The following is a 142,283-nucleotide window of genomic DNA, read 5'->3' on the forward strand; positions in this document are numbered from 1 at the left end:
CCGGGAGCCTGGTTCCTGATCCGTGGCCCTCGTTTCTCCTCCCCGGGCCCCGAGCCCAGCCGCCTCCTCTCCTCTCTGCTCCTCTCTGTTTTCTCCCCTTCCCTCTTTTTTCCTTCCCTTCTGCAGCCTGTATCCTCCTCATCGCAAACGTTAACTCTCCATCCCTCCCCTCCTAAAAAAACTCCTCATGCTCCTTCCCTCCTCCCCGGTGACTTCCTTCTATCCTTTCACTCCTCAGTCCTGGCCTCTTCACCCCATCTCTCCTCTCCACCACCTGCTCCTCTCCTCCTCTTTATCCCTCCTTCTCCTCTTGCTCCTGGTTACGTCCACCTCTTGTTTTGCCTCTTTGCCCTGGCTCAACTTCCTCCTATACCCGCCTGATTTTTTTTTTTTTTTTTGTCTCACCCCCCTCGTAACTTTACCTCTTCCAGTTCCTGCTCCTCTCTCCTCCTGTCTTGCCTCCAGCAGCTGGCAGAGTGTTAATCATCCCCCCTCTGCACTTGAGTGATTGTGACTTGTTAGCATGAGTGAAAACACACAACCACATACGTAAAATACAGTTAGACATATGACAATATAACCCAAAGATTGCTAAACTCAACAGAACTCAATAAAGCAGAGTCATAGAATAAACACCCTTTTGTGATGAGTACTCAGATTAAACTGACGACGACGGCCCGTTTAAAATTGTCACAGCTATTCTTTATTGAAATCATCCAGTCGCTCCCGTTTCATGACTGCACAGCCATGTAGGTAGTTTGGTCAGTCAGTCAGTCAGCTCTACATACAGTATGGTACACTTTGTCACACATACAGTATTTACATTACCCAGTAATGCTATGACATGGTTCCAATAACAAGACATTTTGTTTTTAATATGGCTTGATTAAAGTAGTCCAACTGTATATGAGGCGCAGCCCGGATGAGGCGACCGAAAAGCACCCTAACCCGGGCCGGGGTGGGTCAGGATGTGAACCACAGGACAACATGATGGAAGAAGGTTTGTCTCAAGAGTCCCATTGCTGGATCAACTCTGGCCTTCTGTTTCTAACTCATCTATCTGTCTTCATTTGAAGGGTCACCTCATCAAAAATGCAACAAACAAACAAAAAAACACGACAAATATTTCTTTACATATCTTCTCGATTACCAGGAGATAGTTTTGGTTTTGTGTCTCCATCCAAATGCAGTGAAGGTGAATATGACTTTATGGTGCTCACTGCCTTGAAAGGTGACATCTAAAGCTGCATTAACAGATTTTTTTTTTTTTTTTTGCAAAGAGCTGCTTGTTTACACATCCAGCAGACACAGAGCGACACTAGTGTTCATTAAGGGTCGTGTTTCTGGCCATCTGATGAATGTGAATGCAATACTTTGCTCTGCCTTTTAGCGTTCCCCAGCTCCTGAGGGAAATATCTCTCTCCCAGGCAGTTAAATGGTAGCTGTGATGCTATGCTCACCGGCTAGTAGGTAACTTTGTCTGATGCCATAAAGTGTACAATTGAGTTTTTTGGGGTCTAAAAATGAAACTGATGACAGTGTTGGGAGTGCACCAAACCAGATAAGCTGTGGGCTGTGAAACCGAAGTAAAAGAAGACTCCAAAATGCTCCTTAGAGCTGAGAGAATCTGCAGTGTAGAGTAAAAATTCTCTGTGAGTTCATCGCTAAGAAACCACTCACCACCACTACACACTGTCATTTGATTTCATATAAAAAGTACTGATTACAGCAGCTTTAAGTCATTTCATAGAGTCTGGAAGAAATCTCCAAACACCTGGTTGCCACTTTTTTTTCAAGTGTTAAGAAAAAGCTTTTTAGATTTGACAGCATGATGGAAAATTATAGATAAAGTGAGGCTGTTTGTTACCTTTGTAAAACTACTTTAAAGTACCATTGGTAAATCTGAAGCCATGTTAGCTTGTCATTGACGAGGGCGCCACAAGTAAACAGAATGCAAATTTAACAAGGCAGTTTAGGATTATGCCATACACATGGTGTTCCAAATGTTTTTGAATGGTTTCAGTGTTAATTGTCACTTGCTTGAACTTGATATTTTTATTTCTTATTGGAACTCATTTCTACCAAAGAAATAGCCCATATGACGACAGACGACAGTTTCTGTGGGTTGTTGATGTTGAGATGTTGGGGTCTATTGTCAACACCACAGTATGAGCACCATAAAGAAAATTCCACCACCGTTTACTGTATGGAGGCAGACACATGTACAAATCAGCATGGCTAAAGACCACTATATGTAAGTGAGAAAATGTTTTGTTGTTGTTGTATTTTGGGTGAACTGACCCTTTAACTTGAGTCAACGCTACTCTATATGCACCACAATCTTTTTACAGCAATCATATTGCCATTATGAGCACTTGCTTACGTGCTTAACTATGCTTAACAAGACAGACAAAACACTCCCAGAGACATTTTGGTCCATTTTAAACCCAAGGTTTTTATACTAACGACGATAAGTTCTGTTGATTTGGTATCCTGTCTATCTCCGCAAAGTCTTTCTTCATCAAATGCTTCATTTATGACATTCACACCCAGTGATATTCACACACACAGCCAACATAAGCAGGGCAGTCCCCTCCCAGCACAATCATCACCAGAACACTCAGCGTCCTGTATTACCGATATACACATTTATGATTCCCATTCATTTGGTCCCATACCATCCTCCACCTGCAAAGCAGACTGCTCCGATTTAAATAAGGTGAAAATAAATTTCCACTAGTGCAAAAATAACTTCTCTCTTTGAGAGCAAATAGAAAAACAAAGGTTAACAAAATAAATATAAATTTGACACATAAGAACATTTTAGAAATAATAATCAAGAAGTGGCACTGATTACAAATTATATCACAACAAAAACTGCTTCAGACCATTTCCACCCACTCTAGTCTGAAAGAACTAAGGCTGATTTGTTGCAGCTCACACACGTCACACCTACACACACACACACTGACAGGTTACCTATGTATGGGAACCACAATATTAAAGTTTAGGGCTGAAGGAGAAACCACGACTGCAGGTCATCAGGGTGGAATGACCTTGATGTTACAGAACAAAGGAGGCTGCTGACTCCATCTAGTGGTCAAAAATACAAACGACAGCTCATACCAAAGAGTTGCTAAAATGAATGATTGGAAGCTCCAACTTCACCACTAACAAAGTGCAAAACAAATAATTACTACATGGAGAGAATTAAGTAAACGGAACAGGCACAAATCTGCTCGTCTCTTCATCCGACTTCCCTTCCATAGGACTACATGTACACCTAAGGGCTGTGGTCTGATGGAGACATAACATCACGTTCTGACACGGATACTTCCCACATACAGTAGCGTGAAGGAAATGACGCGAGGATCAGTCTAGAGCATGGACCGGCGCTCGGTGTCATCTGCGCTTCCTCTCCGGCATGTGGATGGTTAACAGCCGAGACACGGCAGCTGTTCCTTTTAGCCACGTGATCAATCTACACCTGTTCGAACGGGTTTTTGTGCGTTAAGACACATGGCAGAGTGGTGATTAGTTGCATCGTTTCATAGCAAGTGAAGTGCCACCTGTCTCGTCGACGACACTCTCCTGTAATCTCCGCACTTTTCGCCAGATGAGATCTTTCCTTTGTGTTAACCTTTCACAACAGCAGCTTCTGTGTCTTGGGACGAGACAAATAAGGCAAAGAGAAACTGCCACGGGGGACAGCTCTGACGTTACAGGAGGGGACAATCTATACAGTAGCATGTGTGTTATGAGGTTCAGTTTGAATGCTCTGCATATTAATACCCAGTCTCAGCGGGAGGGTGTATCATTTGGAGTATTGAGGGTGGAGGGGCTGGAATAGTTTCATCAGCTGTGAGAGCTTTTGTCTGGCTCACCTGTCCAGACTGCCGAGCCGTCGAGCTAACTGACACAACTTTTCCCGCCACGTGTCAGTCTCAATCTATCAAGCCAGTCGCGGCCATTCTTGGGTCAAACCTCCAGGTCGGGCATTAGGTCCTCCTTTAGCTGAGTGTCATTGTCGGATCCCGTGCCGACGTCGGAGTCAAAGAGCGAGTGGTCAGAGTCGGGAGAGTGTGTGTGTGAGTGTCCGCCGGCCGAGTGGCTGCTGCCGTCGCTCTCCTCCAGAGTGTCAGTCCTGGAGAAGAGGCCAAAGTCCAGCAGACCTGTGGGGGATCCGCCGCTGCTGCTCTCAGTGTCTCCGTCATAGTAAAGATCCTCCACCTCCACAAACCACTCGGGCCAGAATCTCCTCCGCATCCGCTCGCAGAACATGGCCAAGTTGATCAGCTCTCCTGTAAAGACATCAGACGGAGCAGGTTCACATGAGCCAGCTTTACCAGGCACAGAGAAAACCAGCGGGAGACATTCTGAGTCTGATACAGAGGCAGACGATACATCTGGGACACTTTGCGAGACACATTTTGTGTTATCCCTTCATTATGAGCCCTTTCATAACAAATTACTTCTCAAAAGGACAACAGAGAGCCTTCATTTATGACATTACAAGCTCTGACTTTGCTCTCTGAAGAGATAAGAGACTCAAGTGTCTCCTACTCTGTGCAAGACATGAAAGCAACATTCAAGGCCGGTGTCAGCCGCACTGTGCTGCAGTGGAATATCGCTGCCATCTAGTGGCTTTAATAGACAAATACATCTAGGACAAACCGGCAAGGAAAACTGTAAATGACAATGTATGTTATGCTCAGATACTGCAAATGCAGAGTAACAACAAGGCTCAAACTAAAGCAAGAGCATCTACAGTCAACAGTAATTTAATTCATGCGTTTAAATCATTTTCAGAATGTTCTGTTTCACTCATATCTGAGTACAGACACACTGACCTTTGATGAGTTGCTCTGGCCGTGTCCCAGGCAGAGTCCACATGGCCTGGGCTAGATGCCCAAACACCGTGGCGTCTAAAGTTGAAATCTTAGAGCCCATAAAGTACTTCTTATCTCCTACAGGACAGAGGATAAAAAGCAATTTGAAGTTTTGATCCAGAGAAAATTTCAGTTTACTTTAAAAACATGCTCCTGAATGAACAGACATGGAAATAAACAAGGTGATGATTGTTAACTGGAAATAAAAAGCCTGTTTTGGTAACAAAAAAAAAGTTCTACCAATACTCCAATGCAGTGGTTCCCCATGTCTTTGCTGCCAGGCACAGCCCCACAGCTCTCCCAGATGAAGTCAAGTTTTATACTGTTTAATTTCCTGCCACCACCACTTGAGGTGGCAGAAACTGGATCCATGAATCATTTATCCATGACTTTCGGCTAACACTCTCAAATGTTTTTGCACTACTCACTATTTTAACTGATTTTCCTTTACTTAAAGAGAACTATTTGAGTTTAGCCATTACTTTTAGATTACTATTTAAAAATCAAATCTGCCTCACAATCTTCTTATGTAGCCCCTGGCTACTGCAGCAGTACCCCTGGGATGCTAGTGCCCCTGGTTGGGAGTTTCTTTTCTGATGCTTTAGAAAGGAACACCACACACGCACATACACACACACACACACGCGCACACACACACACACACACACACACACACACACACGCACCCACACCCCCCCCCACACACACACACACACAGCAATGTCATCTATTATAATTTTTTTTGATAAAAACTGAGTACCAATGTTAATTAAAGAGAAAAGAAATTAAACGTATTTGTGGCGTGTAATGCGATTTATGCTACCGGCCTTCCCTTCAGTCCCTTCGGAGAATACACTTCAAAATAAGTTCACATCATACTGAGGCTGGAACAGCTGCACTTTTGGCAGCAGCAACAGCTTTTACATTCACTTTTCCGGCACACAACATTAAAAGACTGGCTTCGTGTTTGCAGAGTGAACCGATGCTTTCACTCCGGGAGGAACTTTCCGTTTTACAACAACTGGTCGTCAGTTGAAACGGCACAAACAGATCGATGAGGATTACTTTTCTTTCCAGCATCCGACTCTTTGTTTCCACCTGACAGCAATCGAACTGATAATGTATCCCTGTGGCTGACATCCACAACTTTTCATTCATTTCTCATATACCTCACTACAAATGCAGAGGTAATGTGTTCTGTATGGTCATATACAGTTATAAATAAACCAAATAAACCGTATGAATCAATCTTTAGTATGTAAGCTGAAAGGAAATTAAACACATTTACATGCTACTACTTAAATTTCGGTATGTTAACCATCTGTCAATATTTTAGATCATGCCTTTTCATCCCGGGATAAGGTATATTAGTTTGGTTATGCAATCTGAAATCATTTGTCAGGGTCTATTAGTCATTAACTGTTATTACTAATTGGACAACATTAGCCTGCCAGCGCCATCAGATGATTTTCATGTTGGTCATTATGGCCTGGCAATGCTGTAACAAATTATCTTGACGCAGATGTCGCTTCAGCATCTCTCATATTAGCACTTCCTGTGTCTGACTGGACAGATTAACTTCTCTTCAGGCGGTCGCTGCTTTTAACTGCCGATTTGAAGGAAACACAAAAGCGACTCCTCTGGAAATGTACGGTACGTTTCTCCACGACGACCCGAGTTTCTGAATTACATTTGGAACTGGTTCGAAACACGACAAAACACTTTCCACTAATGGTTTGGGGATTTGTAGTAACAAATGCATGTAATTCTATTATCCTAAATAAGAAATCTGGTAGCTCTGTTATCACATTATATAACAGAGTAATCCCTCGTAGGCTGCGGCTCATAAATTTGATGAGGAGAGTGTTCGCCCTAATGGAAATACATTCTAATGGCAATGTGTAGCCACGCACACACACACACACACACACACACACACACACACACACACACACACACACACACAGACAACCTCACATACACACACAGTCCTGTGCGTACCCAGCAGTGTGGCCAGCGTCCTCATGTCCTTCTCCATCAGGGCGTAGACCTCCTCCTTGGAGAAGCGTCCGATGCCGTGGCCGTACATCTCCCTGCGCACCATGCTGCCGTTCAGGTGGCTCAGCAGCCACTTCAGTGTGTCGCTCAGAGGGCCGCTCATCGCCAGGAGCTTCTGAGTTTCCTCCAGGTTGTCCACCCACTGACAGTAGGCTATCGTCCTGAGAGAGCACACACAGGAGACGACGCCATGTCATCACTGGGTTCCTACTTGCGTCAGCGAGGGAATGGGTCGGGTAGCTTTCCTAAATCAACAGGCAGTACTCTCCTCTTTGTGTCTGAAAGCTCAGTAAAGTATTCCTCTCCACTGTATTACAGTAATACCTTTATTTACCCATTACTTACATCTATGATCCATGCAAAATGTTTTCAGTACTGTATAATGTGCAGTGCATCACTGTGATATCCCTCTACCTGGAGAGTGGAGACTTGTTTCTCTTACTGTGGCTCTTCCTCGAGTCTAGATTAAAATCCAATGAACAGACCAGATTTTAGGGACTAAGAAATACCAATACACACATTTTTTTCCAATGAGCCCTCAAACGTGGCTCATCTGTAGACTTCTTTGTCTAAAATGACATCTGCAGCATCAGCATTACAATCGCATAAAAGAAACTGTAGAGAAAGAATCTGTTGAAACCACAGAAATAAGCTACTATTCAGTTTATTTTAATATTTGGCCCGGCGACTCACCACATCCAAAAACCTGCTGCCAAACATACAAGGCCTTCTGACAGCGGCACCAATCCTCTGCATTATAAAGCATCATGAGCATCTGCTCTAAAGAGATGCAAACCCTCTGGTAACCACACAAAAAACACATCTACCAAGCCACCTTCACTCTAGTCATCACTGCCTCCACTGAATGTTACTTAGTGAGTCTGCAGCCAGTTCAGTTCTCGTTCTGGCTGAGCTTTTTTTTTTTTTCTTTTTTATGTGTTGACTGCAGCAAAGATCTATGAAAACTTGGATGTCAGATACAGGGCATGTTCTCCGTTCACTGCACATCGTCGAAAAAGGCGACGGAAATCTCTAATCCAAGGCTATTTTTAGCAGCATATAATGATATGCATTCATCCCACTGGGCAAATCTGTTTTCCAGCCAATCTGCCTTTGCGATTAAAGCCGCACAGGAATGGACAGCTCGACCAGTTCGCAGAATGGAACTCATGACTTACACGTCCTTTTCTGGGCAGTGAAGAACATGGATTATAAAACCATCAAATCGGACACCTTCATCATTTTGTAAAACGCCTGTCAATATAAAACTCATACGCTGCTGACATGCTTGGCCTGGATAAGTGTTACTGTTGTCCTGTTTCTCATTCCTGTCTCTGCCTCAGTCTGTTTTTGTGAATCTGTTTTGCAATTTATGTATGATTTTTTTTTTATGTCTGCATGTTTTTGCTTCGCTGTTCTGTCCTTTGCCCCGCTTCTACTGCTGCCCATATCTTTTTTTTCTCCTGCTTTTAACGTAATTGACATGCCATACACTGTGACTGCTGTTTTGTACTTATTTCTTTAATTCAGTGACTGACTGAAAACCAGCCTCTTGGCTAATTCTGGTATACTTACCATACTGTTTCTTATTACGCACCGCCCTAGAGAAATACACTGAACAAGAAAAAGGAAGATACGGATACTAAAATCAATGCGCTGTGACAGCACACTCCCTACTCCTTATCGGTAATTCCAGTCCTGTAGTGTCAACAATACGACTTTTTCATCAGGGATCCAGCCTGTGTCCTGTTACAAACAAAGATTTGTGTCCACCGACAATTAACCTCCTCCCCAATCAATAAAAGTGCATCCATGCCACTGCCCATTTATCAGCTGTCAGCTCTCGACTGGCTGCCAGGGGACAGCATCAGATATACAGCCCTTGAAGCTGTCAGGCTGCGTGGAAAGTCTGTCGCCGCCTCTCGTACAGAAACAGGTTATAGTAGAGAAAAGGGGACTGTGCGTCTGAAACAAAATTCCATTCCCTGGATTAAGAACTGCTTAACAAAAGCGCATGGATTCAGACTCCATCTTGCTTGTGTGAGGGAGCCCCGGCAGCTCCGTGAGCACGTCCTGACGTCAAGCAGAGATTTGTCTCACAGCGGCAGACAGACATATCCCATGTGTCTGTGTGCAAACAAGCCCGACTCAAAGCCTCAAATCCCTCTGTAGCCCTGCTTCTATTGACCTTCATCTCCTCCTTTGTGACCACACTAGAGTCAATAAAGGAAACCAATAAGAGACAATTGTTTTACCTGCATTGATCTAATTAAAACACACGAGAGCGGCTGTCTCTGATGCTGGATGTGTTCATCGTCCGCTCTGCTCTGCTGATGCTTTTCCAGGCCAGCTGCCTGTGCGTGTAGACACTAACGAGATTAAGCTTTATCCTTACACACTTGCACTTTCTCGCACCACCTCGTCAATACAGAGCGAGCCTCTGCCTCAGCTCGTCTGAAAGCCTCGGAGCCTCATGTCAAGTTTCTGCAGGTACTGGCTAACCCACGAGCTGTAGAGGAGCCCGCACCTGCAGCCTCCAGCCTGCAGCCCTGCAGGTCACTCCAGATGACTGGTCGCTCAATAGAAATTGAATTAGAGCATGTGGCCTATACTACATCTGGGAGTGGCCGTGAGCTACTTCCTGTTGCACTGAGGATCACATTACAGTCACAGAAATAATTTAGTCGGACACAAATCTTACAGACTGCTGCTACAACAAAATGAAACACGCGTCGAGACGAGATCTGATGAATCTAAAAAGATTCAGAGATGTTATCATGACTTATTCAAGAGGCTTCTTCAGTGGATTTTTCAGCACACGTCCTTTTTTTGTCTGAAAATGCAAAAAACCCTGATTAGGAGAATAAAATATAAATTTAAGTTTGGTGTTACAGTGTTAAAATACTACAGAGGTTTCATAGAATTCGATCGTCCAACTGCAATTGCAATTTTAGTGGATTTCTAAAGAAATGTGTCGTAGTGACAGCATTTATTGATCCTTGTGAGCATCTGGGGCAGTGGAACAAGCTTTACATATCCTGCAGACACAGAGCAACCTCATGTCCCCACTAACTCCTTAAATATCTGTCTCTTTAGCTGCTTGATGTTCTGTTATGTTCACCAGTCAGCTGCTCATGCTGACTGTTTTCTGTGTGGTGCTGGACAGTCCATCTATCTGAGATTTTTCAGTGGAAACAGCTGCTTTGTGCCGCTGATAACAGCTGCTGGGGGTGACTTGTTACATAGTAATCCATTTTGAGCCCTACGATTACTTTTTTGTTATAATGTGCAACATAACTTAGTTAGGTTTTTCATAAAAAATAATCTGTCACTGGAAAAAATGGCTGCCATCCAGCGTGTCAGCAGAGAAGCTCCTCAGCAGAGAAGCTCCTCAGCAGCCTTGTCCTTAACTCAAAGAGGTAAGGAAAGGCTGTGTTATAATCACCAGAGTACAGTAGAGTAAACTAGAGAGAACAGGATATTGACTGGGTGAGTCTGTGTGTTTAAAAAGTCTAGCTGCACTTATATAGTTTCTGTGCAGGAATGTGTTATGTAAAAAAAAAAAAAAAGGCCACTGCACTTTCATCGTATTTGTGCTTTTATCTTTCAAAGATTACAGATTCATAAGCTGCATTTTAAACATTGTATACTGACTGAAAAAACAGAGTTATGTTGTTTTAACTGAAACAGATGCGCCTCATACTGTACACCTGTGCCCGGTTCCCTGTCAGCCTGTTGGCAGAAGAAAGAGCGGTGAATGGTAGTATGCACCTGTCTTTCTTACGATTAGGCTGCAGAGTTAGTGAGTGGAGTAAAGAATGGTACAAAGTGACAGCAGAGTCAGTACATTCAAAGGTACAGCTGGCTACACACTGTCCGGACACTAGAACCCACATACACAAGGAGTCACAAAGGGGTTTTACTGTCATTACTGGTAACTGTAAGTACTCTAACACGTTACTTTTCTCAGTAGATGACGCCATAACATGACAAGTTACTCTTTAATGGCAGTAATCTTTTCATTTACTTTTAAAAGTAACGTTACCCGACGCTGCTGACTTTTGAGAGAGCAGGCCAGTAAACCAAAACAGAAGCCAAATGAGGCTAAAAAGCTCCACAGAACTGGGAGATAGAGATGGGGTATAAGTCTGTAGTTCAGGTTTGTACAAACTTTAAAAAGCCAAAAACCAGCAGTGAGCCAAGCTGCAGTATTATAAACAGCCTAAAAGGTCTCCCAACTTTAATTCAGAGCTGTGGATCTGGAAAAGTAATACAGCTTTATGCGATCACGGAATCAGGCGTCGTTGGTAGAAAAACAAACCCCTGAATGTATTTATGAACGGGATCAGAGGAACACGCTTTGTTTTCATGCTGCACCCAAATCTGGCTGGAGAAATGGATGTATTAGAGAAAAATGACTGGTGCATAAGAAAGTGCATAAGAAAGTCTCCATCATCAAACATAACTGTATATTTTCGGTTAAAGAATGACCCATTCTCATTATTTAATCCACAGTAAACATTTAAAATATTGTTCAGTGCAGCTTAGAGAGAATTATTCAAAATACATCTTTTAAAGGTTGCTTGTCTGTTATCCCTCACAAACTAATAATTCATGTGATGGCTCAGATAAGAACGGTGGACAGCACAAGGCACAGTTGCCAGAGTAGCTTGTTCTTCAGCTTCCTGTTATTTTTTTTATTTTTTTTTTTTATAGCAGCATCAGTCAGAAGGGCGGGTGGGAAACTGTGTATGTATGACCTCACCATCGGTTACCGCTGCTGGGCTGTTAGCTCTGCAGCCCCTTAAAAGAGCCGCCACGAAACAAGCCGCCACACTGCCCTTCCCTGACATAAATAATTCAATCAATAGGTCTATATGTGGGTCTGAACATGGAGCAGGGTGGGTGCAGGAGCGGAGAAAGGCGAGAAAGGAGGGATGGAGGGAGGACGCAGGTTACATGAATGACCCTTAAAGCTTTGGAGAAATGTCACATCAGTATTTGACCCTATTACAGCATTTCTTGACGGTGAGGTTACACATGTTTAATGCTCTTTCTTAACGGATAAAAAGCTTTGAATGTTCAAAGTTTAACTCAAAATGTCTCCTGACATAATTAAATAGAGGAGAATGGGCACCGTCACACTGGCTCAAACAGTGTTTGAGTGTGTGTGTGTGTGTGTGTGTGTGTGTGTGTGTGTGTGTGTGTGTGTGTGTGTGTGTGTGTGTGTGTGTGTAGGTGGGGGTGGGTGGATATGCGGAAGATGGATGGAGCTTTTAGGTAATGGAAAACACTCGGAGCCTCTCTGGGCGTGGGAGGAGTGGTAAACGATTTCCTAGCAGCAGCGTGTTTCTCACCCAGAGGTACTGGAGTGACTCACCGCAGCGAAGGATGGCCTATAACCCAACGCTGATGATAAGGGTTCAGACCAGAGCGGGAGGCTTACATATGACGATATTTAAGCTAGAAAATTAAAACATAAAGAACTTGAGACTCCATGTGTCTTGTTTTGGCTGCTTAAATTGATGCTGGTTTTCAGCTGAGATCTGTGTGGGTGGTTTCTGATACAGCTTAACACTGGGCTTATGTGTTAGCATGTACTGAAATATGTATATGTGAATTAAATTGCGCATATTCAAGTCAGTAAATGCATCATTTCAGCTCTCATGCACAACAGTTACATAGAGGTTTCTGTATTCTGACTTAGAAACAGCTCAAAGTTGTTTCTTTCCACTGAAATAACTGGAACAAGATTAGAACCGAGGTTCTAACACGTTCCCAAAGACACAGCTGTCGCTCACCAGTAGAGGTGCTCCTCGACCATTTTGGTGACAGCTCGGGACACGGCTCTCTCCTGTGGGGTGAGGTTCTTGTTGAGGTTGACGCCCAGCTTCTCCTCCAGGAAGTCCACGATGAACTCGGACCCTGACGCCTGCTCGTGGTTGTACTCCATCCAGGGCATCTTACCCTGCGGCGACAGCTTCCCATCGAAGTAGTTCTGCAGAGACAGAGTGCCCTGTGTGAGATTATGTAGCATCTTCTGCAGGTTACTGAAGAAAATAATAGAAAAATATATTTTTTCTATGCAGTGTTTAACTGTTTCTGACTTTAAAAATATCCGCTGGATTCCAGGAGTGACTAACATGTTAAATTTAGCTGAGAGGCCAATAGCTTGGCCTCTGCTGCACAGTAAATTGACATTTCTATTGCACTTTTCCAGTCTACTGACCGCTCAAAGCACTTAACAACACTTGTCACATTCACCCATTCACACACACTGGTGGCAGATGCTGCCATGCAAGGTGCCAACCTGCTCATCAGGAGCCACTTACAGGTTCAGCATTTCTCTAAAGGATACTTTGACATGCAGCCAGGGGAGCTGGGGAATCACACCAGCAACCCTCCAATTACGACTCACTCTACCTCCTGATTTAGAGCAGCCTTCTGCTTCACAGTCTCCCCTTTTTGTTCACGATCCATCAAGCCATCCTTTACTCTGGTCAGTTCCTTTAGGTGTCATTTAGTTAGTTCAATACCTGAAGTCTGTGGGGAGATGATTCCTCACTCTGTCAGGATCCTTCTTGTTTTTTGTTGGACCTCAGCAAAGAGCCGTACAAGTTCTTTAAGTCTGATATTGTGCATGTTGTCTGTTCACTGCACTTGGGTACTCAAAAAATCCACTACACACAGTATTTTGACAATAAAGTCAGTTAGCAGCTCTAATCCTCGGCTATCATAAGCTAAATTTGAAGCCTTAATTTCAGGATACCAAATACAACTGAGACACAAGTCACAGAAACATACTCACTGAGGAGCCGCTTTAACAGTAAAGGAAAACGAAAAAACATAGCAAAAAAACAGCAAAATGAGGCTTTTTTCCTCTGTAAATTAGCCCACTATAGTGAATTACTTGATGATTTGATCTTCTCAGGCAGTAAAAAATTGTTCAAACAAACCCCCCACTGTCATAACTGTGCATCCGCTGATAAAGACCTGTTAGTAAAAATGTCTTTGTTTCAGGGGGTCAAAAGTGAAAAAGTCTGGCATCCACCAGTCGACTCAGTGTTTCATGGAAATGTTTCATAAGGCTAGTGAAAATCATCTGCCATGAAGCAACATTAGCCTGCTTCATTAATGAAGAGAATTACAATTGTATGAACACTGATGCTGAGCGTCACCTGGTAGGGCAGGTCCACCATGCGCAGGTACGTCTCTATTTTGAGGCAGAAGGGTGAGAGGCTGGGCACGCCGTTCTTTGGCCTGGAGAACTGATGGAGGATGATGGCGTCTTTAGAGTCCAACTCCTGCTCCTTCCTGCGCAGGTGGAGACAACGCAATCTTCAGTAAACAAACAGTGGTTTCTGGGACTCCATAAGCTTATCATGCATGTCATTTGTCTGCATGACCTATTGTATGAGAAAAAACAGACATTATGGTGTCAAAACAAACTTTACTCTATCTGCCACTTAAATGAATGTGATAACAATAATATTTGCTTTTGAGGAATTGTTTGAATGAAATAAAATGCAAAAGCTTTGTGTTTCTTTTCTCAATCCGTCGATGTTGTGGCGTCATGCTTTTTAGGAACAAACAGCACCAAAAGGCCGATTCTTCAGGGCAGAATGTAAGCTTTGATATTTTTTTTATCATGTTTCGACGCCAGCAGGAACAATAGCAAATGGAGCACTAACACAAACATGAAGACAGAAAAGATCTCAATTGATTTGAATATCAAATAGTCACAAATGAGGAACTGAGAGCGACCTGTTTTAATACCTGCTTTCTGGGTCAGTCAGAGATGTGGGATAAACAGGAAGCGGGACTTGCTGTTCACATTTCTGCTCTAACAAACCTTCCTGGGAGGAGAAGGTCGCAGCGGTAGTTTATTATAGCATGGTGACACAGCCCTTGAGTCCCTGTGTCCCCGAGCTCTGGCTTTTTTAAACAATCTCCACCACCCACTGGCAGCACGCACACTTGTATTTTCAGCATCTGCGGGGGCCTCACTTCATTAACTTTCAAACAACAGCTTTGTGCAGCAGACCTACATTCTGTTGTCCTGGTTGAACTCTATGAAGAAAACTAAACAAATAAATCCTGTTAATCTGCAGTGCTCTGTGGTTCACAGGTTGTTTATTTTGCCATAATATGCGAGTGAATTCATATGTGTACTTGTTCATGTTAAGCTCAGTTTAGGTAACCAGTGGCATTATATTTACAGTTAGTGTTTAAGGACAGACTGTCATTTGAACTGAGCTGAGCTGAGTTCATGGGGAAAATACTGCTGACGCCGATCTTCTGTATCTCCCTCTGCTAAGCCGAGCGGCATCAGGAGCTTCTGTTGGAACTGAAATGATTGACTCAATAAATGAGTCATCACGCTGCTCCAAGTCAAATCAAACACACTGCTGGACATCTCCCAGCCCCAGTGTGCAGTCACACTGAGTGCCTGCTGTCCAAACACAAACAGTTATAAACTGTTCCAATGATGTCGCGCTTCTCTGTCGGTGTTCCTGGACTGCTGTGAGCCCCTGTCATTAACATCAAAAAAGATTCTTCTTCTTCTTCTTTATTTTTAACATGAAATCAGACTGCAAACCAACACTGATATCAACTGTTTGTTTCCATGTCCTGTCTATTTTCATTTACCTACAGTTTGTTAGAATTAAATTAGAAATACAAAACAAACGAACAAAAACAAATTTCAAATAGACTGCACTATTTTCCTGATTATTACATGGGAACTTTATTTATTACCATTTTTAGTATTCTATTATATCATTATATACTGTATCATCCAATAGCAGAAGGGTAACACAGCACCCATGTTGCACATTAAAGTGTGTTTACAGGTGTTGGGGAGTGCTAATGCTATGAGAAAAAAAAGCAGTATGAAGTCTTTTGTTGCTCCAGAGGAAGCTGCATGTAATTGGATAAATAGCCTCCAGTGGTGTCACTCAGTGGCTACATTGCATTATGGGTAATGTGGGCGGCACAATTTTCATGGAAGGAAACGTGTTTTAAAAAACGGACCTGATTTTTGCTCGACACCGTCCTCTTACATCTTGAGAATATGACTTGTTGGATATGAAGGCAGGGGCTCAACAACAGCTGAGTCGGTCAGACTCCGAATGACATCACCAACATCAAGTTGAAGTGGATATAGAGTCTATGGTCTCTGTTTCTAACCAGGCATTATTAATGCAGCGCACAGGAAGTGGTAAAATTAGTCTTTACACATTGACATCAGCTTCATTTTGCGAGCAGACAGAGCCTGCCTGGTCTGATTAGCATCTCTTTTATCACTGCCTCTTCCAGTCTGAATAATTTATTATATCTGTACAGGCGCTGACAGTATGTACTCTACTTTTTATATAATTTCATCTGATTTATTTATAATACAATCAGTTGCAAATGCATGAGCTACAGGTAGGTAAGAATGGTGCAGTCTGAAACAACAGACCTGCAATAAACCCACTTTCATGAAGATGTTACGCAGTATAATTTAACAACAATCCAAACGACTGCCCCCAGAATGACCATAAAGTTGATTCGGCACCCCTCCGGGCTGTAACATGACTGGGTCAGATCTAAGTGAATTCCCTGTTGAGCTGTGCACAACACACAGTTGGACCGCCAGTTTAATGTTATCTCTGCTCCTTTGAACTCAATGATCTGTTCAGAAAAGTGTTTTGTCTGCTTTTCGATCTGATTTTGAACTATTGAAAGGTTTCAGAAGTTGGCTTCAGTAAACAACACATTACTGTTTCAGATTTCCATCTCCTCCTGTTGGCTGTACTTTACAAGCAGCATGACGCTCCCAAGTCCAAACTGAGTCTATTCAAACTGCTGTTGTTGTTTCATAAGAACTTGCTCAGCAGAGGTCTAGCGGAGGGTTTGACCTCTCCGGGGTCAGGTGTTATTTAACCAAACATAAACCAGGACACTGTTCATACCTGTCTTTGTGTATGAATGACAAAATGAATATAGATTTGTTCATACACTGCCCATATACGCAACATATAAAACATTAAATATTACACATATTAAACTTTATAATTGGTTCCATGAACATGACAGCCCAGTTTGTTGTGAAGGGAAGGGTTTCTACTTCAGCACCTTCACATACATACTGGGCTTCAAAACTGCCAGATTAGAAGTATGTGTGTTGTTTTTTTAGATGGAGCAGCAGGACCTGGAAGAAAATAAGCAGTCAAGCCAACGTCAACGACACACATGCTGATGTAGGTTAGGACTATTTGTTTGTTTACGCTGTTTTTCACATGAAACCTAGGTGATATTCAATTATCATCAATAAGTGCAAACCTGTATTATACAGCACGGTTTAACTGCACCATAAACATCCTACATCACAAAGTCAACCCTCGGCAGAATAAATGTGGGAATTGTACATTTCTGCAAACCACGGACTGGTGAACTTCACATTTCTTTATGTTCAGTTTTTTGTTGTGACAAAGCTGTTCTTTTGCTCTGGATTGATTTAGGCACAAAAACCACTTTGTCAGGGTTTGGAAGAGATCGCAGTTTAAGCTTAAAATTCCCCTTTTGGTGCACAAGCACGGCTGGAAATGTCCAGAGGTCTCCTCAGACATGACTTGTGATGATGCTGCCATAAATGTTGAAGCACCCGTGACTCCATCACCTCCCAGTATGGCAGTTAGGTCATAAACACGTCGTGTGAATGTGAGATGACACATTTCGTATAAATGTCAGTGTGGTATGACCTCCATAAATCTACATGAGGAGGGTCTTTACTGTAGAAATGTTGTATTAGACTGCATTAGTTTCACTCAGGTGTGTATGTCCGGTGTGTGGAGTATACTATGAACTCTAAACTGTCTCTGTTCTCTGCCTGGTGGTGCTGAAACTGTTCCAAGTCTTGTAAGTCACTGTCCCCAGTCACATGGTGCTGAACCCGTTCCAAAGTCTCTGTGTCCACTGCAGCATCAAGTCTGATCTGTCCTGCTGTGTCCTCCTGCCATTATGTCCGTGCCCCACTGAAGCGCAGCTGAAGCCTCCCCCTGCAGAGCCGCTTCAAAAGCTCTACAAACGCTCTCGAATAGTAGCGGGCCGCTGTGGCGGAGCTGCTGCCGGTGTCACATGGCAGGAACAGATGATGCCGGCAGGCTGCGGGGCCAGCCTCAGTAGCCCGCACGTGATCCGGCAGCAGCGCTCCCGCACGGCATGCAACGTTACAGATTACCAGAGGGAGGGAGAGGGAGGGAGAGGGGGGTGAAAGTGGAAACTACCAGGCCACTGTTACAGGATGTACTTAGATCCCGGCACCGGCCCGGCCCAAAATAATCCCTCTATTGACAGACACGCATTTCCTGCCCTGCGCAGCCCTGAGATAATCACGATTAGGCCGACACGGCGAGGCCTGATCACCTCTCATTCACCCGCCTCCACCCACAGCTGTGTGCAGATGTAGGTGCGCTCTCCGGGCCCCTCCGTGCGGCAGATGTGGATCTGACAGCAGCGGGTTCATTAAAGGTCGCAGCGACCCCGCAGCGCCCGAGGAGCGCTTCCATTTAGACACGCTCAGGTGCCGCTGAGGCGGGCACGAGAGCTGGCACACGACCGGACGCGTGACTTCTTTTTTTGTTGTATTAATTTATATATTTCCCCCCACCCTCCCATCTAGAGTCGTGTCCTTGGGAGGAGGAAAACACAGACCGAAACCTCAGCAAGCACCGCGAGATCTGCACAGAAATCCCATCATATGGAAGGACTCCCATATACATCCAGTCATGGTTTGGGCACAGCCCGTTCCAATGACACCGCCAGTCACTGGCAGAGGGTGTGAAGCGAGTAGACCCGCAGCTCTGAGGGCTGAATAAAGAGAGATAAAGCGGAGATGAGGAGGAGAGCAGAGCCGCCCATCCCTACCTGATGGCGAGCAGTTCATGCAGTAGGTAGGCTGCAGCAGCCAGCAGCGCCCCCCCGGTGATGTACAGGGTCTTCTTCCACCAGGAGTCCGAGCCCAGGGCCGACATGATGCCTCCGTAGTCCTGTAAAGGGAATGTGATGATATAGCCATAAAAAGACTGCTGCTGCTCAGCGCCGCACAGCCCGAGGGGCAGGCTGTGGTTCCGCCCGAGCTCCACCACACACGGCCGGGAAGAGGCGAAGCCAGCAGCCCAGTACATCCTCCCCTCCCTCCGGTTACAGCCACCCGGCGTCCTCCCTGCTGCGGTCCCCGTTAGGCTTCATCTAAACGCCCGGCGGGTTGTCTACGGCATGTCGGCGGCGGGGCTCAAATTGCTCCAGAAAATCTGAAGGAGTAAACATCTCGGCTCCCCCTCTCCCCAGGACGACGCTCAGCAGCGCCCAGCTCGCCTTCCTTTGCAGCTCTCAGAGAGCATCTTCAAGCTAATCAAGAGTGCAGCACGTCCACTTCCGGCCACAGATTTAAAAAATAAAAGTCGTATTGAAATTTTAATCTGATGACTGTTCTGTAAACACGCCACTAATAACATTAATTATTATAAATAGTATTAAATTCTATCTATAATTACAACTAATAATTGTGAAATTGTATCTATAATTAATAATTATTCAAAAATGAATGTCTGTTTCAGAGACATTTTATGTAAGTGGGCTAACATAAACATGTCACATAGCTGAACTGCACACTCACTCAACAGGTTCCTCCTACAGTCACTTTAATTCCTCTTCTACATCTCACAAATGTCACAATTTCCCAGAGCCACAGGTGGCACATTCATATTGTTTGTTTTGTCGTAGAAAAGCAGACGATCACATCTGAGGAGCTGGAGCCAGAAAGCGGCTGGCAGCTCTGCTTGGAAAATGACTTAATGACCAGACACTGTTGATGATTAATTCTCTGTTGATCAGCTTAGTGACTCATTAGTTCTGCTTGTCAATAACATTCAAGTCAGTTGTTGCAAGCAACAGCACTGGTGTCCACGATGCCTCTGACATGCTGTTCATTTATACTAATTTATATTGGCTTCTTCAAATTTCCTTTATGTGTTTGGTCAGGCACATGATACATTTTGTATCAACATCTTTTCTTGTGGTGAGTTTCTGTAGGCCTTTCACACAGCGCTGTACTTAAACTCTTCCTTTGAGCATGAAAGATCATTTCTTGACTGTGGACATTTGACAGAAATAAAAGAAAGAGGAGATTACACATTAGGATTGCGGAAGAAAACATTAGTTGGTCTGGACTTTGAGATCAAAGTGTTATTATGAGAAAGGACAGGACAGGGGGCTAGCTGGTTAGCATGCTAACTTCAGTAGCATTAGACATAACACCATAACTATTGTATATCTTAAGATCATTTTGATAATTTCAGTACATTTTTGAATATTTTGAATTTAAATTCTTAGGTGGCCCTTTAATGTCTCTTGGTGTAATTGATGAGCGATGAAATAAATTTGGAAAAACCTGGACCTTGGAATTTCTTTGAACAAAAACGTCATCACACTGTTTTAACAGTAAAACGTCTACATGGCTGCATCAAAAGAAACGGCCAGTTGATCAGCAGTCCGAACAAAAGCAACACCGTTCAAAATCTACAGACTTTTATTTTCATGGTGAGCTCGGGCCCACATCCGGCGTGAGGACGCTAAGCTGCGGCGGCTTGACGCAGAGGGCCTATTGTCTGCTCCGGTGGAGGAGTCACCCCGCCCTGACGAGCCTCCCGCATCCCGGAGAAAGCAGTGGCTCGCCGTGAGGAGCACAGAGTCTATTGGCCAGCAGCGCTACATGACGACAGGTCTCTGTGTTATATATAGTTAAACTGTGTGTGTGGAGGCTCCAGGCTGCTCCACCTGCAGGAGGGCTGCTGCAGCACGGAGCGGGTTATTTGTTTACATTAGTAGACTTAAAAACAGCTCAAACTAACGTGTTCAACTTTGAAATATGGCAGCACATCTTAAGTATTGTTTTAAAATAACTGTAATCATGTTACATGTTAGAAGCTATGCAGAACACATGACTCTTGCTGTGCTGCTGCTGCTGCGGGTCAGAGCAGGTCACAGATCAGCTGCAGGTCCAGACTGCGCTCACACACTGAGTGCACATGAGAACACAAGCAGGATCTGGAGCGTACTCACTCTGGAAAAACTTCGGAAGGGTATGAAGACGTTCATCTTGACGGCTGAGTCCACCGGCTGTGCTTTGGGTCTGCCTGCCGAGCATGCCGAGAGGAGGACGGAGACAACCTGGAGGAAAGCAGATCTGGGTACAGATCCTGCAGCTCACATCGCCGGTGAAACCCTCCGCTCCGCTGCCGGCCAACAGGTGACTGTGACTCCGATCGATGGGAGCCGGTGTTGTCTAACGCAGAACAGGCTGAACTAAATGGGGTTAGGTAAGTCCACGGCGCGGTGATGAGCGTCCCGAGTCCTCTCTGCGGCCAGGGCTGCTGCAAGTTAGGTGCGCGCCCCCGCGGACTGAGGGAGCGCGCATCAGAGCAGGCGCGTTTGTTGTTGTACCCAACTGAAGCAGTGTGGGGTAAAAGAGTGCACTGCAGGCACTGTGCAGCCAGATGTGAAGAGTCAGGGCTGTCCCGCGTCGCTTATTACATATAGACAACACAGTAGTTATCATATTAGAGCTGCAGAGACCGAGTGCCATTCTGATCATAAAAGAATTCACTTGGGTAAATATTTGGGGTTGTGAAGAAAACCAGACGTTTGAGGACGTCATCTTGGGCATTTGTCACCGTTTTCTCACCCTTTCTAGACCCAACAACCTCTCGATCAATCAAGAAAATCATCAACAATTAATATAATCCTTCACTGCAGCATGATTATCATCATCAATTGTATGCAGTGCGTTGAATTTAATCATTTCTACACCAGGACATGAACATTTTTGGTTTGCTGGGACCCACTAAACCTCCCCAGAACTCCTTTAGTCCCAAGACTCATTTCAGCGGCTGCATCAGAGAAACGTCATCATCGCGGCCAGCACTTACAGCCTGGTTATTAGTCTCTTTAAGAACACCATGCAAGCGTGATTTCTCCTCTGCCACGGGCCTGATTTGTGTTATATAATACTCTCACATGAGACATAGTATCATCCCAGAGGATGCGACTGTCTCGTCCGCGTGTGTGGACACATGAGCCTCTAAAAACATTCTCCACTGTGCAGCGTAGACTGAAAAGAAATCGTGTTTGTTGTCAGCGGTCAAATAAATCAGACTTTTCACTCTTCAGAAATGCAGCTGATGAGACCATTTTAATCGAGGAAATGGCAAATACTCAAGGTGAAATATAAAGCCGATTCAGTGGAGCGTACGCTGAAAGTGATGAATATGAACATTATAAACTCTGAGGTTATGCAACTCTGTTATGAAGTGATTACAGGACGTACAGATGCCTCGTACAGTTCACCACACATCAACACAATGCAGTCTGACTCTGAGGGCGAACAGCAGCTACAGTACATCTCTAATTCTGTCTCCAGGCTGTTTGTCCCTTTCCTTCAATGATCTCAGTCTTCCATGGGGAAGCTGGGACTCCACACACATCTGCACTGATGGTTGTCTATGTTCTGACTTGTTCTCAGGTTGTTTGGCTCAGCTGTGTGTGGCTGCAGTGTCGTCCTCTGGGTGGGAGCCGCTCTCCCCCGCCTGCTCGTCTCTCACTTTGACAGCGTGGAGGGCGTAGTTGATGGCGGTGCTGTTAGTCCAGCTCCAGGCTCCTGACACTGGGTTGTACAGCATTCCCTGGACAGACTGCACTGAGAAACCGTCTGAGAGTGGATGAAAGGGATACAGAGGGTTAGAAACTGAAATAGAAGAAGTATTAATAAGAGACTGCCGGTGTCTTTTTTTGTTGAAGGAATCTCCCCAAAACTACTAAAGGTTTAGTTCACCCAAACATTTTAATTTAGTTAGAAAACTCTGTAAGTTTCTTAGTCCGCAACACAACCAAAACCCAAAACATAAAGTGTCTCAATATGACTGTAATCCAGGTCTTTGAAAGTCCTGAGATCCAAACTTGATGTATTAATAAACAGGCACCCTTTCTAAAGCCAACATCTTTACTGGAGCTGCTAAACTAAAAGCGTCTACATGTAGCATGCATTTCAAATCGAGTTTCAAAAGAAGTTCCCATCTACTTCAGTTGTTAAGGAGAATGCTGCAACACTGTTTTGTTGTAAAGCTCCAGAAATGTTCTGTGGACTACAAATGCCAAATGGTAGGAGACTTTCCATTGGCACAGGGGGGAGTAGATCAAGGCTGAATTTAGGGTGAACAGATCCTTTAAATATCATGTGAACATGTAACATGAACATGAAAATTATGTTTATTCATTTTAATGTTAAATTTGTACCTGCTGAACAGACTGGATTGTTGGCGTGAAACAACTTTCAGAGTAAGCCAGTGTTCAAATAGTTAAACTGTATTATTTATCTCGTGCTGATTGTTATCATCATCATCATCATCATCATCATCAGTGTGTTGTATATCGTTTATTGTGGAAACCACTTTCATCCTGTGTGTTCTTTTCATCATTTTCATCATTAGAGTAGCTTACTGGACTCCAGGAGGCGCTCCAGCTCTACTGGGCTGATGAACTTCTCCCAGTCGTGCGTCCCGCTGGGAACGATGCGCAGCAGCTGCTCGGCTACGACAATGCCCAGCGCGTACGACAGGTTGGTTTTATTAATAGTGGTGATGAAGAGTGAGCCTCCTGGCTGCAGACAGAGAAACAGAAACAGTTTGCAGTTATGAGGCATTAAAGTATTACAGTATTTAAAGGAAATATTGCTTCAGAATGTGTTTGACGATGACAACACATCCCTGAAGGTACTACGTACACAAGCAGAGTTCGACCTGGGTCAGTCGGGTATTTATAGCGTGGATTTAGAGCTTTCAGTGCACAAGACAGGAAAGAAACAGTGCCAAATCTCAAGGTTCAACCTCGGTCAAGATTTAACAACTTGGAAGGAGACTGGAAACGATGGAAAATAAAAGAGCAAGAGTGCAGTGCTGCTTCAAATTGAATCCAAACAAAACAAGAATTCATGTTTAAGCCTCTCTACATAGAGGCCCTGAGGCAAGATGTATTAGAATGGTTGTTTGAGTAAAAAGAGAAAGATTTGGGCCAGAGAAAAAGAGAGAGAGAGGCGGTCCAGTCGTACCTAAACCACATGCAGAGGTATTAAGAGAGGAGGATTTGTTCCTGTCAGATCCTCTGGTCCACTGACCCAGGAGATCAGCTGCTCTCACTATTGATTTACCTCTTTCACTAAAGCTCATCAACCTCCAATGTGACTTATAAAAACACATGCTAACCTCTCCCCGGAGACACACAACAGATGCACACACAACAAACACAACAAAATCACCATAAGTACGTTAGCATACGCTCACATGAACACACAGACACATACTGTACATGAGATAACAGCTGGAGGCAACCCAACACACACACACACACACACACACACACACACACACACACACACACACAGTATCCCAGGACACACCTTCAGCACGTGGCTGCAGCAGAAGGCGAATGTTTCCAGGTCGGCCAGATGCTCCACCACCTCGGACGCCACGACGGCGTCGAACTGGCCCGCCCCCTGCTCCTCCTCTCCTCCCTCCTCCTCCTCCTCCTCTGCAGAGAGCTCCTCCAGAGTGCAGGCCCGGTAGCAGACCCGGTCGCGAAGGTCCGGGTCATAAGAAGAATGCAGCTGGGCTGTGCCGATGCTGTCCTCCACTGGATCTATACCCAACACGCTGGCTCCCAGCCGACCCAGGGGCTTGTAAAGGACAATGAGGAGGGAGGAGATGAGTCACACCTGGATCTACTGTGTGTCAGGTCTCTAAAAAAAATGCTTCATAGAGTAAAACTCCACTTTCAATTTTATTCCACACTGTAGGAAACTGTCCAGCTTCACCACAGTGTTAAAAACAATACAAGCTGGTGAGGACAAACGGAAACAAACAAGCCTATTTTTAGAAAACATAAGTGCATTTAAATTAAAAAGAGGTAGGAAAGTCAGTTAAGCTTTGATGATTAGTAAGCACTTTTTTTAAAATGTGTAATTCAGGCATTGTCGTGATTCCATGAAGATGTCACTTTGGGCTCTGGAAATTGTGTATTCATGAAAATAATTGGTAGAATAATCAATAGTGAAATAATCAATAGTTGCAGCCCTGTGCTTCATACTGTAAACATTTGCACATCCCTGCACAGAACTGCACAGTTCTTCATTTTTAAAAAAGTTGTATTTTACATATTACTATATTGTATAGCTTTTTCTTCTTGTAAATTCAATTGTCAATTTTCAGTTTTCTCTCTACGCTTCTTGACTGACAGTACTTTATTTTTATCTTGTGGTTGTCTATTACTGGGTACCATTAATCAGATTATATTGTTAACAGCGATGAAATGAATCACTGTGTATTTAAGAAAACTTGATATAAATCAAGCCGTGACTGGCATACACAACATAAGATACTTAACATAACATTCCTAATATATAGAGAGTATGACATGGACAAAATGCTCTGAGAGAACAACCTTTAAAGATATGCAGTGAAAAATACCATCAAAGGTGAAAAGGGTAAAAAAAAACAAAAAAAAACCTAATAAATATCACCATTACTGAACTTATTTGATATTTTCTGTTTAAATATGCAAATAAGATTATCTAATTAAATATGTCCCAATCTGCACACCTGTCAAGAACAGAAATCTAACCCTAACATATTATTTTGTATTATTAAGTATATTCTGAATGTTTCTTTTCCTCTAGTCTGAAAGAAGATTTGTTGGGAGAAAAATAGTGCATAATCTAAAAGTTGCATGAATATATGGTGTTTTCACTGCAGAGTCTCCACATAAGATATGTATTTTGTGTCAAGGCAATGAGCAGTGACCCACAGTATATTCCACACTGACTCCTGACTGTATGAATAGTTCTAAAAACATGAAGTGAGTACAGACAAATGCTTGTAACATACCAAAAGAAAAAAAATGGCATTGTAAAAGGTGGTAATGGTGTTAAAAGTGGTTGGATGTGAACGTGTGAACTATGGCGCCCTCTTGTGGACAAAAGCATGACACACAGGCCTCTGTGGGGAGCTGCAACTTGCCTGCCCAGGGGCCGATCTCTGTCCTCCCACAGCTGATCCCTCCTGATGGGAAGGGCTGTTGTGACGAGACGCCCAGAGACACAAGCACAGCCTCGATCTTAACAGACACTTTTTGAAGTTATTTTGTGTGTGTGTGTCCCAAAATGACAGCCTGTGTGACAGAGCCGCATAAATACAGGACCTGATTTTGTCTTCTCAAATCACACAACACAGCTGGTACGTCCTCAGCTCAAATGAAGGCAAAGACAGAGGCGCTGTCCTTGGCTGCCCAGCTATCAACACTAACAAACAGATAAACAACTGTAAACGACCGGCTGTCCCATCCACCAAACCGAGACCAGTCAAATCAGAAGAGAATGAGAATTAGGCTGACGTTTAAATGTTTTTTTTTTTTCTCTGGCCACTAGTATGTATGTGAAAGGACGGGCACTATAATGCACTGAAAGCAGAATCTCACAGCGCACAAGAATAGGAAACGACACAATGTGATGTGAAAGGTAGCAATTGAAACTATTGGGAGCAGACAGAGAATGTATACGTGAGGGAAAGATATTTTTGACTGCATGTCCTTGTTTGCACCGTGTCAGGAATATTTCTCACCCACCCACCCACCCACCCCCCCCACACACACACACACACACACACACTTACCTCTGTGAGCAGGCCTCCTCCACAGCCGACATCCAGTATTCTGAGTCCTGCGAGTGGTTTCCCAGGATGACGCGTGTTGTGCACATTCAGCAGATTATCCCTGAACAGTAAACGAGCGTTGAGTTAAATTTCAAAGTCTCTCCCACAAGCACCCCTATCCGTCTCCACCACACATCCATGGTATTACAAACTCTCATTTGAAAGGAAAATGACTGAGGAAGGATGTGTGTATTCTTAAACAACAGCAGCCTACATAATGCTGCTTAGCATGAGGAGGTGTTGTTGGAGGCTGGACACCAGGAGAACATCCAAATTGTGTCACATCTACATTCATTTCACCATGAGCTCTGGCATCAGCCAGCTAACAACCTCAAATATCTTCTGGCTACAAAAATCACCCGTGTTCTCTTTCCTCCCTACCTTCCTTCCCTCTTTGCCTCTCTAACACACAGTCTGATGACTGTCTGCCTCGGGCAGTAAACATGCAGAAAAGACCGAGATCTGGGAATGCATCATCCTCATTAAAGCTCTGCTGGGGTGCAAGAGCCATTTGTGCAAACAGTGAAGGAAAGAAGATAAGGTGTTGGCAGACATCCACCTAACTAGCTCCCAGCCCCACCACAACACAGAGACACAGACAAAAGCTACTTAGCCACGGTCTGATGGAATACCGAGCCATCTGCACAAGATTAATTATTATTATTTAAAAGATCTCTAATTCTAGTGATACCAAAATATTCAAATTACGGTTACTCTACTTTAAACACACAGTATGTAACTGCTGCCTCTGTTTCTCAGTCATAACGATGAAAACAAAAGACGTGGTTTGATGACGTTGTGAAGCAGTGTTGGATCGTGGCCACAGGGCGCCCTGTGTTTTAAAGTTGTATTCAAGTTAAGTTCCATCACGTTCGCAGACTTTCTGCTTCATTTTCTGATGTATCATCTGTCAGTGTCAGTGCAAATCTCAACAAAATATATGACCGAGGTCAAAGATTTTATATGTTACTTTTAATCATGGTAATATTAAATATTTTATCTTTAATGCAAAGTGTAGATGATAAAGATTTATTACCAGGGCCTGCAGGCCTCTGAATCTATTCAACATGTGTTTGCATCATTTTGAGCTAATTCTGGCATTACAGGGAGAGCACGGCAAAATTAACTGCCAGTTTCTTCATTGTAATTGCCAATATTTCAAATGTATGGTAGTTGGGGAAAGAAAAACAAGGAAGAAGCTCATTTTTTCTTTTATGACTGCTGTCAATGGGTTGCTTTGGATTAAAAAGGTGCAATATGTAAGATTCTGTTAAATCAACAATTATCACCAAAATGTGAATAAATAACACGTTTGACATCTATGACATCTATGTAGCGTGTTGGAGAGATATCTACTGAAGTTAGCATCAAGCTAGCCCCGGCCTGTCCTGGTGCAAGCAGCAGCTCCTGTGCTAGCAGTACAAACATCAACACTTGTCCAGTGCTGCGAGCTTCTGGTCCAAACAACTGGCTGCACTGCTAACTGAGCTAACTAACTTTTTTTTTTTTTTTTTAAGTATTTTTAACATGACATACTTTACAGCAACACACTTAAACTCACAAACGATTCAATTACAATAAAATGTCCCCTTTATTAATGTAAAGTCGGACTCTAGACTTAATCAGCTGTATCCCTTATCAGTAATACAGAATGATCAATAAATAAAATTAGACATTTCAACAGTCAGGAATTGGCTGTATCACAGCAAGATTCTGTTGGAGTCTACAAGGTGCAGCAGCAACAGTAGCAGCCATGCTGCTGCGTCTCATTTAGACACACCCTGAGGGCAGACCCATATCAGGCAAATCAGCCCCACTCAGACACACACTGGCACTGGATCTGTCACACTGTCACCATAAACACACATCATCATCGCCACCACAACCGACAGGACCACAGAGGGGGAAGGGGAGAGCAGCATGGGGCTCTTGGCTGGATGGGTAATGTAATGATGCTGTGGGGCCCCTCAAGCAGATCTTATCAATCAAAACAGCCATGGCCCCCAAATCATGCGCGTATGTAGCGTCAGGGCGGCTGAAACGCTATTGGCTGAAACTGTGCTGATGTGTGGAGGAATCCTGTCACTTTCGGTGAGCGTTACTTCAGTGCATCCCTCGTGTTATCTCTGCGTTCAAACAGCACGAGGCTGCATCTCCTCCGGGTTATGTTTTGACACGGTTGCTTGACGCCTCAGCCAGTCAGTCCCCTGTGTTGACAGCGACATGGTCGTGACATCTTGGCATTTCAAAAAATAAACAGAATGAATATTGAAGTGCATGTATTGTGTTCAGGCACACACCGTATAAAAGGCACCCTCAGGTCATTCATGGCATGAAGAGCTGCAAATTCTCCCTGTTCATCCCACCACTTGCCGGCCAGTGACTGGAACCTTCTCACCTCATCTGGGTCCACTGTGGTTTGGGAGACTGATCGCAAACTGTGCATGGCAAAACAAATAAACAAACAAAAAAACAAAAACATATCAGGACCAAACATGAGATTTGATACAGAGAGGTACACAACACTGGAAACGCTGCTGTATCTAATATGATGCACCCCAAATCATCCGATCTGTGCCATTTGTCAAATGGGTTGAGAGAGAAAATGCAGAGCTCCTGATTAGCTATAAACCATTTAAGTCATTTAAAACTTTATTTGGACATTTGCTGTATTTTGACTCTTACATTTGATGATCTTCTTAATTTCATACTACCAATTATTACATTATTGGGGGTCTTGGTTTGTTGTTTCCATTTTCCATCGCAATTTAATTAAAGGTGCAATATGTAAATACTGAAATAATTACACTCAAAACAAACAGAAGGCAGCATATCACTGCAAAAACCGCCAGCTGCAGCTGACTGTAGGTCTCCTTCGCTAGTTAGCTAAGTTAGCTGCGCAGCTAGCGGTGATGTTGTTTGTTAGTGTTGCTGTTTCAATTGCTAGTATAGGAGCTTTGGACCATGATGGGCTGAGGCTAGATGGTTAGCATGTTGACATAATACTGGATATCTATGCAACACATCGCAATGTCAAAACTGTGGTTCACACTGTTGATGATGTCAGTGATATTAATGTTTCCTGCTAATATCCCTACACATTTGCGCCACGCCGCTTTTCCCGCACCTTTGTCACAATCAACTGAAAAGGTGCTCGACAGGTTAATTCCCGACAGGTTAATTCCCGACAGAAACTGCTGTCCCACTGCCAGCCCCTCTTAAGGCCAGTAGCCTTCATTTCGAAGACCCGCCCACAAAAGACATTTGTGACTTGGCAATTTCAGCAAGTGTTAGGTTACAAACTGTCCCGTTCACAGCTACTTCTACACATCCATGTGACCTTTTAACCCTCAGGTACACCCCCTTCACTGCTGTACCTGACGGAGCAGGGCACGGCGTGTTGCTGGGTCTTCAGACAGGCGCTCCTCTGCAGCCACAGTGTCCGCTGTTTACACACCGCAGTCCAGCTGAAGCCGCTCCGCGTCACGCCGCACACAGCGCTCCGTTTGCGGCTGTACAGCCCTAACATGAGGCGGCCGAACTTATTCGACAACATGCTGTCTGGACACAGTCGGGCGACAAGCTACGCTAAATTTGTTCACCGCATACTCAGTTTGACCGAGAGTGCTCCCGCATTCTCCACCCGGGTAGAAACACGACATACTTTGGTTCCTAGGAGTCAGACACCAGCTCGCTCCGACCAAGGACGTTACGGTCAATCGATTCCGTCAAAAAAAAAAAACAACAGCAATTGGCTAAATACAGGAGGAAAAGATGTGTCGATTAAACTGTTCTATAAATTTCAAATGGACATTTAAATTATGGCTCCTGACGTAAAAAATAAAGTTAGGGTTATTGTCACCATACAGCTATTACTGCTTCAACTCGCTACAGGCTTTATCTAAAACTAGCTTTTCATACTGTACAGTAAACTCAGCCCTCTCAAAGGTTTACAACTGTCCCGTGAGAGCTCATATCACCTTTATTGGTTTTATGTGTCCATGTACTCTTTTTTTAATGAGAACCCCATTCAACTGCTTCAGCAACTTTAAAATCAAATCTGCACTGCAGCAAATCAATTCAACAGAAAAACCCTTCAGCAGCACCACTATGAATGGGATGACATTCAAGCATGAAGCCTTTCTGACCTTGCGGGTTTTTCTTAACCATGCAGCCTTCAGTGTGATTGTGTGTCAACTTATAGTGTAACATCATGAATCCTAATCATGTGTTATGTTTTGCCATTTCACATTGCAGTAAAAAGACATCGAGACAAGCCAAGGAACAAACAGTTTTATTGGACATCTTACAATAATGTTTGGGAGAAAAAGTGAGTCCTGTTACGCTTTAAAATGTTACAACTTGAGCCTATAGTGTCCACAGAGTCTTATTAAGCTTTGCATAATGATAGTGAAAACTCCTACCATTCAAAAAAGTCATGTTCTTCAGTCACACTTTAAAAATAACAACATATGTACAAAGATGAGGAGAAATGTATGAGGAGGGGTTCACCTACACAACTGCCTCTATAATGAGACAAGCCTGTTCAACTCATGGAATTCAAAATGGTAAAGTGCACAGATCAGGAGGTTAACTGTGCTCCTCAGCGTCTGCTACGACGGGAGGGGGATGTCGACCTGAAAGAGAGGCGTGGACATCACATTAATACTGCACCAATCAAAAGTGCCCAGGCAGACAACACAACACAATCATGCACAAATACCCCCTCCCACCAGACATACTGTTCTGAGTACAAAAAAACTGCACATGATTTTCATAAAATCTAATGTTCAGAGGACTCGAGAAAAGCAAATCTACCCTGCAGTGTAAGGCAAGACATTTCTGTTTTACTAAAGCCTTATTCAAGTTTCCACATTTTAACAAGGTGCTACAAAACAGCCCTGCAGTCTACAGAGGCAACAAGGCAGAATACTGAGACTTCATTTCACTCTTTTTAGAAAGTCAGAAATGGCAAATTTGCAAATGATCAATAAAACCATCGTAACACATTTTAACCATTTATTGCATCAGACTTAAATTTACACAGTTAAGCAGATGTGACTGCATATGACAGAATTTTGCTCCTTAAACGTATTGATTAAAAAGGACTCCAGAGAAATCACAATGAGACATACAATGAAAACATACAGTAGGAATAAAAGAGAAAAAAACGAATACTACCTTGATCGCGACTTAGACTTGTGTTTGCGGCTTGCCTTCTTACCAGACTTGTGAGATTTTTCCGTCGATCTTGAGCGACTACGTTTAGATTTTTTAGATTTCTTTTCCTTACTAACTTCAGGTGTAGGGGATCTACTTGAGTCAGAGTCTGAGCGTCTCCTGCTAGCTTTGGCGGAGCCCTTCTTGCTGGATTTACTATCCTGCCGTGAGTGCTTGTCACTCTGAGAGTCCGTGCATGAGTCACTCTCTTTCCTTTTCTTTGATTTGCCATTCTCCTCGGTGACTGCAGAGCTTCCCTTTTCTTTTTCCCTATCCTTCTCTTTGGCTTTTGGCTTGTCCTTCTTTCTATCCGTCTCTCTCTCTCTAGCCTTATCCTTCTTTTTCTTCTCTTTCTCATGGCTATGACTCCTGTCCCTCCTCCTCTCTCTGTCTTTGCTGGAGGCCTTCTGTTTGTGTTTGCTGCTACGACTGTGACTGCTGTCTCTGCCATCCCTGCTCCTTTTCCTCTCCTTTTCTTTCTCTTTTTCTCTTTCTCTGCTATGACTGCGGCTGTCTCTGGCCCTGGCTCTGCCCCTGTCTCTCTCTCTGGATCTGGACCTACTCCTGCGGCTCCTGTGCTCTCTGGAATCACTGCGGTCTTTCTTGTGACGGCCTGATCTCTCAGCACTGCTCCTCCTCCTGTCCCTGCCCTTCTCACTACGATCACTGCGATGTCTGTGGGAGCTGTGGCTGCGGCTTCGCCGGCGAGCCTTGTGTGAGGATGAACGGCTACGCCTCCTTTTCCTACGAGGGGAGGAGGATCGCGAAGAACTGCGGGAAGATGCCGAAGAGGAAGAGGAGGAGGAAGAAGAACGGCGGCTGCTGTGGCTGGAGGTGGAGCGGGAGCTGCTGCTGTGACCGTTGGCTGGGGAGTCGCTGCTGCCTCGCCCTGATCGCTCCTTCCCTCTACCCGGGTGCTTACTCTCACTATCCTCCTTCTCACTACGGGACCTACGTCTTTCTACCAAGGGCTCCGCCTCCCTCTCTTTTACTTCCTGTTTGTGTGGGTTCTCTGGCTGGCCCTCATCATATTCCCCCTTTTCTCTGCTCAATCTCTCCTTCAACATCTCTTCTGTAGAAAAAGAAAAACAAAGACTGATTTTAGCATTAGTTTGGATATTTTAACTCCTGGTCACACTGTGAGCATTTGTATGAATTTATGTTTTCACATCTTATTTCAAAAAAGTCTCAACATAACCCTTAGTTCACTACTCCAACTTGAATGCAAACAGAAAAGCAAGTTAAGAACACTACTAGTAAAAACTAAGCAGCAAGTTCTGAAAAAACATTTCTATCAAGTTTATTTTGGTTCAGTGTTGAAGCTCAACTTTCAGTCAGTTTGAGGGATCATAGTGCATTTCTGTCTAAATGCGCAGAGAAGTTACTGTGTTTTACCGCGTGCGAGCAGAGCCTCTTGTGCTTGTTTTTCTTGCATCTGCAGCATCTCCCGCTCTTTGCGGCGGAAGGCGTCCTGCTTCTCCCGGATGCGGTGGCGCAACTCCTCCTCGTCGGTGTCAGAGGATTCAGACCCACGCACGCTACGATCATCCTCATCCTCGCTCTCATCTGAACCATAGTCACCAAGCCCACCTGCCACAACAGAGCCCCCAATTGTTGAGTGTTGGAAAGGATGAAAATCCATTCTTACAACCAGGTTTCACTTAAAAAAGCCCTCAGTCCCAACCAAAGGTCCCAGTGAAAGGCACTTTATCCTGTATGACTTTATATTTCAAACTGATAAACCCCTTTAACAAACTAATGCATTTATCTCTTAGTGGTCAACTAATAGAAATATGTTGTATTCAAAGCATGCCTCTATCATCAAGGTGCAAAACTAAACCCAACTCAATTTCTGAGATTCCACTTCCATTTGAATCAATCTTTAAAACTGGATCATGTATTTGGTTGTTTTGTCTCGTGCCAACAGATTTTCCCACGTTGCTACATACAACCCGCCATTAAATAAAATGTATATTTTCCTTCCCTCCCCCCCAGTGACAGAAAAAGGGATACTCACTGAGACCAGTCAGAGAAGCCAGTGCACTTGACTGTGCCAGCTGTTTTGCAGGAGCTTTGATTCACATCAACAACAGGAACAACATGTTAAAACACATACTGCCATTTTCTCAAAGGCAAGAGAGTCGCTAGAGAAGGGGGGGTCACAGATCAAGCACTATTCACAAGAGCTGCCATTGGTAACAAGAGAAAAAAAAAATTAAAAAATGAATGGAGAAAAGAGAGAAGGTTAACAAACAAAGTTCCATCACACAATCCAAGTCAAACAATTGGACCAATCTGTACTAATGCACAGTCTCTTCAATGGAGGAAGTCACTTGTATCTACAGGTGGATGCTGGTCACAGTCAGTGCTGAGACTTTATTCAGTCATATCATAGTCTTTCAGCAGGACCTTCAGTACGATGTACCAGAAGGTTTTTAAATAATGTTTGTGATAAACATGGCTCTGCTCTCTCCTTCTGATGCATTAGCAGAGAATGGTTGAAACTGCACATCGGACATACTCCCATGTTTGCTGCTCAATCACCCTACTTTACAGGGCTTAATTGAGTTGAATTTAAAGAGATAATTATGCACAAAATGGATTCTCTTCAGATATAAAATTAATGTCTTGGTGAAAAGTATAGATGATGCATAAACTGGAAAAGACAAGAGCAGACCTCGAGTGGCTTTCCTGTGAGCCTCTTTGGCCACATGCTGGATCTCTTCATTAGTGACCTCAAGAAGAATCTCTGTTAGAAGAGTTTTTGTGATGATCATCTAAAGATGTGGAAAAAAAAATGTAATTAAATATTTTCATTAAGTCTTTTTTCAAAAATAAGATCAATTACATGCAGAAGAAACAATCTGAGTGGTCACACTGACCAGCTGGAATTCCTTTTCCTCTTCGGTCATTTCAGGTTCACTGTCCTCTGCTGGAGGCGATGGGCTCCGGCCAGAAAATTCTTTTTTCACGGAGGTCTTCTCATCATCGTCATCATTCCCCTCATCGTCACTGTCCTGATGCAGACAGAAATAAACACACATATTAAATCAGCAAAGCGCACATCTTTTGTGAGGGTTATCACTGCTTCAGTCTTGATATATGTGCCACAGAAACAAGTTCATGACCTTGGATGTCCTATTTAAAAAAAACCTCACAACTGCTTTCCAAAATAAAACAATTTGGGATCAGAATTGGGTTGCTTACAAATTTACTCTTGCGGGGCACACGTGGCCCATCCCCCTCCTCGTCTGCCTCATGGTCTTTGCCGTCGTCTTTTGCAATTTTGGCACGCTCCTTCTCCATTCGCTCTCTCTCCAGCTTCTTCTGCTTCTCTCTGTCCATCTTTTCAAGGCCCTCTCGGATCCATGCAGGTAGCGTGCGCCTTTTAACAGCATCTGAAGGTGAAGTCCGAGGTCAGAATGAATAATCCACATGCCTTCACATTGTTAAGTTAAATAAACCCCCTTTGAGGTTTAACATTCTTGTTTACAACAACTTGTAAAATGCGTTAACTCTGTTAACACCAGTTAACTGTGAAAATGTCACTCAGTATTCCAAATCTCAAGGTGAGCTCATGGAATATCTTGTTTTGGAGCAAATCTAAAAGAGTTGCAAAGTTTCAATACGGTGTTTGAACCTGGTGTCTTATATTTTAGCGTAAAAACTGACTGAAACAACTACCTACTAGGAAAATAGATGCCAGTCACTTTTCTGTCAACTAACTACTCATTTCTGTGCCGATGTGATAACAGTACCGTGATTTGACTGATAATGGGTGGTTTCTACACATTTTACTTTTGACAACTAATGCATAACAGGGGAAAATCCAGCACTTCAGTAAACTGTACTTAACAATAACAAAAAATACTGCTTATAATGGTGCTTCTCATCTAGTCTGGCACAAGTAGCAGCGAGTCAATCTCCCACTGTGTCAAAGCATATTCTATATTGCATAAATAATAAACTGAAGTCACTTTCTTTGAGGTGTGAAAAACTGTGCAGCAAATTCATGCACCTAAGGCAAACAGAAAGCTGGTTACTAGTTGAGTGCAAACACACCCACCTAGCGGTGCTGGGGCCTCCTGCTTGACAGGGAGCTGGATGGGGGATCTGGGCCGCTCTCTGAACCCAGGTGGCCTGGTATCTCGTCTGTTCTGAGGCGGACCCTGCCAGTACGGGGGATGGAAGCCTGTGGGTGTGGGAGCGAAGGAGGATGCTGCTCCATGCTGTGGAGAGACAGCACAAACTGAAAATTAAAGGTAGCTCAAAGCACAGAAGGTCCTCTCTGGCATGCACTGAGCGAAAATGGGGTTGGTGATGTCTTTTCCCAGATTTATTTAGCTGACATTCATCATCACTTCTGACTGGGCTAGAAAGCCTGTTTGGTTTAGAAAAGAGAAAGAAAAGAAAATCAGCTACTAAAGTAATATCAAACCATGCTGGATCCTCAACAAGCCAACACTTTCCTCTGCACCGCATCAAAGCAAAGATACACCTAGATGCTGGGACCCGGCACAGTTTTCTATGGATTGCTCCTTCCTGCTACTTGGTTGTCACACTAAAACCCAAACGCTTCAACATTTTCTACTGTAGCATCTGCATACCTGATAATCAAACTGGTTCATGGCCATGGGGGCCATGGCGTAGCTGTCGGGCTGTGCCCCATACCCATGGCTGTTCTGGGGGTAAACCCCGTGGTGGGCTTCAGAGTTGAACTCTCCGCTGTCCTGGCTGTTGCTGTCCTCACTGGGGTTCACCACATCCATCGGTCCTGACCCTGGAGGGATCCAGGCCTGGTCAGGTGGTGGAGGAGGCGGGGGTTGGCCATGCATTCCCCATTCTGCTGATGACAATATAATTAATGGACAAAAGCCAAAGCAATATGAATGTCTAGATGTAACCACAAGAGGAACTTATGCTGTTCATACTTAACAACATCTGCTCTAGTGGGAATTCCTAATATATCAAAGCTTAATCATACCAGGCACCACAAATTGTGCCACACAATTTGTGAATAAACGACTGTAAGTCAGCACTGAACTTGCAGACCAATTCCCGTTCAATTTCCAGTACAAAAAAGCGAAAGTGGATGGTAAAGAAGAGAGGGTCAGCAGCAAAATATAGAAACTTGTTACAATTCCAGAGGTTAAACTCATACCTGGCTGCCACATTCTGCCAAATGCTGGGTCACCCTGGAAAGCGCCATGGTTGCTCTGTCCAACAGGTTCAAGGCCTGGAATGTCCTGGCCATTGGGCTGAATGTTCGGCGGCTCTGATCCTGTAGACTCCTTTTGAGCTATCCATGCCTGTGCCAGGGCAGCCCAGTCCACTTGACCTTTAAGATGCAAGAAATATATGCACATATTTGAAAATACACTGATACATAAGGTATTTAAGGTCTATTTGTAGCAGCTGTTTGATCAATGGGTAGGTGCAGAGGCTGCCTGCAGATGCACATTTCCTTTTTGAGGAAACAAATGATTGCTTGGTGCATGTGCATCGCTCACTAACCTGGATCTTGCTGGTGCTGAAAAGACTGCATCCACTGCTGCTGGCTCAGAGGCCACTGCGGCCAGGGCTGTCCTCCCTGGTCCCACATCATTCCCCTCCGGATTCACACCTGCAATACCCAGGCCAGCTAGAATTAGAATTTTATTTGGAACCTCAGCATATATTTTTGAAAACATGAGAAGAGCAGCAGCCGTTTATGTGCTATAACATTACACCGGTGTCTTGTCTACCTCACCAGACAGAGAGAGCGTTAGCTTCGACATAAGTGCTAACGTTAACTGGTTGTCTGTAGGTTAGCGACTGCAGCTACCTAGGTACCCTTCCCTGTGTGTATGGCAACTGCAAATACTAGCTATTATGGGGTCGTGACTCATTACTGACGCATGAATCTGAAATACATTCGGGGGCCGGTGAAACTCTACCTCTAAAGCTGCCTCTGGAAAGCTAAGGAAGCTCACCCAAGCTAGCGGGAGCTAACGTTAGCTGAGCTAAAACTGAAAGCTAATAGACAGTAGCACCATTAATTTACCGGGTGAACTAAAGTGTCTTCACATTTAAAAGAAATTCCATGCAAGTGTGAAAGTAGGAAACTGGAAACTAATATCAGCGATGTGTTTTAAGTAACACAACCCCCCACCTTTTCCAGACTGTTTCTCTCCAACGTTGCGCTTCCAAATCAAAATGGCTGCACCACCAGCAGCGAGCTCCGGCTAGGTGGTGGTGATGCCTTCACAGGCTACCCGGAATATTGTATTTCAGTTGTAATTTAGTTTAAGTAAGACTAATTTTGTGACACTGTCTGTCGTATAAACACATCATCGTAGTTTCCATTTCCAAGGTAACAAATTACGTCAATTATATTCAGATTCTTATTAGATCAAAATATAATGAGCACGTTAATCAATCAAAAAAAAAAATCGACTAGTCTAGCTATAGACCTGTTTTAACAGGGTCATCAAAAATGTCAGTTCTGTCTTGGTTATTTTTTTTGCGTGACTAACTTAGTTAAACTATCAGTAACACACGTGTGCGCCAGTTCCTCACTTTTCAAAGAGTTTCCCCTTTAAGCTACAACTTCAAGTAGAAGATAACGAGCAGTACGTAAAGATATCACCAAGACGAGGGATTCCTGCTGAGATGGATATAAGATTCAAGATTCATATACATGTATATATGTCTATATCAAGATTCATTTAATCTCCATTATGTAATAAAAGATATTATTTTAATTCCCTATATATACACAAAAAATATTAAAAGTCTGACAAATAATCATCGAATCACAAATATAAACTATTCATACTGGAAGGATGAGTTCCAGTTTCACACAGCCTGAGTAGTTTGGTGGTATGGCAGCAGATACTTCGGTATCTTTTGCCACACAGCAGCAGGGTTAACAGACTGTGGCTGGGATATGTGACTTAGTCGACTGGCACCAATGATTTTCTGGGCAGCTTGAATCTGACTCTGCAGGACCTGTGGTATTTCCAACCAGAAAGCTTTCTATTGCTTCTCTGTAAAGGTTGGTGAGAATCTGGCATTTTCTCAAGCTGGTGAGACCACAATTCTGAAAAGACTCAACAGCTGTTTTGTGAAACGTGCTCATCTGATCTCACTCCTTGTTTCAGGTGCTGGAGGTGAACACCAGCATGAAGATGAGGGTGGCCCAGCTCACCAGAGGCCTGCTCTCCTCAGTTTAGGATAAGATGTACCATTATTGATCCCCCGTAGAAGAAATTCAAAGTTTCTGTGAACTACATTCAACACATTTATTATCAGTTCAGGTACAGGAGTCGTGACGTTGTGTTCTGACGATAGCTTTGAATGACGGTAATCTACAGACTTCCCAAGATCATCAGCCAGACTCAGAAGTACAGCAGGAGTCTGACCCAGCAGCACCAGGAGGCCATCAGCTCTGGACAGCTCCATCTGAGGGAGGTGGTGATGGAGGTGGTTCCCAAGGTCCTGTGATGCCTCTGGGTGCCTCCTCCAAACACCACCTTCAACATACCCTCCTAGCAGCTCAGTAGAACAGCTGTTGAAGTCACAAAAACAGCTGAAGACTGGGTTTTAGTTATAGTGCCACCATGCCGCCCACCAAAACACTGTGCTTCAGTTTTTCTTCAGTAGATTTTCAGATACATGATTGTGGCATTTGTGGTGCCCCCAAATAGTCGTGCTCAAAAAAATGCTTTGTTAAACCTATCCCCAACCTTGGCCTGAAAATGTCTGAGTTTTATGTGGACTGAATCAATGGTTATTGAGTTCTGCACAGTGCATTTTAAACCACACAATAACCAATCTTGCTCATTCGGTGTTTGTTCACTCCAGGTGTTTATTCTTCAGAGCGTGTGGCTCTAACCCAGAATCTATAGCTGGTTATAGCTGTGGAAACAATCATTACTACAATGATACACCCTTATTACATATATCGATACTTCTTACTCTCATGGGAATAGATTTATCATGTCAGAATTATGCAGTAAAATTAAATTGAGTTTAACTAGGTTATATATTGAATCAATACCTGGCCCTTCACAGTGTTAACACTTCAAAATGTTCTACATACTTCTGCAAGCGTCCCATTTTCTTCACCAGTCAGAGGTTTACTTCGGTTTTCACTGAAATAGGTCGCTGCTGTTTGCATTTGGCTCATCTGAGCTGGTTTTGTGGAAACAGCAGTGGAGCCATGAGACTCAGCCCCTTGGTTTTGGTGCAGCTATACAGAGTTGCAGTATTTTGTCATTTTGTTTTATATATCAACATGGAGTGTAAAATAAAAAAAATAACAACAGAACATCTGATGATGCTGATTAACTGTAGCTGCTTTAAAAATGACCGGTGGGTTATTAATGTGAATCTACATCCTGTCAGTGGTCGAGCTGCACACAGCCACTTGGCCAGCGGCCTGGTGTGAGTGTCTGGCTCCTGCCACATGCAGCTGCTTGTGTCAACTTCTTGTGTCAGACAGTCAGATGTACTGCACTGTGTTGTTTACACCTTTAACTTTACTACTCAAAGTAAAATATTAAGCAGAGTTGTTCAGTTCAGGTACAAATGTAGACACATTTGTCATGCTACAAGTAATCTAGTGTGAATGTATGGGGATGTTTAGAACAGAAGATGGTCTGGAAAAGAGAGAAGACTGCACAATTTGCATTGCTTAACCTTCTGCGTACCAAAATCTGCATATGACAAGTACTATGAGCAATACAGCTTTTTTTAAATAGGAGCATGATGTGTCAGATAGAGGGCAGCATTGCATGTGATTGAGACCATAGGGGGGAGATGCTGACCTGAAGGACATAATCAGCAGTTGAATGACCACTGCAAAAGAATGTGTAAATAAGCTTAAAATATCATTGTCCCATCACGATGTGTGTATTCCATTAAATTAAAGTATTCTTATGATGTGTATGACTTATTCTTTCAAATCAACTGGGGAGCAAATGAATGATAAAGATAAAAAACATAACTCAAAGTGATAGTGTCATATATTTGAGTGTGTTCTCTGATGTAAAATGATGTTGCTGTAAAAAAAAAAAAAAAAAGCCAGAGAGCTGTGTTTTTATGTGTTGATCTGCTATCTTTAACATAACCTCAAAAACACAGATCCTGCTTCTTAGCACAGACCCACATCGTACTGTTCATGAAATTAAATGCACAACAGAAGTAATACTATACAGAGACCCAACACCCATGATCGAGCACTTGGTGAAAGTGGTGAGGAAAAACTGCCATTTAATGGGCAGAAACATCAGAGCAGACTCTTGGCAGCGGCAGTCTGCCTTGACTGGTTCTCTGGTTCTCTGGTTGATTGAGATACCTGAGAGGATAGGACATTATTTAATAGTTAGCGGTGCGTCTGAAGAAGCAGTTGATTCCTCAACCTCAGGTCTCATTTTCGACCTGTGTGGCTGCTGAAAAAAAATCTTTATTCACTGAGCATCATCTTTACCTGTCCAGTGATGTTGGCGTCAAAATTCAGCACCGGCGCTCTTCACAAATTGATGCGATCGTCCAGTCTAGTCAGATTGCTGGGCTGGGTTGATCTGAATCTCTGGAGCTGGATGATTAATGCACTGCTGACTGCTTGTTGCAGAGCCACGGACCTCATCTCATTCAGCACACAGTGGAGGAACTCATACGCGTCCTGCAGAGAGATGCACAGAACAAAGAGCTTCAGGTGGCACTGTGCTGTCTGTTGTAAATAAAAAAGCACACAAACCTTCTGACTGATCATCAAACTCTGAGTTTGACTAAGCAATCTTTTTTTTTTCTTTTTTTTTTAATGCAAAGAGCAGGCATTGTTTCTCCATCATGTCACTGGAGGAATTTATGGTTAGCAGATGCTTTTGTCCAAAGCGACTTCCAGTAATTCATACATCCATACACTGATGGCGGTGGCTGCCATGCAAGGTGACAACCAGCACATCAGGAGCAGTTTAGGGTTCAGTATCTTGCAAAAGGACACTTCGACATGAAGACCAGGGGAACTGATCCAGTGACCTTCCGATAACAATTTGCTGGATCTAGCCCTGAGCCACAGTCGCAGAGGAATGGCAGAGTTCCACATTCTCAAACAATCTGGAGACAGTGGAAGAGAAAAGAATTGGAAGAAATGAGAGATGTGTATATTGTTACTTTCTTAGGTCACATTGACCTGCAGAGTTAGCAGAGAGACCAAAGAGAGAGCTAAATGAGTGTGTGCGAAGGTGCTTCACCTGAGAAACTTGGACTGGGGCTGAAAGCTCCAAACCCTGTGCTGATTGTGGACCTCCAGCAAGAAATGAGTCAATGCCAGCAGGCCTTGCAGGGTGGAGTTCACGTAGCCAGTCTTCACCATGTTAGGGAGCCTTAACAACAACACAGGGGAGCAATTTAGACTGAAGCTTGTGTTCAGGTATAAAAAAAAAAACCCAAAATGAGCATTCAGTATGTGGGTCTCTAACAGGTGCTTACCCGCGCAAACAAGCTTCTCACTGGAGAGGGCTTCTCTGACGGTCTGTTGACCACAATAAAATGGACAATAAAATAAGTCTTTGAGGTGCATGGAGTGCATTACGTGCATTTGCTACCTGCCCAGTATTTAAAAGATACTGTGTAGCGTCCAGGGGTAGGTTAAGGAGGTACAGGAGGTGGACGTCTTCATGACAGGTGCTTTTTTTCTGAAATCTGGTCATTCTTGTCTGGTCAAGAGGGAGAAAATTAAAAAGGCTGTTAGCTGGTTGGGAGGAGTCCTGTGAAAACCTAACCTTACGTTTCTTGGTAATCTGCCATTGCAGATTTCTGCTCGAGCTGGAAAGTCATACCTAATCGTCTCGCATCCTCTGCTCATAAATTTCCAAACCAGACAGGTTGTTACCTAAAGCCACACCAAATCATTGCTGGAAACTCCACTGGTACTCAGTTCTGAAAATATATTTTCAACGAGCATTAGCTACACAGCATCAGACAGGTGCGAAGCACGCCGCAGGTGTCACTTTAAATCAATGAATGATCCAAAACACTCACATACGTTCATCTTGCAGTGCTGATCTTTGTGTGTCATTAATAAATCTCTGGTTAGGGCAAAATAAATGAAAAAATCAAACATAATCTCAAAAAGTTAAGATGAGATGCCATGTACCAGATTGAGCTATAATCATAGTCCCCTGGAATATAGACAGAACAAAATGCCAGAAGGCTGTATTTCCTTTGAGCTGCAGGACACTCCCTTCATAATCCCCTTAAGTTAATACAGACACAGTGTGCAGTTCTCTTTGAGCTTGTCCTCTGATCCCTGAGGAGGAGGAGGAAGAGGAGGAGGAGGAGGAGGAGGAGGAGGGGGAGGGTATAAGAACATGCAATCTCCCTGTTGTTACCAGGTATCCCAGCATGTCCACAGGCATCTTTCTCAGGACAGGGAGAGAGAAGTTTTACCGGAAACAATCACCTGAAAATACACTTTTAATGTTTTGTTTTTTTCAACTTGATCTATTTCTTACTCTTCATCTCATTCATGTGTGATGACAGTGTTTTCTTTTCTACAGAGAGAGGCGTACACGGAGATGTTGTTGCTGAGCGGAGGACACACATCAACAGAGGGGTGAGCCTTAATAAAAAAATTAATTAAAAAAACCTATCACAGCTGCCAACCACGTTCACACTGGCCTGTGTGAAACAGTCTGACTGGCTACATCTGTCTAGATTGTAAGAGAGGACAAGGACAAGTTTCGTCTGCAAGGGACCATCACAGAAAATTCTATAAAACTACTGATTTACTTTACATCAGTATCTTGTTTATTTTTGACTAATTGGTGTTCATCACTTTCGCAGCTCGTCTCAGGTTTTGAGGTAGAAATTGTTGGCATTTGTGGCGCTCCTCCCATGCTCAGGTCTCAAAATGCTTTGTTACACCCATGCCCAATCTCAGCCTGAAGATGTCCACTGACTTTTAATACATTTGGGTTATTGAGTTATGGTCAATTCATTTAGAGCCCTGCACCTTTGCAAGGATATTCTGATTGACAGCTGCCATACATTTCAACCAGTCTTGCTCATTTGTTACAGATATGAGTATCGTTCTCCCGCCAGGCTGTATACCCAGTTTGGTGTTGACTGAGCATGGTGAAAACAGAAACAATCTACCTACATCTAAAGTGTGAGTTTAAAGGCCTGATATCCATTTTCTCTAGAAACTCTTACTGGGTGTTACCATATCTGAAACAGGTTTAACACATGCTCTGTTTTAGGGAAAGGGTTATCTGCAGGTGTTGCTCAGTGCCCGGTCATGTGCTGTGTTGGTGTTATTTGGTAGTGGTGATGTACATGCAGTGTGAGGGGCACAGCCTGAGGGATGTGCAGTCTGTTAATGTGGACGTTAGCCTGAGAAAATGTGTGTAGCGTTTTGTGTATTAATGCAGGGTGTGTGCAGTGTGGTGTCAACCAAGGTGAGAGTGACAGTGACAATGGCGTGCATGGTGAGAGCAGAGAAATTTAACCTCCGCTGCTGGTAAGTTAAGAGGGACAGTAATGAGCACTCCAGCATTAGTTTCTTCCAACTGTCTCACACGGGGGGGAGGGGTGCCTTTCATTAAGTGAGATTAAATCACATCTAATGCTTCAGCAGCATGTCCCCGAGCCAAAAGCCACCCTCTCCCCTCCTGCTTTAAAAATAGACAAACACATTTCAGAGAAGATTTGCTCTTTTTGTTGGTGGCGGCTTGACAACCTGTTTTAGTGTCCCAGCAGCATGACTGGGATGTCACAGTGTGTGGGAACGAGAAGACGTGTGCGGCGATGTTTTTGGACGTTGCCCTTTTCCAGATTCCACACCCACCTCCTCTTCACCAGCTCGCGACATGTTCTGAAGCAGTGCTGCTTTGCACCCGTCAGGGCCGATCACCGGTGAAGATGGGCCGAGTGTGGCACTGCTGGATCCGCAGCGACAGCCGAGAGCAATGGTGGACAACAATCTCGCTTAGAGTAAAAAACGGTATGACACTGAGTCCCAAGCAGAAACAACAAAATCCTTCTCTCTTGTGATCCCGCTTCTGCTAGTGCTGTCGTATAAAAGAGGCTGAAAAGAAAGACAAGTCCTGCAGAATATTCAGTTCATAAATTAGATTTATTTTGATACAGTATGGAGTTATACTCATTCCAAATTTTATCATTTCATAACTGAAATTAAATGATTTACTGGAAACCATTCTGTCCCTGCACACCATAAGCACCATGATTTTGTATTGTTTCTCATATTTACAATAACATATACTCCTTGTTATTTTTGCTTACAGTACGTTATACTGTACATAAATATGCCATATATCTCCCTCTTTGCATTTGACTCTGCATATGTTTTTCTTCTCCCCATGCACAGGTTTCTTAAACCTGAAGCATAGGCACTGAATTTGTCCTTGTTTCAAAAGAAAATAATAAACCTCTGATGCATGTGTTTGACCCTTTCCCTTCTACTGTTTTGGCAAATGTCCAACAAGCAAGAAAAATGTTCTCATCTAAAATACTTTCATACAAAAAGATGAACAGCTCATTTGACATTGACATTTCAAGAATAGGCAATACATTCATTAGAACATTAACCCATGCACGTTATAGCAAAGATGTTTTTTTTTTTTTTTTCTGGTTGGGCTTAAAGCCTTCTGGGCTCCTTTTTTATTAAGTTCCTTCTCAACCTTACTGACAGTATGAGGGAATTAAAAGTCACAGCGCTGACTCTTTGTTGAACATCATAATGAGTTGGCGTGTGCGCCTGCAGTTACAGTAGAGCTGAAATACAATGAAGGCAGACAAGGTGCTTTGTTGGTCGGATAAACACCCGAGTACGTTTGTGCAACAACACTCGAGTATCGCACCGATGACCTTAAGAGACCCAATGTTAAAAAAAAAACTCTGTATGAAGTAAACTCCTTGTGTTTGACTTGCAGCTGCAAAACTTGTCTTTGGCAAATGTAATTCACTGATAGTCTTACATTTATACATTCTGATGTACAAAAAGAACAATCCATTTAAAGTAGGGTGTAAAATAACTGTTGTGCTACTCCTTGAAGGTGCTATGTGTAGCAATTTAAACCAGTTTGTCATATAAAACTGCTATAAGTTGATAGTATCATCATAAATAGCTCAAAGAACATTACTAGCCATGGTTTATCACCATTGGTGCTATATTATTAGTGCTTGATTTTCTGAAATGTACAACCATATTTCCCATAAACTCTGTCACCAATGATATTGCTTCTTGTCACCATGCGTTATTCTCTTTGCTGAAAAGGACAAACGTGTCTGAAGTCATTTTTCTCTGTGCATTTTTTACCATCTTTCGTCTGCCTTTGCCAGAAACAATCAAGCACAACTCTTATCAAACATGAGCCAGTGCCACACAATAAAAGAATTGGTGTGCGATGCAGATAGAAGCAAATCTTCTTCAAAAGGTTCATGCTTGTTTATGTTAATTACACTTTGATATAATTAACTTTAATACTTACTCAAATTTAATTTGGCAATGGTTTACTGATGTGCCAGTGATACACATAGCACCTTAAATCTACATTCTCCTGGCTGTCATTCACTCATTCACTCATACATGTGTGCGCACACACAGTTGACATCAGCTTTTCAGTGCTGAGCGCAGTTTAACATGCGATAATTCTGCTTATTTCCTGTTAGTTGCTGTAGCGAAACTCTTTCATGCAGTTATCTGAGGCACGTGATCGTGACAGAGATATATGATAAACTGAGCTCAGGTTCAAACCTTGTTTCTCCTGAACTCTTTTTAAAGGGTCGGGGTTTTAAAACAGGAAACATGAATGAAAAATTGGGCGGGCTATGTCAAAGCAGAAAATAACAACTTAAATATCTAATGTTTTTATCTAAGATATTCAGAAGTCCCTATTTTAACAGAGAATTTGTGTGCAAAAGACACATTAGTCTTTCCTCTCATGTCAAACAGGTGAATGCACAGTAAAGTCTTTACCTTTTCTTCCCTCTGCCTACTCACAGATGCAGTAAGAGGAGTATTACAGGGATGTACCAAAAACAATACAAAGCAAAACAGAGATCTAAGGAGAAAATACTTCTAGAATGATAGTCACATTACAGCATTTCCTCGTAGAAGAGCAGGTATGCCTGAGAGTTGAGTACCCTTGACTCTGGTACCGTCTGAACGGTTGTATCACTGATGTATACCCACTGGCCCTGGGAGCTGCTGCTTGCATCCCTCGCACCTGAAACACGCACAAGGTGTTAATATCACAGAGATAGCACAGAGATTCAATTGTGATATAAGTAACTACCTGGTGTTAAATTTGTCATTTAGAAGAAAAGGAAGGCATTCATCCATTGGTGGTGTAGGTTAACAGTTGTTAAAACATCTGGGTAACACTTTATAATAATCATGAGTAATAAATGGTACATTAGGAGTTAATCAAACTTTATTTAACAGTAATTTCCCAATCAACAAACAATGAAATGCCTTAAATATAATAAACCATTTATCAAACCATTTGTTAAGGTTCATGAAGGCCATTCAACTACTGTTTATAGATGAACTGCACTGTATTTATTTTCCAATGCATTATAAACATCAGTTACAACTTGATAATAAACAATTGGTTAATAAATGGTTTATAGAGCATTTCATTGTTTGTTAGAAGTGAATACATTACAAACTAGAAATGTATCATTTGTTTATGATGGTTACCATAAAGTGTTACCAAAATCTGTTATGTTGCATACAAGTGCTGGGACACTGCTAACAAGCAGCAGGGTCTTGTTTCTAATAAATAAAGTGGATAAGATTCATCGCATAGAGTTGTGTACTTGGTGATTAATCACGATGGAAGTGGAATACTATGCATCAATGGGGAGACAGAGCATAATTGAGGGACTGCCGCTTATGCAGATCATTGATTGTCTTGCCTCAGCTGGAAAATGTTGTGTCGTTGCTCCCATGCTTTGTAATGTGGGTAGACATTAGGCTAACATTACTAATGCAGGAGGCATGTCGGAGGGATGCAGAGATCGTCTGAGAGTGGTGACAAAAAAACTAGTATTTATTTTTTTTAAAAAGGACATCTCAGGGCACACTTTATTAACTTACTGGGAAGCATGAACTGGACAAGACCCACGCTGGGCATGACTTCGTCCTCATAACAGTTATTAATTACGTTTTCAGCCATTTTCAGCCAAAGCTAAAGGCGACCTCCATAAATAACAACTGTTACAGCAAGCCCAGCTAATCAGCCAAGATCTGAGGAGGCACTGTCTACTTTGCTGCCCAACTCTAAGAGAGGTGTTTGCAGCAGAGTCAATAGATGCCTTATCATCTTAAAACTTAAAACAACAAAACAAAACTTGAAACACTTGAATTGTTGACAGCTGAATTGTAATCGAATCGTGAAGCCAGGGGAGATTTGCACATCTAGTACTAGCTGATACCAATTTCACCATTTCAGGCAGTTTTGGAGGAATTTTAAATATCGCTGTCAAATCAACCATTTTGTGAACAAGCACAATGGCGAGGATAAAATAACGCTACACTAGTGGGAAACAATGGTGTAACCTTCAGTGCGGTGATGATGTGGATGTTCCAACAGATAGATGTTGTATACCAAACAGCCAGTAGACGGTCTAACAACATGTTTGATCCTTATGTCATTACCAACCAAATCGATCCAGTAACAATATGTCAAGTCGTAAGCTTGCTAGCAGCAAGGACAAGTTTTTCAACTTCCTTTCAGCTCTACTGTGTGCTGTGAAATCTGGACAATCTCCTTGAGCAGAACAGAAAAAGAAAAGGCAAAAACAACATGGATCTATTCAACACAGAAGACCTGTGTTAACTCTGTAGAGGACACATTCAATGTAACACAAGTGAGGCCTTTACTGCTAAACACTGGCTGCTTTCATGAGTAAACACACAGAGAAAAAAAAGACAGGAGGTCTTAAAAGAGCCAAACCCTGACCTGACAGATTCTTGTGATGCTGTTCTGCCTTCTTCTGTGGAGCGCGCACTTTTACATACGCAGTGTAGTGGCCTCCCCGCATGGAGCCACTATGCTCAACAATCCCATACAGGCTGTAGAGGACACGCTCACCGGCTGCCAGGTTCTAGCAAACAATGAGAGAGTGGATTAACAAAAAGGGAAACGCATGCATAAAGGGATGATTACAGAGGTAAAGGTCTCTAGGGAACAGTAACAACCAAGGACATTCAATACAAACTCAATCTACTTAAACTAATCTCATCAATGTCAAACTTCTGATAAAGGATTTTTTAAAACACATTTTTTCTGTGACAACACTTGAGATTTCTGTTATTCCTTTTTTAGTAGTTAAGTACACTGAATATTTTTTGACCTTGCATTAGTGGTTTAATACCTTGCAGGATGCTGAACAGAATGGAGCCAGATCCAAGATCAGGGGGAAGTCAACATGTCTGTTCACTTTTCGTAAGTTCATCCCTGCCTTAAAATACAAAAACAGAACTGTTATACATTTATGTCACTGTTGAGGATATGTAAAAAACAAATACTACTTTGACTATCTGCATGATAAAATGAAGGACAAGAACAGGCAGTATGTGCTCACCTGATGGAAGCGTTTAAGATGCAATGTGATGACAGGAGGCAGAGAGGATATCAGCATTTGCTTCCTAGCACTGGTATAAATCTTCTCCAACTTCTTATCTATGCCAACAACAAAAAACACCAACATCAGCATCAGATTTAACTGTTGTATTAATGAACATTAATTAATTAATATTAATTAACTGAACATTAATTCTTTCTATTCAAAGGAGCATGACATGAAAAAACTGGTATCAGTGATTAAAACAACATAAAACATGGCCCAACATAAATCACTTGAAGCTCAATATCAGCAAAACTAATTCATTTATGTTTGTCTACTGCTGCATGTCTATTAGGGTGTATAATGTTCATTAAGGAAACCAAAAGCTGTCAAATGCCTGTATGTTTTCGCATCCATGGACATGATGTTGTACACTGACAAGTGTACGTACATTAAGGACAACCCAAAACATAAGGCCTCCAGCCATTCCTATTGCTAGCATGGAAGGATAAAACATAGATGCAGATTGTCAACCTTCATTTTGTGAAGCAACACACATTGCTATCGAGGACCTCAACAGAGTCAGGTGTCTCATTCAACAAATGAGATGCAGAAATATAATGATTTAGAACACTTTCAGCACATAGCACAAAGACACACAAAGAGGTGAATTATGCTGCTGATTGAAATATTTCTGTGAATATTTTCATAATTTTTTCTGGATCAAAAACTGGTCGTTAATGGAATCTATTAGAGCTGAAAAGAATTTGAGCTGGCAATGTCCCTATTAAGGAGGAAATTACAAAAGTTTTTTATGGACAACAATCAGTCAACTCTACACGGGATGAGAGTGATACATTAAAAAGATGAGTGTGATACATTTTTAGTAGGGGAGGCAGAGAATGTGATAGTAACCAATTTAAAAAAAAAAAGAGTCAACAGGAAACCTGCCTTCATATTCATACAACTAAATGTTTTACTCTGACGTTTTCTTTTGGCTTTGGATATTAGCCAGACTGCTAGGGCATGTTGCTAACACTGTGTTTGCAACATGTAATACGACAGGGAAAAGCTAGGAGGGAAGGAAATCAAAAACAATGTTTGTATGCATTCTGCATATTAGCTAGTTAACATAGATACTAGAAATGATATGTGACACAATACTTTACAAGTAACCCCTGAATGCACCATGTAGATGACAGAGCAGGCAGCTGTTAACTGCAGGACATGGATCAACAGTCCAACAAATTGTAAAAGACAAAAACAAATATTTTTCTTACAGTGCTAAGAGTTTTATGTCATGCCAATGTAAGTCAGGTTAAAAGCAAAAGTTAAAGAGATGAAGTTCTGACATAGCGGTGACAGGTTGGTGGGGGTTCGAGGTTTGTATTTCCAAAAGCTGGGATTGAGACCGTGGATGTTTGTATCATGGCTTAGGTCTTGGTTTTAAATCGTTAAATCCATAACTTGAAGGGTTTCTTATGGACTGCCTCTTCTGTAATGATCAGGTGTACGTGAAACTGCTCCACATCAGTTATTGGCATATAGGTAACCTGCATACTGCTTGCTCATCTTTGAGGCTTACCGGATGAGCTGCTCTTGCGCAGCTGCTTCTGTCTGCGCTCTGTGCAGCACTCACACAGCAGCTTGTTGTTGCCCATTAGCAGTTCCACAGAGGTGAACTGGTGGAGGCAGGACTGGATGGAGCACTCCTTGGAGCTGGGTGTGTAGCTGTGAGACAGTGCCTGGAAGGCCCCCTGGTGGTGTTGATGGTGGAGGTTATCTCGTGACTGCATTTCTCCCTGCTCCTCTTGAGAACAATGTGTAGAAGACGAGAAGTCCCCAGAGGTGAAGCCAAGGTTAACTTTAGACACTGCAGTAACTAACTGCTCTACAGCGCCACCTTGCCTCGCTGAGGATGATGACAAAGGGGAGGAGGCAGAAATGGGCGTAGGAGATGGAGTGAGGGTGGAGGACGATGATGGTGTGGATGTGTGCCCGTGGCTATGGTTGGAGTGTGTGCGTGGAGCCCACTCGCTCTCTGAGGCCTCACTGTCAGCGTCATTACTGCTGTCTTGAGCGCCTGAGTCTCTTTCACTGCCATCTGATAGGCTGCCAGCAGTGGCCATTTTGCAAACTGAGACACCACGGGCTGATCCACCAGCTACGCCCTCATCCTCTGCCCGCTCCGCACTGCAGCCTGCTCCCTTCTCCTCTACAGAGCTTGAAGACCTCCTGCTCTGCTGCTTCTGGAGGAACGTAGAACAAATACATTGGAACTTTGCAGAGAGATTTTCTAACCTGCCTACATAAGGGCTGGAACTCAAATATGAATAAAAGCATTCACACTGCAATTAAAGGTGTGCAAAAGATTCCAACCTTTTATGTATGACATTTTCATTAGAGACTAGAAAAGGATTCTATAATTTCTGTGCATTCATCATTTTAAATCAGCAAATGTGGTTCAGAGAGACTTTTCTAAGCTACAAAACCAACAATACTTTTGTAGTCATGGCGAGAGTGAGACAGAGAAACACTGAACATAACTTGATTGAAACCACATGACCTCGTCCATAAACATTCCTGCTTGATTCACACTAGATAGTATTATGTAGCGCTTGCTGAACAATGAAGACAGCAACTCCCATGATCCCAACACTGCTTCACAGCATCATCAAACTATGTCCTTCGTTTTCAATGTATTAATTGAAAGTTCTTGCTATTCATTGAGGGGCTCATCTATCTATGTTAAAAACCTTTATGAATCAAATCTGACAAATATCTTATGATATCTGCACATCTGAAAATACATCCACTCTTAGGTTACCTACCATTACGCCATATTTGACTTACTGTAATTGGTTTGTATTTCTCTTAGTGGCAGGGTTACAAAAATAATTTAACTTTGTGGGATCTAAAGGGCCAGGCTTAGTCTTTTATCAAAATCACACAAAGGAGAAGAAAACATTTAAACTTAAAATGTCTACATTTGGTCAGCTTTGCACATGTGAAAATATGTATTCACCATCACATATTTCATATACAGTATATCCCCACCTGTCCACTAAGCTTCCTGGTATTTCTGTTAACAGAGTGAACTGCAGACAGGACCTGGTCACTGTGAGTCACGTGGGTGTCCAGCTCTCGGCTGCCCTTCCCCAGCCTACTGGGGTTGGATGGTTTTGATATCTGAGCACAACAAATAAAAACATCAGCAATTTTTAAATTCCATAAATACTATGGTGTGATAATTAACTTATTCTCCTGGGAAAAAAAAACCAAACATGTACATGCACTGTAAGAAAGTAATACATCGTCATCTTTTAATATCACCAATTCTTTAATCAACATTTGTAGTATCTCACCCTCTCCTCTATGATTGGTAAAGAGATGTCTATGAAAGCCTCCTTCACTGTGGAGATCTGAAAGAGAAATCACATGAAAGTCTGTTTCAGCATGTACAATATATTCATCAGCTTCCTTAATAGTCATAATCAAAGCCATTTGTTAAGAATAAACGTCTACTTTCAACAAGTCTAAGAAAAGATCTGGGAAGCGGTTGATTCTTTGATTTTTCCTCTCCAGCTCCACACCTGGTACTCTCTTCTTTCAAGGATATTCTTTAGTTTTCACAGTGCCAGCTGCTTTGTTAACAACTCTGAGCTCCCACATTTTATTGTAAAAGCCTGCTGCAAGCCGTTGGTGTTTGAGCTGGTCCTTGAAGTGCTTTTCTGTTTTTTCTTTTCTGAGCTGACTTCTGTTTTATCTTACTTCAGTAAATCATCATCCTTTGGTTGCGGGGTTTTAGGTTAAAAAATGTTCCTTAGACGTGACAGCTAGAAGAGAAAGTGTAACTAAATATTCGTTGGCTTCCCTTCAGGCCTGTGAGTATACAGGCAGTATACCTGATGGAGAATAACAGTGTAGCTGAAAAGTTTCTGACAATTTATTGTACTTCCTTCCTTCAGCAGGAAAATGAAATAAAAGATTGAGAAATGTCCTGAAGGTTTTACAACAAAGTTTACTTTGTTACACAAGTATTCAGTAGTAACTGCTGTCTCAAAATAAGGTTGGGTAAAGAAAGTTTGCACACGTCCACTCCACACTGAGGGTAACTCACTGAGATATGCCACTTACATGCTCACACTCCTCACACATAATTGTGTTGGTCAGCTCGCCCACAAAGATGCGGTCAACAAAGTTCATCCTCACACCTTCCTTCCCATATGCTATTTGGAAAGAAAGACATCCATTATAAATGACTGCATAGGTGAATTATGTCATCAATAAAATTCATTCCATTAAACAATTCTGGTTGCTATTATAGCTCCACTGAAAGCCGAAATCTAATCTTATTGTATCATATTGTATTGTGTTCTATTGCATTAACCAAGACTATTGGATAGAAAAGTGCAGATGCAGAATGACTTTTCTGACATTAAGATGACATTTATTGTCAAGTCAGTCTAAACTGTATTCAGACCAAATCAGGCATTGCCACAATTAGCACAGGATTGTGCAGCGGTGTGGGAGGACAAAACTAGAAGAGGATCACATTGTTTGGTCTGCCTCCGCCTCTGCCTTCTTTCCCTGCTTTTCAGAGAGGCTTTCATCATCTGTAACAAGTTCGCAGAGCATTTCTCCTCCCTTGCTGCTACAGTCTTACGAGAGCATGATATTGGTTTGGGCACCAAGCAACGTATTACAAACTCAGAGCCATTTCGTTTGTATGTGTGAATTTCATCTGTTTTGCCCATACACTGAATGTGTTGTATGAAGCCGCTCTTCTTATAAAAGAATTGAAGTGGTATGCCAAGTCCCAACTGTGGGGTCACAGTACAGCATGGTATCGGATTGTGTTTCTCGATAAGTTGATTCTGTTTTAACTTTTACCCAGCAACCATTTCTTTCCACACCACAGCTGGCCTGATTTGGTCTAAATGTTAACAGTGAAGCACAGGCTATTAAATCAAGAGACAGAGCCATCAGTGATAACAATATGAATGAACATATGCAGGTAACACTGAAGGTTTATCTAATGAACTATACATTGTTCGGTCTTCCATCACACTACCCTTTCTCTGATTAATAAATAAGCTGTACTTCCATTAACTGCCACAAGATGGGACTACTGATCTTGGCCATCTATCTACTGCAGCCAGCATAGGAACCTTTGACTTGGCGCTTGGTGTCCTCATCTGCTGTCTTCTCTGTGGGATTGTTGAAAGCCTTTAGAATTCCTGCTTTCACCCTCTGGAAAAACACAACATACAACAATTCAGATCTACAGTGATATTCCTAGATGCAAAATAAAATGCGAAATAAATTCTGATTTGTTTTCTTGAATTCTCTCCATTACATCCATTAGTGAAATATTGAATTCTAGCCTACAGCTCAGTTTGACAGGTAAAGCTATTATAAACATCATTATTGTAAAATAATTATTGCGCTTGTCTAAAAACATTAAAATCTCTTAATTATCTGTGCATGTTGGGGTGCGTGTGTACAAGTTCTTGACAGGGTGCTCTTATTGAAGGTGACATGGTCAGTGAGTGTGTTGGTGAGAGCTGTGAAGAGGCACAACCACAGTAAAGCACCAATCAATAGATAATTGGCCATGGTCTATGTCTGTGGTTGAGACCAGTCACCCCCATTGTCCCAGGACCCACGCACTGGACTGGCTATTTAGGTCAAAAAGTCCTGTTAATCCCAGTCTGGCCAGCCTCTATCCCACTCAGTCAGCACAGTCAAACCAGGCTGAGGCTACTAATTAATCACCAGTAACCCCCATCCTCCCTCACCCCCTTCTGAATGTAACAGCGTGCACTGTCCCACACAGGATGGGCTGAGGAAGGGGTGGGTTGGGCGATGCGGGGGGTTGGAGAGGGTTGCTGGTACAAGGGTATAGGGTGGAAACTAAAATGAAGACAAGGCGAAGAAGGACAGTCCATGCCCTGAGAGAGTAATACCTACCATCTCAGCTAATTGGTGATAATTGACTGGGGCCAAATTAGCATATTCAGATCTCTGATACTAATGGCCAATCAACACAAACACTTAGGGCCTCTAAAAGGTTGGTGGCACCCACTGCAAAAATACCAGCATAATTCTCTGAAACACACACACACACATATATGTATAGGAAAAAAAACACACACACAGGACTGTGTGTTGGTATAATTTTATGATATTTATGAGTTACATAAATGTACCTTTTCAAAGTGAAAGGGTTTTTTCAGGCTTACTTGGTTTAAATATTCAGGAAGAAAATGTGTTCTGTGCTTGAAGAAGCTACACTAATAAAACTTCCAAATCCAATTACACCTTGATAGGAAAGTTAGAAACAGAATTAATATTTGCATTCATTTAAAAATGCATTCAATATTGTAGGCTAATATAACACTGTATCTCTGAATATACTTGGCAGGATAAATGAGTTTCTGAGTGAATGAATAGAAAAGGGTGTACCCCCTCCCTCTTACCTCCTTGATTGGATTGGGAGACGGGCTGATGAGTGTGTGTGTGTGTGTGTGTGTTTGTGTGTGTGGTGTGTGTGCGGTGTGTGTGTGTGTGTGTGTGTGTGTGTGTGTGTGTGTAGGAGGGGGCTGTGGGTAACCCTCAAGCACAATGGGACGGCCCTGGAGCTCATTCAGCAGCTGTGGGTTTCCCAAGATCACACAATGATGCCGGTCGTGCCACTTGCAAGTCCCCTAAGTGGCACAACTGTCAGTGTTCACAAGTTTGAATGAGAGCGAGGGAGCCCAGCCCGTGGCCCCCTCTTGGGTCTGGGGCTGACCACTAAACACACCCGCTAACTTCTCCTCCTTGGTCCATGCAGCCACTGGTGGGGCCACGGGGGGCAGCTCAGCCCTGCAAAGGGCTGCTGTGGGGTCTTCTAATTGCCCTGTGAAGGTTTTTTTGGAGGGGAGGGAGGGGGGCTTTCTGTACTTGCCAAAAACATGGCATCATAAGGTTAAAACACAAAAACTGGCCAACAAAACAAAAAGAAGATATCAGGTTATTTGAGAGCACACAGGCAACCACAAACCAACGGCTGCATGTCTTACATTGTGACTACACTTGTCGAGGATGGATTTTAATTTAGTAAGATGTACTTGGCTACGGTATTGAATTACACTGACCAAAAAATTAAATGGGTGTTAAATAATTCTGTTATTACCATCAAATTAAAGATTAATTAAAAATATCGGCACTGATATTGGTGAACCATCCCCATTTTATTTATCTTTCATTATTTGTTCAGTGTAGTCCAGCACAATGTAATTTACAAGAACCCAGATTTTTTTTTTATTCAAAACAAAATACAATTTGCTAAATCAAACAGAAGAAATCTGACTAAGAATCTGAAGCCATGTGCTTGAGATAAATGGCAAGTTAGCATGCGCTTCCAGTAGAGTATGAGGGGCTTGTTAGCATTAGAGTGGCAAAGAATGAGGGCCAGGTAGCGATGTTTTAAACATGTGCATACTGTGTCCTCTTTTTTTTTGCACATTTTCTCCTTTGTGCAGATTTGAAGGCCCTTTCTGCAACAAAAAAGTTAAACTTTGGCAAAATTGCTAGAATATAACGAAAGATCCTCAACAAATACTCTGGACAAAGCATGTGGGTTTAAAGCTATTATAGATTGTCAAATACAGATGTTTTTGTAATAAGCTCACCTTAGTTTCCTCTACTCGTATAGAGTCCATTAGATAGTGCAGAAGCTCCTGGCTGTCTTGTTGTTGATAACCCTTAAAGCGTGGGGCCCTAGGATAAAGAAACACTGTTAAAATTCAACAACAGTAGAAGGACAGAGACTTATGCAAAGGTGAAAGGAAGCACAATACAGTTAAGAAAAGATGACCATCTACTTAAAAATATACACAGAAGTCATTGCCTACAATTGTCTAACAAGATTACATTTGACCAATATATATGGTAATAGACCAGCAAGGACCGAATATTTCTGTTCAAGAAAAAAACAAAAAAAACCCTCAACCGTTCATCCGCAAAAACCAAATCCACACATTATCAAGTCAAAGGGAAGAAAACCACCACAAGAAAAATAGAAATCTATTGAGGAACGTTAAATTAAGCTATTTTCAAGGCCTTTTCATTATTGTACCTTTCAAATCGTACCTGCCAATATATGAGGTCAAAGCAAAACATTAAAACTAAGAGTTGAAACTGTGAAGTGTAAAAATGTACTTTAATGAATTATTTGATTGATGAAAATACAAAATCCAAAACTCCTGCTTTTTTCCGCTTAACTTATGTCATTTTAAATAATTGCATGGATTTTCAATCATAATTCATGCTGGTAGGAACTGGTAGGACATTCCAAAAAAGTGAATAGCCAATATGCACAATCTTTGTTACGGAAATCAAACCCAGAGGACCCTTATAACTTGGCAGTCAAACAACAGCTCTCCCATTGTGGCAGTCAATTCATCGGCTTGACATTTTGCAAAATTTTGTTGGCATTTTGTTGGAAGATATATATCCTGGACACTGATGCCAGAGTGGTTAGAGGGGAGGCTCTCCTTGAGTCCGTCCCCTGGCTGGCCATGGTGAAGCAGATGTGAGGACAGATGCCAGGGGCAGATGGGCAGCCAAGGCTAGAGCCACTGCAACCTGTTGGGCCGAGCCCGCCACATAACCACGGGACAGGTTGGTTCGACAGGCACAACACACAGTAAGGCCACTGGTTTGACAAAAGTCAAACATTGAAGTAGTACTGTTGGAATCCAGGTGTTTTAAAATGACTTTAAGCCACACATTATTTGAAACAGCTAATAGCTGGTACCAACCTGATAATGACTTATAATTACTTATCATAGTTATAATATACACGCAACAGTTTTTTTGGAGCGGAGGAAGAATCTGGCTACAAGGGTTTCCAGCTAATCTTTAAGGCCATTCATATTTCTATTTATTTGAAGAATACACTTAAAATGACCCTCCCCCTGAAACAAGCTGCCATGTGGCCCATGAACGGATGTCCGTGGTGGGAAGAGATGGCCAACCACCTGCCTTCAACACAGGTCATAACCAGGAGGTCTGGAGGAGCCTAAAGTCCCCCCACCCCACCCCCACCCTTACATGCTTGATCTCTGTCTCTTATGCCCTTTTTGTGCAGACACATGGGGAAGGGTGGGTGGAGGGCTAAAGATGGCAGAGAGCACATATGTCGTTTCCTTGCCAGCCCTAAAAGTGAACAGCATGTGAAGGAATGTCCGCCTGTTGTTCCACTAACTAGTCTGTTGATCCCCCAAGAGAGAGGCAGAGAGAGAGAAATATAAAGTGAAACAGACAAGGAAATGAGTGAGACAGTAAAAGAGTGAGAGACAGACGCTGGGCAGGGTATAGAAAAAAAAAATTAAAAGCTTGGTTGGGATCAGTGGGAATGACAAGGTCTGGAAGCTCATCCCAGTGGAGAGAAGCAGAAGGGCCCTGTAGCGCTGCTCTCAATCTGGCCATTGCAAACAGCTGCGGTGCTAACACAATTAATAGCCGGATGAGTTAGTACCAGACACAAGGCCACACAAGCTCCCCCCACAAACACACACATGTATGAGCAACACAATGCACCCGCACACAGTTAACATCATAACATTAATCCAGCATTCACTCCCACATCGACATAAAATTTAGAAATATGACTCATTTGCAATATGTGTGTATGTACAGATATAGAGAGCTTCATAAAAAATAGTTATACATATCTGACTTTTGTTTCTTGCATTACTTGGTTGATTGTACCAAAACTAATATAAAATAACATAATTCTCTTACCCTAGCTACCAAGTGCTTTTGGAATACAGGAAAGTGATTATAAAGGTTACGTTACATTACCACTGTCTGGGGGATTATTCTGCATGAACCTTCGATCAGTCACTAACAATGACAATAATGTCATAGTCAAATTTCACCTTTAAGAAAATACTGGTGAAATCATACTTATGTATGTTCTAACATGAGGTCTTCGTATTTTCCAATACCTGTAGGTCAACGACATATGAATACCTCAAATGAAGAGATTTATAATCAAGACGTTGTCCTTCAGACCCTCTGGTCTGTGAAAACACCTTATGGATATTTTTATTTTCTACATGTTCATTTAATTTCTTAATGAATGCACAGACATAACATGTAGGACAGTATGTGAAGTGAAGCACAAAGATTTAGCAAAGAGCACCAACAGCCACATCAGTCAACCAATACTATCTAGTTGTATTGGCCAATCTGAGATATATTGATTTGTATGTTGTCAAATATGCACAAATATGAATCTTTTTAAATAACATTAAACAAAACAAATGCTTATTTATAATATTTCAATAATGTTTTAATGTATTTATTTTTGTTCTATAACCAATTTGATAATGATAACCAATTTTGATGGATCAGAAAATTTCTGCCCAATATCAGTATTGGCATTCATCCCTAACATCCAAGTACTGGTCGAGCTTAACCACATCACATCACCATAAAATATTATATATCATACTGCAGATCACTGATATGTGACCACACTGTACAAAAATATGATTATCCGGTGATATTGTCTTCCATTTTTTCAGGAGATAGACAATAATAATAATCGTTTTCGTTCTGCTGACATATTTTCCTGTGGAAATTTCTTATTTACACATTTTAAGGAAAGAATACATGAAAAAAATAAATAAAATAAAAATACAATAATAATAAAACCTTTGCCACAGTGTATTGGTTAACAACTTGTGCTCATTTCCACAGGTTTTATTTTCCTGTGTTGGACATAAAGCCACCATCAACATCTTTATTTCAGGACTGTTATTATTATCATTACTATTGTCTAATCATAAGTCTATAGTCTGAATGCTCGGACTGAAGTTCCTGGTTCCTCATATGTGCACAGGGCAATATTACAAACAATAAACATCTGCTTCTTTTTCTCAACCTGAGAGGTCTTCCTCCTGAGCAGGCCTGTATGTCAGCCCAGCCTCTCTGTGTGTGCACTGTGTGTCACTGTAGATATGTGTTTGGGTCCTGCATGCCAGAGCTCTAGATGGAATTCATTGTTGTCCTCTGCTATTTCTATCAGGGATATAGGCTTCTCATAAAGGCTTCTGAAAAACATTTGAAAGCTGTGGTATTTATCCACAGCACATGGATGGAGAAGACAGCCTGTATAATTCCCTTTTTTTGCAGAACAAGAAAGTGTCCAGTGGCTGTCCTCAAAATTGAATCAGTTCTTGAAAGAAGCAGGTGCATACGAATCCCTCTGTGTGACATTTTTGTCCAGCTTATTTATCAGACATGCAGAGAGAGAGCATCCTAGAAGACTGATAGTGATAATAGGTCTTAAAACTCTCAAATAGTTCTTTATAATGCTTTAGATTGACAAAAGAAGACATAAAACTGTATGGAAAACAATGTCCCTAAAGACTCAAGGTGCCCAGGGGGAAATGAATAAATGTTGTCATTAATTCATTATGTCATTAGTTGAAAGACATTTTCCTTGTCTTGCCACCACTGATTAACTGTGTAGTAAAACTAGGTCTGGGTACAAGCTGGGACCCTCTCTGGCACCAGATACAGAGTGTGGTGCTGACCATCCAACCCACATAGCTTGGCACTGGTCCAAGACCAGACCAGACCCCTTGCGCTGGCAAGAGTAAGAGTCAGGCAGTGAGATACTCAGCTGGTTAAGGTCAAACGCATGTGTGGACACACATGTGAAAACACACAAACGCCACAACAGGGCTAAGTAGGCCTTCAGCGTGGCACAAAAACACTCTAAATGGCCCCAATCTGAGTCAAAAAGCCTTATTAACCTGCCTGCCAATGCAAACATACAACTGAAGACAGTGACAGAGAAATGGAAAACACTCTCAGTCCTCACAGGCCAAGGGCAGACCCAAACCTCTTTGAATAGCAAGAGCTTGCAGTGACAGGTGAGGATGATAGGCCAGATACACAGAGTGTATCCCTCACAGAGGCCACTAATCTGGAGAAAAATGTCCCGGTAAACGGGAGCAGTTCTTGACACTTGCACCCTTTCAGCTCAAAGCTTTAGACCTGACTGAATGTAGATGAATGGCTGTGTAGAGAAGTGCTACTACAATAATGCGTACTGAATGTTAGAGGGAAGGTATAAGTAATTAAGACCTTGAAAATGCAATAAATCTCCAGTTCTCTATAGGGATGTTCCTAAAGAGTCATTTTGCTGACTTTTAAAGGGCAGTTAGCTCAGACTTGTTGACTACTGTAAAAGTAAGATTATCGATACAGATATTCTAACACTGTGTTTAATAAATCATCTTACAAATTCTATTCGATCAAAAATCACGAAGTGCAAAACAATACAGGTCCATTTTGAAATGTTTTAACTAGTAATCATCTTGTAATCAATGTCACTTCAGTTCTACATTCTGAGTATCAATTATGATATGCAGTAAAAGACACGAACAATATGTAAGCGCGGTTTGTTTTGCCATAAACTCAGCTGATTGGCTTAGCTCCTGTATAACTTCTCCTGAGTCTCTTCAGACCTTAAAACTGCATGAATGATGATTGAGCTTCTAACTCAATATTCAATATTGATTCATTGGTACTTTCACAGTTGAAGACTTCGATCTGACACAGCCTTTTTGGTGCAACAACTTTGAATTTTGTATTTGCTGGTATCTTTTCAATCTTAATACTTACTTTTGGCATCAGGTGCTCTTTTCATGAATTAACAAGGTCACACAGAACAAAGCCACCAGTTATGAATTCTTGTTAAAAAAAAAAAAAAAAAAAGCTAAACAAATTTTATAACCCACATTTATACCTCTAAAAAGTCCTGCTCCTGTGATTATTTAGTAAATAAAACTGGTGTAAGCTCAACATGTGTTTTTTTTTTTTTTTTTAAATGGTCCTCTCACCGTAACCTTTTCTAACCAAAATAGTTTCTGATTTATATTTTTGTTACTTGACAAGCTGACTTAGCTCTATACCCAACTATGTTTTCAATAAGAAAAGGCCGTGTATTTTTAAGAGGGCTGTGACATTGTTTTCAACTCTTTGTTGGGTGAACATTGTTTGATTGAGGGGTAACAATTATGTGATCCATTGATTTGTTAAACATTAGTTTGTTCCAATTTCTTAAATGTCAGGATTTGCTGATTTCTTTGTCATCTTTAATAGTAAATGAGTGTTTGGGTTTTAGACTTTTGGTTGGACAGAAGAAATATTTGATGACATCACTTTTGGCTTTGAGAAATTGTGTTGGGTATATTTCACTTTGGCATTTTACATTTTATAGACTAAGCTAAATTAATTAAATGTGAAAATAACTTCATAATGAATATAATTGTTGGTTGCAGCCCAAATTTTTGTGAAAAACCCAGCAAACAGACCTTGATAAAAATTAAATTGTTCTATGAGTGTACCATATGGGTAATGGGTGCTGAGGCTTGCAAGTCACCTTTCTCTATTCAAATGCATGTCAGTGGAAGAGATTAACCCTACTTGATATTAGCACACGTATGAATGCATAAAGGTGTATGCAATGATTGCTGTATGAATGCACAATTGTCTGCACGCATGTTGCAGGCTGAGGTGGTACCAGGTGAGGTGGCAACACACACACACACACACACACACACACACACACACACATATTCTGATATGAAAGCTAGGTACCAGAATAACTGTCAAAGCCACACCAGAGATGTACTCAGTCATCCAACATCAAATTCCCTGGTCACCCACCTGCACTACTAAACAGTGCAGGACCCCCCACTCACATACACACACACACGGGGTGGACCCAACCAGCAGTGCACCATGCTCAAACAAGAACCCAGCCAACCAAACATTCACACTATTCATAAAAGAGAACAAAACAACTGCTCATTTCACAAATGTGAGGCTGTTTCTGCCTGTCACACAGCCTGTTAGACCTTGGCTCTGGAGCAAATATGACACAGGTGGCACAGCAGTGTGGCAAGTATCAGAAAGAAAAATAGCTAGCTGCTGCTGCACATTTAAAAAGGTACAGTGCCTTTGGTGTGTTTTGTGTATGTTGAGCTTAGAAAGGCATTCAGCTGGGACCAGGTGCTACCTGGGTCTGGCTGGTTAAAGTGGTCACTACAGTATTGAGGGAATGAAAGCAGGTGAAATCTGTGGCTCCTGTGTTATGAACTGCAGCTGTGATGAGGAAGAACCACAATACCTACAATTAAGGCACTATCTGACAACTTCAATGCTCCCAGGATGAAATATCTGTCTATACAGAGTCAGATGCTGGTGTATCATCGTGGGTGAATGTATGACAGTTGATATAAAGAAGCGCCTTACTTCTGGCAGAGCTGGTTGAACAGGATCTTGGGATTGATCGGGCCTTTGCCTGGCTCTTTCATGCTCTGAAGAAAGAGAAACATGGCTGCGGTCAGGGGCTCTGGACTGGGCAGCGTTACAGTCAGTGGACTCTGGAATGTGAAGAGACCAAAATAAAAACAAGACACTTTTCCCAAAATGTTTAAAACACATGAACCAAACATGCTACACCTGTCCACCTAACTTCCACCACTGTTTTCTAAGTGGTCTGACATTTAGCTAATGAATCCTACATATACAATGGGGAACAGTGAGTCAGACAGCATTACAGTGATAATTTCCAAAGCAATGTAATTTTTTTTTCTTCCTACTATTGTTTAACTGAGAGATGAATACAACTTCAGGAAAGTGGAGGAGATAGATAGAAAAACTGTACCAGATTGGTCTCGATAGGGGGGCAGATCCTCAGTTTGTACCCCTTCTCCTTCACTTCCTGGATGAGGTCAATGAGCATGTGTGTCTGAGACAGGTTCTGGGGAAAAACAAAATGATTTTAAGACTGTTTCAATAACCATAAATCCATTCACTGAATGACATTGTGTTAAAAGTACTGTTTAGAAGAGACACAACATCAACAAATGTTAAGCAGCTAAATACTATGCACAAAAGTAATATATCATTAAACTGGTCGTGTACACTGATTTTATTATTCACTAGATGAATCATTAAAAGATATAAAACTGTATCCACACTCAGCTTGTGACAATTCAATGTGGTCAATTAAAATACCCTTGTGAAAAGTTATCTCCATTTTACTAGAATTTAGGAAACTTGTGGCAAGTTGATTATTCTGAAAGAGCCTTTCAAATCTGTCTATGATCAACTAGCTTGAAATGTGGAGAAAATCCTTGGCGAGGAGGTAGCCTGAAGCAGTCATTGTCCCTTTATGTTAGAGAAACATCTTTTCCTTCCATTTCAAGAGATATTTGTTTTGTCACATCCTGGCAATGAAGACAGTTGCTATGGAAAACACACAATGGAACTGGCATTGTGAACACAGACACAGCTCATCCTCTGACAATTATGTGTTTTCACCAGAAAGATTGCAATTTTCAAGGAGACAATACAAACAGACAGAGAGAGGGAAGGAAAAGCATGTAAAGCGTGCTCACTCAAATTTCAATCAATGAGGAAGGCCCTGAGGGTGATTAACAAAATGGCGGAAAAAAACAGCTTCATTGTTGATGAGGCATGTCAGTTTGCAGTCACCATGACACGACCAGAGAAAGACTGGGGAGGCTCTATAGCTTTGTTGTATAGTGAGCGTGCTCTGCACCAACTGAGTGCCACTCGTGTGTGGGTAGGTGAATGTGTCCAAACCGGCACTGCATTTCCTGCTGCATTGAATATACTTCAAAAATGACCTCAAGGACTATCCTGGTTATACTCAGTCATTGTAAGACTGGAATCTGATTTCCAATAGGTCAGACCCTTCAAAAGAAGCACTTGTGAAGTATTAACACATTGTAAAGGCATAAATATTCATATTGTCATGCCCAATGATTTCCATTCTATCACAAGGTTTCTTGAGAAGAAGCAATGAGTTGCAAGAAGGTCATCTGTAGTGAGAAATGCACTTTATTGTGCATCAGATTTATAATGACAACAACTTTTATCACACCTACTTCTATTATTTTCTGAGGATTAGAACCAATCACATGTTTTTTGTAACCAATAACAAATAAAATCCATTGTGCACTCACTAAAGTGCGTGCGATGCAGAGCAAAACAAGTCAGCAGAAACGGCAGATAGGTCACATCACCAAGTTTCACTATATATTGTTAAACATGACATCTACAGTTGAAAATGACAACAGAAAAAAAGTTTGCAGATTTTTTATATCCCAGCCATTTTCTACCCAAAAGTGACTGTTTGAGCTTAGTTTATTCTTCATTTGGTCTATCTATTCTGCCTAAACAGTGTGCTATTACTGTACCATATTTCAAACTGCATGGTAAAAATGAGAGATTAGCAACATGTTGGACTCTTTGTTCCAGTCACCATTATAAAGTGCTTGATTTCTTTGCTAACAGTAGAGAGGCACGCAGATAAGGCACAGTTAAGATTTAGGTTTGAACTGAGCAATAATTATACCAACCTGCATAACAGCGTTGAAGAAGCAGGTGTTACCAAGGTTATTTATGCCTTTGACAGGGACCAGGGTGCTGTTGATGGCTGGATTCTTGCCTTTGGGCAGGTCAGTGTAATCTGATGGTTCCTCTTGCAACTTGATGATTTTGGGTGCTGCTCCTGAAACACAGCAAGCAAAATGGGTCAGTGATGCAAAGTAGTAAAAACTCAGAAACAATGTATTTCAGTAATTGGAAATTACAGACACATGGTGAAGATTCCATAACCAAACCCTGATTTTTTTTTACTTTATGTTTAGCACCAAGACCTGGCAGCCAAGCTTAAAGACACAGCTGAGATGGTAGCTGGGTTGCGACTGGGTTGTGAGTGAGGGTGGATGTTGTCCTTGCAGCTCGGAAATTTCGGCCTCCATTAAAATTTGGATTGTGGTAGGCTCCAGAAAAAAAATGGGCTTAGCCTTGAAGCGAGACAGGGGCTGGGAGCAGGGTGCTAGGATGGCAGCTGGAAGGAAAGCTGGGTCATTTGGGAAAGCAGATGACAGCTGTAGAAGTTTCCGCTGGTTAGTGAGGGAGGGGAGGGGGCTGGGGTTGGAGAGATGGCTCTCCGGAGACAGCTGTTCCTCCTGATCATCAATGAAAACTAACCTTAAACAGAAACTCCGACACAGATGGCCAGAATCTGACAGTGACATACAGATAGTCTGCTGGGGATAGACTACAGTAGGTAGTGTAGCTGTGAGCTGATGATGTGCCAACAGCTAACAAAGCCAGCACCCTTTATCTCAATATTAATAACATGTTATTGATTTGAGTAAGAAGCTCCTGATTTGCCAACTAGTAAGAAATCCCGAAAAAGGAGATTACAGCAGAGGATGGTCAAGCCTTTGTGAAGTGTATTCACTCAAAATCATAATCTATTGCAAGTTTAAGGTTTGGGTCAAACAAGCAACAAGCAAGTCCTTGTCCATACTATAACAGTTTATAAATTCACAGCACACTCTTAAAGTACAATTAAAGGGGATTTGTGGAACTTCTGTATTCGGCTGGATGCCTGTCCTTAGTTTATATTCAATTGGACTCCATTTCTAAACTAACATTAGCTACTGTTGCACTCTGTAGGTGGAGTGGAAAGAGGCAAAGAGAAAAGGTACTTGAAAAAATACAAAGTCACAACAAATTCCTCGTATGTGTAAAATCGTACTTGGCAATAAAGCTTTTCTGATTCTGATTCTGATTCTGATTCCTGACTGTCGCAGAAAATCCGACCCCAGTCCTTCACAAAGAAATGCACAGTCCAGTAGCCTTCAACAACTTGAGCAGAGTAGAACCATGTCTCTCACATGAGCTTGAGAAAATGTGAATCATTTAAAGTTTTCACAGAAGTATGTTAATTTAAATCCAGGAAACTTATAACCGGTCATGATTCAATACTGATACTACTGACCTACACAAGCAAATGAGAACTTTTATGGCAGGAGTGCAGCAAAGAAATGTAGGTGTCTCAAAGCCTGGGGAAAGAAGCTTCTATGTCTTCTGGTGGTATTTTACGGTACTAAACAAAGTCATCATTTGTACGAAGAGGCCACCAGAATTAACAAAAAATGAAAGTTCCTTGAAGTGGACTTAAAAACTACTATATCAACTTTACTACTGTGAACTACTGTATCTCCAATTCCAAGTTCCATAATTAATAAATCAACAACTAATAAATATACTTCTCACTGCTGTCTATGAAAAACCTCGGCTATAACACTGCATTCAGACAGAATAGGATAAAAATGAGATGAAGTTTAAAGCTGAGGGAGGGCAATGAGTGAAACAGTGAATGGAAGATAAGTTACACCGTCCGATGGAGAAAATCCCAGGCATTTAGCTTCATGCCAGATAATGTAGCTCCATGATGAATAACAAGTTTGGTATAGAGATACATGGTACCTTTATCACACAACAATGTCACTTCACCTTTTTGTCAATGTCACTGCTTATTCCCTCCTTTGTCCAATAATACTGACCATTATCCAAAGTCACTTCATTTTTTAGAGGGATTTCCTCAACTTTTCTGGAGAAATGGAAATCGGGCAGCTGTGGCTCAGGAGGCACAGTGGGTCGTTTAGTAATAGGAAGGTTGCTGGTGCAAATCCTGGCTCCCCCTAGCAACATGCCGAAGTGCCCTTGAACAAGATACTGAACCCCAAATTGCTCCTGATGAGCAGTTGACACCTTGCATGGCAGCCTCTGCCATCAGTGTATGAATGTGTTTGTGAATAGGTGAATCTGACAAGTGTTGTAAAGTGCTTTGTGTGTTCAGTAGACTGGAAAAGCACTATAGAAATGCAAGTCCATTTACCCTTAAGTTCATTTACATTTCTTAAAAAGATTTCCTCAAATTTTCTGTAAAAATGGACATCACTCGCCAGGATTTAAAAATGTCTTCCTTCATCACATAGCCCTATGATACATGAAAGAAATATTAAAATTGTCCTAAGAAGAAAAAGCATTTTCTTGTCATTTGGAATATTACTGCTGTACTGCACTATACTATACAGTGCTGACAATGATTGAGAAAAGTGAAATCCTTTTCTAAAAGAATGGAAAGAGTTTACTACTAAATGAAACTATAAGATCCTTTGTTGTAAGAAGATTACAAGACATACCTGTGCGAAATGGCAAATCTGTACAGACACAGATGGCAGTACCTTAGGGCCTATAGGCTGTAGAGAAATCTACTAAACACTGGTAAACACGAGCACTTCACTCATGTAAGCCAGCCAAGAGAGCAGGCTAGCAGCAAGGTCACTGGCCTGAACCCACTGATATCCAAACTAAAGAAATTCAATTGACCTGTAAACCGTCATCATAAAAACCTGCACCTTTACTCTCACCATTCTCCTCAAGACACACATGGCCTTGCCTTACCACATATTAAATTTACAGAACCACTCCTTGTGCATAACACAAGCTATTCAACCTACAGCGGTTGTAAACCCACTGCTGGCCACTGCCCTGGAAGCTTTTCCACTTCAAGGCCAAGGCCATTAGCAGGCAGGCCCTGGTCACACTTGTTGGAATGTAAACTGGGGGCTTTTTATTCTTGGATAAGCCATTTGAATTTTGTACTCTCAACTGGATTCCACTCAAAGGAATGGGGTAAAAGGGCACCTTTTCTGTGAGGGACATTTGATCAGAAAAAATAAAATCAAAAATCACTTGAACACACACATATAGCACATAATCTCTTTCACGTCTGCAGCATCTTGTTTTTTTTTTTGTTTCTTTAAAATGAAAAACAACACGGATGATAAATAACGGGGGCAATTTTAGGCTCATTCTGTAGATTTGGGACTAAGAAGGGGTGAGGTTCAGCTTGTTGGGACGACATGGTTTTGTGGTGCTCCACCCAGTGGTGCTAAATGCATCTGGCCCTCTGAGCTGGCAACATCTGGAGGCCTATTTCCATATTCAATAAGCAGCCATAAGGGAGCTCCCATATGTCAACACACAATGCATGTAAAAACAACTGGAGTTAGGGGATGACTGCAGCCCAAATCAGGAAAACAAACTGAGTATTTCTGGATTTGGTGTGAGACTGAGAAGGTGTGAAAGATGTGTTTATGCAAGTGTGACCCACTGAGCAAAAGAGAAAGTAACTGAGAAAGAGAAAGAGTGTGACCATGAGTGCGTCTACTTGTTGTGGTGTTTGTGATCAGAGACATAAAATCAACAGACTTAATGCATCTTGAGTGTAAAAGCTGTGACTGGCACTTCAACTGAGGGGGAGCAGAGGAATGACGAAACTAACTGGGCGGAATGGGGATGCCGATGGTCACACTCTGCATCTGGGACTGCCACCCAAGGTAAACAATGTTCAGAGAGCCATCTGGTTGAGACTGGGGAGAGGGGGGCAGAGGAGGGTGGGAGGGGCAGTGGGTGGAGGGAAGGGTTGCAACGAGCACAAGCATATGGAAAAGCAGATTTTTCCTCTCCCTGCAGCAGTTAGCAAAGGCAAATGTCAGCATGCGCTGTGTCCACGCTTGACTGTGCCGCACTCGGCACCACCACCTGGCCCTCCTTGCTCAGCCACCGAGTATAGGCAGCAGTGACACTGTGGAGCCTTTCCCCAGGGTAGAGGAAAGCATCACGGTGCTCAGGATCGCCCACATGCACGCATGTACACCAACACCTCCTGCACTCCCTGCTCTTTTTCACACAAGAGGTACACAAAGTAACATGGGACTTGTTTACTTTTACAGAGGACAGTACTACAGTGCTTGCAACAAACACACATACACACACACACACACTTAACTGAAATCTTTAAAAAAATTTAATGATGATTGATGATTGATTCATGACAATTTAATACAGCCAAAGAATACATTTTCGATAGTTATGTCCTTTTTTAATGACCTTTTCATATCCTGCCTTATCTGGATCACAGTTCGGCTGAGAGGCCATAAAATTGTTTGGCCAGTGGGCTTTGTGCCTCCATGTTCACTTGCAGTGCAGCAGTGTGGAGGGCCAAGGCCAGCTCCCTTCATGCAGAGCAGGCAGTCAAGAGGAAGGCCAGGCAACACCAAATGTCTTATTAATTCGCTAATTTGTTGTGACTGCAGGGCATGAAAAGCCTGTTTCCTTGCCATCTGAGGCCAAGAGAGCCCAGTGCCATGTTACTTACAGACACACAAACATGCACACACACATACACACACACATATATATTTATACACACAGCTTTTTCTACCCACACTATCTGGCCTACTTTCATGTGCGGTGGTGGGAATAAAGGCAGAATCACCCTTGATTACCTCCATGAAAGCACCACCAGGGGACAAGCATCTTACTGGCTACTGACCCACTCGGCTGAGCTAAACTGACAGGAAACTAAAGACTATGGTTTCCTAAATCAACAACCAGAGGCAGAAAACCAGGTGAATAAAGTGCAGAAAGTCAAAATCTTAAAGAGGAGGGAAAGTCAAAGGAGATTTCAATAAAGAAAAGAAACACATGACAAGTTCTGACAGGTACAAACAGTGTGTGTCAACAGTCAATGCAGACAAACAGCATCTGAGCACACCATGACAGCACTCCATCCAACACACTGGGCACATGATTGGTTTAAAATCTAAAACTGCCATTTCAGTCAAAAAAAACCCAAACTACCAAGCCTAATTTTATATAATTCTGCCTGACACTCATGTAGACACAAAACAATAGCATTTTCAGATTGATTGATTGATTGATTGATATAAAAAGTGCCTAACGAATTTCATCAAATGGATCCGGTTTTTCTGGTTGTGTTTTTTTGGGCCATAATCCCTTTGTAAAGCAGTTTTGCAGAAGAAGTTAAATATAGGATATAGCTTTATTATAATTTTTAAGCCACATGGCCTAGCTCCACCAAACAAAAAATGTGCTTCATTGCTTCATTACTGCATCTATATTCGTCAAAGTTATTTGAAAGATAGGCCAGACTATCTGTATAAAATACATAACCTTGTATCAGAATGTTTTGCAAAACCAAGATGATGTCAGGGATATAATGTTTCTATCTATGATGTCTAAATGGACTGAAGACACCAAAACCAATTTCAAAATATACTTATGGCATCAAGCTGAATAGTTTATTACAGAATTTTTAAGTTACAAAATTAACAATGAAAGAACACTCTGATGTGGTAATAAAGCGATTGATAATAATCACTACCATTAAACAAGACAGAATTGTCAGATTCCAATGAGAAACAAGCTCTGATGCCTATTCAGAACCAACATTTCAATTTGCTACACAAAGACTAGTGAGTGTAGCTCCCTGAGGTCAATTCGCTTTTTACTGGGACTCTGGTACTTGAGCTGAAGGCCTTGATGGTGAGAGAGCACAGTTAATCGACTTTCTTTCTACCCTGAGCTGTTGTTGTACAAAATTATTATAGATTCTGAAAAAAAAATCCTTGCTTGGGATCTTTTGTGGTGAGGTCTATAGGAAAAACAGTACAACAGCAGCTTCTTCTGAAAACATGGCCTTCATACTGAAATGCAATTTCACAAGCTCCTCAGCAGACAACAACCACTTATTTTGCTGCAACAATGGCTGCCCACCTCTATACCAATTTGGCCGACCGGTGTGGAACAATTGGGTGGCAGGGAAGGTGACAGGTAATTTAAAGAGGCAAAGGGGAAAGCTGCAGATATCGACTGCCCAGCTTAGCAAATCGTTTCCCACCAACGTTGACCCCTGGTAGGCACCTTGTCCGCTAAAGGGCAATTCCACAGGTATATGGACGTATTAAATACACACTCAGCAATATGAATCTCTGTTCAGCTCACTATTTTATATGATTATAATTCAGAGGGCTACGATGCAATATTAAATTATGATTTATGCATTGACATTTATTTTGTTCTATACATTATTAATCAATGATCCATACAAAAAATTAACAAATTCATTTCCTTACCAAATTTCCAGATACTTTCTAGCCTAGAACATGACGTGTATATCTATGTCCCTTACATTTCAACCTTCACTTGGTTAAAAAACAAAACAAAGCCAAAAAAAAGAATGTACAGCCTGCTCTTATAATTTTCTTACAGGTAATCACATAGTTGAGAATTTGGTTTAAATTCTAAATTCTCTCTTTTTTCTTCATTGAGACATGATCTTTCAAGAGAGAGCCACAATGTATTTAATACCCCTTTTCCACAAAAAAGCCACTTAAACCCACTAAGATCGGGCTTTGTGTGCAATGAGAATGTGTAAACAGCATTTACACCCGGGTTAATTGACTCTGCAGTAGACGTGGGGTTTTGATCACCTTGGCTCAGCTTGACTTTGATCTAAACGTAAGATTCGGGTAAACACTAGTTTTCAATGCGAGAAGTGATGCCACATTATCAACATTCGGTGCTGGCAAGTCTGTAAGAAAGGAATTTGTGATGCGGTCTATTCAAGGACGTTTTCTTACTGGACACAGCATTGGAGGTGGAGCCCCGTTCATTCTTATGAACCTGCTCAGTGGTGTTTTGAAGCCAAAAATGCTCAACATCCTGGCTAGTGTCCTGTTTGGCGCCCTGCTAACTTGAATTTTTAGCAGTTCTACCTGCATTTGAAAAACCTGTGTAGACCCGCTAAGATTGGTTGAAAAGCAGTATTTGAATCAATTTCTAATCCATAAAAAAACTGGTACTGTATGCATGAGTTTATCTTTGAAAACCACAGTGTGTGAGGAAATAGGAACACTGAATAGTAACAGGGAAAGTGAACTTGTTTGTCATAAGAGGTCTGATGGAGATGGAAAATGAAAACTGCATGTCTGCATCTGTCAAACAACTATCAAGCATGTCTACTTTGTAAATAGCTGTGCATCACAAACTATTTAAGCCCTCTACAAACACATTTTACTCAAAGAGTCTGCAAATTCCTCTAGTATGTAATGGACTTGGCAAATGAAACATTTTCAGATTCTGTTCCAGGGAGAGCTTGTGCTTCCATTGCAAAAGAATACACTGTAGCATGAGAATTCAATAAAGTGTATTACTTAAACAGAACATCCTTTGTTATGGCCAAAAAATGTAGCATAAAAATAAAAATAAAATAGGGTATTTGCGAGTCCTCTGAGAGCAAGTGCACTCCAGCTGTGAGGATCCAGTCACTCTGACTTGTTGAAGACCCTGGCTCCCACTAGTGCAGCACACAGGCCCAGAGGTGGTGAGACATACAGCGGCTTGACGGAGGAAGCAAGGGACAGAAACAGATAGCGATGGAAAGACAAAGAACGACAGAGCAGTGGCTGAACCCCACGCAGCTGCTCTTGTTCTTCAGGGAACCCAGCCGGGAAGCATCACTCAAGCGCCTAATTCCTCTAATGTGTGCAGTCATGCGGTGTGCAGGGTGGGGGTGAGGGTTAGGGGAATTGCTGCAGCATCATCATCCCGCAACTCTAAAGCTGCAGCTGAGAGACCGATAGTGAACCAGCCGGACCGGGCCATGGCGGCTGGCCTCTGGCCACTGGCAACTGGGCTTAGTGGAGGCAGCCAGTAAGACCGAAAGTGGTGATGCCCACCACCCTGATCAGCTTCAGCTTGGTAAGAGGCCTCTCAACATGCCAGCAAACAGTGGGAGAGTTACAGAACAGAAGGTGTATGAATGGGTAAGCACAGAAAGGGGTTGGGGGGGTTAATATCTTTATGGTTGACTGACTGAGCGAGGAGGGCTCAGGTGGCCTGAGTGAGGTGAGAGGACATAAGACTGAAAGTAGAGCTAAGTCTGGCTGTATCAGTACGAACACAACCTGCTACGATAGAACTCAAATTGTCTTCAGAATCAAATTGTAGTTAGTGATATGCAACACGTTTATATAAAGTGTTTTTTTTTTGTCAAAGATGTAGAAGTTTACTTTTATAACCCTTAGAAGACATGAAAAAGGGCTCTGCAAGCCAAGTGCAGCAATAGGAATTCAACAGAGATTTGGATGCATCCATACGAGGTAATGTCTCTGACACAAAGTGGTTTTGCTCATCACACACACAAAGGCTCTCTCCACAGTGAGGATGAAGTCCAGGGATTCCAATGATCACAGCCACCAGGGGGAGCAGGTGTACTACAGGCAGTTTCTGGTAAGTAGCTGGACCACTGACAATAACACATCTGAACATTTGTGATCAGGTAATCCAGTTCATCTGTCTAAATGTACTTTGTTCAGCAGTCATGGAATTCGCAACAAGACAGCCAGTAATAGTCTGGTATACAGTCATTGTGTTTTTGTACTGTTAGACTGTGGTTCATAAGGACACTAGAGCACAGGAAACCTTGTTTGAGGTACACCAGTGCAGATCATTACAGAATGATGTGCCATTAATATCTGGTTATTACTGTAAGTTGTATGTGTTCAAGGCCAATCATGCTCTACTTTAACTGAAGACATGGCTACTAAATCGAAGAAGTATTTGTAAAAAACTCTAACTGAACTGAATTTAGCCTTGCTGAAATAGTAATGAGGATGTACGTTTGGCATGTGCCCACTAAAAGCTTTTTTTTAACAACAGTAGGAGGCCAGACCTCCGAGAGGGAAAACACCTTACCTGACGTTGCCTTGACAGAGTGCTTTTGTAAAAAGTCCAAGGTCTGAGCCAAAGCCTTCTTGTTGCAGTGAGTGGAAAGCTCCTCATTGCATTCAAAACACCTGTTACAATAACGAGTCATAGACAAACACAGAAAGGCTTTAAGTTACTGTGGAATTTAAAAACACACATAAATGTTGAAATGATTTAATATTTGATAACAGAAATACTTGGCTGACATGGAAACCATTCATAAACACAATCAAAGTATTAGTTTGGAAAACTATTTTATTCGTAAAGAATTGATAATTAACAAAGACATTCAAACATCTAAAATTATATAAAACAATGTATACCTGACTTTCAGACAGCACACATCTATGGTATATAATGCATGTCAGAAACACCCACACTAGTTCTCTGTTGTTTCCTATATAAACACAAACACTGGCGCCATTTTGATACATGTCATATCAAGTTGACCACACATTGGTAGTGTGTAAAGTCATGGCTTCTTCATTAGTTTATATGTAATGTCATTCTGGGGTATCTCACCAGGCCTTCCATGTGCTTAAACTGATGGTGATGCAGTGAGACTCTGGATGAAAAGCTTGGTGGTGCTTGACAGCATGCTGGATCCCTGACTGGTTACAACCCTGTAAGAAAGTTAAATCAAATTTAAAAATCAGGTAAAAATCCCACTTCAATAAAGCCATATTTTCATGTGGTAGTTCTAAAGCTATATGGATTAAAAAATAATCATGTATGCAAAGACTCCATGATATTGTATTCCTTTATCCAAAATGTGCAACTTCTCATGATTCTTATATTTCACTTGGTCATATTACATTCATATTTTGATTAACTGTGTAACAGAATATATCAATATATTCATATTTCTAAGACCTTTCTCCAATTTACTAATACACTATTTAATTCTAAAAAATGTCTCTTTATTTCTTTAAAATGCAGAAAAGGGCAGACAAACATTTTGTTGCTGTGATTTCTCAGGTAATAAATGAGTAGTCTGTTTATTGTGATGTGGGTGTCTGTTACATTCCCGCTAAATGTTTTGGTGGTGGACACACCATCAAACCATAAAGGCTTTCTGCACAAAAGCAACTTAATTGCCTAGTAAATACACATAAGTCAATTACATAATGGCCTTCTGTCCACTGATATTTTGGATCATTAAAAATAAAACAAATATTTGGTTAATGCGGTGTACTGTTTAAGTACAGTGTGCTGTGATGTATTGTGCAGTCAATTTTTTATTTTGTATAAACAGTCATTACCTGGAAACCACACTTTAAACACACCACAATGTCATGGGATGCTGCCGGTTCTCCATCGATCATTGTCCTCTCCTTTAGGCACTCAGAACACATCAACCACACACTGGAGAGAACTGATTTCTTCACTGAGTTCAGGTCCACAGCCTTACTCACGTGCTGGCAAGTCAACCCTGGTTTAAATAAATAAATAGATAGATAGATAGATAGATAGATAGATAGATAGATAGATAGATAGATAGATAGATAGATAGATAAATAGATATCAATTTCAGGCGCCAATTTGGAATTCTGAGTTATGGTGATACTATATGCAACAGCTGTTGAAGACTATACAAGGTTGGACCCTCGTCTTACAAAAGATAGAAGCAGCATATATATCCATTTTAAGATGAATTCCCAAAAATACATATTCCACTACTGTCATGGGGATTCAATAACATACAGTTTTTTGCCCTGGTCTGATAGGACACATTTTTGAAATCTTGTAATTTTACTAAATTGACAGAAAGTACAAGGTAATAATATTTCTGTTGGAACTAATACTGTGTTGATAATGCTGGAAATATTCAAGGGTTGTAAATTAATGTAGAAAAAGGAAGCGCACAGGTTTCCTTCAGGCACACTTGCACCAAGCTGATGATGTCATTAAAAACCCTTTTTTTAGGGCATATCAGTGCGAAAATCACAAAGGAGAAAGGCGCTGACTGCTTTCGACCTATACTGGGTCTTCCTCGGGGCATGACTGGGAAGGTAGTCAAACAGAGTGAACTGCCATGTACACTATATTACCAAAAGTATTCGCTCACCCATTCAAATGATCAGAATCAGGTGTTCTAATCACTTGGCCTGGCCCCAGGTGTATAAATTCAAGCACTCAGGCATGCAGACTGTGAAACAAGACATTTGTGAAAGAATGGGCCGCTCTCAGGAGCTCAGTGAATTCCAGCGTGGAACTGTCATAGGATGCCACTTGTGCAACAAATCCAGTCGTGAAATTTCCTCGCTCCTAAATATTCCACAGTCAACTGTCAGCTCTATTATAACAAAATGGAAGCGTTTGGGAACAACAGCAACTCAGCCACGAAGTGGTAGGCCACGTAAAGTGACGGAGAGGGGTCAGCGGATGCTGAAGCGCATAGTGCAAAGAGGTCGCCGACTTTCTGCACAGTCAATTGCTAGAGAGCTACAAACTTCATGTGACCTTCAGATTAGCCCAAGTACAGTACGCAGAGAGCTTCATGGAATGGGTTTCCATGGCCGAGCAGCTGCAGCCAAGCCACACATCACCAAGTGCAATGCAAGGCGTCGGATGCAATGGTGTAAAGCACGCCGTCACTGGCCTCTAGAGCAGTGGAGACGCGTTCTCTGGAGTGATGAATCACGCTTTTCCATCTGGCAATCTGATGGACGAGTCTGGGTTTGGAGGTTGCCAGGAGAACGGTACATTTCAGATTGCATTGTGCCAACTGTGAAATTTGGTGGAGGAGGAATTATGGTATGGGGTTGTTTTTCAGGAGCTGGGCTTGGCCCCTTAGTTCCAGTGAAAGGAACATTGAATGCTTCAGGATACCAAAACATTTTGGACAATTCCATGCTCCCAACCTTGTGGGAACAGTTTGGAGCGGGCCCCTTCCTCTTCCAACATGACTGTGCACCAGTGCACAAAGCAAGGTCCATAAAGACGTGGATGACAGAGTCTGGTGTGGATGAACTTGACTGGCCTGCACAGAGTCCTGACCTGAACCCGATAGAACACCTTTGGGATGAATTAGAGCGGAGACTGAGAGCCAGGCCTTCTCGACCAACATCAGTGTGTGACCTCACCAATGCGCTTTTGGAAGAATGGTCAAAAATTCCTATAAACACTCTCCTCAACCTTGTGGACAGTCTTCCCAGAAGAGTTGAAGCTGTAATAGCTGCAAAAGGTGGACTGACATCATATTGAATTCTATGAGTTAGGAATGGGATGGCACTTCAGTTCATAGAATGAGTAAAGGCAGGTGAGCGAATACTTTTGGTAATATAGTGTATGTTCCTTACATAAAGGTCAGGGAGCAAAACTGTGCACTCATATCATAAAGGGACTACAGCAGTGGTGAAATATGTTAAGAAGTTAGTTATGTCCTTCATATAAAACCAGTATATACTCACCAGTATATCAATCAAACAAACAAACAAACAAAGTGAGATGGTACAGACCGTTTGTGGAGTTAAAATGTTTACCTTCACCTAGAAATGACTAATTCAGACCTCAGAACACCTGATGCTGTCTCATCTTGCTTCAGAAAATGAATGTACTTGGTAAATTCATTAATTAACGAACATTTTACAGAAAGTCCTAAATACATACCGCGTTGTTTAGGCAAAACTTAAGAGCTGATCCCATTCACTATCCATTGTGCTAGAACTTCAGCTTGTTTGGTGCCCTGTACCGCTTCAGAGACTTACCACTAACTTCATCTGATGACTCCTCATCTCGAGGTTTCCGCGGTTTATTAGTCCGCTTAGTCATATCGGTGGCTTTCAAAGAGAAGGGGTCCTTTAGCCGCATCTGGAGCTCTGGATGGGAGGATGGAGGAGCAAAATAGGTGTTACTAAATAAAGCTACCTCATAACTGTGTTTTAACAAAGACACTTGAGCGAAGCAGAGCTTGCACTCTGTCATTGTACTAACCGAGGCACCCAACACTTCTAGCTAAAGTGCCTAAGTATTTTTATATAACACGCCTGAATGTATTGCCTTTGTACTGGAGAACAGTGGATTTTAGGTGTCAATGACTGTGAGTTTACAGTGCTTAATTTAGAGGGTGTCTGTATTTGCAGCAGATAAACTGTGAATGAAGTGTAGAAAGACAGTCACTTATCCATTATCAGATGACTATTTCTAAACAATTAATCAGGACTGAGCCAAAACATCAGAAAATGTGCAACTGTCAAACTGTACTAAGGGATTGCACATTACGTCACTTATAAAGAAAAAATGTCAGTCAGATAAAAGGTGACACTGTATCAAGAATAAGTAAAAACGGACAAGTTTATGACACTGTTAAGAAGCCTCAAATAGCCCCGTACCTCCTTTTTAGGAAAGCGTCAAAGGCCTTCGTGTCATTCAAGAAATGTAAACAATGAATGAGGAACTTTTTCAAAGTGACATTTGGTGAAAAACTGACACAAACTCACCTCTTTATTTTGGCTCCTATGTTGACAATGTTACCTAACCTGGAGCCAACGGGGAGATGTCAAGTCTTCCTGGCTAACAAACAAGCTAGCTACATTAGCTTGTCAGAATAAATAAAACATTCACACGTGTGCCTTATCCAACGATACAGAGCGATATTACGGCATTTCGAGGCAAAGTACAGAGTTCCGACAACAACAGAACAGTTATCTTAATAATTCTTCGTTATTTGCTTTTGACACTGTAAAATTTGTCAAGCTTTCGGTAGCATCAATTAGCAAAGCCTTAGTCAACATGTGACGCACTACGGCAGCTCAGTTTGGTTGGATGCTGCATTCATGTGTAATGGGAAATCCCACGACAAGGGAATGGTTTCACTAGTACCGAGGCATTCGAGAGCGTTTTCTATGTTTCATAATACAAGAACAAGCACAGATTGATACATTTGTTGTTATATTTTAGTTACAGAGTCATTTAAGATAAATCTGTAATGTTGGTAAAAGTGCAAGTGAAAGCGACATGGCACGGCTGCGTTTTGAGAACTCATGATAAGTCAATCTTTCTCATGTGTTCATAATTCTTAAGTGCACTAGATGTATCCTACATGCTGCTAATTTGTGTTCATAATTGTCTTACTTTTGACATTTTAGTCATGACTTTGAGTTTGACAGCATGTCAAAAGCAGAGATTCTTTTTTGTCCGTGAATTGTTCCGCACTTCTGCGCACGCGCAAATCCTTGTTGGCATCGGAAGTGGTGTGTGCTTTATGGCTGCCTCCTCACGCCGTATGAGCAATTACGAGTTTATGTTGACTAAGTGTTAATACAAGGTGCAACAGTAATCACACATGGCTCTCAGAAGGTGTTTGAGGTTTACACGGGTTGTCCAGCGGGTGTTATGGAACAGTAACGTCCTTCCTGGGGCTTCCGTCCCTGGAGGACAAAGCCTTGTGTCCAACACTCACCTCTGCTGCAAAAGTGAGTTGTATCGTTGTATTGATTTGCTAGCTTATCTCCTGTCCGTGTGTGTGTCAACTCGTCGCCTCGTGACTAACTATTATGCTTTCAAGTCGTTTATGGATATGACATGTTTGTTTTGCTCTCAGGTACAGGTCTGCTGCTCCGCAGGTTCAGTTCAGGACCACCGAGCACAGATGTGAGTTATGACCAGCTGAAGCTGCTCCTGGCTGCCCGGAAATCCGTAGTTATAGATGTCAGAGAGCCCTGGGAGCTCAGGGAGTACGGCTTCATCCCCGGGACGATAAACGTTCCCCGTGAGTGTTGCTCTGCCTGAAGTACACTTAAAATTACAGATGGGTTTCAGGAATATAAGGTCAAATCCACTGATGTTACACCAACTAATACTGTACTCAGTCGTTTCTGTTTCCTGCAGGTCACAAGTAAATTTGAGAATGACTGAAATCACTAAATTACACTAAGCATACGTACATCAGATAACCCCTTGGAGCTCCATTGAAACTGCGGTTTCCTTGCTCTGTTTCTTTGCGCTTATAATTGAAGGCCTTTATTGTGCCAAGTTCATTCAATTGCAAATACTGAATACTGAATTCCACATGGATTAGATTGTTTGAGGGGGGACATGACTGACATTCTGGTAAGTGTATCCAGGTATAATGCTTTGACACCACTTACAACAGTTCCCACAAACACTTAAGAGGACGTACTTTAAGTATACTTCTCACATTTGCCGGTTTAGTATAGGTTGAGTGGCGTTTTTATATATTTGAATGTCTTTGCTTCTTTGCTTTTGCAGTGGGACAGGTGAACACTGCCCTCCAGCTAGATCCTGAAGAGTACAAAGAAAAGTACGGCGGTGATATGCCCCAGCAGACAGATAACATTGTGTTCAGCTGTCTGGCAGGGGTCAGGAGCAAGAAAGCACTCGACACAGCTGTCTCGCTGGGATACAAAGAGTGAGACGTTTTTGTCATGGCCTACACAGTATCTCTTTTAAAAATATGTTTTCACCTCATCAAGTCCACAATTTGTTGAACTCTTGTAGCCATAAAGCAAATGTTGAATAAGATTTCTTGTTGTTTTTAAAAGTTTACCAATTCTCTAGTCTGGGCAAAGGCCAAAGTATGAGTTCATTTTATGGCTGAATTTGGTTAACAGAGTTTTATATCTGTTGTATTTCACCACGAGATAGTACTAAACTTCTCCAGCTGGAGAGTGCTAACCTCTTGTTGCGTAATGACAGTCTCTCTTGCAGTGCTCTCCTGAGTGGACTGATATCCCACATCTCCAGTATCTGAATTATACGAAAAACACTCTTAGGTTAAGAGGCTAGCAGTGAAACTAGTAAATGCAGCATGTTATTATGTGTTAATACCTGTGAAACATAAATGCAGTTTCGGTTTTGACACAACTCTGTTGATGCAGCAGTTCCTTCATTTGCTTCCTTTTTCTCTGTCTTTCAGTGTTCAGCATTACCCGGGTGGATGGCAAGACTGGGTGAAAAACGAACAACATAATTGACCCAGGAATAAGCATTATTGAAAGCTCTCTAAAAAAAAGGTGATCTGAGATCAGATTGGGAAAGGAACTGCATAACAAGGAGTCTTGTAAAGGTTTTTTTTTTTTTTAAGTTTATTCTATTTTCTGTTGTTTTAAGAACCAGTGATTAAAGTTGTTAACCTCACTTTCAAATCCAAAGACTGAAACCAGAAGGCTCAGCGCACATCAGCAATCATGTGTCTGCTGCTAAAAGATCTCAAACCTTATGCAATGTTGCTTGAACTTATTTTAGAACAGTTTATCTACCCTTTACAGCTTTGTACCAATAAACCAGAACAATGAAGAACTAGTGTTTATTCTCAATATTACTGCAAATATTAACAACCAATTAAGTGCTAAAGTTTTTGTTTTGAAATGATCTATGCAAATTACTACTAAACTGTGTATGATTGTAGAGTTGAAGTCTTTGATTGCATAATATGAAAAGTTAAGCATTTCAAGTTGACGTATTGTGAATATTAAATAACTCCTAGATGGAACTGTCAGTGCAGTTGTTGCCAACATCGTTCAGTAAATAAAAGTATACTTTTGATCAATAGCAAAAGGGAGTTTGTGTTTTATTGTATTTGTTTTACAACTTTTGGACAATGTCAAACAGGTCTATCAAAAGGGCATGAGACAATGGCTAATATGTGATATAAATAGGCACTGAGTGCTGAGGTGACAGCCACTGGGGCTAAGATGATCTATTATATCGAAGGGCCCTGTCTAATATCCAGTATGTCTCAGTATGAATGTGCCACCAACCCTCCAGGAAACATTAACATGTCCCTTCATCATCCATGATAATGAATGTGTTTGTTTTCAGCTGAGAAGAATGTCTCTACTACAGTATGCTGACTGCGACCATGGACCTTGGTTCTCTATCAGCTTCCCCTTTTACGACTGAGGTTGAAAGTCCAAAGTGACCACATACATTCTCAGGATCAGTTTAGTCAAGATTTATAAGTAATCCAAGGGCCTTAATTCAGGTGACACTGAACAGGACACTGACCTCTGAGTGACTTAACAGATGCATATGTAAATAATCTCATGTGTGTTGATGTTAGGGTTGACCAATATGGCTTTTTTGTGATGTGTTACCGGTCAGCTAGTGTTGTGGGTTTGACACTGAGTGAGAGGATGCTGCATTATCATAACGGAGACCATAGATCATAAAACTTGCGATATAAAATTGCAGTTGTCTCAATATGAAGGTGCAATGTCTAAGAATTGGTCGCTCGTCAAGTTCATACTCAAAACAAACAGGGGACACCATATCACAACCTCTTACTGCTGCTAACTTGCCCTGAGTTAGGGCAATGGTTTGGACCGGGACCACGAGGTCTAGGGGAGCGCTTGTCCTTGAACCCGGATGGGTCAGAGCTAGCTGGTTAGCATGCATACTTGGGTAGGTTTCTCTAACACAATATGGACAATATAGACATAACGTAAAAACTGCTACTTATTGACATTCTATTGATAATTTTAGTTCATTTTTGAATGTTTTCACCTACAAATTCTGACAAATTGCCCCTTTAAGTAATCAACTCAGGAAGTTTCATGGTGAAACCTATTAATTAAATATCTGACCCTTTGCACCATCAGTGCCCCCGCTTGGGGTTAAATGTGGGTGCGTGGTGGGGTTGCATTGGCATTTGAAATTAGGCGTCATAAATATGGTAATAGAAAATACCACAATGATGAGTTATTTGGCTGCAGCTGGAAGAGAGCTCGTTAGTGGAGATGGACTGTTCACATAACTGATTCCACCTCTTCCCGAAAGTCCCACACTGCTGCAAGAACTGAGGTCAATGGGAGAGAATAGAAGCTCACTTAGTACATCGTGACAGGCTTTCACAGGAACAAACAAATAAAGAAGCGCTCTACAAGTTATATTTGCACAAATGTGCTCTAAATATTACCTGGCTTTTGGATAGGTTATGATCTATGTATTTTTCTCTGCATGTATAAGTCGTAGGTCTTCTATGAGGGTTAATCTTGCTGGCAGTTCATGTTCACAGTACATGTTAAGGGCAGTGTAACGTTTACTGACCCCTGACCATGTGACCTTGTAGGTGTCAATGGTGAGCTGCTCTGAAAAGACCTGACCACTGTTTTCTCCCCTCATATCACTGTGCCATGTCAACCGTAAACTCCAGACTGCGACCCCCCTCCTCCTTGTCTTCTGCCTCCTTATTTCCCTCAGAAGCAGTTAATTTCTTTTTTTTTTCTGCACATTCTGCTTTTAATATGTTGAAAACCGACCAGACTAATAAGTACTAATTTATGTCAAATCTTGCCAGGGCTCTTTGTTCCTCTTGAGCCTCATAGGCTCACCCTCTAGCTTCTGCTCAGCATTCAATTAAAGTCCCTCGTCCCATCAGAGCACATCACATCAGTGCTGCACCTACTGGCTGCTCTGACTGACCGGACCCTGCATGCTCGCCTGCATGTCTGTCTGCTGCCCCTTGCTGTAGTGGACACTGAGGTGGTGGATGTAAGATAAGCCTGGCAAAACCCATTATGCTTCGGATAAAATAGAGACTGATACATGATCACACTCTGTTTTGAACAGAGACTAATGGGTGAACCCTCCAGTAATGTTGTCGTCACTGTCCCAGCCCAGCTCTGGCCTTCACACGCTGCTGACAAATATCTGAGCAGCAGGTCAAGCTTCAGTTGATGCAGAGGTTCAAGATTCCACAAGTGTTGCCTCATGAACTGGGCTGTCTTTGACAGTTGGGATGTGGCTTGCAATGGGAAGTATAAAACCTGCGGGCGGGTTGATAATCAGGGAGTACAGGCAAGGTGGAACAGCCGTGAAGTGCAGTTAACTACAGACGGATCCTGCTTGAGCATTTCTCGTGTTTTCCTCAGAGAACCAGAAGAGACAGTCGCTGCCGCCACCATGAGCCGCAGCCCGGAGAGGATCTCTTCCTACCGCCGTCACTTTGAGGACAGCAGCAGCTCGTCCTACCAGGTCAGGGTGTCCAGCCCATCCCCCACCAGGAGAGACGCCCGTCATGCCTCCGCCAGCTACCCCTGCAGAGCCGGGGCCAGCAGCATGCGTGTGGAGTCAGTGGGACGAAGGACTGTGTCAGCTGCACGCAGGACTCGCATGATTGGAGCAGGGTAAGCTCTGTCAGCCACTGTACCTCCATATGGAAAGGTAGTGTTAAAGAGAAAGGCCATGCAGATAGATTTGTCCTTATGTAAAATATTTGACCGTATGTCATCAAAATAAGTGCCTCAAGGTCTCTTTCAAGCAATTTAAAACTACTTTTCAAGATGTGAAACATCCCTTTTTTCTCATAATATGATGATCAAATTCAAATTTTATATTTTTGGCTCATGGGTGAATTGTCAGTGTGAGTGCAGGAGCCATGGTATGTGTTGGGCCCAGTGGAGAACCTGCCATGGATCTGAACGTGGCTGCAGCCGAGAACCAAGAATTCCTCAGCACCCGCACGAGTGAAAGACAGGAGATGATTGTCCTCAATGACAGGCTGGCTGTCTACATCAACAAGGTAAAACAGCCTTCAAACTCACCACGTTGTGCTTCATCCAGATTTTTCAGGCCTGGCTAACAATGTCTTTCGTTGAGAAACGGCAGCATGTTGCTCACACATCACAGAGGAGGTTTTCTTGTGCTTACAGGTTCGGTCACTTGAGCAGCAGAACAAGCTACTTGAGGCAGAGATTGAGGCCTACCAGAACCGCTTCGAAAAGCCAACAGGTCTACGCCTCTTATATGAGGAGCAGTTGAGGGAGCTGCAAAAGATTGCTGACCAGATGAGAGTTCAGCGGGTGAGGCAGAATCTACTAAGCAACACATCGCCTGTTTCTTTTCTTACATTTCAGGTGCTCAATAGAGCGTGAAGACTGAATTCTTTGTTTCAGGCGAGGTTTACACCTCACTGAACTGTAGAGGATCCAGCCAAGCAATGATACAAGACGTCAACTTGGTGTTTTCAAGGTTCCTTACCTGGTAACAGGCTTATTTCTGGCAGGCAAATGGAGAGGTGCCTGACCGCGTTAAGGTGTCATGGAGTACAGCTGTCTTCAGCTATGTTTTATGCACAGATGAGAGGACTTGATTATGCTTTGGCAGATGCACACACACACACACACACACACACACACACACACACACACACACACACACACACACACACACACACACACACACACACACACACACACACACACACAAGAATGAAGTTAGAATATAAAATGCAAAAGAGGCTGATCTACATTTTGCACACACCCGTGCACACACCTCCAAATCTGATAGATGACCATTTTACTTCTGGATCCTTGGTTTTCAGGACATCTCCTTGGCAGCTAAGGAGTCCACAGCTGCTCATCTAGAGGCAATCAAAATCAAATATGAGGAGGCAGTGGAGCTGAGGAGGAAAGCCGAGTTGGACATTGAAGCCTTCCGTCCAGTAAGTTACATTTAATAAGCCACCATCAAATTAATTTGCAGTCCCAAAGTGACATGATAATAACAATAAGTTTTCTTCAGGACGTGGACAAAGCCACCTCCTCTCGCATCATCTTGGAGAAGAAGCTGGAGCAGCTGGAAGTTGAAATTGAATTCCTAAAGCGCGTCCATCAACAGGTGGATAACATCTTCTTGTAAGAATTACATAGGTTCCCTATCAATAAAATGAGTACTAAACATTTCTTCTCGCCAGGAAATTGATGAGCTCATGAAACAGATCTATGCAGCTCACGTCTCAGCTGAGAGTGCATTCGCCCTCCCTGACCTGGCAGCTGCTATGAAACAAATCCAAAACCAGTATGACGACATTGCGGCCAAAAATCTCCAGGTAAACTAAGCACACATCAGCACTGTCTGCTGTTAATTTCTCAAACTAAATTTGAGTAAATGTCTGTCCTGTATTATTAGGAGATGGATTCATGGTATAAAAACAAGTTTGAAGATCTCACCAGTAAGACTTCAAGGCATGTGGATAAGGTTCGAAGCATTAGAGAAGAAATAGCTGGTGCCAAAAAGGATGTGAGTATCGAAAATGAAAATGACTATGTGAGAATTAATCAACAGTGATATACAAATGACTGTAATGACTTTAATCATACAAAAATGTTTCCAGATCCAAAGCAAAGAACGTGACTTGGATAGCATGAGGACTAAGAATGAAGCTCTTGAGGCCCAGATCCGGGAGATGCAAGAAAAGTACAGGAAGGAACTGGAAGACCTGCAGGTGAAGCTACGTTCATGAAGCCCCAGGGGGCACACCTGGTCGCACCAGAGTCAATTGTTAACACATACGCTAGTTTTGTGCATGCAGACCTAAAGCCACCACAATAATCCATTCATACGCTGATTTCATGGCTCTCTTAATGTAACAGGCTCGGATTGAGGCCCTGCAGCTTGAGCTGAAAACCACCAAGGAGAAAATTGCGCTGCACCTGCGCGAGTACCAGGATCTCCTGAATGTCAAGATGTCTCTGGAGATTGAGATTACAACATACAGGTGAAGGAGAATTTAAAAATGGATTTAATGCCATGAAATGTATTTGAATTTATGTAAACAAAGGTTTTGATTTTTCTTATTTATATATATATATATATATATATATATATATATATATATATATATATATATATATATATATATATATATATATATATATATATATATTTTTTTTTTCTTATAGAAAACTTATTGAAGGAGAAGATCTGCGACTCTCTGGCATGATGCAAACTCTGTCTCTGACCGGCTGCAGCACCACTGCCATTGGTACTGGAATGAGCTTCGGTGGGGGAAGCATGGGAGGTGTTGGTGGAATGGGTGGCGGAATGACTGGAGGTAGTGGTGGAGGTGTTGGAGGCGTGGGCACTGGAGTCGGAATGGGTGGGGGAATGGGTGCAGGAGGCATGGGTGCTGGTCTAAGCAGTGGTGCTGGAGGAATGGGTGGAAGAATGGGTGCTGGAGGTCCAGATGACAAGAAAGGTCCTGCTGGTAAAGCAGGTGGAGCAGATATGGTTGATGGTCATGGATTGGGAGCTGGGGGTGCAGGTGGAGGTCTAGGAGCTGGCACAGGGGGTGTGGGTACAGGCGGAGGTGCTGGTGGACACGGTGCTGGAAGCTTTGGTGCTGGGGCTGGTGTTGGGGGGTTGGGAAAAGGGGCTGGAGGCGTGGGCGCTGGTGCTGAAGGTTCTGCCACTGGTCCTGGAGGTGTGGGTGCCGGTGTTGGTGGAAATTTGGGACTTGGCACTGGAGGCAAGGGTGACAGCAGTGTGGGTGGTGCTGGAATGGGTGCAGGTTCAGGTGGCATGGGTGTCAGTGGAGGAAATGGTGGGCTTGGTGGAGGCATGGATAGGGTCGGTGGTAAAGATCGTGGAATGGGTCCTACCAGAATGGGTAGCGGAATCGGAGGCATTGGAGGGACTGAGGATGTGGGTGGAGGTGATGTAGGTGCACTGTCAGGGTCAGGACAGGGCACCAACACCGATGCCTACGCAGAGCAGGCTGTTGAGCTGACGGAGAGAAGGACGGTCCTCATCAGGTAAAGGTACCGTCAGGTATCTTTTCTGTTTCTTTTAAGAATAGTTTTCATTAATGAAAAGTGGGCTGAGTGATACTGGAGAAAAAAGGGTGACTGATGAGTCTCATTCCCAGGTCGTCAAATACTGACATTTTGGGTTGGTGGGTCAGTCTGAGCTACATCAGGAACAACCCAACAATGTTGATAAATGAGCACTTGGGAATGAGTCTTTTCTTTTCTCAAGAATTGCTCACTCCACCTTTAAATAAGAACCGACTTAACGTTGTCTTATCGTGCTTTATGACAGTGTTAAATATGAGGCCAGAAAAAAGATGCTTAGAACTCCATCATATTTAATGGTTGTAACAAACATCTTTAGTCACCTCATCCCTCTTCATTTTCACTCCTGCTCTACAGAACGGTCAAGAATGAGGACGATGTGCTGGAGATGGACCACCAGGAACAAACCTACACCATCACCGGTGCCGCCGATGACTCTGACAACGAGTGACCAGCATGAATTCCCAAATGACCTCCTCTCGCCTTTAAACCTCCACGCCCCTTTAAGCTTTGCACTTACCAAACCCCATGTCTGGACACTGACCTTTGCCCTTTGCCCTGGACAAGAAGACCATGACTGACCCTTTGCTACAGAGTGAAACCCTCACTTCATAGAGTTTAAATATGCCTCAACATGGGCTCTAAACTTTTGTGTGTCTTACAACACCCACTCCCCTTTTTTCTACTTGCAAATAAAGCTATCAGCATTCAATTGCTTTGTCCTTTTTTATTTGATGTCTTTTTCCATGTTTGAGGTGGCTTATAAGGACACAGGAGGTTTTCCAATACCATTTTCATGAAATGCTGGTAAAAGTACATTTTTGTTCAAGTGAGAGAGATGTTGCTGATTTTCATAGCACTGGCTTGAGGGATAAAGAGTGAAAAAGGGAGAGAAAGTAGTGAGGGAAAAGCAAAGCAGAGAGAAAGATAGAGTCACCTGAGGGTCAAGGCAGTCGCCCTGACACTTTCTGGAGGGCTGAGGAATCCATCAGTCACAATTTTTCTTGCAGCAGAGTGATGGCACGCAGCCGTTTCCTGTCCTCATTCCATCCACATCCACACCTTTCCCTCCTGCTGCTGATTGGGAGCGATTGGATCCGGCCAGCAGATGCCAAACACGCTCAGTGTCCTGCTCAGGGGCTGAGAGCAAGGACATGCAACACACCAATCCTCTGACAGAAAGCGCAACAAAAGACAGGCACAGCAGCAATAACATTACCTTACCATTATTATTATAATAGGACAAATCTGACTTATGTCAACAAAGATAAAAATTACATCTTTTTTTTAAATATAATTTCACTGTTGAGTGTTTTCCACATTACAACAGTGTAAAGGTAATATAGGTTTCTGTATTTGAAGGTTAAAATTGTCAGGACAATGACATTTCAAAAAAGCACAAATGTAAATGTTTTTGCCTCAAATGTGATCAGACAACATTTAAGGATGTGTCCAATAAACATGTTTCCTGCAACAGTGCAGCACAAAAAATATGTTTACAACAAAAGAAAAATCAATATCAATAATCAATATTAACCGACCTAAACTAAAAACATAATGAAATACAAGCAAAATGGATAATAATGAACCCCGCCCCTTTAAAATCCCATCATCTCTTTGCTACTCATTTATGACGATTATGCACAGACTTCTTGTTGCGGGCTAAAAATCTGTATTTCTCTCGGACATCATTTCCACAAGCTCATCCCACCCGAACAAACAGGGGGCAATTAGTCTGAACACAGAGCTGTCAGTCGGGGACATAATGAGGAGCCGCGAGACGCTCACATCATTGCATTACATTTTCTCACTATATATATATATATATATATATATATATATATATATATATATATATATATATATATATATATATATATATATATATATATATATATATATATATATATATATATATATATATATATATATTATACATACATATATATATGATGGGACGCACGGATCTTTTAAATCAATAACAGATATGTGAGTGAGTATGTGTGACTTTATGGTTAGTGCGTGCGGAGCTCTCCATGTTGCTTCGTCTTCAGAATGGAAAAATCCAACCAACGAGAGTCTGGGTTTGTCCTTACAGTAAATTAATTAAAAAATAATTAAATGAGAAGTTAATTTGCTATAATTCATTCACGAAATAATGCCTTCACAGAGACAGTGATGTGTCAAAAATCAGTCTCTAAAAAAACCCTTTTCCGATAAGCGATTGTGATGCAGATTTTAGAAATGAAATTATTATTGTTATAATTATTATCAGTTTTTACAGCAATTATTATTATTATTATTATTATTATTATTATTATTATTATATGTTTTATTATTATAGATCACAGGAAAATGTCCATGACAAACTACGAATCTCTGTAGAAATAAAACACTTCTGCTGTCTCAGAAATGAAGTGGGGGAAATGTGTTCATTTAATAACCGTGACTTGGATTATCTAGCCTCAAACATACAGGCCAGTCAAGGTTACATGTCCTTAAACATGCTCTTTGCCATTATAGTTGTTTTGCGGATACACACCGCGCAGCCAAATGGGTCACTAACCTCCATCCTACAAGAAAAATGCAGTTTAACTCCGAGCCGAGGGGAAGAGCTCCTTATATTCACCAAGAAGGGCAAAAGTTGTGACTTTCTTTGAAACCTGCGATTTTCTGTCACTTTGTGCGTATGCTTTTGGTGGCTAAATCCCAATTAGGGTCGGCTGACACGCTGCTCTATTCATGCACAGCCCGGCCTGCATACATTTGCCTAGGAATGAACTCCTCAAATAGATCTCCTGCTAAATGCGTTGGACAGCAGAGAGAATCGGCCTGAGTGACACGCTCTTTCTGAGGCGCTCGAGTGAGAAAAGGTATGAATTTATAAGGTACACCGAAACATATCAATTCCCGCGACTTCACACGCCTTTCTCCGCGTCCGCTCATGCGAGACAAAGTGAGTTTAAGTCAGGGAAATGTGGCTTGAAGAAAAAAAAAAAAAAAAAAAAAGGGCCGGCGCAGAAACTTTGTAGAGACTTTGAATACAGAAACGGTGCAGCCCACTTCAGGGAGGAAAAAAAAGAGAAGGCACCCTGAATGGAATCACGCATGAACTGCGTTCAATCAGGTGCCGTTTATTCTGCTCCTCTATAATGCGATCCTGAATATTAGTCTGGGTTAAAACCCAATCATGTCATCTGGTGGGAGTCCCATACAAGCATAATTACTATTCAAACGCGTCGGTAATGTCCCACCCGCATCAAGGCAGCTGGTCTGCCCCTCGCCGCAGCCTGCGTCTTTCCCCAGGTTTCTCAGAGAGTGTAAACACCTTAAATATGAGCGGAGTGCCTTTAAATAAAAGGAAAGAAGGGCGAGGAATAAGATGAACAGGCCTGTCCAAAGCGTCCCTCTTTGTCTGAGAGCGGGCCCACGTCTGAAAGGAATAATAAGAAGTTTGTGGCTCTTTGGCTGCACAGAGTTCAGTCTGTCCGCAAGAGCAAAAGCATGAGGACTTCACTTTTTCCCCTTTGTCTTTGTTTTAATTAAAAGACGCGTGACCAAATAAATGTGACAGGTGCCGAAGGTGCGGCCTTACATGTGGAGAAATAAATGGATTTAGACAAACACGGCGTCAATTCCAAGACGTGGGAACCTGTGAGAAATAGGCCACATTGCTAAGTGGGACAATGATTGGGCTCTGCTGAATAGACCCAAACAAAGTTTATGGGTCGACATAAAAAATGTGTTTTTCTTCTAAGCTCGGAGGGGTCTTAAATGGTAGGCCATTGAAACCAGTCCAGGAGAGGTGGTGGTGAACCCTTGGCACCCCTGAAGTATAGTCAGGGCGCATGAATGGAGATCCCTGGTGGGGCATTGCTCTCTGTATTTACCGCGTTGCTTTGCAGGCAGGTTGTTCCTCTATATTCATGGCTCATTAATGGCCAACCAGTTAAATCAGAGCCCCACCGTTTAGACAGTTAAAATCCGAAGAAGGCTGGCAAGAGCCAGGCAGAGCCGCCCATAAAAACGTCTCCCTCCTCTCCCAGCTCCGATTCTTCTCAGGTCGTTATTTAAGATTATTAAACACTTGCGGAATGCTGTTGATGGACTCGACAGCACTGTCCCTGGAGAAAGATCCGAGCGTGTAATTAATGTGTCTTTTTTTTTTCTTTTCAAAAGGGAGGAGGAACAATACCGCCGGTCAAGCCATTTGATTTCATTTAATTTTCCATCCCATTTGCTCCCAACACTGTTTCCACTCTGACACCGAGCCTTTTGACTGCTCCGGAGCGCACAGCGGAGCGGGGATTCACCGCAGCGAAGGAAACGTCTTCGCCCCCTTCTTTTGCCTCCTCCTCCTCCTCCTCCTCCTCCTCGGAGAATAATTAATTTCACTCTGGAGAAGTGCGGGGCTTTAAAGCGGCGCAGGGGTGGATGGGAACCAGCCGCAAATGGCGAGGCGTTAATAAATAACCTCCCCGCACAGCCAGGCGCAAACATTGCGCCTATTGATGAGATTGTTCGCGTGTCGACCGGGCTCTTTGAGCGGCTGTGGAGGAGCGCAGGGAGAGAGAGAGAGAGAGAGAGAGAGAGAGAGAGAGAGAGAGAGAGAGAGAGAGAGAGAGAGAGAGAGAGAGAGAGAGATTGATGTCTATTAGTTTATTTGTATTATGCCACCTGGACGTTTCTTATCATTTGTTCTATAGTTATGACATCTCGTGTATGCGGGCTGCTGCTCATCATCCAGAGAGACACAGAGAGAGTCCACCGCGGACAGGTCAGAGGTCAGCATGTTCACGGTCTCAATTGATCGCCTGCGGTTTCTCGTTCTTCTCCCCCTGCTCATGGGCGCAGCGTCAGAGGGCTGCAGCACAGAGCCACATGTTGGAGGCTGCCTCTCCACCGATCACAGTGTTCATCACGACTGAAGGCCGCCAGTGAGAGAAGTCATTTGTCTTCCAATCATTGATTTGGATCTTCTTCTGGAGCTATATGATATATATGACGTGGAGTGTATAGTATAGAGTGATCAATCCATGAAGAAATTCTGAGGTATATATATATATATATATATATATATATATATATATATATATATATATATATATATATATATATATATATATATATATATATATATATATATCCTGGACGTCATCTTTGACTTCAACGAATTCAAATTGACTATTCTACTATTTCAGAATACTATTTCAGTTTTTCTTTATAATCTGTCGCATTTTTTCCCCTGTAAAAGACCTTTTGTACATGTAATGTTGTGAATTGTCCTGTCTCGTAGGGCAGCAATTATATATATATATATAAAAAAACACATAAATGAAAATAAGAAGATGAAAAAAGATGTCACTATAAAAAAATAATAAAATAATTTGCATAGCTGTATTCATATTTCTTGCCATCGCGCGTGAATGCGGCAGAACACACCTGAACTGAAGACAAGAAAACCACAAGTGTCCCCACGGTTACTTTCTACTCTCTCTCTCTCTCTCTCTCTCTCCCTCGCTTCCTGCTGGTGGTTCTGCCTTTTGAGTACCTGCCTGATCTCAACCCGGCACACGCCGAGAGTCAATAGAAGTTAACAAGTCCTCTAAACTTTCCTGCTCCCTTTGTTACACTAAGGACACAAAGGAGGAGGCAGAATAAAGCGCTTTGAAGTGGATAAAACCCCGAAGAATGCCAGCCAAGTAGATTTAAAGTAGCCACTGATTTCCAAAAACCTGGCTTGAAAGGGAAGAATGGGAAAGGGTGAGGATTTATGGAGAAATTATACAGTGGATTTGTCAGTTAAAATATCGGAACTGTCTGGAGGACAAAGCCACATGCTGAGGATTAATGGTCGCTCTGGACCTTTGATTCTGCACCCTCTTTTCTCTGCCCTTGACAAATTGGATTTTGGGGATGGGAAGGTCGCCTGGCCCTTTGTGTCTCTTGACCGTTTTGGAGCAATTCATTATGCGGCGGGGTGAGGGAAAGTCTCCATGTGACCAGGCCGGCCCGTTTTCCCTCTCCTCACAGCTGCTGGGAGAGCCCAACTCTCTCACACTCACTCACACACACACACACACACACACACACACACACACACACACACACACACACACACACACACACACACACACACACACACACACTCCTGCTCTGCTGCAGCAAACTCAGGGACGCCCCCCCCCAAACTACCTTACAGCACAGCATCACCTCTCTGCGCGCGCACACACACATGCACACACTTGCATCCTGAGCTGGAGAGGTCTGGAGGGGTGGAGGGTGGATGCGGAGGGCTGGAGGGGCGGGCTGGGTGGTGGTGGTGGTGGTGGTGGTGGGGGGTCTACCTTGCCTCTGCACCATCACTAGAAAAGCCGGAGTGCATAACGCCACCGCGTCACTTGGAGGGCGGATATCGGCCGGTCCTCATCCTCTCTTCTTCTTCCTCCTCCTCCTCCACCTCCTCCTCCTCTTTCTTCTTCTTCTTCTTCTTCCCTGCACTCTCCCACTCGGTCTCCATCAGTCTTCATGGTTCTGATCTCACCCCACGCCATGCAAGCCACTCGGGCGTCCACCACAGTCAGTGTGTTCGCGGACTGCAGCGTGCCGGCCGGGCTCCGGATAGGACCGGTGCCGGGCATCTTCAAGCTCGGGAAGTACGTGTCGGACCGTAAGGAAGTTGGACCCAAAAAGAAGGTGAGTTTAGAGCACTTTAAAAAACTTTAACTTTAAGGCAAATATTTGATTTTTTAAAATGAATTAATTAATTAATTCATTTTAAAAATGCTTTTAGTGTGCAGCACAAAAATGCGTCATATTTTGAAATATTTGCGGGTTAAGTTCCGTTGCTATATATATTTTTTAAACGTTTGTATTTATTCATCAGCAATTAATTTATCCCAGGATTGCATCAAAAAAGTTTTTTTTAAAGAAATAAACTATTCTGCATTTGGTTTTGCGTGCAAATTTAACCACCGATCATAAAATAAAAAATGTATATATATTTTTTAAATATTGCACATCCAAAAACACAATTTTATTTCCCCCAGTAAATGAAAGCGTGTCCAGTATTAAAGACGAGCGTATCGGTTTTGGATTTTAAAGCTGCACTGTCAAACTCCATCGGGCCTTCGCTTATTAATTGGTTTGGCCTGTCAGGTTGGAAATAATTGAGCTCCATTAGTGGCCGACTTGTCAGTCTGTGCTTCTACTTAACCGGCCTAATGGGCGACCCGGGTCTGCTGTGTGGGATTTCATGCCCTCAGCCGCCTCACATTTCACTGCCTGGCGGGCCTGTTATCCCGATGAGCCGTTTAATGTTAATGTAATCCGGCCACAGAAAGATGCCACTGAGGCCGGGCCGCAGCCTCAGGCCAGGGGAAATGAAAATAATAATACTGATAATAATAAATAAAATGAAACCAAACTGTATTCATGTCACTAAACTGTGATCATTTAGATTAACAGCGGTGTGGCGGAAGCGCGCTGAAAGAATCAGACGATAGAGAGGAAATAAAAGTCTTCACGCATTAAATATTAAAATATAACAACTTGAAAAATCCAAATCCAACTTGCAGCGGGTCATTATTTTCCACACACGGAGGAGTGAACAATTTTGCGGCCATAAACGCATCTTATAACCGCACCCTGTTATTGTTGGAGCTGTCAGCGGGTTGTGATTGATGCGTCTAAATGCGTGGCCCCCGGGGCCGCCGGCGATCATCAGGTGCAATCTCTGTGTCAAATGTCGCGCTTCGATCTTTAATGTCCTTGAACAGTTTAGAAACGCTCTGACACTCCTTCAAATTCGTTTCCCATATCAACTCAATTAGGCCCGTGTGTCGTTCTCTTTAGTAAATTATCAGCAGAGCGGATAAAGACGCATTAAGCGCGCAGCGGTCATGCGTGGCCGCAGCACCTCCAGGTAATAAAGCAGGACAAGTCCGCCGGGGCAGGATGTTTGTGAGGAAGTTCGTTCGATGAAATCTGAATACACGAAGGCATGCGTAAAATTCTTGATTCTTAAATGGAGTTTGTAAAGACAAAAAAAAAAAAGAAAAAAGAAAACCATTTCTTAAAAAAAAAAAAAAAAAACAAGACCGGCGTGTTTCCGAGTCTTTAGATAGCCTTTTGGTTAAGACCGCTTTATTGTGGCCTTGGTGCTGATGTCTCTCCTCACACTGTCAACCGTCACACTCTTGCTCATTCTGATCGTTTACTTGCCGGCTCAGATCCGCTTGGTGCGAGGGGAGTTCGTGGACGAGTCGGGCTGTCCCGTGCCAGACTGGATCGGATTCATCCGCGCTGCCAGGAACAGCCAGGAGCAGAACCTGGAGGCTGTGTCGGACTTACCTGGCGGACAGGTGATTTTTTTTCCCCCCCCTACCATATCAATCTTTCAGGCAGATTTATTTTCGCACCACCTTCTTGGACACTTGAATTAACTCCAGCCTCTCTCTCTCCCTCCACACACATTTTTTTTTTTTTTTTTTTTTTCTTTCTGTTTGAAGATTTTCTACCGCGTGTTGAGAGAAATCCCGGCAGGAGAGGAGCTCAGCGTTTGGTACTCCAACGCTCTGGCCCAGTGGTACGACATCCCGACCACGGCCACTCCCACGCACGACGAGAAAGGTAAAGGAAGCTGCTAATAATGATCCAGGAGAGGAGGAGGAGAAGGAGGAGAAGGAGGAGGAGGAGGATGGTGTTTTAAAGAAAGGGGCCTTTTGTCTGGAAAATTAAATGAAGGAAATTAAAGTCAAATTACGATGTCAGCAGATGTCGAGCAATACGGATTATACTTGTAACATTAATAATATCATTATTAACAACAACAATAATAATAATAATAATAATAATAATAATAATAATAATAATAATAATAACAGAAACGTTGAGAGATAAATAGGATTTCAGCCGGTTTTCAGTATTTCTTTGCGGGAAACAATGTTCAATATCATCATTATTAATCCTGGTGTCCGTCAACAAACAGTGAGGACTGGCACTGACACGACATCGACGTGTTGAGGGCTCCATCAGCGCGCAGTTAAATGACTGCCAATAGCCGTGACGCGTCTCCTTTACCGCTCGGAGATGGAAATTGATTGGAAGTTGCTTTTTTCCTCGGGCGGCCTGTTTACTCACGTTTGGCCATCCGTTGGTTCATTTAACGAAGGATCGAGAGAAACGTCGACATTTTGTCACTGAATAAAAATGGAGAGACAAGAAAAAAAACAAAACAAACGACTTTCGTTCGTTTCGTTCAATAAAGGAAATCGTGCTGCGGGCCCGCGATGATTGGGTCTGTTTTAAAGAAAGATAAAAGGTTTAGTATTCATTACTCTTTAATGCTGCTCGTAATTAAATTCTAATTTCGATTGCGGGAATATGAAGAGGCGACTCATGCCTACAGAGTCTGTGTTAGGAACCCTCTAATCTGTTTGTTGGGGCTCGTAATAATAATTTGGCGTCAGCGCTTGGGGATTATCCGATAATCTTGGCAGAACACCAGCTCCTCGTGAAGTAATCCGTTTAAATAAAGGCAGAACAAAAGATTAATATCAACATAATCTTCGAGTTGAATTCCAGCAAATGACGACGCTTTTTTTTCTTTTGGATTTGCACGTTTTTACTTGGGCTCGAGGAGCCTCTTAACTATAATAAGTGTAAAATGTAGACGCTCGAAATGATATCAAACTTGCATGGGGGGGTAATTGTGATGAATTAATTAGGGTGCTTGAATCACGGTTAAGAAAAAAGTAATAAACAAAAACAAAACCAAACCAAAAAAAAAAAAAAAAAAAGCAATTAAGAGCAGAAACTGACGTGCCTCGGCGGCCATGGAAGAAGAGGAGGCTGCCGATTCAGTTGCGAGACGGAGGTTAACAAATGTCACCGTGTCATTAATATTCATGTATTCAAAAGCAAATAAATTCAAAAACAAGTGCTTCACGGTAAATTAGGTGGGTGCGTCAAGGTATTGTGGCCTAATGAATGCTAACTTTTATGTGGGGTGTATATTGCCCTGATTCTCCGGCCCTACACACCGTGTGCGCTCCTGGACATACGCTCGCTCCCATTATGAGGCGTCAACAGATGGGCCGCGGCCATTGTTTCTGGGGACTTGCGATTTCAAGCCACAGCTGCTGTCACTTCCACGGGAAAGCGAAAGTCCCGCATTCAATGCATCGGTTTGTGAGCGCCAGATTGGGCAGGGCGTTTGCTCTTTTGATGGCGATCATAAACAATGGCCCGTATGAGGATTACAAAATCATTACATCTATATTATCCTCCGAGTGCTCGTCTGGGGGTCATTGAAATGGCTTCCTGTGTCTATTACCGTTTGGCACCAGATCTTAGAAAGCGGATCGTAGCCATTATGTCTGAATGTAACTCTCAGGTGAGCCGCAGCGGTGACTGGCGAACATGATGCCCTTTAAAGGGACATTTTCAACGTTAGATCGCTCTGGTTCCGCGTAAAAATCCCTCGTTTTTAATGCAGTGAAAAATATACGGATTTTCTATGACACCCTCTATTCAATACATGCATGTATGTATGTGGTTATGCTGCTTAAAGGTGAAGAGGGGTCACCTGTCTGTGTTGCCACTCGCAGGTCTTTTTTCCACAGGTTGCCAAACCTGTTATTTGCATTTTACGCGCCGCCCTCGCCTTTTACGCACGAGGATATATTAGATACACTGATGTATATTGTCATTAGAATGATCTGGCCTCAAGCTGTGCTGTGCGACTTAATGACCCACATCCATCTGATCATTAATGTCGTGCCTGTTGCTGTCTCTACAGGTGAGGAGAGGTACATCTGCTGGTACTGCTGGAGAATATTCAAATACCCGAACACACTCAAGGCCCACGTTCACTTCCACTGCGCCCTGAGCAACGGGCGGGGGTTTGTGAGCAGCGAGCAGGCCAGAGGCACGGAGACCTTCAGCAGGTCACCAAAGTCTGGAGACATCCCCAACACCTCCACCTCTCCGAGGAGCGGCCACAGTACCTCCTCCATCTCAGACTCTGGCAGGCGGGCCGTGACCTCCTCGCCGTTTCTCAACAAAGCGGGACTGTCGAAGAAAAGTAGCTCAGAGGAGCAGGACAGGGCCCTCGACATGAGCGTTACCTCGGCCAGAAACCAAGGACACATCCTCAGCCTGGGCGCCACATCCTCAGTGCTGAGCAGCATGGGCTTCCACCCTGGCGTGCGCTCTGCCTTCAAACCGACCGGCATCTCCAAAGTGCCGGGCGCGGACGCCCCCAGAGAGGACGCCAGCGCGAAGCTGGGCGGCCTGGGGTTCAGCAAGCTGATCGGAAACATGAAGCCAATCCGTAACGTGGGTGAGACTCTAAACGGGGGAGGGAGCCACCCTCCCAAGTGCGCACCTGCAATCGTGGACTCCTCATCTCCAATGGTGCCGTGCACAAACGCCATCAGAGGCTTCCCGCTGCTGCCTCACGTGGAGGAGACGTCAGCGTTTAAGCACGTGGAGAGTCGGATGCACTCCGGCCTGTCTCCGTCCCGGTACCCCCAGATGCCCCCTGGACTCCATTTCGAGAGGTTCTCTCTCCCTCACTTCGACGGTGTCAAGACTTACGGCGGAGACTGTAACATACCGCTCATGCCCTTCACCGTCTATAACGGGGAGCTCCTGTACAGCTCACCTTACTATCCTCTGAAATTCCACTTCAGCAACCTCCTCAAGTACCCAGAGTCCATGTCCTACTTTGGCGCCCCCCCTATAAGCCAGGACCTGGGCTCCATCACCAACATCGACCGGGAGATCGCCATGCACACTCAGCAGCTGTCTGAAATCGCCGCGGAGAAGAACCGGACGAGGCTGGACTCGATGCCCGCCGGGAGCGCCAGCACGCCCGGCTCCGGCAAACCCAAAAAGGGACACCTGTGTCTGTACTGCGGCAAGCTGTACTCGAGGAAATACGGCCTGAAAATCCACATGAGGACTCACACAGGCTACAAGCCGCTCAAGTGCAAAGTGTGCTTCAGGCCGTTCGGAGACCCCAGCAACCTGAACAAGCACATCCGGCTGCACGCGGAGGGGAACACGCCCTACAGGTGCGACTTCTGCGGCAAGGTGCTGGTGCGGAGGCGGGACCTGGAGCGGCACGTCAAGTCCAGACACCCCGGGCAGAGCATCAAGAAGCTGGACGACAAGCCGGGCGGCCTGTTCGAGGACGCGGAGCACAAGAGCGACAATGACAGTGACGTGGACGTGTGCTTCACCGACGACCAGAGCGACCAAGAGTCGAGCAAAAACAATGACTGAGGCGTTCTCACGTCCACACAGAGAGACACACACTGCTCGTTGACTCTTGATCTGTACACAGTCCTGACTTTTTACATTTACAGATGTTTCCAAACGAAATAATTCGCAGACAAAATGTGGGACTTGTGTTTTTTCTTTTTTTTAACCCCCCCCGCTGTTCCGTTGTAGCATATTCAATTGAAAAGAATAAATCCAGCTGTCCGGGCAGGTCGGTGGAAGATCCTCTGGGTATTTGGTTAAAACAGAGTCTGTCAGGGCTGTCGGCGACATGTTCTTTTTTTTTTTTTTCTGAATTACAAATCCATTATTTGAAATCTTTTTTCTGACACAAGTGGAGACGTGTCTTTACGTGCTGCATTTCAGAGTAATTACACTTCAACAAAGCAATCGAAGCAACTGCACAGAAAACAGGAACACTCATCCAACATCACTGACACTCCTGCTTTAAGAGGGAAAAGCCTTCAAGGCTGAATATGAGACTAAATGATTTATGAAGGTGAAGTTACAAATACGTTTTTCTCTTTTTTTCCCTTCCTTTTTTAGCGGTGTAAAAAGGTAACAGAACTTTGTTTTGTAACGTCTCCCCCTGAAAAAAAAGCATATATGGGTTTGCAAAAGCAAACAAACTAAAGGCCTAATCCAAAAAAACAAAAAAACAAAAAACAAAACAAAAAAGCAAAAAACAAAAAAAGGAGCACTACATTCCTTCAGACTGGATGGGGGCGCATTGTGTGTGATTATGAGCTGCAAAGAGAACACGATTCTCTTTTATTTCATTTCATTTTATTGTGTATAAAAGGGGCAACAGATTCGCAACAACTCCATATTCCCTCCTAAACTGTCAGTTGCACTTTAAAGACAGCAATGGGCATCTCACTTCAACACAACACGGACGCGTCACGATGATTAGGATCCAACTTGTTCCCATTAAAACAAAAAAAAAAAAAAAGAAAAAAAAAAAGAAAAAAAAAGAAAAAGAAAAAAGGACCCGGGTTCCCTGCGCCTCACCCAACAACACGCTGTACTTAGAATTTGCACTTTCTTACCGAGGCGCGCTGCTCACACACAAGCGCGCGCGCGGCAGCAGCAGCATCCACTTTATTTAAGGAACTATTTGTAGAGAAAGAAAATTGTACTGACTGCAGTTCTAGCCTATGTAAAGACGTGTAAAGTATGATATTTCACATTTCAGTGGAGAAGTGTTGTATACGTTTGTTTATAAATGATACTGTCTATGAGCACAATATTTTTCTCCTGTCCATTAAGTCGTTGTTTTTTTTTTTTTTTGTTGTTGTTTTGTTTTTTTTTGGAATAAATTTAATTTAAAATATCAGAAATGGCGTTGACGTTTTTTGTTTGTTTGTTTGTTTGTTTGTTTGTTTTATCTTCATGTTTCTCTTTACGTGTTTCATGTCCAATCCGGTTCCAGCTGGAGAGCCTCCTCTGCCTCATGTTTTTAAATGCAGAGAGCTTTGGGAGCGCGGTGAAACACAGACGATGTGATTCTCTTTCAGAAGTGTTAAATTGCGGTTGTGGCGCAATAATAAATCCGCATCGGCCCTCAGTCAGTCGGGCCTGTAGGCGTCAACGTCATCATCATCTTCAACATCATCATATTCTTCTTCTTTTAATAATTAGAGTAATGATGATAATAATAATGATATAATGATAACAACAGCAATGCTATTAACAATTACAAGCCCAGGCGGTTGATTTTGCTTCTCCTTAAATAAACTATCTCCAGTTTCCCTACCACTCACCCTCAAGCCATCATGCTAAGTTTGACAGATAGCAAGTATTTAGATCCTTCACTTGACTAAAAAAAAAAAAAAAAATGGCAATAGAGAAATGCAGATTCCACTCACAACATTAAAATACGTTGGCCGCAGTAAGATCATGCATTCATGTGCCAGAGACATTTTTGATGTCCTGATGGAGCTGATTTAAATTTTGAAGCCGTTTTGAAACTGTTTTTTTTTTAAATCAAAATGTGTCATATTCTATAAGCCCATCGTCTGTTTTGCGTGTAAAAAATTGATTTGTAAAGTCAAATTGATGTAGTGGATATGAAGTATACAGTGGAATCAAACAGGAATACGTAAGCACTGTAACTAAAATGGTGCTCTGTGTAGTTTTAAAGACAGATTTCTTAACCAGAAGAGAGGGATCTTCATCACTGAATTTTTGAGTGTATAAAGTGCTGAATAAACTAAATAAACAAGCAGACCTTAAAGGTTCATATTGTTTCAATTTGTTTATATTTGGTGGACCCCGCCACCTTTCCAGCCTCAAACAGTGTTCCTCTGAGACCAGCTTGTTTGGGTTTGGGTTTCAGTCAACGAAAAAAAAAAATGTTTCTTTGTTTGTATTATTGCCTCAGTAATATAGTAAATATAAAAATTCTGAGTTTAAATTTCTTGTCCAAAACTACATAATGCCCCTTTAAGTTTATTCATTTATGTATGTATTTTTTTTTTTTTTTTTTTTTACATACATCCAGCACTAGGGTGAATGTACTTTACATGTCTATCTAAACCCGCAGAGGCATCTCACTGGAGTCGGTCTTGAGAACCAAGATTGAACGAGCCTTAAACAGAAATCAAAGAGGTCAGGAAAGATAATTGCGCATGATGATGCGAACCATACAAGACGTCAGTTGTATAGGAACTAGGAATGTTCCCGTGAAGGCATTAAAAGTCAATCAAGAAAGTCAAGATTGAAATTCCAGCGGCGCTCCGAGGACTCTGTGTGGTTTTAATGGCTTGCATTTCGACCTCCTCGATGTGCCATTGGTGTGACAGAGTAGAATAAACACAACGGGCAAACAGAGAGCGGACCTCCCACACTGTTTTTTTTTCATAAGATGCAAAGGCAGTACACATAGGTGTGCCTTTGGCATGGCGCGCTGCACCTATCTGTGGAGAAGTGAAATCTGCCTACAGTGCGCCACTACATTCAGCCTCATCTGTCTCTGCCACTTCTGTTTATTATAGCGTCATGGTAATGACACTGAAAGCCCCACTTCAACTCGCGGACACATACAGCAGGAGCACAAACACATGCATATCTCTTCACCTTCTTCCTTTCACGCTCCTCAGGTTGTCTGGGTTATACACGCGACCAGATCTTGTACATCTCCCATCCCTCCAACACGCATTGTGACAACTGACACAGCTGGTCGCTGGTTCGATTCCCCTGGTCTGCGTGTCCAAGGGTACAGAGCCCCGAACACCCTGCACATCAGCCGACGCCATCAGTGTGTGAATGCACGTCTGAATTACTGTGATTCGCACTGGACAAAAGCGACCCACAGCAAAATGCTAAAACGCCCTAAAAATGTCAAGGAAAATATAAGGAGCCTTGTCTGAATTATATTGTAATCTTTAAGAAAAGCTTGCAGCCGGCTACATCACTTGAGAATACCAGAGTACAAGTTCTTCAGTCTTGAAGTCTTGTATACTCATTCACTCGAATTTGAGTACTCCTACACAATATATTGCAGACTAACACACATATGGTGATTCATAATTCCCAATACAGTCTATTGTTTAAGGATAAAATATATCCCGTCTTCATTAAGTACATACCTTATCACAAGTATTTGATCAACACATTTGAGGAAACATTGCAAAAAATGTGTGTTAATGCTCATTTTCTGTGAATGTTGGAACATCGCTCAGTACTCATTACCTTTCACTTTTTTGAAGAAGGGATTTTCATGACTTCTTTAATTACCAAACAGCAGAAATGACCTGTTCTGTTCCTCTTAACATTACTAACATTACACAGAGCAACTCTGTCCAACATGCCTTACTGCAACTACAGAACCTCAGCACTCACAGGTCAAATAATCTGCATAATATTTAAGGACTACAAAACAAGACATCGTGGTTGAACAAGCAGCGGCCTGCATATTTACTGAGCACCAACGGCTAGGCTAGCGTTAGCACGCAGCACTCCTACAGTTCCGTCGTTGCGATGAAGCCACAGTGTTAACACAGCCTTTAGCAGGCCTGCTAAAAAGACACAAAATGTAAGGACACCAGCATTTCAGGCTGCAGGAATCTTCTTCTTCCTTTGTTTTAGTTTAGTTGGTAGAGGTGAACTGCACCCGCCGCAGTTCTTGTGGGGACAACACCCACCCCGGCCACAGTCTGTTCCCCCCTGCTGCCTTCTGACAAAAGATACAGAAGCATCCACTGCAGCACCGCCACACTACAGAGCAGATCCTCCCCTCAGGCTGTGAGACTCCTCAATTCATCCTCATCACTCCACTCTATAACATTTTTTTTGTTTTTCTGTGCATTAAGGGACTCCAAATCAGTTTGGTAACGCAGGTGTTGTAAAATGATGAATGAAAAATAAAAACCTTGAATCGTGAAACTCTTGATTAGACGGCGAGTGAGCCGACCCCACAAAATGTCAGAGTAACAGAGCAATACTGAGATTACTAACTGTAATGTGCTGCAATCACTAACTCTTTCAGTATAGCCCTAATTTTTGTCGCTGTTATTAAGTTGTAGTGATTGTGTTACTGCTCAGCACTGCTGGTGCACCATGTGTACAAGTAACCAAAAATGTTCCGGGCTCTGTCCATGGCAGCGCCGGTTTCGAGGCGAGCAACATTTTACACCTCACAACGCTGCACCTCCATTTTTGATTTTAAGGTCGAAATGTATCCAATAAATATTTAGTATTTCACTTGATGCTTGCAATAGAAATAATAGCTTCATTTGCTAGAAAGTGTCACAACTGAAAAACAAGAATGACAGAAATATAATGTGCCCATACTCCGGTAGGAACGACTACCACCCCAGTTCAGTCACCGTCTGTCTGCTCTCAATGGATTTGAGTGAAAGCTTTGACTCTGCCTCTCAAAAATGTGGCCTTTTCCTTCCAGATAACAACTGCCCGAAGTGGAGCCGCGCAGATACCTAGAGGTTTTTTTTCCATTAGCAAGGGTGAAATGGATGGTGGGGTTGAGTGCGAGCGACTAAAGGTAAAACTGAACAACAAAGCAAAGCTCTTGATTCACCGTTTGATCCTCGTCACAAGCTTCAGATCGTTTCAGAGAAAGAAGGGAAATTGCAGATAGAAGTGATCAAATCAGGGTTTTTTTTCTTTTCTTTTTTTTTTTTTTCCTCACAGGGATGGTGACCCCTCTTTTCCCATTAGAGGAGCTCAGCAAATGCATCCACATGGTAGTTTGGTTTGCGATCCGTGAGAAAAAAACAGACACATGTTTCCTTTTTTTGGCGGTTGAATGTAATGTGATGCATTTACTTTCTTGGTGGGTGAGATTTACTCTGTTGCATTAAGTCAGTCTAGGACCAAAAAAAAATAAATAAATTTTTTAAATGCCAGCGTGATTTGCAGTCAGTGTTTCCCCACAATGTATACCAAACACGTATTGTCATTGTAATAAATTAGCCACAAATGCATGCCACAACTTAACCTACAGGAATCATTGCATTCTACAAAATGTTTTCGCTCTCAGCAGGAGAGCGGCTTCAGAGGGCCGGTGCTGTCTGTCCCTTTATGTGTCTGCTCCACTGTGTTCACTGTACCCCGTATTATATCCTCTCCTCTGTGTACAATAGTCAGGGCCCTCCGCTGTGGGCCCCCGCATCAGTCTGGACCCGATCCAGTCGCTGTTTGTGTTCACTCTCTCACACTATAACACCCTGCTCGCTCATCCCCTCCCACCAGCGTTTTCAATCAATTAGTGCCGTTCATTAGTGGGCACACTGGAAAAAAAGAGTTTGATTGAGAGAGTTTGACTCCCAGCCTAGAATTTGATCCAAAACCAGACTCTGCTGGCAGGCGAGCTGCAACACCGACCTGTTTCCAGGCTACGATGTTGGTCTCTTCTAAAGCCTGATCTAAGCATCCTTGATCACAGGAGCATTTTTTCAGCTGCATGTCTCTACAGGCCGAGCAAATGGATGAAACATGATAAAAAGAGTGCACGTGTCAGACCTGCGCTGGGGTTTTAACTAACAAATATACCTTCTGCAGCATTCATCGTAAAGTGTGGACACGCCTGAAAGGAAAAAGTAAAGGGGAAGGTTTCAAAAGAGTTTGTTTTACTGAAAGAGTTTGGAGGAGTCTGTGGAGGTGAAGTTCTGAATAAAGTCTCATGCCCAATTCTTCAACAAGTACCATTCAAAACGGGGGAACTATGCCAGGTATTTTGTTCTGATATTGGAGGATTCCTTTTCAAAATCAGCTTGACTGTATATATTGAAGATTTATTCTGAAACACATGAATTGTTGTTACTGATCTTTAAAAGTGATGACCATCAGCCTGTATCTCACATGGCGTTAGCATTCTTCAAATTAATATCACATTTGAATGGTTGAATGACACTGGAAACAAATTGATGACAAACGAAATGAGTTGAGGAGATCAGAAGAGAGTCTCGCACCTCCATCTTTTCTCTTTCCCTCCCACTGAGCCTGTTGTGGTGTGAAATAAATGTATTCTTTATTCAGCAGATGCGATGGAACTGAAGCTGACGCCAAAGAATATAAAAAACTAGAATGGCACTTGGAGATTACGGGCCTCAAGGCCAATAGCCCACCTTGTATGATACGCTTATCGGCAACGGTGACCAAGCTTTGCGTGGATATGTTTCCAAAACCATGGTTGTCCCCTCCCCTAACAGCAAACCCTAACCCTGGGAATTTGAGCACTTATCCAATGAAAGGCATAGTCCCAGCAAGAGAGGCGGGAGTATGTGGTGTGCTCCCTCCTTTGCCACACTTTTCTGAAAACACCCACTGCGGTGAGCACTACCACAGAGGCAGTTCGGTCTTGTTATGTCTCTCTAGGGAAGGATGTAAGATGCAGTCATGAAAGTGATTCTCAGGATTGCCCCTTACTTTGGTTTCAAATGCCCACACTTTCAATCTGCGGCACAACAGATCACCAGAATAGAGATACAAACGTTACACAGCACAGGCAAGATGGGCAAGGTTACATGTAACTCTTTCACGTGTGTGTTTTTACTCTCAGGAAGGCAGAAATCTTCATGGATGAGGTAATGTTTCCAATGTTAACCATGTCTCGCTCTCCAACTTCCTTTTCTGCTCTCTGACTCCCTCCTGGAGGACATTTAATGCAGAAAGGTTACACATTACAAATAAAAAAGAAATTTCAGTCTATGTCATGGGGTACACAGACCTAGTTCTGTGCAAAAATGTATTCCAAACTTTAACTCACCATTCCACAAGGTTTCACCAAGTCTTAGCTTCATAAATCAAATGGGTTTGTTCAAAAGTTACAGTCTATTCAGTACAGCAATTCCTCTTCATGTAAGTATACCTCTGACCTACCAAGTGCAGCTCAGCACAGAAACAGCACAACATTTGGTACTAAAAAGACTGTAACTCAAAAGATCCCCACTTTATTTGCTTAACTCTGATTGCTTAACCTTCAACAAGGCGAGGTTAGCTTCAGACAATCAAGCTTCAAAGTGTTCCTGTTCATTCAAACCACTCACAGGAGGCTGAGGAGTATTTAGTTTGCTGCCACCGCCGCCGTCACCACCAACAACAGAAACAACTAAAATGTAGCTAAAAATGTCAAGTTATTTTTCAAGAATTCCACAGGCAGCCGGATCCTTTCTTCAAATCAAAGGCATCTTGACATTTAACAGGTACAATAACTTCCTGCCTTTCTTCCACCTGATACACGAGGACTGATTGGCCAGTACAGACAAAATGTACTTTGCTTGTGAGTGTTCCTCAGCTCTTCATCCCCGCTGTTGAATATGCGGAGTGATGAGTCTGTCAGTTGGATTAACCCATTGTACATGTTTTCTCACTTACACGTTAGTAGCATCTAGCCATGCAGACGGTCCCGATTTTGATTTTGTTTCCTGAGTTGTCTGCAAGTAACTTGAAATTTGTCTTCAGCCTTTACAGGATTGGCACATTTCTCATAAACAAATTTGGCCGCAGCATGTCTTTAGAGAATACAAGTTACTCTGCACGATCCACAGACCTGTAACGATACTAGTACTGACATGAAAATCAGTATATTTTTCAGAAAGGCCCAGGACCAACTGTTCAAGTGCATGCACTGCCCCGCCCATTTTTAATGCACATGTGCACGCCATTCACTGCAGGGATGGCAGACCCTGCAAATGACAATGCAAGCTACTATGATGAAAGGTAACTAATGCAGATGATAAATATGGCTGGTTGTGCGGGTGGGACCTACAAAGAGAAGAAGAATATATAACTGATGCGAGCAGTAACACTGGAAACCTGAGGATAAGTTACATTTCGTTCATTAGCAGTGTTATGAATTCAAGAGCTGTGGTTCTCAGCACCAAGAGAGCTGCCTTTAGCTTTGATCAGTTATTTGAGCTGCGACACCTGGTGAAGCGTAGTAACTCGATGATAAGCGTCTCTGGTTAGAGTATACAATACCTTCTGTTCCTGGTTTTTGAGAAATAGACTGAATAATCCTAGTTCGCTGCCATTAATGCATCTCCAGTCTCCCACAGCTCACAGAAACAGAAGGAAGAACTGCCAAACACAATGTGATGTTACACCGCTGCTTTTTCAAGGCCACCGTCCAAGTTCTGTGCTAACAAATCCATACGGGGAAAAAAAAAAAAACAGTTTTCCCTGATGGAGTGTGATTGGCTAAACAAAAAAAGAAAAACCTGTGTGACAGAAAGGCAGCGACTGCTTGTATTAGTTTCTCTGCCTGCTCTTGGTTTGACGGAGCTGATGCGGTGTGACTGCTCTGCTGCTGGCAGCCTGCTCTCCTGGAGCAGGTAGATCAGGAGACGAACGCAGGTAGAGTCAACACGCACAACTGGTCAGATCGAGCTTGAGAGGGATGGAACAAATTGCTCCACATGCACACAAAGCCACACACACCAACTTCAACTGGAAGTGACCTCGCTGTACGCCCACCGTCTGGAAATTCTGAGGCAGACTTGCAGTCCTCCTGGCAATGATGGGGATCTGACAGAGTGGATGTGAAATGACGGGGCTGCTGCTGGCTGCCTGCTCTCCTGGAGCAGGTTAACCAGGTAGAGTAAGTACACACAGCTGGTTTCACAGAAGGACGAGACACACACATACACGGAAAATGAGGGCATGGAGGAACATGAAAAGACACTGTAACACGCGTTGACATGCGTACATACAAATGTAGGGGAGCAGCTGTAGGGAAGGACACGAGGTGGGCATTCATCTTTCACTACCTGTGGCATAAAGGTAAGTAGAACTGGTTTTATTTAAGGAGAAAATTAAGGAGGAAACTGCCCTTCATTATGCCAGGTTGCATGATGTAGTGGAATTTGTGGTCCCTGTCACAAATCAAGGCCAGCAGCGGTGGGAAACAAGCTGACAATCTTGGTTCAGATGGATAAAGAAGCCGACATGAAGCTAACAAGGTCTGTGTGTGGGTAAAGTCCACCGCCTGAACTTCAGTCAGAGACAGACTATTAGTCCCTGGTCATGGCCCAGCCTGTCGGTTGTGATAGCAGCAGGTAAAAGGTTGAGACTGTGGCACACCAGCTGTGGCCCACTGGTACCCTCTCCTCCTCCGTCCCTCCACCACCTCTGCAACACAAACACATGCTAAACAGGCCACTGTCTCCACTGCCTCCCACATTCAGCTGCAAATGAGCCCGCTTTGGGCCCCAGCCCCGTTTGATGTTGTGAATAATGAGGATGAATTTTCATTTGCGCAGGTTTCTGAAAACTGTAACGCCTTTTGTTTAGGCCCCCTCACATGAAGCAGTCAGGCCTGCGAGCTCCACGCGTCCAAGTTACATACCGACCCGCACTATTCAAATCCATATGTTAACAGACACATTTTCATCAGATTGATTCAGCAACATTAGATAGCATGCTGCCACGGAGTCCAATAAACAAGGCCCTTCGGAGGATTAGTGCATTCAGTGTCTTAGCATGTGAAGCACAAATCTGAGGTGGACCTCCTGGCGATGACTGACATATGACAAAGTGGACGTGAAGTGGTGCCTCGCCTGCCGGCAGTCATACCAGACACACACACACACATACACACACACACACACACACACACACACACACACACACACACACACACACACACACACACAAACACACACACACACACACACACACACACACACACACACACACACACACTCAAAGGCACACAAAGAATAAACCACATCCAGGTTCCTGGTGATTCAGAAGAAGCAGAACTGAATGATGGATGACAAATATAATGGCCTAAGCATGCCTCAAATTAGTCAGTCCGCCCAACCCTAACTCCACCAATGTTTTCTGTCTTCTTCTATCACTGTGCATGAAGGAAAAAAAAAAAAACATCGAAACATGAATCAGGTATGAGCAGACAACAAGCACACACCCACAGGACAACCAGTACAAACCCCATCATTTCAGGTGCAGTGGGAGCATATAGTCTCTGGTTATGCAGTATAGCACGTCTAAATGCACTCACTGTAAGCAATTAGATTGATGTGGCTGTGGTTCTCCATCTAGACAACAAACCTGGTTTTGATGAACGGGTATCGAACAAACATCAAGATTCAAAGTCTGTAAGTGAGCGTTGAGAAGTGCCCATGTACGTGACAAACATTTTACCTCATGTTTTCACATTTTAGAAAACACACTTCACTTTCTTGCAAAGAAAATACGTTAAATATCAAGATGAAGCCAGGAAACGCTTAGCTGAGCTTATTGTAAAGACTGCAGACGGCCAGGATGGCTCTTGCAAACTAAAGCTATTTCATTAACACATCATGTCTGGTTTGCATAATAAAACCAGACTATTTCATGGCTAAATGCAGTCTTATCTTCACAGTTTGCTTACTAGTGGGTTTTACAGGCACTGGTAGGCAGATTTCTTTTTTTTGTTTTACCTTCTGAGCCAGTTAGATGTTTCCCCCCTTGTCTTCACACCAAGCTAAACTAAATTAAGATCAGCTACAGTAAGCTCAGCTCACCTTAGCTAAGTAATGCTGTGTTCCAGTCAAAATCAGAGTATTGAATCTGAACATTCAAGCATTCCTGGTGCACCGAAACGTTAACAAGATAAATGGCTGACTGTTGCAAACTGATGTGTATGATGCAGGTGTACACTAAAACTGAACTGAAGCCTCCTCACATAAATGAAACAGAGAACGAAAAACGACAATTGAGGCAACAGGCAGCATGTTGCTTCACTTTTATGCTTGGAGACGTATAGTAATACTCCATTCACTAACCTAATGTAAACACTGTAGTCTACTATAGACTAGATATCAATCAACTTATTTACTTGTTATAAGATGAAATATAATTACACACAGTGCTGCATCCCTGTATTGATAATAATTGGATGTGTCCAGGCACTAAAATGTGTCAAACAGATATTCTTCATTGTAAGGACGGAGTACTGAATGGGTGTGCAGCAGAGTGAGAGAAACAAGTGTGAGGCGGCAACAGTAGCATGTCTAGCCCTCATTGACTAACTGGCGGGTTAAAAGTTGGATTTAATTGAAGCCCACAGGCTGCTACAAGCTGCTATTGACAGGCTGCTTAGGCCAGTCTATAAGGGAGCGACGGTTAACTGGTCAACTCATCATCCTTGCTGACATCGCTGACGTGCGACTAAGCCGGCGCTCCGACTTGACTTACTGGCACACGACTCTTAGAAAGATGTTATCGTCGCTGATTGTGTTTAAGATAAGGCTTATTGTCTTTCATTGGTGTGAATGTGCGAATAAAGATGTGTTGAATGTGGCCATTGATTTCCTCATTACCCTCAGCCTACTAAACAACCAGGCGACTGCTAATGCACTAGTCATTACCATTCATTCAACTTACTGGAAAAGGTACAATTCTCAAGGACATTCAGTGCTGTGCCATTGTGTTCTGCATGTGCACGCACGCTGAAACTAAAGGATGGAAATCAAAGTAGAAATTTCACTTTTAACCGCAGAAAGGAAATCATTTCTGCTTTGTTTAGAAGTATGCAATTTTAATGGCTACCTGCCTTTTTACCTGCCGTCACGACGAGGTTTCACAGTGTACAGCTTCTGCACATCTTAATAACGACGGGTGCTCAGGAGAAGACCAAAGGCCGACACAATCATGAAAAAAGACTCCCACACACTGTCCACTTCACTTGCAATTCAGATTAATGAAAATAACGTTTCACCATGAGGCTGACATTCTTTTGAAAGATCTAAACAACAATTGGAACTATTGCTGTGATATTGTGCACACATCCATGGTGCCCAGACGATGAAGATGGTGAAGATGATGATGGCATTACAACTGGCGTGTACGGTACTTTTCTCAACGCTTTTCTCAAAGGAAAATATGTTTTCACTCTTCACCAGTCTGGCTTACAGTAAAAGTTTGATCAACCGACTGGCTGTGCTGGTGGTAGTGCTATTGTTTATCTGATTGATCAAAGTTAGCCAGCTAGACAGATGGTTTGTCTAATCATCTGCCAAGTACTATTTTCTAACGGCACTTTTCCAGATGGTTCCGTGCAACAAACCATCTGAAACGTCAGGTTATTCTAGCGCCTCGAGCGGGTCAAAGTTGCCATTGTGAAATATGGCAACTTTTACTGGATGGATTCATAGCACAAAGAGGGTGAATCTCACAGTCTTTTCTGATGCATCTCTGGCGCCACTGCGCTGAGCTTTCTCAAAGTCCAAAGACAAGCAGGTTAATTGATTTGAAAACTCTAAATGTGCCTTCAAGCATAAATGGATGTGCGTGTCTCTATTTGTTAGGCAAATGCATGCTGGGATAGACTCCAGGGACCTGCAATTATTAAAAGGTTAAGCATTAAAGGAAATGGATGGACTGTGACTTGCGGCCTGCTTTCACAGAGGACATTTAAACTGCCAAGGATTCTATCTTTTCAATTACACTGAAGTGACTGGAGCTTATTTTTATTTCCTTTCAAGTATATGTTTTTCGCTATTTTATGTCTGTCACTGGAAGGGTCATTGCCATGTCGGTCTAAATTGTATTTTTCTCAGCTGCTCAACTGGGAAATGTCCAGGCTTTTACAATCATGCAGCAGCAGCAGGGAGCAAATAGTCAAAATAGAGGCATTTGGCAGACGAGTAATATATGAGTTTGATGAAAACAATCAAGGGTTCCTACAAGGCTGTAAAGAAATGTACTCCTGCATGTATGACCTGTATTCAAATGTTATTGTATAGGCAGAGTACATTTAATATAATCTATGTGAACTGTATTCCCCAGCTATGGTCTATAACAACCTTGTGAGGGTCTGTGTGTGTGTGTGTTTGCATATGTGTGTGTGCCTAAAGGAATAAAATATATATATTTTTTTCCCTCTAGCCTGTCTTTCACATCCCCAGGAGACAATCATTACCAAACATCACAAAGGCTAACTATTTAAACCCTTGCTCCTATTGAAAGCCAATTCATACCGACTGAAGAAGAGAACTTAAAAAAGAAAGAAAGGGGGCAAAAAAGGAGACAAAAGCCGAGATAGACTCTGAGAGAACGTGGAGGAGAGAAAGAGGACGGGAAAGACAGAGAGAGGGAGAGACGGAAAGAGCAAGACACGTTTAGAGAAAGAGACGGAGAAGAGGAGGCTCTTTTGGGGTGCAGTGGGGTGTGAGACAGGTCCATTCACTCTGATCTAAACACTGTGTCCCACTGTGCATCAGTGCTCTCACCCAGGCAGCCAGCACTGTGGCCACAGACTCAAAGTTAACCAGTCAACTCCATTACAGTGCAGGGGGCGTGTACCGACCTGCCACACCAAAGAGATCACGCCGGACAGCCAAGAATATTAATTGCTTTTAAATGAAGTGGAAGTCTCTTTATTGGGTGTCTGGTGTTGGTTTGTTATCTGCAGGGCTGAAAAGGCCTCGCAGCTCTTTGGTCTCGCCGCCTTTGAAAGAGAAACTGACTCTGGATGAGGTCATTGATCAGCAGGGGCTGTATACTCCCAGTGGGTTTTTGTGTGTCCTGCCCCTTTAACTACCGCTATTGTACTCTGCCCATTCAATCCTCAATGCACTGCGGTCAATAAACATATTTGTTAATGATGCTTCCTCCCAAGTGTAGATTCAGTCCAAAGTATGGCTGCATACGATGGACCATGATGTGTTTTTTTAAACCTGCAACTTTGAATAGATGAGGAACTGATGACTGACTCAGTGGAGCACTGCAACAGGTCCATTTTCTTTGTGCAAATTGTTTTGACTTGTGAATTCAACTCAGCCTCATTGTGAAAATGCATCCTCAATTCAAACAGGCAGGAAAACTTAAATGTGCTTAACTTCTATGTAAATTCCAGTGTCACAGCAGGTGATCTCAGCCTGGTTCATTAACAACTTATGCCGCTATCTCCGTTACATATCACACAGTTACAAACTGTGGATCCAAATAGATCCAAATCTCTGCTGATTTCTCAGCATCTCATTAGCAGCTTGTTGTACAAAATGTGCCTTTTTTCACACATGAAAATCTAAATTTCATATATAATATATTTTCACATTGAATTTTAATCTGAAGTGGAAATGTTACATATCAATTAAATAGATGTACATGCTTCTATAGCATTAGGCCTGTACTTTTAACATGTAGGAACAAAACATTGGCCATGAAATCATATGAAATTACTACTTCCCCCTGTGAAGGAGGCTGTTTTCACATGTGAAATTAAATAAATGTCCAATTCGGCTTTTTTCACAAATAAATGAACGTTTGCATGAAAGAGCATTGAATGTGTCACAGTAACATTATCTCTTCATCAGCTGAAAGTGTGAAGGATTACGTTTTAACTTTGGCAGTTTACATTACCAATCTCAAAGATGCCTTGTTACAGCCTGCTTCGACAGTTTGGGGGTCAGCTTGTTTGTTGTCTCAGAGATTATTACACTTTGCACACACACATAAATATCACCCTAAATCCAGAAATGTATTGCATTGTATCATTATATATATATATATTTATTATTGTTTTTATATGTTATGATCCTGTTTTAGTTCCGGGAATTTTAAAACAATGTGACATACAATACAACAGGAAGAGGAACACTTTAACAACAAGCCCAAAAAAACACAACCCGCGACCACCAATATTTATAAGTGACTTCAGAGAAAAAACAAGCCCAAAGTCGCTTATAATAAGCAGACTTGGCAACTGTTCTCTCTGTGTTCAGATGGCAGATTGGTGTGGTACATGTTAGCCTGTCTACTTGTGTGGTAGGAGAAAGCACAATGCACAGCCAATAGTGGTTAGCTAGCAGTAAACATGCAGATTTGCTCACTGCTGGTTGCTTGTATACTGGCACTGGTCACGTGACTCTCATCTTGCAGTTCATAGCGTTCGTTGTGCTGGTAACATTAGCCACTAAGATGTCGCGCTTATCCAGTTTTGTTCGGAGTCTGAGGTTATGTGAAGCCTTGGACATCACCATGAGGGCAGAATTTTTGGAGGTGGGAGTCACTTCAATGGGCTAACGTCACGTTAGCTGTTGATGGCCAGTTAATACCTCTAGATTTTCGGCTGACTGCTTGTTCAACCACATTGTCTTATTCGATTTGGAGCTGTTTCATGGTACCTTCTAGCTTGGCTGAGTAATGAAAGCAAAGGAACAAGTACCCTAATGTCCATATTTATTTGACTGTTTGGCAATATGTGATGTAGTTAGTTATTCACCGAGTTATATGTAGTGCAGTGTGATTAAAATAGTCACTTTCTTTCGCACTGCCGCACTTGAATTGAATTTATCATAATCTAAATATTCTAATATTCTATTCTATTACACAGATAACACAAAATTGAAGACTGTCCGATCACAACAGATGCCGGAACAAAACAAATGCGAACACCATGTACTGCACTAGGCTTTATTATTTTGTCACGTAGGTAATTCCTCGCCGCCTGGCTGTGACTGAATGTATTTCCACCTGTGAGCCCTGTCGGGACTACAATGGCTGCTGTAGCTCAAATCATGTACAGTGTGTCCACCTCTCCGGTCCCCACTGAGCTCTGTGTCTGAGGCCTAGCAGGCTAGCAGGGGGAGAGGATGGAGGACATTATCTATAATTCCCCGCGCCGTCTCTCTCTCAAAAGGGGCCCGGGTACCAAACAAAGCCCTGCTGCTAGACAGCTCTGGAGATGAAGACGAAGCTGAGGTTTCACATCCCCATGAATAAGGTTAGATATTAATCCAGCTAAGAGAAGAAAAAACATGCTACAGGTTGCTTTCTCAGCATCCTTTGTCGGAGTATTTCTTTGTGTTGCTGTCTGTCTGGCTTGTGAATAGGACCCCCTCCTTCTTACTATGTCTATTGAAAAAAAATGGCTTCTAAATACAAGCTATTAGAATATTTGTGTAGATGAGTAATAAGTTATTAGTTGCAATTACTGGTCATCTATTAGTCTTGTGTAATAGACTGATTAGGCAGTGGGCCTTTTAACTTCTGAAGAAGTAATTTGGAAGACAGGCAAGGCTTTGACAAGGCAAAGAAAGGCTTCCTTTATTCAGGCCATATCTGGCTATTGTACTAACAGACATGTTATAATGGAATTACTAGCGACTACAGTGGACTGATAAAATCAATGGCGAATGCAACATTTTGTATAATTCACAGGTACTGGAGATGAGAGATCCAGGCTAGTGAGAGGGCACTTTAAACAGGATGAATAGGGAGCGGTCGATGCGTCACACAACCTATATTTAATGTAATTCAGCGCATATGGGGTATGATGGTGGGAAATTTTTACTCCATCAGTGTTTATTCAAGAAGACCTGAACGCATTTTGACTTATCGGGGGGGCTTCTGGGAGCCTCAAAATGTTACGTTTTGGCCTGTTTTGAGGGTGACCTGAGTTTGACCTTGGAGAAATTGTAAGCATAGCCTTCTCTATACAGGTAGAACCGGTCCTTTGTCAAAGATGATGACAAAACCTCCATTCATATTCTGTCTGAGTTTTCCAAGGACAGCCCATTGTTGTCAAATATATCCAAGCCTGAAATCTTTCATGTCAAAGAACAATGGCGGCTCTTGTGGTCATGGTGCTCAGACTGTTTTCATCCCTCTTTCTTTTGGTTTCTCTATTATCTTCAGTCCAAGGAGATGATGGTTAATCTTTGCCACTGTATTAACCAAACTGTTTGCACACATTTATGTGCATGAAAAAATAAAAAATGAAATCAGAAAAAAAAAAATCCAAAAGTGAGGGCAGCTATGTCGGGGAAAACCTGCTCTAACAGAAGGTAACATAGGATTGAGCCCCTCAAGGAGAATCTGAAACACAAAATGAGGGTTGTCCCTGAACATAGCAGGATCAGTCTGTGGTGCGCCACACAGATGAGCAGAGGAGGTTCTTCACGCCTCTCCTCCCTTCGGTTACTCGCTCAAGTTGTGCTTCATGCCCCCTCATTCACCAGTGGCCACAGATGGAGCAAAGTATTGACGCCGGGCCAAATAACCAAGAACAATATCATCTTTCCATTTTTGGCAGACAAGACAAGTGTATTGCTTTCTTTCCTGCCCACTTGTCCCCTCTTTTTATACCTCTGCCTCTCCGTAGCCCGTTGTTTATTCTAATGTGGTCCGGATGGAGCAGCTGGTGGTGACACGGGGTTGATTATGCTGTTCCCACAGTGACATATTCAAAGGCGGCCCGAGGAAGGCACCATTGTTGCCTCTGATCTGTGGATGACAGCCCTGCCTGTTGCACCAGCTCCACGCTGGCGAGCTCATGGTGAGAGGGGAGCGCGGCGTGCGTGCAGGGACATGTCGAGGACATGCCGTGGTGTGACCAATATGAGCTTTTGAAGCAAAATACCGGTACCGGGACATTTGGTGTGAGGCCACTGATGATCAGTGCTTTCATGCCAACATAAAACCATCAAGCGTCGACGTATACACTACAGCCCCCGACTGAAAGCCAGGCTAATTCAGTTATATTCAACTGAGGAGCTTTTGAAGAGTTTCGCTGTTAACACTTCGTAGCTATTTACATGCATCTCTCCTGGTTGGCCTACACGAACCTGCGGGCCATGTTCAAGCAGCTGTGCTCGAGCGTCTCGTCTCAGGGCCTCTCTCTGCTCTGCTAACAGGGACACAGTAGCTCGGGTAGCCCATACCACTTACCATACCTGTCAAGTGGAAGGAAAACTCACATTCTTTTTGCCTTTTGACAAAGACATTTCTCACAAAACAATTCGCAACATCACACAACTCTCCTCTAACACACTATTCTTTATTCAACAAAACTGTCACCAGGGTGGAATCTGAGGCCGTCTCTTTCATATGCAGTTCAATGTGATATATTTTTTTGACCAAATAAATTGTTCAATAGTAGCGCATTTATAAAAAAGGTTGACAGGAAAAATATTAACATTACACTGACAGAAAAATAGAAACATTAAAAACCCAACTATTGAATTCTATATATATTCTATGTATATATTCAACCGTCAACTGTTAAACAAGTCGAATTTCATTTTGTTCTCAATCACATCACCTCCATCACCCATCTTTTAAAACCGACATGGTCAAGAAGTCCTTGAAGTGGAAATTTGACAAGAGGTTTAATCTCCATTTTTAGAAGAGACATCAATTTCTCATCTTGTTCATCCTCATGAATAATTGACCCAGCTTCAGTCACTACATCCATTTAAGAAAAAAAAAAAAATCTGCAGCTCACAATTTACTTCTAGCTCCAACAGAACAGGAGGTTGTGTGTGTGTGTGTGTGTGTGTGTGTGTGTGTGTGTGTGTGTGTGTGTGAGCGCAACACTTCTCAAACTTTTCCAAGGGTTCTCGACTAACATGTAACAATGTTAACACTTGAACACGATCTGGATTTTTACAGAGTTGTCAGATATTGACTCTCCTGCCTGCTGATAGGGTTAACTTCGACCTCGACACTCTTTGTCCGTAATTTGTTCCTTTTCAGAAGCTGGTCCTCAACTTGTGACCCTTGTCTTATATAAAGTATTGTCTCAGTTTTGATCAATTTAGTGAAAGGTGTTTGAAGATTAAGTTTCATAACGTGTGCTGTTTACACTGTATAGTCCTTTTCGGCTATTCTCTTCCTCATTTTAGTTCTGTTGTAGCTTTCTCTGAATATCCTTTCAACGTGAAAAAAGAAAACATAGCTATAAGCATATTCCTAGTTCGTGCAAAGTATGCACACTCACGCGCTGACAGCGTGGACTTGCACACCCACCCAGCAGCTCTACTCTGAGCTGTTTAAAGGTATATAGGACAATACTGTGCACACAAGCAGAGGGGAACGGCACAGCTATAGTCCCTCAGTCAGTCCACCTACTTCATCACAAGGCCCAGTTTGGATCATTTGGTCGGTAATTGCTGCCCACAAGTGAGCCACTCCACATGAATGGAAGTGCAGTAAAGCGTCAGTGGCCATGATCACCGTCTACTCCCAGGTAATAGCCCCAACCCTCCCCCAGGATAAAAGTATTGAGGGTGAGGCAGAGAGCTTTTGGGAAAAAAAAAGGGGAGGGGTGGGGGTGGCTGTCCATAATTACCTGTAATGAGACTTTTGTCTTGGAGCATTACAGGGATGTTCTTGAAGTCACCCGGAGGTGGTTTTCAGATGGAGGAAGAGCCGCGCACGCTTCAAGTCCCCTCATCGGCCATCTCATCCATATGTGCAGTAATAAGTAATTACTGAAGTCTCATTGAAGTCCATGTAGAGTATTCTCGCTCTCTCTCTCCCTCTCTTGAGGCAGATGAATACCCGCCACTCACCTATTACACAAAGTGACACTCCTGGAGATCCGACGTGTCGTCTCAATCTTCCTTTTCAGCCCCCTCTCTTTCCTCTCCTCCAGCCCCCCCTCAGTTTGAGAAAACAGCTGGCACCCTTTGATGTCTGGCTGGCCTCGCACTGGGTCACCTTCACTGCTGCATCTGACAGGGTATCTATTCATGCTATTCTCAGGACGCCGAAATTGTTTTCTATATGGCACCATGCTGCAAATACCTATCATGGGCTTCCTTTACTGCTTCCTGACACCTAAAAATTGACAACTCTCACCTAGAGACCAAAATGACAGAAATGCTTTGACTGTTGACTCCGCTGGATGCCTTTTTCTATATCTGCCAAAAGGACCCACAGGTTATTTCAAGGGAGAAAAAAAAATCCACCAAAATCATGTCCGTGTCGCTTGTTCTCTATTTATTATTTGACTTTGAGTTGTGTTTTTCTAGCTGTGCTAATTATATACGTCACTTTTTATAATAGGCACTTGGGGCAACAAACGTTACAAGATGCTCCACAATAAAGCAGGTTGGAGGCAAGCCACCAGTTCAGCCAGGCTGACTAAGCCATTCTGGCTAACTCCAAACAGCAAATAGTAAGCAGTAAGATTTAAGATGAAAATAAAACAATACAATACATGACTTGAAATTATAGCTAGTGTGGTAATGAATCTGACCCTTGAGCATCTCTCTTAGCTGCACCTGCCCCAACCTACTTAGCTTCTTCATGGCCCACTGGTTACTGTTGCAACTAGTTAGCTGAAAATACAGCAAAAAAACCCCAAAAAAAACAAAAAACAAAACATGTTGCTGAAGAGTTTCTTGGAGAGGAGGTGTCATGAAAGTCCTCTCATAACTTCATGTTATTGTCTGATTAGAGATTCCTGCAATCTCTATACTACACTTTGTACAGAGAGATCATGCAGCACTGCTGTACCAAAGACCTTTCTTCATGCCAGCTTTGTTTTTTTTTTTACACTGAGCACCAGAGTTTGATTTTAATTTTAGAACCGCTCCACAAGCAAAAGGCAGTTCTGACTGTTTTAAATCCCTGGGATGGGCAACGTAATGTCATATCTGCTATCGGCTGCTAGCTTCTTTTAAATGCTTTGTTCTGGCTGTGCTGCAGAGGGTTCAGTTGTGCGTACGCTTACCAAAAGAAAGATTAAGGTCGTGCACAGAACAGAAGATAGAACCCGCGACCAGCAGCATAAATATCTCGTACACAAGACATTATCATCAGATAGTAACACCCGTGTCCCGTCCTGCCAGCTTGCTGGGTTACTCCCTCTACATGAGCGCCAATTTGGCACTGTGACTACATCTGCTGCCGGATCAAAAAGCACCTTTTATTAATAACTACACTACAATTCTGCCTTAAACAGGCTGTGTAAAAAGGGGCCTATCTTCTATCTTGTTAATTATCGACCGATGAAACTAAAACCCAAGTTAGACTAAATCAGAAATATAATTTAAAGCAGAAACATTATTTGCCTCTTGAGGGCTTCTTGTTACGGGCTGTAAATTCAGCATTTTCAACTGACAAAGTTATTATGACATTATTAATGACGTTATTATCAACATTCATTTGATGTCATGATACCGACCACCTGATGAATTTAAGCCTAACACTCCTCTTGTAGCTCTGATTTAATCTGCACATCTCCTGAGGGATCAACTCATTTTGGCTTTTGGTTTTCTGGTGGCAACAGGTAGCTTACAAATGCTTCCTTTTCACCTGGAAACTCTTGGAAACAGCTCCCTGCTGCTGTTGGAAACACAGCCGATGGAAAGGAAATAGTGAGTTGTGGCCTAAAACCAAAATTGCCCACTGTACGTGTTAATTCATTATTAACAAAAACAAATTCAATAGTGCAGCCTTCAGTAGCCTGAACAACATCTTCATTACACGCAGTCATGGCTGGATGTTAAGATTTTCAATTCAGTATTCGCTGAATAGTCATCAGGATGCAAAGGTGTCATGTTTTCACGATGAGCGTTGAAGCACACACGTTTACACACACACACACACACACACACACACACACACACACAAAACAGATTTTAGATCTTGTCAAGAGCTCAATTCCTCTCATGTGAACACCCATCGACTCTTTCTCCCAGAACGGATCAACTTGTTTTCAAGGCCTCCAGTTCTTAACATACAGTACCATTAACCACAGACACCATTATCAAACCAAACCCATGCAAGACTTTAATGAGATAAGTTGGATCACTATGAATGCCATGCGAAGACTCTCAAAATCGGTGCCGCTCTGAAAGTCGCACACTTGCTATTTATATTAACTTGAATATGGAGCTGAAGGGCTGAGGCTGCATTGTCTGTATCAGTAAAAGATATTTTTTCTGCCATCTTAGCTCTGCTGCCGGGTAAAAAGCACGAGTGGCATTTGAAAAAGAAAACAAGAGCAATGATGGGGTCACCTGTAGATACTCCATACTAAGCTGTCTGGTGGGGCTTTAGAATTGGGTGCCATGATTGTATGTCTGTGTATGTGAGTGTGTGTGTGCACGCACGTACGGACACATGCGCTCACGCGACACAGATGCACACACTCACACACAAACAAACAAAACAGCTGTGCGGGTGGGCCTTGTCATTAGTCCTGCTTGTTTTTCTTTTGATTGAGGGAAGTTGCATTGCGGTGCAACTCTCAATGTGCATTCGAGAGTGAGTGTGTGTGCCATGTGGATCCGTTCTCAGTGTCCACTCGGCACTGGGACTAATTTGCATTCCTTTGTGTGTGAATAAAGGACACCTATTCTGAGGACAGAGTTTACCAGCTGCCATCCAGGACTAGTCCTTATTAGAGCCCTGCTGTTCCTCTGAGAACGCCAGCACATGTTCAACACACGCTGCCGCTCACACACAGGCGCGCACACAAACACACACACACTTAAGGACACGTGCACCCCCACAGTCATAATCCATTGATACACAAATGAAAACACAGTGACACAGATGCACAAAAAGAAACAAACACACTCCTTATACAGAGGCACTTGCAGAGGGTTGGAGCAGTGATTACCAACACCAGTGTAATCCTCTGTAGTTATCAATGAAAGGGTGAAGGTCACTGTCTCACACACACGTCAGTGGGCTCTCTTTTTCTGGGACAAATCCCATGCAATACACTGGCTATTTATGTTTACCATTTGATTGCATAAGTAACAGTGTTAGCTTGTGTTGCCTCAACAAACCTCTTCTGGGGCCACATTTATTTACATTTCGGCAATTTGGTACCATTAAAAGTGTGCCAAATGTGATGTTAGTGGTTCCTGGTTGCTGGAAGTACAGAAAGATCTATCTATCTATCTATCTATCTATCTATCTATCTATCTATCTATCTATCTATCTATCTATCTATCTATCTATCTATCTATCTATCTATTAGTTTTTTCAAGGGTCCACCATAATTATTACATGTTTAGCTGCTAACCGCACCAGCTTCAGTGTCGGCTGGTGTCATTTCTTATCACATGGGTTGTTGAAAACTCAGTTCAGCCCACACAATCCCACACAGTTGGCAGACATTTCATTTGTTGCACACCTTCAACTATAAAAGGTTAGCCACGACTCTTCCATGATAAAGCCTACAAATATAACAAACGTGCAACACAATTTTACTGTTACACATGCTACAAATGCTTTCACACCTGCCGCTCAAATTTCTGGATGTGGGTTGAAAAGTGTTTCAGTTTAGAATGAAAATAAAACCTTATTTTGATGTCATTTATGTTATTAATGGTATTTCCAACGTTAATAATCCCACTGGGTTGCACACTGACCTTGTAAAAGACTGACTCGCTGGAAAATGTTGGTGTGCATTTCAGAGTTGGGCATCTGTTGGAGCACACTTCGTTTCTTGTTAGTGCAGAAAAATGATGATTGATTTTGCATGCCATGTTAATATTTCTGTCCATTGGTGTGTTATATTGTCTGCTTCTATATTTTCACTGTGTTATTTAGTGTGTTGTTGTCCACTCTGTATATTTTCTTATTTGTCATCTCTATTCACATTTCTGTTTCTATTCTACCTTTCAACCATTTCTAGTATTGTCTGTTGCTTTGCACCAACAGGCCACAGCAAATTCCCTGAACATGAAAAGGATTCTGAGCCTGATCGGTGCATGGTGTATGCGTTATAGCATTAGTATGGAGTGTTGACTTGCCGTAAAGCTACAGTGAAACCAAAATGTTGGAGAGGAGACAATTGTATATAATACAAGTTTTTGATGGGAAAAAAATCAGACTGCTGCACAAAGCGCCTCATACTCTTAATTGCCAGTGGTGATTATCAGCAGCACCCTTCTGATGCGCTTGTGTGGTGAAGAGCGGCGGTAGGAGGTCTGTCAGTGTCACTTGCTGTCACCCCTCCGAATGTAAATGGCTCTTAGATTATGGGATGATTTGGGGTATGAAGGGAGAAACAAATTGATCAATTTGGGATAATTAGAACAGAGGATGTAGACAGTGACCAGCTCGGCCTTGGCTTGAATACCTAATTACAGAGTGGAAAAATTATCCGGCTTGCTCTCTAAAATTACAGTCAGGTTTAACAAACAGACCCTCACCCTGACCATCACAGGGGACACACTCTCAATTTGTGTATTTCATGCTGCTGATAAAACGCCCACACTTCAGTCCCTCCTGAGATCATGCATCTATGTGTGCATCCGTGCGCGTGAAGTGGTTGCTCGGGTCCATACAACGTGTTTTTCCGCCAGCATTATCCCACCATTGTTTGCGTTTTTCTTTATGCCATTCTTTTCACCAGTTCTCCTTTATCTATTTTGCATTAATTGCATCCCCCTTAATTGTTCCTCTGTTAAATGGAGAGTTAGTGTGGCGCACAACAAGTGAGGAAACGACAATGGCACTCTAGAAATGTTGCACACAAGCTAACGCTCGAGCACACTTCAGCGCAGTGACAAAGTGCAGTTTTTAGTGCTTAATCAAAAATCATTTTAAAGATAAAAGATATTCTAATTATGTTTGTTATTATACACTAAACAATTGGTTTAGACATGCTGGTCACTGAAAGGGAAGACAGAGTAAGGGCAGCAGCAAACTACTAAAAAATGTAAATTCTCCGTAGATGCTGCACTGATTTTCTTTTTTTCCATTTTACCATAACTCGATGGGTCTTTGAGGCTGTGAGGTGGGTGATCAAGAAGGAAGAAAAAAAATAGGAAAATGCATCCCCCAACCTGCAGCACCACAAGACGTTCATGTGTCCCTCCGGCACGACGTCTCTGAAGGTCGAAGGGTTCCACAAACGTAATTTGAAAAATTAAAGGAATCGTACATATTATTACTGGAGTGTTCTCTGAGTTAAAAAGGGGTTCGCAGTTCACAAAACAAACGGATAGCAGCCATCCAAGGCCCACGGCTGGCTTCTTGGAGTTAATAAACCACACATGCACGCACGCACGCACGCACACTCACACACACACACACACAAGCACGCGCGCGTGCACACACACACACACACACACATAAACCAAAGCATAAAAGATTCAGAATGTGTCCTGATTGGATAAATCAAGAAAGAGACTCTTGTGGCAATACTGCTGCAAAAGATTAATTATGAATTAATCGCAATTCATTTATTTAAAAATGATCTTTGAACCAGCACTGAGATGAATGCAAATGAAAGGTAGTCAGTGAGCTGAACCTATTCTTCTATTCACAAGCTAAAGGTGGTATGGGACTGCGCAGTAAATAGGCTGTTTCCTCTGCTCTGATTTTTTTTTTCTTTTTTTTCTTTTTTCACCATTACGCCGATTGTGGGATACTCATAGCTGAGAGAGGGGCTATGTGATGGAGTATGACCGCTGTCACAATACAGACAACAGAAAGGCTTGGTGAAAAATGTAATTTCCCCTCCTCTGTGGAGCTGCAGCAAAGGGGAGGAAAAAAATGAACCCGGCAGAATTATTTGCCTGCAACTACTAGAGCTTGTGGTAATTACTATAATGATGTCTCCAAGTCAAGGCGCAGCCAGTGCCGCGATCACACAGAAGCTGATCAGAAAATACAAATTTCAGGGGGCACACAAGGCAGCTACAGTCGTCTCATTAATGCACGCTAAATAAGGAGAAATGACAGAAGGATGCGTAGTGGCCTCACACAAATATAAAGTGAGCCAGACAGCTATGTTCTTATTGTATTCGCATAAACGATACCGAGGTTGGTAGGTTGTTACATGTTGGAGATAAAATTTCTGTGCCTTCAACAAATAGAATCATTTCTTTGACTGATAACGCGATTATTGTATATCTACACTGCAGCAGTTATATTGAGGACACCATAGCTTTTTTTTTCTTGGAATCAGATTCTGAACATTTATTTACTCGAAACGAGAGAGTATTGTGTGTACTCTCTACCAGCACCGCAAACCAGGCAGAGCGGAGAGGGTTCGATACAGCTTTTGAGACCTTCATCTTGGGAAAAGAATGAACAGAAAATCTAATTGGAAAAGTTAAATGAATAAAGAAGAACACGTGAAATAGGTGGCATTTTGGTGAGTTTTATGGGTCATAACCTCTATTGAGTACATGTTGTATTGAGACCATGTTGTCTGTGTTTATTCCGTATTTGTGACTATTTGCAGTTGGGAATTTATAGATTGAATTTGAATTCTTTCAAAACCAACAAAACAAAACTAAAAAATAGATATAAAAAAAACCCCCAAAACTTTATTTTTCTTATACACAGGGAATCCAGTTTGTGCCACTGTTTTGTAATTTCATTTGCTTTAACCCTCTCTATTTCTTTACCGTGACCATGATGTATGTGACTTAAGAAGACGTTGGCCAGTTTCAATCTAATGTTATAGAGCAGCATCAGTGGCTTCATGAGTGTGCCTCATCTCAGTTATTATAACAATATAGAACAATAGTTTTTATTTCAAGAATGTATCTTGGCTAACGTTAACCCTAGCTATCATTAGCTGTACTTACAGCTGGGTGCTACATTGGTAATCCCTCATTTTTCTATTGTCACGCATGTAACATTACTCAAGTGATTACTTTTATTATTAGAATCAGGTGCATTCATCTAACACTTGTATGTAGAAGCATACAACTCATAAGAGCAGAGTCTATGAATGACGTGTAAACAAAGACAGGGCTGAACAGCTATTAGTCAGAGACTGACAGAACTGTGATCAAGGTAAAAAAAATGTGACTCCATTTTTTACTGCCTGTGTATTTGTCTCTTCCATCGATAAAGGAATGCTGACCTTCTACTATAAAACTCCCAATTAAGAAAAAAATTTGAGTGAAACAGTACAATCGCTAACGCGCTTTACCTTTTAATCCCATGCACAGCCCATCGACGACAACAAATACCACCTCTGAAAGCACGGCCAAAAGCTGTGAAAAAACAGCAAATGTCCACTGTGTGGACATTTAAGAAATTGTTATTGTATTATTATTATCATTAATTCAAAGTAATCTAATAATTGGTTCAGTCTATTTGCGCTTGTCTGTGTCACTGTTGCTGTTCAGCAATACTCCGTTGCTCTTTAAGGAGGACTTTTTCAAGTATTCTTCCTCCTCCTCTTCTGCACCCTCTTGTAGTCCTTAATTACATCTATGGAAAACTTTCTAATATAAAAGGACCTTCAAATGCCCCTCTCAGTTCTTCTGAAGCATTTACAAGGCACCTTGATAAAGCGCATCTTTTAAGAATGCAGGACAAGGACTTCCAGGTGAGAGGAGCTGCAACATACAGAAACAAGGCTTCTTCAAGGAAGACAGTGTTCAGAAAAAAAATAAATGAAAAAATTCTGTGAGCAGAAGCAATTTCTCTGTGACTCTGCGACTGGCCCGAGAAGACATGGTGGACATGCAGGGAGGCTACAGGCTGCTGATATGCACAGATGTTCCCCCTCATATCCACAAGCGTGTGACCGCAGTCACTGGTTCGCCCTCGCCTGGCGTACGCTTACACAGCTTGCCTCTTGGTCCCTCCACATTACACGCGGCCCCGTTTGATTCTGATGGGTCCTGAAAGCCAGGAGACATACGTGGCTGTAACAACATCAATGCGCTTCGCCAGGTTTTCAAGTCAGGGACATGTCTTATTATAATTACTACCTATGTATTGTTTATCGTGCTCCAGAGAGACAAATCGTCACGGCGCTCCCTCGACAGTTTTGTGTCCTCCTCTCCTCCCTCCCTTCCTCCCTCCTTCCTGTCCTCCTTTCCAGTCCTGGGAGAGGAGAGAAGGGCCACAGTTTGGGAGGAAGGCGAGGGGGCGGGGGGAGAATGGTGGGGGCAGCGGTGATCTGCAAATCATTTATTTACGTTTGGCATCTGCATAATGAGGCAGGGAGCCAATGGCAGCCCTGGCTGGCTGGAGACAGGGTGGCATGCCTTCAGTTTTAATGGGCACGCTGAGGAAACTTCCAATCCTTCTTGACATTTCTCATAGCGAAATAAACGTGCTCTGGGTCAGAGTGTCTATTAGGAAGATAAGAGACGAACAAGTCAATTATACTTCAATGACTGCATAGCCAGGGGACCTCATTAACATGATCAGGGAGGTCCATGCTGCAGCAGCCCTCTCCTGTGTGTAGCTCCTGATTAAGTTGTGGAAGAATGACATGGCCCTTTTTTTTCCCCTGCTTCACGGAGAAAAAGACAAAAAAGAACACAAAGACATAAATATATTCAAACATACATAAGTACGAATACACGCATATATATGCGGTTACACATACACACACAGTGGTACACACACACAGCAGACATTGCCAGGACGCCGTGTCTGGCCAGCCAGCTAGAAATTGTTGACACATTCAGAAAAGTGAGAGGCACACTCCATCAGCGGTTGCGGGGAGGTTTTATCTGCTGATAGGGTCACGGAATTTGATGCTTTGGGAAAACATTTGTGGCAGGGCATGTTGCGAGCTGTCATGCACAGCCTGGACTCATGGCCTAGGGTTGCAAGTGGAGGGTGGATGAGCTGTGTTGGGGGGGGTGTAGCAGGGGAGCAGGCAGGACACGGGCAGAAGCGGAGGCGCGGGTTTAAAAAAGCAGAGCCTGGGGTTTGGTGGGCGGAGTGGTGCATGTTCTTTCCCCCCTCTCCCTCTGCGCCGGCATGTTTTCTCAGCGAGGACACCGCGATCTGCTGACGTTGATGCGATGAGTGCAGACAGGGTACAGGAAGCACTGGCTTGTCTTTTCTAGTGCTTGCATAGTGTGCATCATATCCAGCCACTGCACGGCTAAGGCTCTAATTAATTAATCTCAGTGCCTATTTGGACCAGTGGGAATTGATCAGCAGTCATCTTATCAGGGAGAAAAGTGTTCTACTTCTGACTGGAAGAAAAACATTTATTCATCCAGCACTTGTAGTGTGGCATGATGTTAGCTGTTTCATCCAGCCAATGGTTGAACACATACTGAAGCAGTATTTAAGAGGAATTGTGGATTTTGTTGAGCGAAATTAGATGCAGTTCAATTTTACATCATTACAAACATCTGGAAACATTGGCTGGAATTTGAGGCTTGTTGAACACTTTAGCTGAGTGTTTTCGAGTGTCAGTTGTAGGAAAGCAAAATCAAAGTTTATCTATGGAGGCATACAATTTAGGACAACAGGGAAACATCGCATGAAGAAATTATGTGCAAACAATTAATAAGAAATAAAAGTAAGGAAAAATAACAGGAGCTAAAGATTCTCTGACACAAAATAGCACTGATCTCTCAAAATTCTCCGCCGATTGTCCACCGATCAGCTGTCGTCAGAGCTGGATCTAATGTGGACACAAACATTGATCTAATTTCTTCAGAATCCTCGTCAGAGTCAGGCTTGTTTGCTGTAATTTTCCTCTGCTTTGCGTGTTTTGCTGCGTGACCGCGAAGAAGAGAAGAGAGGAGACAGTAACAAGCCTTTTGTCCACAGGCACACCAAGCACACACAAAAGGCGTCCCACTAGAAAAGGTCCTGGACGTATCTGCTCACGTAGCTCCATTATTGCTCTCTGAAACATGAATGATTTGATTATTTGATGACAGCTTATTTCTTAAATCTGTTTCGGCACCATATGTGTCTAATATGCTGCTCGCCCGCCTTACGAATGCCTCGCCCTGGGGTCTGTGGGAGGCCAGTGCAGTTTTCCAACCTGGAGGGAGGATTGGCTTGTAAACTCAGACATGCATACCGCACAATGCAAAAGCGCATCGGACTGGATTCAAGTGCATGTTCAAGGAAACATCTTCCTATTGCTTTGCACCCGGTGAGCTCTCTCTCTCTCTCTCTCTCTCTCTCTCTCTCTCTCTCTTCTCTCTCTCTCTCTCTCTCTCTCTCTCTCTCTTCTCTCTCTCTCTCTCTCTCTCTCTCGCTCTCTCTCGCGTTCTCTCTTTTTTGTTGTGAATTAATAATGCTGCTTAAGGCTATAAGTGCTGTTTTTGAATATCTTGGCCTCAGCAAACCAACCAAATGAAGCAGAATGAAGCTATGGAAAGCCTCTCTTTCATTATTCCCATTGCCATCCTGAGGAGGTATTCTTGTTATCATAATTGGTCTTTTTCCCCTCACAGGAATGTTAAAACAAACGGTAAAACGTGACAACGCCTCGCGATTTGAACTTTAACCAGCTTCGCAACCTGCGTCTCGTCACTCTAATTGGCTCTTCAGCCGATCTGACTGGACGACAGGGGTGCCCTGACGATAAACCGTGTCCATACTTTTAGCACACGGATTGATTTAATTAATTCCCTTTTTTTTTAATTACAGAATCGAATAATTGCCTCCAGCATAGCAGGGCAGAAAGAAAAGGCCGTCTTTCCCTGAATGATAACATTCACAGTTGTGGTCAAAACATGGGCAGCCTTGTACAAAGAAAACCTCACAATTGTCTCTGGAATAAACTGAAATCCACCCTAGATTTTATATTTGGCAGCACAGCCCCTGCAGAAGTGTTTCCCGGGGACTTCAATGAGATCTCCCCTGGCCCACTCCTCTTTTGCAGTCTCCTCCTCAGGCGATACTGAACACATCAGTGAGAGTTCATTGACGAGGATTTTTCTTGCTAGTCAAAATAGGCAGTCTGGAGGGACACTATGCACTCGAAGAGACTGCAGCATTATTCAACTCCCTCTGACTAGCCTGCACTGTCCTGCACTTTGAATGCCACCCCATCCACCTCCTCGCGGCATAAGCGCAGTAGATTCTATTCAGTCAAAGAAAGATTGTGTGTGAAAACAATTTGGCGAGCCATTACATTCAGAACAACCTGGGAGAGTTGTACGTTGTGTCTGAAGGTCAGCTTGACACTGTTTTGCAGCTGTCCGAGTTCCTCTCTCCAGCAGCGGAACAATCTTTCGCTGCAATCTTTGTCCAACTTTTGTTTGGCGTCCTCTTCCAGAGAGTTTGGCTATGGTAACCAGGCCTTCAACTTCCCGCCGTCACTGCACATGGTGGACACAGGGAACATCAAGGTCTCTGGAGATGGACTTGTTAGCCTTGAGATTGTTTTCATGCTTGTCTATGATCCTCTGTCTGACATCCTCGGGCTGTTCTCTGCTCTTTTTCCTTTTGTCTGTGTTCATTGTGGTGCGCACAGCCACGCACAACAGCAGAGTGAGTACTTTGCTCCATTTAAACTGGCTGAATGAGTGATTACAAGATTGCAGGCACATGTGACTCAAGGTAAGCTGAAGGTGGATCACCTGCTTCAAATACAATTATTTTTTTTTTCAACTTCAAAAAAACAGCTGGTAAAGAGATTTTGTCCCTGCAAAGCTACAAACCAAATAAATATGTTTTTCAAATGTTCTCTGTTATTTAAATAAAGACGTGTGTACCAAGGTTTTGGCTGTGACCAAATTACTTTTATCACATGCTTTCTGTATAGACATATATCAATGATTAGTTTTAGTTTCAAAGTTATTATACTATTCATTGTATAAGCTGCTGTAATTGATTACTTTGTTAAAATAAGCGTAAAATCTATCTAACAGTTATCACTTTTATTGTGTTTGGTCAGTCACCACATCACTACATCACTACATTCTCCTTCAAACGAAAAGCCACCATACAAACTCTAAAAACCTAAAGAGGAATAATTGGTTGACAAATCGCAACATTTTTTTCTGCCATTATGTACTAGCATAGTTTTTACAAATACTTACCAGCTTTGGCACATGAGCACCACACTGACAGATTTTTTTTAAATTACCTTTTTTCATAAATACCTCACCCTGTGGCTGACGAATACGTCGGTGCAGCCAGGGGTCCTAGAGGGCAGGACACGGAGTGGAGTATCCGCCACCGCGTCCCCCTTTCCCATTCACACCTCACTGAGGAAGGACCTGATGGCTCACCATTGGAAATCATTCAACAGCAGGATATCAAACGACTTGTCAAAAGGAATCTCAAATCTAACTGAACTGGAGGCTGAAAGGATTGGCACCAAGAAATGCAAATGACCTCCGGAGCAGTCAGAGTCATTTCAACGCATTCATCCCTATTGCAGCGTGCCATACTGTGTATAGCGGTATGGACAAATTGCAATTAAGAAATTGCTAGGCAGATGGGCTATTTTGATTATTTTTCTGCTCTCTCAAAGAACTTTTCTAACAATTGACACTGGCCTTGCTAATTCTCCTCCTCTGATTAAAATAAATCCATGAGCTATGAAGGAGGTCACGCTGTGGTCTTGGGATGCAACTCTTCCTTTATCTAAAAGCAAATAAAAGCTCACTGCTACTTCAAGGTTTGTGCCACAACAACATTTCCAGAGGAGAAAACTACAACAATGGCCCATTCAGATACTTTTGGCCACAGGCAAAGATTTTAGCAGTTAACAGGGCAGCATTTCCCATAGATGTTTTTTGTAAAAATAGGTGAGAGGTGCCAGAAATGTACTGAGTCGATTTATGTGGTGGTTGTGAGGGGATTTGAGGGGTTGTTGCCACCAGGATTTTTCCTGGCCATTTTTAGCTCCGCTAATAGCCTCTCTGCCACGCCGAATCACACTTCTCTTCAAAAACAGACCTGAGCTCCCAACATTCCTTCGGGGGACAGAACGAGCTCTTTAATTGATATGCTGAGCATCCCAAAAACCTTTCAATTCAGAGGAAGGAGGAAACTGGTAAACTGGTGTGAATAGAAGAACAAAAGGGCCGCAGCACAGAGAGAAGGATTTATCCTCTTCTCTGTGTTGCTGGTGTCGTACTGAATGTCCCCGCTCCCTCAGATCTCTGCTGAGGAGACAACGCTGGCTGTGCCCTAACAAGATGTACAGCTATGGTTGACTTCATTCCTCTCAGTTCTTCTCGCCAAGGCAGAAGAAGAAGAGTAGACGAAGAAGACTCTATTTTCCACTGTGACGAGGTAAACAGTTTATCCGTCTGCTTGTTTCATTGACATGTGAGGGAAACATGAGCATGCAGGCAAAGAAAGCTCAGACGCACCAAAGACCAAAATCACCAGCAGGAATTAATACGCTGCCTTTTTTGACACAGACTTTCCTCCGGATCATCGGCTTGTCTGCGACTAGTTAACGTGGCTTATTACTGTGGGGAAGTGAAGCATTAAACGTTCATCCCTACAATAACCTCTGAGCCATACGAAAGCCGTTGTGTTTGGAGCAGAGCACAGCACGAGTGCCACTAGGCTCTGTTGTCACGGCAGGTTGTTTTACTCTGACTCTCCGGCTGAAACAGATAATACAGACACTTCATTACACTGGTATTTCTGGAGCTCAAGGATATTGCTAGTTTAGGTGATATATTACTTTTGAGTTTAATATGAACAATTTGCTTTGGAACAGGCAGCAGAAGGCAACTGCAGAACCTTACACACCTGCCCTTCATGTGATTCCAAGATGGCAGCACAAAGGTTTCCATGTGTGTTTGCTGTGTGTGTCATGGTCCTTGAGCTTGGAATAGTACACTCTCACAGCACAAAGCCAAGACGTGAGCAGCCTTGACAGTGGGGAAAACTGTGGAATTCTGTCAGTTCTGTTCTCTTTGAGGTATTTTACTGCACTACTGCTAACCACCTGCCCGGTTTGCTGCCTACCACTACCTGCTGCTCAGGCTGCAGCTTTGTCTCTGCTTGTCTGCTGCAGCCTCCTGCCAGCTTCTGAGTTTATTTGCTGTTGGTCCCATGCCACACCCACTTGCTCTTACGTACGGTCCAGCGTTTAGGATTCCTTGTTTTCTCTCAGGCGGCTTGGTTTGACCATCAGTGTGGAAACGCTTCTTTTGGCACTGCTGTGGGTAGTTGAACTGACCAAATATATTTCGGTTATGTTTAGGAAAATGCCGTTGACAGTGACCTGAATGAACTGCCACTCAACGCTTTATGCTGCAAATACACATTTCTTTAGGTTCAATTCTCTATTTCATGTTGTGGCAACACCGTGGTTTCGCTCTGGTTTGGCTTAACTTGAGTTCCTGAGTATCAGTTTTTGTCCACAAACTCTGCTGCAAATGTTGAAATGCCATAATCTCTCATCAAAATGTCCAGTGGTTTCACACCTCAGCCATCGCACCCTTAACTCGAACAACTGTTAACGGCCAACATTTTGTCATGGCGACTGGGCTGTATCATTTTAAAATGTAAATCTAAATATTTGTGGGCTTGGGATGCAACTATTCCTTTATCTACCAGCAAATCATGCTCACTGCTACTTCAGAGCTTGTGCCACAGAAACATTTCCAGAGGAGAAAAAAACTTCAACAATGGCCCATTCAGATTTTTTCAGACTTTGGCCCCAGGTGAAGATTTTAGCAGTTAACAGGGTGCAATTTCCCCCAAGAACAAACAGCCCAGGGCTTCGCTGCTTCTGGTTACCTGTGTGATAATCTCATCCATCAGCGAGAGAAGGGTCCTGATTGTTCTGATGATCAGGTAACTGTTTTTAGTTTAAAGCCTGCTGATGCAGGCACACAAAGCCCTGAACACCTCATCCTCACTGCTGAGCCAGTCTGTGGACATTTTACAAAGATAACAAATGCATCAGGCTTAGAGGTAAGATCGGGCCTAAAAAATCCAGCCCGACCCGACCCAGGCCCGCAGGCATTAAAGCCCGACCCAGCCCGAGCCCGACCAATTAACTTGATTTGCAGGCCCGAGCCCGAAGCAAACCCGAAATTTCAAGATTACGTTCACGAAATGTCCGCAAAGCTGTGCGCAAAGCGTGCTCTTGCTCTGCGCCTCCTGTTTAGTAGTAGTTATATAGCAATTACCTTACAGCGCCGCCTTCTCTGTTTTATCCAAATTATTTATTTACAACAAGTATTCCTTAGTTTAGTATCCACACATCGTTTTAGTATACATTTTTATAAACATATATTTATTTTAAAAAAAGTCAGCGAGAGAGAAGCCCGAGCCTGACCCGACCCGAACGTAATGATTGACATTTCAGGCCCGACCCGACCCGAATTTCGGGCTGGGTCGGGCTCGGGCTCGGGCTCGGGCTAAAGTTCTTACCTCTAATCAGGCTGGATTTTGTAAAAATGTGGGTATTCACTTTGATTGAATGTTGCAGTATGTTACACACACACACACACACACACAGTATATATATATATGTGTGTGTGTGTGTGTGTGTGTGTGTGTGTGTGTGTGTGTGTGTGTGTGTGTGTGTGTGTATGTGTGTGTGTGTGTGTGTGTGTTTATAGATAATCAAATGACCACAAATGAGATGTGAGTGTGGCTGGGAAAATGAAACCCACATTGCCAAAGTTGAGTGTTTCTGGTGTCCAGGTCTCACAGAATACAGTGAGAGTTTTCTGAAGGACAGACAGCTTTACTTTGTGCTGAGCTAACATGAGTTGGTTCAGTTAGCTCAGTCTCAGAGCACTGAGAGCATGCTGATATTTACACCTCTGGCAGGTGAGCTTTTCATGAAGAAAGTCAGCTAATGAGACTGCTGAATGTATGGCTGATTCATTGAAGTGAGTAAATTAAATTAATGCAAAGGTTAATAAATGCTGAAGAAATGCTGAAACAGAAATCAATTTATGCCAAATTTTAGGAAATTATAGGGTCTCAGTGGAACTTCTGTGTTGGGCTATAAGCCATTACCAAACTAATATTAGCAACTGCTGCTCTTTGTCAATGGAGCAGAGAGAGAGGTGAAGGCACTCACATGTTGCACCTTTACATTGCAGCATAAAGAGCTACAGAGAGCCCATTTAATTAATGCCTACCTCTCTTTTATTGAATATTTTTTGGCATCAAATACAGAGCTACAGATGCCTCCACACCCCTAGAAGTTCACACATTTAAACCTGTATTCGTCTTACTTAGCACACAGTGACTCAAGTGACATCATTTGAGACCATTTGTCAGAAACTGGTTCTCTGGAGCTTCATACAAAACGTTTAAATGTATGCCATATTGTTCCCCAACACATTGAAACAGACCATCAAATAGGTGGAAGTCTCTTTTGATTTCATATTTGACGTGACACTCTTTTCACACTAGAATTGTAAACTTTTCACAAACAAAAATGAAGGGAAGTCCTTGTCTCTCCAGAGAAAAGAGACCATTACATTAAACTGTTTTTTCCTTTTAATTCTAGCCTTGAGTACCCCTTCAGCTGAGTCAACACCCAGTCGTATTTCTCAAGTAACCTTGGGATCCTCCATTCAAAATGGCATGTTCCTGTAAAGTTAAAATCACCATTATAAAGATTGTCTTTTTACTTAAAGTTTAGGAGTTTGGTTTTAGTTTAGATGTTGGAGAGCTGATTTTACCTCTGTGTATGTGTGTCTATTGAGCTGGTCAGAAGTCTGCTCCTACACAATGCACTGCTCCTAAATGTCCATTTCCCGCCTGAAGGCTAAAACAGGTCACAGTGTCAAAATGCTCATTTGAGGATCACAGCCTGCTACAATTTTCACACTTCCACACATGCTGGCTAATTATCCATAATTGACAAATGAGCTGGTCAGTAATTTATTTTTAATTATTCCATTGTTTTCTCTCTCCTCCCTTTCCCATATTGTTAGATTTAAAGACAGGGCCTGTTGGGTCTGTCAGGTTCAATGAAGTGGGCTGGGATGGGCGCCAATTAATATCATGAGCTGAACCCTCAAACAGGAGAGAGAAATGGGAAGCTAACGGGGACATTTCCTCAGGACATAATTGAATCTGATTACATCAGCTTTAATTTGAGCAATGTTGCCTGCAGGGTATGAGTTTGTCTTGAAGGTACTCAAAGAAGAACGTCTTAAAACACTAAACATCCCATGAGCCTTAATTACTCACCTGTGATGTCCTTGTGCAGATAGAAATAGGAGTTATGAAATTATGGTTTGTTCCTTTGACCCATATGCAACCAGATATTATAGTAGTACACAACAGTACATAGAAAAGCTAAAGGGCTAATTCACTCAAATCATCAAGTAACATATTTTCCAGACAAACACATATTTCTGGTTTCATTTTCCATTTTTTGGGATATTAAGTTCTGACTTATGCTTGCAACAATGATATAGAATTATTGGATGGATACTTTAAGTGCTAATAATACACAGACAACCACTGACTTTCTTAGTGGGTCCTGGGATAGTTGAAGTTTATCCCATCATGTGCTGGATTAAAGACTGGCAGACACAGTCAACAGATCTCTGTCATATGGCAAACACACTGTCAAAGACACATTTTAGGTGTTTTCAGTTCCAAAGTAGAAGGCTACATGCATTATGATGATTCAAAGATTAAGTATTGCATTTTAGGGGCTTGTTTGGTGTTGGACATCACACATCTGAAGTATTTTTCACTTTACTTGCATATTTTCATTTGTATATGCCATTTTGATAAGAGTAATATTATACTTTTTGCACCACTGCATTTCCTCAGTAGCTGTAGTTTCTACCTGCTTTACAACTAATGGATTTTATAGGGGAAAATACCTCCAGCTTGACCAGGACAGGAGAATTAAATGCTACTGAAATGTATCAGCAATAATAATATAGCATAGTACATATAGAAACACCAACAGGGGCAATGTTTTTGAGTACCTTCACTTTTGATACTTTTAATGCATTAAGTTAACGACACCTTTCTATTGTAAGATTTCAATTTTACACTGCTTACGTTGCTACTTTGACTAAAGAAAGGGATCATAATAACCTTCAAAAGACTAACAAAAGCAAAGGAGAACATACAAGACTCCACTCACAATGGACGAACCCAGGAGGGACTTGTTATTCTGCGAGTTAATATAATGCATTACCTTAAAAACTTGCACATGAATTACTATACATACTAAAAGGTGTTTCTTGAATGTTCCCATCACTGATCATTCCAGAAGTGTGAAGTTTGTGTGAATGTTTTTCAGCTGTGCTTCCATGTCTGAAGACTCCTCTCATTTCCTAACCCTCCCACCTCTCTCTCTCTCTGTTTGTCACTGCTTAATAGCGCTTCTCCACCCTGGTAGTCTTACGAGTATCTCTGCGCTGTGGACTTTCCGATCACATTACCCAAGGCTAGTCCAGACTTATGATCCTCCAGGCCAAACTTAATGGGACACCAGAGTCCCAACCCGCCCCAACCAGCCCAGTGGATTAGTGCTACTCGGATTCGATCACATCCCGGCCCGTCACAGAGGGCCTTCAGACCAACTAACTGCAAATCCGAGGCGGCATCTCTGGGCCCAAGACCTGCCTGAGTTTACCCATCGCCTCAGGTCAAAAGGCCTCCCTGACCAGACAGGGTGCCCCCAGGGAAGTGAAACAGCAGCAGCAAAGAGGGAGAGAGAGGCCGACCGACCCAGAAAGACCAGCATGGTCAGACACACGATGACCCCCTCCCCGTTTTGTGTGGACAAAGATGAACCGGAGAACATCTGGGGAGCATCACAGCAAGTAGCAGTAGCACGAGGCGTGTCTTTGGCTAAAGTGGGGGCTGGCCAGTTTAGAAAGGGGAGGGGAGGAAAGAGCAAGAGACAGAAACAGACAGACATGGACAGATAAAGATAGAGAGAGAGAGAAAGAGAGGCAGCAGTTCAGTTTCAAATGCATCAGTTACAGACCTGCTGTGTGAGTTAGCAGTTTGAGACAAATAGAGAATGCAAACCAACAAAGCCAACCAATAACAGGTCGAGTAGGGCGGGTCTCGCAACAACATGAGTGGGATCCATAAAAATGCTCATCTGTAATGTGACAGTATCTAGCTTGGTAGCATGAGTAGGCTAGATGTGTGCTGACTTTGTGTCCAGTGATACAGATTGTGGGTGTAGTTTGATAGAAAGAAGATATATTCTACATGAAACTATCCCTGAGAAAAGAAACACAAAAGATTGCTTGAACAAAGTTTGTTGTGTGTTTGTTTACTATCTTGTTGCCTATCATGCTTTGCAATTGACAGTCTCAGTTTAAAGACTCAAAATTCACAATTTTTCAAAAAATGGGTCCTGAAGTGCTCACGGAGGCAGACCAAAGCAAGCCTCTCTTCTGGACAGTCTAGTGGTTGAAGTCAGTCCCCAACTAAATGAAAACGAAGTGAGAAATCGAGGAGCAGCCTTGTTTTTGTATTGCACTTAGTCCAAATGTTATACACGGTATGATATGGAAACACAGTTCTAGTGTTTACTTCTCATACAACTATTCAAGGACAAACAAAACACTGAGGTTATGAAAGTTACAAGATTCTTTGTTTTGATTGTATTTCACTGTATGTTTCACATTTAACGTTTCAAGAGAAAAGACTGCAAGGAAGGAGGACTAAGGTCAGCTGATGTGTTTGGAAAACTGCAGGCACCCCCAAAGACTACAAAAGGTGAACGTATAGGCCTCCTTTCTAAGTATGAAGCATTTCAAATGACTATGAATTGTTTTCATTGATCCCTGGGCTGTTTTTATGCTGCTTTCCTGCCAAGGTCTCTCTGTACATATTTTACATTGATAAGTACATAAGTGAAAAGAAAAACATAAACAAAAATGAATATAAAGCCTATACGCATTAAATGGATCATTTGGAGATTTTGCCCTGAGAACATGTAGCCAGTTCTTCTTTACAGTACATTAAGTATACTGTCGGCATTCACAATGTGCATGATCAAGCTTTTCATTGTCGCCTTTGTTTCACCTGTGTGTTAATGTCTGTTGTCCATTTCACTGAGCTTCAAGGCAACCTGTCAGTGAAGCTCAGCAGCTGAGCAACAGCTTCCATGAGGCACCACTGTACCACAATAACCAGCCTATGGCTTTGAAATAAGGCTCACTGTACAAACAAGGACAAATCAGAACAAGCATGGCAGAGAAAAAAGATATATGGAGACATGGAGGGAGACTCGGCTGGGGCTCTTTATTGCGCATGAGAGGAAACAGAGGCAGAAATCTGAGCCTAATCGCAAAACCCACTTAAAGAACAGCGTCAAAAGAATTAGGTCCATAGCGTCAGAGCTCAGTGTAATGGAAGCCAACAAGTTGACAGGGAACTAGTGAATTTGTGGTGGGCACACAGCGGCTGAGATATCCGGCAAAACTTGTATGTTGACTAGTCTTTTATCCGATTGGATTACTGTTACTTAGACCACATGCGGCCGGCCGTGAGTAATGTAAAGCTCTTTTTATAGATCCTATCCCTCTCTCTTGTTTTGTTTAAGATCCTGGTGGGTGGAGGTGATGGATGGATGTAGACTCACTGACCTACATGAATGACATTTCCACTCATGTATGTCATTTAAAGGATTCACAAGCCTCATTTGGAACATACAGGACGATTATATCTCTGATTTCAGTGCCTAGAGGCTCATAGCACAGGCACATTGGTACCAATCAGCATTAGGGTTAAATGCATTAGTGAGCCGATGCATAACATTTTAAAAGCTAGCAAATCAATGCTGTGCGTCACCTGATTCTGTTTTCCATGTTGGCTAACATGTCTAATCATGACTGTGCTGTTATTTAAGTAAATGGTGTCATTCTTCTTTTTTTTTTTTTTTTTCATTTCAAATGCATCAAAACAACAACCACTTTTGTATTAGTATTGATAAGAGCGCCTGCAGTTTTAGAACCAGCCAAAAAATAAATAGATAAATAAATAAATCAGAGAACTTGTTTTAAGGTTACACTCACTGCCACTATCATTCATTTGGAAAACACTCCCACCTTTCAACACATGAAGCTTTTCTTTTTAAAAGCCCACCTACCTATTCATCAGCCCAGTCATTGTGAGCCAACATGGTGATGCTAGACTCTGTTTTCAATTAGGTTGTTCGCTGTTTACAGGTATTATACCGGGGGCTGTGTGGCCAGCGCAGCCTGGCCTCCAGGCCATTGTGAGCGCAGACAATAGATAATGAGCCATCCACCCATATACAGTCAGCAGAAGACGGACACACGCTTACACATGCACACACACAGTATGATATTATCAAGACAGGTACACAAGCACTCAGTGAGTAATGTCCATCGATTTAGCTGTATTTTTTACATGATATAATCTGACCTGAACTACATTGTCTCAGCGTTTCATGGCGCTCTGGGTTTGGAGTGGAGTAAAGCATAGGGAGCACTCAACTCAAGGCCAAGACCCTGATCAGGTGCTGTGTACATGCCTGTGAGACACTCAGTGACCGG

At 42.6% G+C, this 142,283-nt stretch overlaps 7 protein-coding genes and 1 long non-coding RNA gene across 15 annotated transcripts; 3 read left to right on the forward strand and 5 right to left on the reverse strand.

Moving 5' to 3' along the window:
* Positions 1-680: 680 nt before the first annotated feature.
* Positions 681-22,035, reverse strand: faxcb (failed axon connections homolog, metaxin like GST domain containing b). 3 transcript variants are annotated; one of them, XR_005070533.1, is made up of 7 exons: positions 18,858-19,388; positions 14,126-14,261; positions 12,749-12,945; positions 6,891-7,108; positions 4,851-4,967; positions 3,314-4,301; positions 681-3,283 (listed from the first exon to the last, which is right to left on the reverse strand). XR_005070533.1 is itself a non-coding variant. In XM_037073256.1 (7 exons), exons 1-7 carry the CDS (start codon positions 21,087-21,089, stop codon positions 3,979-3,981), a joined length of 1,149 nt encoding a protein of 382 aa, XP_036929151.1. In that variant the 5' UTR covers positions 21,090-22,035; the 3' UTR covers positions 681-3,978. The 3 variants fall into 3 exon arrangements, 2 of the variants coding, with proteins under 2 accessions (XP_036929151.1, XP_036929149.1); XM_037073256.1 differs by adding an exon at positions 21,054-22,035 and having other exon boundaries at positions 681-4,301; positions 18,858-18,979; XM_037073254.1 differs by having other exon boundaries at positions 681-4,301.
* Positions 22,036-22,163: 128 nt separating this feature from the next.
* On the reverse strand, positions 22,164-30,418 carry coq3 (coenzyme Q3 methyltransferase). The gene is made up of 6 exons (XM_037073257.1): positions 30,124-30,418; positions 29,047-29,184; positions 26,708-26,807; positions 24,442-24,717; positions 23,487-23,646; positions 22,164-22,698 (listed from the first exon to the last, which is right to left on the reverse strand). Exons 1-6 carry the CDS (start codon positions 30,300-30,302, stop codon positions 22,523-22,525), a joined length of 1,029 nt encoding a protein of 342 aa, XP_036929152.1. The 5' UTR covers positions 30,303-30,418; the 3' UTR covers positions 22,164-22,522.
* Positions 30,419-31,024: 606 nt separating this feature from the next.
* pnisr (PNN-interacting serine/arginine-rich protein) lies at positions 31,025-38,251 on the reverse strand. Of its 3 annotated transcripts, none has more exons than XM_037073251.1 (12): positions 38,118-38,246; positions 37,481-37,589; positions 37,128-37,304; positions 36,574-36,812; positions 36,033-36,195; positions 35,174-35,364; positions 34,849-34,983; positions 34,644-34,743; positions 33,984-34,037; positions 33,362-33,556; positions 31,928-33,038; positions 31,025-31,383 (listed from the first exon to the last, which is right to left on the reverse strand). In XM_037073251.1, exons 2-12 carry the CDS (start codon positions 37,569-37,571, stop codon positions 31,350-31,352), a joined length of 2,490 nt encoding a protein of 829 aa, XP_036929146.1. In that variant the 5' UTR covers positions 37,572-37,589; positions 38,118-38,246; the 3' UTR covers positions 31,025-31,349. The 3 variants fall into 3 exon arrangements, with proteins under 3 accessions (XP_036929146.1, XP_036929147.1, XP_036929148.1); XM_037073252.1 differs by having other exon boundaries at positions 36,574-36,809; positions 38,118-38,245; XM_037073253.1 differs by lacking the exons at positions 31,025-31,383; positions 31,928-33,038; positions 33,362-33,556; ... (1 more) ...; positions 34,644-34,743; positions 34,849-34,983 and having other exon boundaries at positions 35,227-35,364; positions 36,638-36,812; positions 38,118-38,251.
* A 2,939-nt stretch (positions 38,252-41,190) lies between these two features.
* LOC119006596 lies at positions 41,191-42,943 on the reverse strand. Its single transcript, XR_005070844.1, has 5 exons — positions 42,793-42,943; positions 42,443-42,669; positions 42,205-42,336; positions 41,439-41,633; positions 41,191-41,306 (listed from the first exon to the last, which is right to left on the reverse strand). It is a non-coding gene; the product is annotated as an uncharacterized LOC119006596 (long non-coding RNA).
* Positions 42,944-45,070: 2,127 nt separating this feature from the next.
* Positions 45,071-79,879, reverse strand: usp45 (ubiquitin specific peptidase 45). Of its 4 annotated transcripts, none has more exons than XM_037073983.1 (18): positions 79,540-79,874; positions 78,808-78,918; positions 76,360-76,529; positions 75,620-75,720; positions 75,086-75,186; positions 66,016-66,167; positions 64,293-64,388; positions 63,878-64,008; positions 57,229-57,316; positions 54,721-54,802; positions 53,687-53,778; positions 52,915-52,971; positions 52,661-52,738; positions 51,135-51,798; positions 49,568-49,665; positions 49,358-49,444; positions 48,943-49,087; positions 45,071-47,202 (listed from the first exon to the last, which is right to left on the reverse strand). In XM_037073983.1, the coding sequence occupies exons 2-18, from the start codon at positions 78,908-78,910 to the stop codon at positions 47,072-47,074; spliced, it is 2,376 nt and encodes a 791-aa protein (XP_036929878.1). In that variant the 5' UTR covers positions 78,911-78,918; positions 79,540-79,874; the 3' UTR covers positions 45,071-47,071. The 4 variants fall into 4 exon arrangements, with proteins under 4 accessions (XP_036929878.1, XP_036929879.1, XP_036929877.1 ...); XM_037073984.1 differs by having other exon boundaries at positions 52,607-52,738; positions 63,878-63,942; positions 79,540-79,873; XM_037073982.1 differs by having other exon boundaries at positions 52,607-52,738; positions 79,540-79,872.
* Positions 79,880-80,259: 380 nt separating this feature from the next.
* On the forward strand, positions 80,260-82,618 carry tstd3 (thiosulfate sulfurtransferase like domain containing 3). Its single transcript, XM_037073986.1, has 4 exons — positions 80,260-80,514; positions 80,643-80,810; positions 81,311-81,470; positions 81,978-82,618. The coding sequence occupies exons 1-4, from the start codon at positions 80,385-80,387 to the stop codon at positions 82,033-82,035; spliced, it is 516 nt and encodes a 171-aa protein (XP_036929881.1). The 5' UTR covers positions 80,260-80,384; the 3' UTR covers positions 82,036-82,618.
* Positions 82,619-84,939: 2,321 nt separating this feature from the next.
* Positions 84,940-89,660, forward strand: zgc:172323 (uncharacterized protein LOC564165 homolog). Its single transcript, XM_037074805.1, has 11 exons — positions 84,940-85,188; positions 85,424-85,583; positions 85,714-85,863; positions 86,385-86,504; positions 86,585-86,680; positions 86,757-86,891; positions 86,972-87,082; positions 87,177-87,287; positions 87,436-87,560; positions 87,745-88,596; positions 88,993-89,660. Exons 1-11 carry the CDS (start codon positions 84,965-84,967, stop codon positions 89,084-89,086), a joined length of 2,178 nt encoding a protein of 725 aa, XP_036930700.1. The 5' UTR covers positions 84,940-84,964; the 3' UTR covers positions 89,087-89,660.
* A 5,503-nt stretch (positions 89,661-95,163) lies between these two features.
* Positions 95,164-101,869, forward strand: prdm13 (PR domain containing 13). The gene is made up of 4 exons (XM_037074666.1): positions 95,164-95,331; positions 96,867-96,998; positions 97,146-97,266; positions 99,437-101,869. The coding sequence occupies exons 1-4, from the start codon at positions 95,164-95,166 to the stop codon at positions 100,924-100,926; spliced, it is 1,911 nt and encodes a 636-aa protein (XP_036930561.1). The 3' UTR covers positions 100,927-101,869.
* The last annotated feature ends 40,414 nt before the right edge of the window (positions 101,870-142,283 follow it).

This window comes from Acanthopagrus latus, chromosome 17 (genome assembly GCF_904848185.1).
Source record: "Acanthopagrus latus isolate v.2019 chromosome 17, fAcaLat1.1, whole genome shotgun sequence".
In the NCBI taxonomy this organism is placed as follows: domain Eukaryota; kingdom Metazoa; phylum Chordata; class Actinopteri; order Spariformes; family Sparidae; genus Acanthopagrus; species Acanthopagrus latus.

Coding starts and splice junctions, on each gene's coding strand:
- faxcb (XM_037073254.1), bottom strand. CDS start 19,117: ATGTACTGGGCTGCTGGCTTCGCCTCTTCCCGGCCGTGTGTGGTGGAG. Junction 7,109..12,748: donor GTCGAGGAGCACCTCTACTG/GTGAGCGACAGC, acceptor GTGCTCTCTCAG/GACGATAGCCTACTGTCAGT. Junction 4,302..4,850: donor GCCAGAGCAACTCATCAAAG/GTCAGTGTGTCT, acceptor ATGTCTTTACAG/GAGAGCTGATCAACTTGGCC.
- coq3 (XM_037073257.1), bottom strand. CDS start 30,302: ATGTTGTCGAATAAGTTCGGCCGCCTCATGTTAGGGCTGTACAGCCGC. Junction 23,647..24,441: donor GCTGCAGCCACGTGCTGAAG/GTGTGTCCTGGG, acceptor CTCTGTCTGCAG/CCAGGAGGCTCACTCTTCAT. Junction 22,699..23,486: donor GGAGCGCCTCCTGGAGTCCA/GTAAGCTACTCT, acceptor ATCCACTCTCAG/ACGGTTTCTCAGTGCAGTCT.
- pnisr (XM_037073251.1), bottom strand. CDS start 37,571: ATGATGTGGGACCAGGGAGGACAGCCCTGGCCGCAGTGGCCTCTGAGC. Junction 34,984..35,173: donor TGCCCCGCAAGAGTAAATTT/GTAAGCAACCCA, acceptor TGTCTGCATCAG/GACAGTGACGATGAGGGGAA. Junction 33,557..33,983: donor GGCTTCTCTGACTGGTCTCA/GTGAGTATCCCT, acceptor CTGTTGTGGCAG/GTGGGCTTGGTGACTATGGT.
- usp45 (XM_037073982.1), bottom strand. CDS start 78,910: ATGCGGCTAAAGGACCCCTTCTCTTTGAAAGCCACCGATATGACTAAG. Junction 66,168..75,085: donor CTCTGTCAAGGCAACGTCAG/GTAAGGTGTTTT, acceptor GCTGTGTTTCAG/GAGCAGCACCCAAAATCATC. Junction 52,739..52,914: donor TACCAATCATAGAGGAGAGG/GTGAGATACTAC, acceptor TGTTGTGCTCAG/ATATCAAAACCATCCAACCC.
- tstd3 (XM_037073986.1), top strand. CDS start 80,385: ATGGCTCTCAGAAGGTGTTTGAGGTTTACACGGGTTGTCCAGCGGGTG. Junction 80,515..80,642: donor CACTCACCTCTGCTGCAAAA/GTGAGTTGTATC, acceptor TTTTGCTCTCAG/GTACAGGTCTGCTGCTCCGC. Junction 81,471..81,977: donor GTCTCGCTGGGATACAAAGA/GTGAGACGTTTT, acceptor TCTGTCTTTCAG/TGTTCAGCATTACCCGGGTG.
- zgc:172323 (XM_037074805.1), top strand. CDS start 84,965: ATGAGCCGCAGCCCGGAGAGGATCTCTTCCTACCGCCGTCACTTTGAG. Junction 85,189..85,423: donor ACTCGCATGATTGGAGCAGG/GTAAGCTCTGTC, acceptor GTGAATTGTCAG/TGTGAGTGCAGGAGCCATGG. Junction 86,505..86,584: donor ACATTGAAGCCTTCCGTCCA/GTAAGTTACATT, acceptor AGTTTTCTTCAG/GACGTGGACAAAGCCACCTC.
- prdm13 (XM_037074666.1), top strand. CDS start 95,164: ATGGTTCTGATCTCACCCCACGCCATGCAAGCCACTCGGGCGTCCACC. Junction 95,332..96,866: donor AAGTTGGACCCAAAAAGAAG/GTGAGTTTAGAG, acceptor TTGCCGGCTCAG/ATCCGCTTGGTGCGAGGGGA. Junction 97,267..99,436: donor TCCCACGCACGACGAGAAAG/GTAAAGGAAGCT, acceptor CTGTCTCTACAG/GTGAGGAGAGGTACATCTGC.